General features: G+C 39.7%; 1 protein-coding gene and 1 pseudogene across 2 annotated transcripts; one reads left to right on the plus strand and one right to left on the minus strand.

Moving 5' to 3' along the window:
* Positions 1-23,509: 23,509 nt before the first annotated feature.
* Positions 23,510-76,604, plus strand: LOC309857761 (phosphatidylinositol 3,4,5-trisphosphate 3-phosphatase TPTE2-like; the record flags this gene model as incomplete). Its single annotated transcript, XM_082750515.1, has 13 exons — positions 23,510-23,578; positions 23,720-23,783; positions 24,726-24,790; positions 47,563-47,623; positions 48,653-48,734; positions 48,838-48,926; positions 53,360-53,421; positions 54,729-54,809; positions 56,836-56,941; positions 65,856-65,947; positions 68,028-68,123; positions 69,718-69,788; positions 76,414-76,604. Coding segments are annotated over 13 exons (978 nt in total), but the record flags the coding sequence as incomplete, so codon positions are not given.
* Positions 76,605-79,282: 2,678 nt separating this feature from the next.
* Positions 79,283-97,523, minus strand: LOC309857760 (mitochondrial ornithine transporter 1-like; annotated as a pseudogene). Its single transcript has 7 exons — positions 97,464-97,523; positions 89,163-89,485; positions 85,116-85,253; positions 81,834-82,003; positions 80,721-80,879; positions 79,989-80,116; positions 79,283-79,696 (listed from the first exon to the last, which is right to left on the minus strand). The product of its transcript is annotated as a mitochondrial ornithine transporter 1-like (transcript).
* Positions 97,524-144,179: the final 46,656 nt, after the last annotated feature.

The following is a 144,179-nucleotide window of genomic DNA, read 5'->3' on the forward strand; positions in this document are numbered from 1 at the left end:
AAGAGTAGAAGGTGGTAGAGGGACTGAGGTTCTAAATCACTAATTGACATATTTTTAAGAGTTCAGTCAGTTTATATATTGTAGAGCAAATGTATCTAATTTCAACCTAAAAAAAAGTAAGTCTCTGAAGTCACTTGGTTCCATGTACAGTTTTAATTCTTCATACTGACCTGAATAAAGTGACACCAGAAGTATTTGACTACACTTTAATGTATTTCAACTTTCAATGATGGTGCATGAAAGACTACTGATGTCATTTATTTGGGTCAGTGCTATATATACAATGATCTCTCTACATAGAGAGAGAGCCGAAGAAAGAGGGACACAGAGGAAGACAGGCAGAAGACTAAGATAGGAGATAGACTGAGGGTGTGGGGGCGGGGAGGAAAAATAGAGAAGGGAGAAGGGTGGGAGGAGGGAGAATAGAAGGAGGGAGGTGGGGGAGAGAACGCTAGAGAGATTCACAAAATTTGATCTTGGAAATGCTTTTTCTTTTTTAGATTTTATTTTTAAGTAATACCACCCTGATTGTGCCCCATCAGTCTCATCTTGCCTGTTTTTAAATTTTTTTCCCTTATTGTTGAGTTTTGAGAGATCTTGATACATGCTGAATACAAGTTTTTTTAAAATTTTTTCAATTTATTTATTTTCAGAAAAACAGTATTCATTATTTTTTTCACCACACCCAGTGCTCCATGCAATCCATGCCCTCTATAATACCCACCACCTGGTACCCCAACCTCCCAACCCCTGCAACTTCAAACCCCTCAGATTGTTTTTCAGAGTCCATAGTCTCTCATGATTCACCTCCCCTTCCAATTTACCCCAACTCCCTTCTCCTCTCTAACACCCCTTGTCCTCCATGATATTCGTTATGCTCCACAAATAAGTGAAACCATATGATAATTGACTCTCTCTGCTTGACTTATTTCACTCAGCATAATCTCTTCCAGTCCTGTCCGTGTTGCTACAAAAGTTGGGTATTCATCCTTTCTGATGGAGGCATAATACTCCATAGTGTATATGGACCACATCTTCCTATACAAGTTTTTTTTATCAGATGAATCTTTTACAAGTATTTTCTCCCAATCTGTAGTTTGTCTTTTCATTTTTTTAATAGTGTCTTTTGCACAGTAGAAATTTTAAATTTTGAGGAAATCTAATTTTTTCTCATGGTAGGGCTTTGGTGTTCAATCTAAGAAATCTTTTCATAATCCAAGGTGACAAATATTTTCTGCTTTCCTCTAGAAGTTTCACAGTTTCAGGTTTTACATTTAGCTATATGGATCCATTTTGAGTTAATTTTTGTGTACGTTGTGTGATACAGGTTGAAGAGCATTCTTTGTGAAAATGTATGTCCAGTAACTCCACTATGGTTTCTTGTAAGATTCTCTTTTGTCCATAGAATTGCCTTTGCATTTTTGTTGAAATCAGTTGCCCATATATATCTATAGGGGTCTATTTCTGATCTCTCTTTTGTTCTACTCTTCTGTGTGTTCTTTCCTTAATACCACATTGTCCTATTTAACTTTAGAGTAAATGCTCAAATCACGTAGTGGCATTACTCTGCCTTTCCATTCAAATTTTAGAATCAGGTTGTCAATATCTATAAAAAATAATGCTGTGATTTTTAAAAAGATTTTGTTGAATGTATAAATTGGTATGTGGAAAATTAACATCGATATTGAAATTTCTAATCTATGAACATGATACATTTCTTATTTGGACCATGTTTTCTTTTCTTTCATCATGTTTTATAATTTTCAGCATGCACATCTTGCATATATTTTGTTAATTTATACCAAAGTATTTCATGGGCTTTGGTGCTAATATAAATGGTACAGTTGCTTACATTTCTATTTTTCAATGTTTTATTGCTCATCTATAGAAATATAATTGAATTTTATATATTGGCCTTTACTTGGTAACTTTTTTAAATTTACATTTTAGTTCCATTAACTTTTATGCAGATTCCTTGGGATATTCTTGGTAGAACAAGCATATCATCAGCAAATAGGGGGAGTGTTATTTCTTTCTTTCTAATCTTTATTTCTGTTACTTCCTTTCCTTGCCTTATTGCACTGTCTAGGGCCTCCAATACAACTTTGAATAGAAGAAAGTGTGAACTGACAGCCTAAATTCCTAATCACTGGAGAAAAAAGTCAGTCTTTCACCATCAAGATTGCCATTAACTGTAGCAATGGCTATGGCTTTTTGTAAATGGTGCTTGTCATGTTAAGGAAGTTTCTTCTATTTGCAATTCTGCAGTTCACTGAAAGTTTTTTTTTTTAAAGATTTTATTTATTTATCAGAGAGAGAGGAGGAGAGAGCGAGCATAGGCAGACAGAATGGCCAGAGGCAGAGGGAGAAGCAGGCTTCCCTCCGAGCAAGGAGCCCGATGTGGGACTCGATCCCAGGACCCTGGGACCATGACCCGAGCAGAAGGCAGCTGCCTTAAAAAAATAACATTTTTTACATTGTGAAAATTAATAAAGGAAATCTCACTAATACAGACTTGTGAAGTTTGGCAAGGGGAGCTCTCATACCCTAATACTTGCAGTCAGTTGCACATCCAACAGAAAGAGACTGCAAATCAATACTAACACAGCCCAGCCAAGAGAAATTGTCACAACTCAACCAATGAAGAACCACTATACTTAAGCCTCCCAATTTACTCTCTTACTTTTACTGTTTACAACTGACCAGTTTATTGTTTACTTTTAGTTTATAACAACCCCTTCCAACTTCCCCCTTTCCTCTATAAAAGAGTGTTTCTCTCCTTTGTGGTTTTGCCATAGCTTGCTTGTCCTGGATTGCAATTCTCTGCTCTTCCCAAATGAATCCATTTTTTTCTGGTAAAATAACTGGTAATTTTATATTTTTTCTTTTAAAATATTTTTAAATTTAAGTTTATTTTTACTTAGTGATCAAAAATGGGATCCAAAAAAAAAAAAAATGGGATCCAGAGAAGACCCCCAACAGCTCTGAAGCTGGTGAGCAAACAAACAGTGCCAGTACCCACAGAGCCAATTCCTGAATAAACTCATTTTTGCTGGTAAAATAACTGGCAGTTTTATTATTTTTATTTTTTAAAATATTTTTACATTTGAATTCAATTTAATTAACATATACTGTATTATTAGTTTCAGAGGTAGAGTTCAGTGATTCATCAGTTTCGTATAACATCAAGTGCTCATTCCATCAAGGGCCCTCCTTCATGACCATCACCCACTTACCCCATTGCCCCGCACCAACCCTCCAGTAACCCTGAGTTTGTTTCCTAGAGTTGTGAGTTTCTTATGGTTTGTCACCCCCTCTGTTTTCATCTGACTTTTCCTTCCCTTCCCCTATGTTCATCTGTTTTGTTTCTTAAATTCCACATATGAGTGAACTCCTATATTTGCCTTTCTCTGACTTATTTTGCCTAGCATAATACCCTCTAGTTCCATCCACGTCATTGGAATAGCAATATTTCATTCTTTTTGATGGCTAAATATTATTCCATTGTATATATACACCACATCTTCATTATCCATTCATCTGTTGATGGATATGTGGACCCTTTCCATAGTTTAGCTATTGTGGACATTGCTGCTATAATCATTGGGTGCATGTGCTTCTTTGAATCACTGTATTTGCATCTTTTGGTTAGATACCTAATAGTACAATTATTGGGTCGTAGGGTAGTTGTATTTTTAACTTTTGGGGGAACATCCATACTCTTTTCCAGAGTGGCTGCACCAGTTTCCATTCCCACCACCAGCATAAGAGGGTTTCCCTTTCTCCACATCTTTGCTAACATCTGTTGTTTCCTGAGTTGTTAATTTTAGCCATTGTGACTGGTGTGAGGTGGTATCTCATTGTGGTTTTGATTTGTATTTCCCTGATGGCAGTTCTATTTTTAAGGTTAACATTACTTGGTGATCAGAAATGGGATTCAGAGAAGACCCCCAACAGCTCTGAGGCTGGTGAGCAAAGAGGTGCTGGTACCCACAGAGCCAATTGTGCTCACTGCTTTCTTGCCCACCCTGGGGTTTGAGGGTAAGTTTTCTCCTGGATTTTGAGCTTTACACTTTGTGTTCAAGCTCTTCAGACTTTATTCAGGATCTGTTTCAAGGTCTTGTGTTTTGTATTTGTGTTTTTTTTATTTGAAAGTACTCATTTGGCCTTTGGTCCAACTCTTTTTCAGAACCAGACTCTCCCTGTTGGAACTGTGTATTTGAACTGTGTTGGCCTTTGGTCTGACCCCATTTGGGGACTGGACCATGCCATGAGGAACTGTGCCTGTTGGAATTACACAAGGCTTTAGTCTGACTCCTGTTTGGGATCAGATTGCTCCTACTGAACTGTGCTATCCTTTGGTCTGACTCCTTTTCGGAACCACATTTTACTACTGGAACTTTGCTGGCTTTTGGCCGGATTCCTTCTAGAACCACGCTGCTCCTACTGACACTGCTGTTTAAGAGTTTATCTCTTTGCTCTAAAGAAAAACCTCTAAGAAATGGGATGCCGGTCATCAAAACGCTCTGAGGGCTGCCTCCTCTTTTCCTCCTTCACCACTATGGGCACTCTGTTGGTTTTATATTTTCAAACTATGGTCCCTTCACATGTAATTTATCACTAAGTGTACTGACCTGACCAAAAATAATTTATAACTTAAGTGGCCTTATAAGAAATTTTAATATCCCCAAACTTGTTTTACTCAAAATTAAGTTAGAAAGTCATGGCTCCAAAACAAACAAACAAACAAAAAACTGAATGAGATACCTCCTTTAAATGGTACCTTGAGGCTTTCAGATGTTTTCAGGATTCTGTTTTGCCTCTTTGTGAAATACTATTTCTTTATTTTTCAAAAAATTTCATTATATTCACTTAGCCAACATATAGTACATCATAAGTTTTTGTTGTAGTGTTCAATGATTCATTACTTGTGTATAATATCTCTAAATGAATTGAGGCAAACAAGCAATTGAAAGGGGTCAAAATGGCTTCTGAGGCCTCACCCCATTCCCTGGGCCACCCACCCCTTGGTTGCAGACAGTAGAAGTCACCTTGTGCTCAGGCCCCAACTCTGGTGTCACTTTCCTCTATTCTCTCTATAGAACTTGCATTTTCCTCCTAATCTATCCCCATTCCTCCTCTCCTGAAACTATCAAACCTGCCTCTTTAAAGTTAAGTCTAGTGAGTACCTAAATAAACCTCAGGTTTCCCATCTTCCCTTGACTAAGTCCAAAATGAGACCCATTATTAAAGTTTCTTGAAGTGACTGGTACATGCATGCAGCAGTCCATCTTGATGACAGCACATGCCAGGGGCGATTCTATTTTGCAGAACTGCTTGTCTCATTTGGAAACTCTCCAGTGAGGAGGGTGACTGCCTTATGGGTGGAATTAAAGGTGGTAGTCATGTGTTTGGCTAAAGCTTATACCTGCATTCTACGTCAGTGGTCAGCCACAGAAGGGGAGAGAATGGACAGGGGTTGGAACCACCAAGATGTTCTGTTGGTTCTATGTCAGGCCCTGACCACCTCCCAGTTGGTAGGCTTCTCCTATAAGTGGGTGAGTATGTGGCCTGGCAGGTAGGGGCACCCCAGATTCAGCACTTAGTCTAGTTATAGGGTAAGTAGGGCCTGCCATGAGTACCACATGCCCAAAGCCATCCCCACAGAGAGGGGAAGGCACCAACAGGAATGGATGCTTGTTTCCATAGTCAGGTACCAGCAATGATGAGTAAAGTGTAACTGCATTGTTGTGTGGGGATCCATCCTCCATTATGACCTGTAGCATCTGTGGTCCTGTTGTGCCTCTCTATGCCAATGGGGCTATTCCCATGATTTGAACCAATGTTGCATTTAATCACCCCCAAAAACCCATTTAATCATCCCATTTAATTATCCCAAAAGCCATCCCATACCTATTCTATACGTAGAATATTATTTAACTGTTCCCATATCAAGGGAAAAATTTTGCTCTTTGTGTCTTCCTGGGCAGGGAGCCTGGATACCTAGTGAATATGGGTCCATCCAAGTAGGGGAAAGAAAGTGTTATACCACGTATAAAAGCATTCCCAAGTGCTTTGGAGGGCAGCTTGAATTTGTCAAAGGAGGCCCATGGTCGCTGATAGGGGGAGTTCACTACACACCCAGTAGTTGATCCTTTTCTATAAGAAGTTGTGGTCAGGGTCCATTAGGTAAATGGGTTTCCTGTGCAGAATCTAAGGGCAAAAAGTAAGATGCTGAGTAGGCACCAGAAAAGGCTAGTGACAACTGACCTATAGAATCAGGAAGGGTGGGTGTTCCTGGATAACCCCACCCCTGGCCTCAGTCTAGCTCCAAACTGACTGTACCAAATTGTTAGCTCCTTTTCTGCTACATGGCAGGACAAACTTGGAAAGGATAGTGGGGTTATAATAATTCTCTGTAGGGCCATTATGATAGTATCCCTTTTCATGAGAGGCCTATTGGGGTGCATGCGCTTCTTTGTTTTCAGTGGAATGGGGTAAAGAAATGGGGGGGATGGTTGGGTCTTATTCTATCCCTATCCTACAGGACTGAAAACCCAAAACACTGTACACTTGTTTGTCATTTCCAGGGCTACATAGTTACATGTTCTGCTATAGATAGATCTTGTGGCAAGGGCAGTAAAAGGTTATCTTGTGTCCCTACATGCAGCAAAGAGCATCTTCCTGCATGCTGTCTACTTGTATTCTAAGGGTGACATCAGGGGTCCTTGAGCAAGTAGAGTATAGGCACTATTGGAATGTATATATTTATTTAATGTCTGTATAACTGTTGACAGGTGGTGTTTCCAAAAGGCCAACTGAGCTGTACTGGGATTACATGGTAGATGAGGATGCCAATGGACATCTTGAGCTTTGGACCCCTTTGCACTTTATGTCCTGTGAAATGGGAGCCTTGGTTGCTGTCAGTATCAGTGGGCACCCTGTATGTAACACACAGCTGTTCCAGGCCACAGATGGTGGCCTTCTGTGTGGCATACTTGGTGGGGTTGGCTTGCAGGAGTCCTGAATAAGTGTCATTCATGTCAAAGCATAATGTCAGCCATCAGAGAGTGGCAGGGGACCAGTCAATCTGCTATCTCTGAATGGAGTGCTCTGTTTTCTTTCCCACTACCTGTCTGTGTCTCTTGACAAAGGTCATGGTTGTACCTGGGCACAGGTTGGCCTTTGTCGGTAGATGGTTACAGTGTCTTGGTAATGCAGTGGTAAGTCCCAGTTCTTAACAACTGCCCACAAGGTCTGTTGTCCTCAATTTCCCATGTTGTATAGCTAGGTGGCATTGTCTTCTTTTGGCAAGTCTTCTAGGAAGCAGATGTGGCCCAACTCATCGTTCTGTTGATTACCAGGTGGGGTGTGTGCAGTGTGTGCATCTACATGGTAAACAGTAGTGTTCATACCTTGTATGCACTGGAGTTCCACATGTTGATTCCCCAGCATGGGTGCCCTGTCACCATCTAGTCCTGTGCCTTCCATTGAAGAAATCATATGGTTGGTCCCTTATAGATTTCCCAGATTCTGTGCATAGAACAATGGAATTGGGCTCATGAAGCGCTTATGTTGTTTGCAGTTCAGCCCATTGACTTCTATGTCTGGCACCAGAGTCCATTAGATAGTTTCAGTTGAGGGTTGGATGGCAGTAGCTGTCCAGGTGCAGAGGTCACACCTTGCTGACCCTTGCTGACTCTACAGGCATGATCAGGGATTGGTAACTGTAAAGAATGGCAACTGTGGTGGCTTTGCAACCTCAGTTAATGGATTTCCTTCAGAGGTGACATGAGTCAACAGGCCAAGAATGGAGTGTGGCTCCACACTAAGAGGGCTATTTGTCAAGGTACTGTGTTGTTGCAAGTAGACATGCCATTTAGCTGCAGTCTGGATTTGGGCAATATCTGACTTGGGCTCTTGGAATGTATCCTTTAGCCATGCTGCTATAGGATGCTGAGTGCAAATGGTCACTGGGATCCTGTTAGTCATGTCTTCTACTTGCCGTAAGGCATGGTAATTAGCCCACAGTTGTTCTAAAATGCATTATCATGCTTCAGTTCCTTTCCATAACAGTGACCAGAAGCCTTACAGTATGCATTTGTGCCCTTGCCATTGCCATAAATTCCATCAAAACCCTTCTGGGTAACTGACTCCATCCAGTCAAGTGGCTGCCCCTGTACATGAACGCTTAAGTCTTGGATCTGTGTGACAGCCACCTTGGCTTCTTCAAATGCTTCTCTTTCCTTTGAAGACCAATCCCAATGGGCTTCTGTTCTTACAAATCTATAAAGGTGCTGAAGCTCTTGAGCCATGCAAAGGATAAATGGATACCAAGAGCTTAAGGAACCTAGGAAAGTTTGCAGCTGTTATGGTGTGGTGAGATGTGGATATCCTTGTATCTTATCAATAACTGCTACAGGAACAACTTCTTTTAAAAAAATTCTAGTATAATTAACGTGCAGTGTTTAATAGTTTCAGGTGTACAATACAGTGATTCAGCAATTTTATACATTATTCAGAGCTTATTATGTTAAATGTACTCTTTAATCCTCTTCACCTATTTTACCTATGCCCACCTACTTCTCCTATGGTAACCGTCAATTAGTTCTCTATATCTAAGAGTCTGATTTTTGTCTTTTTATTTCCTTATCTGTTTGTTTTGCTTCTTAACATCCACAAATGAATGATCTCATACAGTATTTGTCTTTCTCTGACTTATTTTACTCAACATTATATTCTCTAGATCTGTATATGTTGTTGCAAATGGCAAAATTTCATTTTTTATGTCTGAATAATATTCCATTGTATGTATATATACCACCTCTTCTTTAGCCATCCATTTATCAATGAACACTTGGGCTGCTTTCATAAATTGGCTACTGCAAATAATGCTTTAATGAACATAGCAATGCATATGTCATTGGAATTCATGTTTTTCAAATACCCAGTTGTGAAATTACTGGTTCATATGGTAATTCTATTTTTAATTTTTTGAAGAACTTCCATCTGTTTTCCACAGCGACTGTACCAGTTGGTATTGTCACTGATCGTGTTCAGGGTTCCTTTTTCTCCCCACCCTCGCTAACAACTGTCATTTCTTGTGTTGTTGATTTTAGCAATTCTGACAGATGTGAGAAGATATCCCATTGTAGTTTTGATTTACATTTCCCTAATAATGTCTGATGTTGAGGATATTTTCCTGTGTCTGTTGGCCATCTGTAGGTCTTTTTTGGAGAAATGTCTGTTCATCTGCTCATTTTCAAATTGGATGTTTTTTTGGTTTTTAATGTTGAGTTGTATTTGTTTTTACATATTTTGGATAATCCTTTAACAGATATGTCATTTGCAAATAACCTCTCACAGTTAGCAGATTGTCTTTTTGTTTGTTTGCTTCCTTCATTTTGCAAAAGCTTTTTATTCTGTTATCGTCCCAATAATTTAATTTTGCTTTTGTTTCCCTTACCTTAGGAGATATATCCTGGAAAATGTTGCTATGGTTGAGGGCAAAGAAATTACTGCCTATATTTTCTTCTATAGCTTTTATGGTTGAGGTCTCACATTTACGTCTTTAATCTACTGCAAGTTTATTTGTGTGTATGGTGTAAGAAAGTGACCCAGTTTCCCTCCTTTTCATGTAGCTGTCCAGTTTTCCCAACATCATTTGTTAAAGAGACAATCTTTTTCCCCATTGTATATTCTAGTCTCCTTTGCTGTAGATTAGTTGACCACAAAAGCCTGGGTTTATTTCTGGGCTCTCTAATATGTTCCTTTTGTCTATATCTCTGTTTTTGTGCCAGTACTATGCTGTTGTGATTACTATAACTTTGTAGTATATCTTGAAATCTGGGATTGTAATATGTTCCAATTTGCTGTTCTTTGCAAGATTGCTTAAGTCATTTGAGTTCTCTTGTGGTTCCATACAACAGTTTAGGATGCTTTGTTCTAATTCTATGAAAAATGCTTTTGATATTTTGATAGGGATTGCATTAAATGTATAGATTGCTTTGGGTAGTATGTCTATTTTAATAATATTTGTTTTCCCAAACCACAAGCATGGAATATCTTTCCCTTTGTTTGTGTCATCTTCAACTACTTTAATCAATGTTTGAAAGTTTTCAGAGTATATTCTTCCTTCTCCTTGGTTAAGCTTATTCCTAGGTATTTTACTCCTTTTGGTGCAGTTGTAAATGGGATTGTTTTCTTAACTTTCCTGCTACTTTATTAGTGCTTAGACATGCAACAAATTTCTATATGTTAATTTGGTATTCTGGGACTTTAATGACTTCATTTATCAGTTCTAGGAGTTTTTGGTATAGTCTTTAAGGCTTTCTATATATAATATTGGATTACCTGCAAATAGAGACTAACTTTCTCCTTACCAATTTAGATGGCTTTTATTTCTTTTTCTTGTCTGATTGCTATGGCTAGGACTTTGAGCACTATGGTGAATAAAAGTGGTGAGAATAGACATCCTTTTCTTGTTCCTGACAGGGGAAATTCTCTCAGTCTTTCACCATTAAATATAGTATTAGTTGTGTGTTTGCATATATGGCCTTTATTATATGGAGGGATATTTCATTTAAACCTGTTTTGTTGAGTTTTTATCATGAATGGATGCTATATTTGTCGAGTGTCTTTTCTGCATTGATTGAAATGATCATATATGTATCATCCTTTCCCTGGTTGATGTGTTGTATCACACTGATTGACTTGAAACATTGAATCACTCTTGCATCCTTGAAATAAAGCCTGCTTGGTTTTGATGGCAAGTTCTTTTTAATCTATTGTTGGATTTGGTCTGTTAGCATATTGAGGATTTTGGATCTATGGTCTTCAGTGATATTGGCCAGTAATTCTTTTTTGTAGTGTCTATCTGGTTTTGGTATCAGGGTAATGGTGGCTGCATAGAAGGAATTTGGAAGCTTTTCTTCCTCTTCTATTTTTGGAATAACTTGGGAAGAATAGTTATTAACTGTTCTTTAAATGTTTAATGGAATTCATCTGTGAATCCACCTGGTCCTGGAGTTTTATCAGGAGTATTTTCAATGACTTAATCAATTTCATGCTAGTAATTGGCCTGTTCAAATTTTCTATGTCTTCCTGATTCAGTTTTGGGAGGTTCTATTTCTAGGATTTATCCATTTCTTCTACGTTGTCCAATTTGTTCACATATCATTTTTCATGAGATTTTCTTATAAACATTTGTAATTTTGTGGAGTTGTATCTCCCTTCCTTCATTTCTGAATGTATTTATTTGTGTGTACTCACTGCCATGTCCTCTTTCACTCTCACTCTAGCTCTTTCTTTTTGAGTTTGGCTAAAGGCTCATCAATCTTCTTGATCCTTTCAAAGAACAAGCTCCTGGTTTCATTAATCTGTTCTATTGTTTTTAAGTCTCCATTTCACTTATTTCTACTCTAACCTTTATTGTTTCCTTCCTTCTGCTGGCTTTGGTTTTGTCCTTTGTCCAGCTCCTTTAGGTGTAAGGTTAGGTTGTTTATCTGAGGTATTTCTTGCTAATTGAGGTAGGCCTGTATTGATAAAATCTTTCATCTTAGAACAGCTTTTGATGCATCCCAAATATTTTGGACCATTGTGTTTCATTTTCATTTGTCTTCATGTATTTTTTAATTCCTCTTTGATTTCTTGGTTGACTCATTCATTGTTTAGTAGGAAGTTATTTAGTTTTAAATTTTAAAATTTGATTAAATTTTTTTTTAATTTTTAATTTACTTTTTAAAAATTTTTTTCAATTTATTTATTTTCAGAAAAACAGTATTCATTATTTTTTCACCACACCCAGTGCTCCATGCAATCCATGCCCTCTATAATACCCACCACCTGGTACCCTAACCTCCCACCCCCCCCCGCCACTTCAAACCCCTCAGATTGTTTTTCAGAGTCCATAGTCTCTCGTGATTCACCTCCCCTTCCAATTTACCCCAACTCCCTTCTCCTAACACCCCTTGTCCTCCATGATATTTGTTATGCTCCACAAATAAGTGAAACCATATGATAATTGACTCTCTCTGCTTGACTTATTTCACTCAGCATATTTTTTATTTATTTTCGGCATAATGGTATTCATTATTTTTTCACCACACCTAGTGCTCCATGCAATCCGTGCCCTCTATAATACCCACCACCTGGTACCCCAACCTCTCACCCACCCGCCAATTCAAACCCCTCAGATTGTTTTTTAGAGTCCATAGTCTCTCATGGTTCACCTCCCCTTCCAATTTCCCCCAACTCCCTTCTTCTCTCTAACTCCCCATGTCCTCCATGCTATTTGTTATGCTCCACAAATAAGTGAAACCATATGATAATTGACTCTCTCTGCTTGACTTATTTCACTCAGCATAATCTCTTCACGTCCCATCCATGTTGCTACAAAAAGTTGGGTATTCATCCTTTCTGATGGAGGCATAATACTCCATAGTGTATATGGACCACATCTTCCTTATCCATTCGTCCATTGAAGGGCATCTTGGTTCTTTCCACAGTTTGGCATCCATGGCCATTGCTGCTATAAACATTGGGGTTTTAAATTAAAAAATTAAAAGAAATTTTTTTCTTGTGATTGATTTCTGGTTTTGTACTATGTGGTTGGAAAAGATGCATGATATGATTTCAATCCTTTTGAATCCTTTGAGATTTGATTTCTGGCCTAACAGGTGATCTATTCTGGCGAATCTTCCAAAAATAATATGTATGCTGCTGTTCTAGGATGGAATGTTCTGAATCTATGTGTTAGGTCCCTCTAGTCCAATGTGTGATTTAAAACTACTGTTACCTTGTTAATTTTCTGTCTGGATGATCTATCCATTGATGTAAGTGGGATGTTAAAGTCCCCTACTATTATGTTATTACTCTCAAATTCTTACTTTATGTCTGTTAATAGTTGCTTTATGGATTTAGGTGCTCCTAGGTTGAGCACCTAATTGGTTATATTTTGATGCATACAATTATGCCTTCTTGTTGGTTTGTTCCCTTTATGTTTATGTCTCTGTCTCTTGTTACAGTCTTTGTTTAAAATCTGTTTTTCTGATCTAAGTATTGCTATCCTGGACTTTTGCTTCCATTTGCATAGTAAATGTTTTTCCATCCTCTCACTTTTAATCTACATGTCTTTAGATCTGAAATGAGTCTCTTGTAGGCACCATTTACAGATAGGTCTTGTGCTTATCCATTCAGTCACCCTGTGTCTTTTTATTAGAGCAGGTAGTCCGTTTGCCTTCTAAGTAATTATAAATAGGCATGTACTTACTGCCATTTTGTTACTTGTTTTATTTTTTATTCTTTTTAGATTTTATTTATTTGAGAGAGAGAGAGAGAGAGGAAGTGAGAGAGAGCATGAGCAGTGCCAGGGGAGAGGGATAAGCAGACTCCCATCTGAGCAGAGAGCCAGATGTGGGGCTTGATCTCAGGACCCTGAGATCATGACCCGAGCAGAAGGCAGATGCTTAACTGACTGAAACACCCAGGCGCCCCTTTGTTACTTGCTTTGTAGTTATTTTTGTAGCTCTTCTCTTGTTTTCTTCAGTTGTGGCTTAATGGTTCATAAAGTGATATGCTTGGATTCCTTTCTCTTTATTTTTTTGCATAATTACAGGTTTTTGATTTGTGGTTATCATTAGGTTCATGTCTAACATCTTTTGCATATGGCAGTCTATATTAAATTGATGGTAGCTTAAATTTGAACCCTTTCTAAAAGCACTATATTTTTACACCTCCCACCACATGTTATGTATGTGATGTCAGACTTTATATCCTTTTATTTTATGAATCCCTTGACTGATTTTTATAGGTGCAATTGATTTTACAGCATTTTGCTTTACCTCTATACTGGCTTTATAACTAATTTACTACTTATTATGTTTGTATTTATATGTGAAATATTTTCCTTTCATGATTTTCTAATTCTTTTTTTTTAATTTTTTATTTTTTATAAACATATATTTTTATCCCCAGGGGTACAGGTCTGTGAATCACCAGGTTTACACACTCCACAGCACTCACCAAAGCACATACCCTCCCCAATGTCTTGATAATGGCTTTTTCTTTCCACAAAAAGAATTTCCTTTAATGTTTCTTGTAAGACTGGTATAGTAGCAATGAACTCCTTTCACTTTTTTTTTTTTTGAAGAACTATTCATTTCTCCTTCTATCCTGAAAGAGAGCCTTGCTGAGTAGAGTGCTCTTAAGGGCAGGTTTTTTTCTTCTCAGCACTTTGAATATATTATGCCACTTCTGGCCTCAGAGTTTCAGCTGAAAAATCAGCTGATAGACTTATGGGGTTTCCCTTTTATGTAACTGCTTTATTTTTCACTTGCTGCTTTAAGTTAAAATCTCTTTACCACTACCTTCTACCTTTTTAATTGTTATGTATCTTGGTGTGGACCTCTATGTATTGACTTTATTGGGGGCTCTCTGTGTCTCCTGGATCTAGATGTCTGTTTCCATCCCCAAATTTGGGAAGTTTTCATCTGCAATTTCTTCAAATTTTGCCCCCTTTTCTTTCTGTTCCCCTTTTGGGATTTCTATAATGTGAATGTTAAGTTATTATGTTTGATGATTTTGCTGAGTTCCTATCCTATTCATATTTTGATTCTTTTGTATTGTTGTTTAGCTTGATTGCTTTCTGTTACTCTATGTTCCATCTTGCTGATTGATTCTTCTGCCTCCTATGCTCTATTTATTCCCTCTAGCATATTTTTAATTTTGGTTATTGAGTTCTTTACCTCTGGTTGGTTCTTTCTTATATTTTATAGCTCTTTTTTGAAGGTCTCCCTGAGGTCCCCCACTCTTTTTTTAAGTCCAGAAATTATCTTTATGACCATTGATTTGAGTTTTTTTTTTCTTTTAAATCAAGCATATTGCTTATCTCTGTCTCATTTTAGCTCTTTTGCTCTTGTTTTTTCCTGTCCTTTCATTTAGGACACATTTTTCTGTTTCCTCACTTTAACTAACTTCCTGTGTTTGTTTCTATGTATTAGGAAAGTCAGTTATGTCTCCTGACTTTGAAAGTAGGAACCTTATGAAGAGGTTCTGTGGTGCCTGTTTACCAGAAACAGGTGCTTCAGGGGTTTCTCCTATGTGGATTCCATGTACTCTACTGCTGTAGGTTAAGCCTCACTTTCCTTCAGTCCAGTTGGCTACAATGGCCTGTTGGCTACAATTTGCCTGTTGTAGGCTGGCTTAGGTCACTCTGCTGTCAAGGGGCCAGTCTGGGACTGCCGTGGACTTGCAGTTGGGTGGTATCAGCAGTCAGACAAGATGCCTGCCCTTAACTCATTTGCTGGGGCTGCAGTCACACTGAACTCAGGGCACTCTCCCTGTGCTGCTGAGAGGCTTTGGTTGGTAGGTGAGACCTGAAGACTAACGAGATATCAGCCTCCAACCCATCTACCAGAACTACAGTGACCCCAAACTGTTGTTTTATCTCCCTGTGCTGCCCCCTGGCAGGTTCTTGTTGACAGATGGGTCTGGCAATCTGAGCAGATGCCTGCCCTTATCTATCTGTTTGGGTGGCACACGCATTGATTGACAGGGCACCCTGCACTGCCAATTATAAGGTTCAGCTGTTGGGCCTACAGTAGAACTAGTGTGTGTAGTTATCTTCCCTTTACCTTCCATCCTTAGGGCAGGTGTCATTTTGAAGGCAGCCCCTCTAAGTTGGGCATGTTGGATGTGGCAGATCCACAGGAGAATACAAGGGTAGGGGACATGCTGTTGGCAGGGTAGCTGTAAAGTATTTTCACTGGTTCCTATAAGTGCCAGGCTATCTAGGCTAGGGAGGGGGCAAATGGCCCCATCAGCTCTTTTGTTCTTGGGGAAGTCTAAAGATCACTGCTCTCCAGCACATACTCTGAGATTAATAAATAAATCTCCTTCACTATACCCCAGATACTTTTCAAACTGCTGCTTCTATGCTTATCTCAGTGGGATTGCTTGTTTTTCTTGCTCCTTAAGGGCAGGGACTCAGTTTCCTATTGCCCTCTGGCTCTCTTAGAACTAAGCCCACTGATTTTTAAAGTACCCCGAATTAAGTCCTGCTGGTTGCACAAACTCACAAAGTTAAAGCCTACTGGCTTTCAAAGCCAAATGTTATGGGGCTTGTATTCTCATTGCATGTACCCCAAGTCTGGGGTAACTTCTCTGGAGTCTCCTTTTCTCTCTTTTCCATGTTTGTGGGGTCCCTCTTATTTGCAGTTAGTCTTAGCAGAAGTTTTGTTTCCCACTGTATCTCCACCCCACCTCCACTTTTCAGTGTGGCCTCCTCTCTATGATGACCTGTGGAAGGTCTCTTCTGTCAGTCTTCAGGTCATTTTCTGGGTTAGTTACACTGACACGGCTACTATATTGGAATGTCCAAGGGAAACTTAGGATCCTCTTACTCCATCACCTTCCCAGAAAAAAATAGGGAAATTAAAGCCTCCCTTTCATGCCTTGTGATTCTGTCAGGCATGGGTTCTGTATTGTCACTTTGTCAAGTAAATTATGAAATATTGTTACATTTCCTCACTACCCAGAGATCCACTCAGTGTGTGATCAGAAGGGTGTGTTTTAAGAAAATGGCAGCCTCAGGGCAATTACCCTCTTTTGACCAATCAGTTTTGTGTCCACATTAGCTTCAGTTTCCTAAGCCTGGGCAGAGGTGGTGACCGCAGTGGGGGGAGGGAGAATTTTCAGGCAGTGGGGAGCTCTTATATCTCAGGTTAGCCTAATAGCATTCATCAGTACTGAATTTTAGCAGGACCCAGTTCTATTCATCTGTTCACTCCATTGGCCAGTCTAATCTTGGGTGCAGGCTGTAAGAGCTGCTTTCACATTAATACTACTTGGGGTAAAATTTGGGTCCTGTGTTGTAGACTTCAGCAGGGCAATAACTTGCTCACCTTGTCTCCAGGCATAGCTGGAGGCTCCATCAAACAGACTTCTCCTCCTCCTGTTAATGGAAGGATCCTAGTCTCTAGGGTGTTTCTCCTTGAAAATGTATCTTACAGGGGCACCTGAGTGGATCAGTGTGTTAAGCCTCTGCCTTCAGCTCAGGTCATGATCTCAGGGTCCTGGGATCGAGCCCCGCATCAGGCTCTCTGCTCAGCAGGGAAACTGCTTCCCCCTCTCTCTGCCTGCCTCTCTGCCTACTTGTGATCTCCCTCTCTCTGTCATGTAAATAAAAAAAATAAAATTGTTAAAAAAATAAGAAAAAAGAAATGTATCTTCCTAAAATTCTGTATCTCCAAAGTGCACTTGCCACTCCAATGTGTTTCTCATTAATGATTAAGTATTGTGTTCCTGTGTGTCTTTTTTTCAAGAGATTAATGTTATAAGACAAGAGTATCATTTACTGAAGGGCTTTGTTTTACTGCTATGGAAACAGGTTTGGCCAAGGTTTGACGACTTGCACAGGATCCCACAGTTTATTAATGGGAGAGTTGGAACATTGATCTCTTCTACCCTGCCTTTCTGTCTCCATGTTATCTTGCTTTAGTTAATGAACCCAAATTTAATAATACCATAAACTTGGGACTGGGGCTTTACAGGCAATGGAAATATTACTAAACATAGTTTTGAGTTTTATTTGCATTTATTCTACATATGAAAGTTTTAAAATCATGAAGCAGAACATTGAAAATCTTGGTAAAGAACATTTTGTTGTGAAACTTTGGAAGAACTTTCAAACTATATTGTCCTTTGTTATTGGGTAAATTTATATTATGTATTAGAAGAAATCTGTGATATACTTGAAACTCTGGAATTTAATTTCTACTTCTTTTTGCAGCAGCATTATTAGTAGAATTTTGTACTCACTGGTATCATCACTCACGTTCAGGTATGTGAAACCCTAGAAAAGGAGATAATTACACATATCGTTAAATTTGTTTTTTAATTTCTTTTCAGCATAACAATATTCACTGTTTTGCATCACACCCAGTGCTCCATGCAATACGTGCCCTCCTTAATACCTGCCACCAGGCTCCCCCAACCTCCCACCCCCTGCCCCTTCAAAACCCTCAGGTTGCTTTTTCAGAGTCCATAGTCTCTCATGGTTCACCGCCCCTTCCAATTTCCCTCAACTCCCTTCTCCTCTCCATCTCCCCATGTCCTCCATGTTATTTGTTATGCTCCGCAAATAAGTGAAACCATAGGATAATTGACTCTCTCTGCTTGACTTAGCATTAAATATTTTTAATAATAAAGTACCTCAGGGGGGCACATTTTCACTGTCAATATGTTGCTAAAAAGTCCTTGTGCCTCATTTAATGTAATTTGTCTTGAAATTTTAGTTTAAGCTGAACATTAAGAATTGCAAAGAAATGGTATTTAAGCCTGATAATAACATATTAGTATATTTTTTCTACCTGTAAAAGTAAATTAATGAAGGATGCTTTTTAAAATCCAAGTGTTTGTATTAAACACTTTATTTGTCTAGAAGTACTCCTAATCCTGGAAACATTCTACTTGGACTTCTCTATGTGACTGTAAGATTTCCGGCCACTATATAGAGTCACGCAAAATACTTGCTTTCTTTTAAATGTATTTAAAATTAAAATTTATTTTTAATTTTTATTATGTTCAGTTAGTCACCATATAGTACAAAAATTATTAAAAATTTATAATATTTCAATTTGCATTGGAATTATAAAAAAGTATTTTGAGGACTAATACATTTATCTTCATAGATTATACAAGTAGTGTAATCAGCTTATGAAGAATGTGTTTAGAATATATGAAAGCAAGATTTAGGAAGTACTTTAGAGTTCAATCATGTATGTATTTATGGAACTGAATTCCTTCCCATGTGCCCAGCACTGTGCTAGAAGCATCTATTAATATATAATCTCACTGATAAAATCTCTTACTAGTCAAAGTGGACTTTTAAGGGCATGTTAGTCATGCTCTCACTTGGTTTTTATTGCTAAATTTGTGAAAGTTAGCAATACAAATGAGATTCTATCTATTATGAGATATTGGTAGAAGCCCCTTAAAAAAATTTCGCATTTAAGCTGACTTTACACGTTGAGACATGTAATTTTAATTCAGGTTGCCTGTGCTATCTTGAAGCATTAATCTGATGTGTCCTTTGTAAAAGGGCATGATAACATGAAATGTTGGTATGGGAATTTTAATTCTCTAACAATTGCTTCCATTGGGTAAAAACTTAGTAATTGTTTTGAGATTCTAAGGCAACACAGTATTCTGTACCAGTGGACAATTTAATCCCAAGTGACATTTTGGTATATATCATTGGCCTAAATGTATTCTAAGTTTAAGAGTAAAAAACACTTTATCTTTATTCTGTTTCTCTGTTGTAGAATATTTGGAATTATGCTCGTCTTTGTGGATCTGTCTCTCATCATTACAGACCTGATTGTCGCTAATAGCACAACATATATTCCTTTGGAATATCATTCAATTTCTTTAGCTATTGCTTTATTTTTTTTGATGGATGTTCTTCTTTGAGCATATGTAGAAGGGTAAGTTTGATTAATTGTTTAAAAGCATGTGAAGCTATTTTGTACTGCTATGAGCAACATCCCAAAATAATTACCAAGGCAACCCAACAAATGTGTCCCTCTTTATCAAAGTATTTCTCCTCAATGCAAATGATGGGTATTAATCCTTTCTTATGGCCGAGTAATATTCCATTGTATACATGGATTGACATGGATGGAACTGGAACGGATTATGCTAAGTGAAATAAGTCGAGCAGAGAAAGACAATTATGATATAGTTTTCCTTATATGTGGAACATAAGGAATAGCATGGAGGACATTAGGAGAAGGAAGGAAAAATGAAGGGGGTGGAATCAGAGCAGGAGACAAGCAATGAAAGACTATGGGCTCTGGGAAACAAACTGAGGGTTTCAGAGGGAAGAGGTTAGGGTTGTTTTAGTCTGATGATGGGTATTAAGGAGGGCATATATTGCAATGAACACTGGATGTTATATGCAAATAATGAACCATGGAACACTAGATCAATAACTAAGAAAAAGAAATGTAAAAAGAAAAGAAAAACTATTCCCCTTGGAGGAATGGTCAACAAGAAAACAATCCAAATTCTAATTTCTTTTGGATTGGGTTTTAGTATTATTGTTGCAGCTGGCACTCTAGTTTCCAACAATATGTTGTAGATCCTTCAACAGGTAAAGATTAAAGAGATTGCAAAGTGGGTCCAGGCAACTATTGTGTCTCTGTGTGCACATTATTAAGAGGAAAATGTGTGTGAGCTATGAATATAAATCTCAACAAGAGTTGAATCTAAATAAAATCTGACAGTGTATCAATACTAGATAATAGGTCATGAACAATCACCTACCTCGGGTTGAAAGAATATTTATGTTGAAGTACATTAAGAGATCTGTGGCATGCTCATCCCATCAGTAAAGCTTGGTGGTCAGGCAGCAGCTGATTTTCTTTGCTTGCTGGATTTATGAAAAGGTGAACGAAGCGGGCCAAGCCCTGGAAGATGTCAACAGTGAGAGTCAGGGACTAATTCCCCAGTCTCATTTCATGTAGAGCATTTCAGAAGGCTACTTGTCTCCTTTTCTGCTGAACTTCTATCCTCCTACTTCAGAACCAAGGACAGTTTTTACCCCTAGGTTATTCAGAGCCTTAGAGGAGCTACCCCTGAATTCAAAGAAGAGTTCCTTGGAGCACCAGTGCTCCTGGCTAAAGGAGCCAGTGTTGGGGAGAAAGGCAAAGTGGTTAGAAGTTCAACTTTTACAGGGGAAATCCCAGCCTACAGGGATTCTACTGTAGGCACAAAGCCAGAGTTTGCAAACCAAATTACTGGACTGCACAATCCTCACAGCCCACTTGCTCTAAGGCTGTGACACATTTAGCTTCTGTTGCTCAGTAATATTGCCAAACAGCCCACCTTTCTCACCCAATGCATGAAGGTATTGCTTGCCTCTTATTCAATGGTTTGGTTCTATCTCTTACCATACTTAAGTTGCCATATTAATGCTTTTGTCACTTGTATTTATAAAATAAGATACAATTTGGATGTTTTCCTCCTTAATCTAGTCTAGTATGCATTTTAAAGAATCCATTAAACTAGAATTGTTAATGGAATAAGTCAAATAATTTGTTTTTAAAATATCTTTATTTCTTTGGGACATCACACATTAATATTTTCTGTTTTATACTACAGGATAAAATACTATTTTTCTGATGCACTTAACTTTTTGGATGCTGTCATTATTGTAATGACTCTATTGATTGATATTATTTATATGTTTTTTGACTTTAAGTCTCTTCAAACTACCCCCAGGTAAGATATTTATGTTTATTTCTCTTAAAGTTTAATTTCTTTTCTTTTTGGGGGGCGGGGGTCTTTTTCTGTATTTTTCCTTTTGTATAATCTTTTGAAGTCTGAATGTGCTGATCCTGAACCAAATAAGCTACCAAAAGTGAATATTTAGACAAATTTCCACATACTTAGACACTAAAAGATAGTTGTATTTAGGGAAGAGTGAAGGGTATACAGATTAAGTACCTTTAGCTGAATAAAGAACATGGAGCCTCCAAAGAAGAAATTTGGGACTTTGCCTCTTGTACTCACTTGAGCTTCTCTACATTTTGAAATTCCCACTGAGGTTTAAGAGGTTATTGCCTTTGTTCTCCTCTAGGATTTTGATGAATTCCTATCTCACATTTATGTCTTTCATCCATTTTGAGTTTATCTTTGTGTATGGTGTAAGGAAATGATCCAGTTTCATTCTGCATGTGGCTGTCCAACTTTCCTAGTACCATTTATTGAAAAGATGTTTCTTTCCCATTGGAGATTCTTTCCTGCTTTTTCAAAAATTGGTTGATCCTAGAGTTAAGGGTCCATTAAAAAAAAGATTTTATTTATTTATTTGACAGACAAAGATCACAAGTAGACAGAGTGGCAGGCAGAGAGGGGGGGGGGAGGAAGCAGGCTCCCTGCTGAGCAGAGAGCCAGATGCGGGACTCAGTCCCAGGACCCTGAGATCATGACCTGAGCCAAAGGCAGCAGCTTAACCCACTGAGCCCTTAAGGGTCCATTTTTGGGCTTTCTATTCCATTGATCTATGTGTCTATTTTTGTGTTAGTACCATGCTGTTTTGATGATCACAACTTTGTAATACAGCTTGAAGCCAGGCATTGTGATACTCCCAATGGGCATTAAGGAGGGCATGTGATGTGATGAGCACTGGGTATTTTAGGCAACTAATGAATCCTTGAACATTGCATCAAAAACTAATGATGTATTATATCTTGGCTAGTTGAACTTAAATTTAAAAAAGAAATTCCCACTGAATTCCCATTGAGCTTCAATTACAAGTTCCTTACACATGAAATCCCTGGGTTTTTCCTGTAACCAAGAGAGCACTAGTTTGAACATATCCAAAATTTGGGTGACTCCCAAGATTTCTCTCAGAAAGAACAAATGGAACAGAAAGCAAGGTGACATCGGTAAAATCATGGTAGTGGAATTTTGCAGTAAAGCTAAAATGAAGAAAGCCGAGGCAACATTAGAACTGTTTAGGTATCAGGGAACTAAAATGTGTATGAGAGACTGAAAATGTCCCCCTCTCCCCTGCTTTTCCTTTTGCTACAGTAGAAATGAAGAAAAGGAACATGTATATTGAGCTATAGATGTAGGGTGGCTCACTCATTAGTCCCAACATCTTGATCCTTTCTGTAGCCCAACAGCTTAGGATTCAATTCATGTCCCAGTAAAATGTGATGTCTATCATAGGCTTTTGGAGTTGTTTTAAAATAACTAGATCCAGTATGGTCCTCTGACTGGCAACCTCAGTATCACCAAAGAACTTGCTATAAATGCAAGAGGAAAACCATCTCAGGTCCTACTCCAGACCTACTGAATCATATGCACACTCAAGTTAAAGAAGACATATTCAAACCATCCAGTTCTCTGCCATCATGTTTTTTTCTGGTGGTAGGAGAGCCACCAGCTAGCACACTTGGGAAATATCTTGATCTGCTGCCTGCCTGATAATGGGTTAGCAGCTGTAGTGAGCCTCATTACTGATGGGAAATACACAGGTGAACAAGAACCATTTTGACAGAAGAAAGTTTTGATGTGAAAATGATGGGGAAATACTCATCTTAAATCACAAAAGTTCAATCCGCAAATTCTAAGTCTATCATATAACTATTTTTCTCCCCCAGAGTTTCTCAACCTCTGCACTACGGGTACTTTGGACCAGAGTTCTTTTGTTATAAGGGCTGTCCTGTGCATTGGTGTTTAGTAGCATTCCTGGCTTCTACCCACTACCTACAAGTAGCATGCCCTCATACAGTGTGACAACCAAAAATATCCCCAGACATGGCCAAGTATCCTATAGGGGGGTGGTTAGGAGACTTGGTTAGGGGGTGTGTGTGCAAAATCACCCCTGGTTAAGAACTACAGCTCTAGGCTTGATCCATATTGACAAAATCCTATTTCTAAAGCAAAAATGAATCTCTTTACTGTTAGATTGACTATTTTCTTTCGACCTCTATGACTTGTCATTCTTGTAAGAGTTTTTCATCTGGCTCATCAAAAGAGACATCTTGAACAGCTGGCCAGAAGGATGGTAAGCAGACAAAATATGTTTATGATTCAGAATATGTTTGCTTCAGGAAATACTGACAAGAGTTTTAGATAACTATATAATAATCTTTATTTTTATGATGATTTTTCATCTCATAAGTTAATGATTGTTTTCAACTCTCAGGTTTCAGGAAACAAACGTTGGTTCAGGAAGGATGGATTTGACCTAGACCTCACTTATATTACCGGTTTGTAAAGTTTAACTGTTGATTTACTTGTATTAACATCAAATATTTCTGGTGTGTGAGTAAATATGTTCATCTTGTTCTTGCTTTGTCTGAGCCATGTTCTTTCAAAGCATTCTTTATTCATGAAGACATGAGCCACTATGGTGGCACAACATATTTGTAGTTTATCCCTGACAATGGAAAACCTGCATTGTCCTCTCAAATCAGGGCTGCTTGGTTACCTTCCAGGAAATTGAATGGATTTCCAGTTAGCTCCGTTTGTTTGGTTTGGAATTTGAGTTCTAGTATTTTTCTGGGGTACAAGGATTTCAGAAAGACCTGTTCCATTCCAGAAACTGTGGAGAATAAGAGATCTCAGTTTTCTGAGTCAGGAACTCTGGAAGGCACCCTGAGAGTTCCCACCATTGCTGGAACCCAGATTTCTCATTTTTTTTTTTTTTTGTTATCTACTTAGGAAATAAATTCTCACCACTGGTCAACACAAATCTGTCCCATATGGTGGGAACCAGCTGAGTCTTAAGAACACTGTGTGAGGGGGCGCCTGGGTGGCTCAGTGGGTTAAGCCGCTGCCTTCGGCTCAGGTCATGATCTCAGGGTCCTGGGATCGAGTCCCACATCGGGCTCTCTGCTCAGCAGGGAGCCTGCTTCCTCCTCTCTCTCTCTCTCTCTCTGCCTGCCTCTCTGCCTACTTGTGATCTTTCTCTGTCAAATAAAAAAAAATTTAAATAAAAAAAAAAGAACACTGTGTGAGTTTAATGGTCATTATAGCAGATAATTTAATATGTTTTCTTGATTATACTGAGAAGTAGCTTTTTTCTCCATCATTCTTAATCCAGAAAGTTCTTTTTTATGTAAAAGGAGTCCAATTGTATATAAGTTAAGTTCTCATATATTGTTTCACTTTATAATGACATTCATAGTAGTGACTATTTTGGCTTACAGAGCGTATCATTGGCATGTCATTCCCATCTTCAGGAAAGGAGTCTTTCTATAGGAATCCCATTGAGGTAAGTGTATTTAACAAGTGCTCATAATTCTCAGTAAACATAGACTGTGGAGTCATAAGTTTAATATTGGCCCAGAGATGGCAGTGTTCCAAAAATTTACTCTTTCCGGTAAAGAATTATAATGGACTGAGAACAATTAGTTTTTGCTGTGTAATGGACCACCCAAAAAATTAGGGGCTTATAACACCAACCATTTACTTCGTTTATGATAATGTGGCTTTTGAATTTAGGTTGGGCTTGACTGGGTGGTTCTGCTGATCAGGGACAAATTTGACTAATCACAGCCAGGCTGATGCATACATCTGCAGGTAGCTACTTGGCATCTGAGGATTGGCTATTCTAAAATGGTGTGGTTGGAGAAGTACCTGGGTGGCACAGTTACTTAAGGATCCAACTCTTGATTTTGGTTCAAGTCATGATCTTAGGGTCATGAGATTGAGCCCAGTGTTGGGCTCCACACGCTCAGCACAAATTCTGCTTGAGGTTATTTTCCCTCTTCCTTTGCCCCTCTCCCTGCTCACTCACACTCATGTACTTTAAATAAATAAGTAAAATCTTAAAAACAAACAAACCAATAAATAAATAAATAAATGGGATGGTTGGATGTCTCCATGTGATGTCTCATGCTCCAACAGACTAGTTCAGGCTTGTTCATGTGGTAGCAGTGGCAAAGGTCCCACAAACAGCAAGCAAAAGAATACAGAGGCCTTGACAGCCCAGGTTCAAACTACTATAATGTGGCTTCTATGTCATTCTGTGGTACAAAGAAAATTTACAATTCAGTCCAGACTCAAGGAGTAGAACAGACTGCATCTCTTGATGGCAGGAATTGCAATAAATTATGGTCATTTTTATAGTCTTATCATAAGAGAAAAGGATGAGAATTCTTTAAATAAAATAAATGTTCTTAGGTTTTAAGTTATAGTGGAAGCATACTGCCTTAGATTCTGTGGATTAAGTTATTTCACCCTTCCATGAAGATGACAACAAAGACGAGGAAGCCACTGCCCCTTTTAAGCCCAAAGCCAAGTCAAAGGCTTAGAAGATCAAGAAAGTGCTGCTTTCTTGAAAGTCATCCACGGTCATCAAAAACAATCGGCAGATCACCTACATTCTGATGTTGTATATCTGAAGGCAGCCCAAATATCCTCAAAAGAACACCCCCAGAAGGTGGGGTTATGGACATTGGGGAGGGTATGTGTTATGGTGAGAGCTGTGAAGTGTGTAAACCTGGTGATTCACAGACCTGTACCCCTGGGGATAAAAATATATGTTTATAAAAAATAAAAAATTATATTAAAAAAATATATAAAATAAAAAATTAAAAAAAAAAGAACACCCCCCCCCAAGGAGAAACAAACTTGACCACTGTGCCATCATCAATTTCCCCTGATTATGGAGTCAGCCATGAAGTAAATAGAAAACAATAACACACTTGTGTTCACTGTGGAGTCAAAGCCAACAAGCACGAGATCAAACAGGCTGTGAAGAAGCTCTAGGACATTGATGTGGCCAAGGTCAACACCCTTATCAAGCCTGATAGAAGAAGGCATGTATTTCATGGGCTCCTGACTGTGATACTTTGGATGTTGCCAACAAAATTGAGATCATCTAAACTGAGTCCCGCTGGCTAAATCTAATTTCTTTTACCATAACTAATAAATTATTAATTCAAACATAAAATGATGTTTAATATGAAATTCCAGTTAAAAGCCATCATTTAAGAAGTTTGCATATGCTATATATTAGTATAATTTATATTATTATATCAATATGATATAATTATGTATATGTCTGCATATAAGTCTACACATAAACATGCATATATTATTATGCTTTTGTTGGGGCATAACAAATACTATAAATTGCTCTAATCTTAAGTGGCTCTTGATGAAATTATATATAGGTTATATATGCATTTAACCAACATCCCTATCAATATATGGAACATTTCTTGCTCTTTCTTAGTCAATATCCCAACACACTGGAGGTAATTATTAGTAAAAGTAAAAATTAAAATTAGTAAAAAGTAAAAATTAGTTCTACTTTTTCTTGAATTTCACATAAGTGGAATCATATAATACATCTTTTTTTTTTTTAAAGATTTTATTTATTTATCAGAGAGAGAGATGGGGAGAGAGCGAGCACAGGCAGACAGAATGGCAGGCAGAGGCAGAGGGAGAAGCAGGCTCCCTGCTGAGCAAGGAGCCCGATGTGGGACTCGATCCCAGGACGCTGGGATCATGACCTGAGCCGAAGGCAGCTGCTTAACCAACTGAGCCACTCAGGCGTCCCTATAATACATCTTTTTTGACTGACATTTTAATTCCCCAAATCTGAGATTCCTTCAATATTGTTGTACAGTTCTTACAACATTTACATATTTTTTTTAAATTTTTTATTTTTTATAAACATATATTTTTATCCCCAGGGGTACAGGTCTGTATCTGTTCTTATCAGTTTAACAACATTTACATATTTATTACTTGTGATAACTTTAGTATTTACTGCTATCTAAAATTCTATATTAAAAGCCCTAGTATTTAGGGGTACCTGGATGGTTCTGTTGGTTAAGCAGCTGCTATCAGCTCAGGTCAAGATCTTGGAGTCCTGGGATCAAGCACTGTGTTGTGCTCCATGTTCAGTAGGGAGCCTTCTTCTCCCTCTGCTCATGCTTACATGCTCTCCCTCTCTCTCTGTCTCTCTCAAATAGGTAAATAAAATATTTATTATTATTTTTTAAAAAGCCCTGTTTACAAACAAGCTTTCTATTTACATACAGGGATCATACAATTATACACCACTTCATGAAGACAGTGAAGGTGTTACATTCTATAACATCTACTTTACAGAAATTTTTAAAAAATCAAAAGATACAGCTGAAGAAACAGGTATAAATTTGGGGGCTAGTAATTTTTATAGGGAAGTTGTACAAGTCACATGACTTTTAAATATGTGAATTAAAAATCATGCATTTGGGGTAGTCATTATGCTTTGTGTTGAAATAAAAAAAGAACACTGGCTGTTAAAGAATCATGTTAAAAAATATTTAATGCACTTCAAAATGTTGTACAAATTATTGTGGTTTATATGCACCCCTAAACCTTTAGTCATCTAGTTCAAGTATATCACTAAAGTGATACATTAATTCTTCCAGTACAATGGCATATTTCATTCTATTGACCATTGCATACTCTAGAATATTTTAGAAAAAAATGTGTAATATTCACAAATATTCTGAAAAACAAGCAGTGCAGTGAACCTGCCTAGTGCTTCTGAGATGGTCTCATGTCAGCTTAATAAGTATTCATTCTATAAAATAATAAGCTAATGTTTGAATAATTGCCAAGACAAAAAATATTTTCTCAAAAATCATGAAGTCTTTTTATCAAGCACCACAAAAGGAGATAGAAGAATTTTAGTTTGAACAGATCTCTTGGACTGTGCTTAACCTGGAACTTTAGCTTAGTTTCCAAGATTTCAGAAGGACCAGATCTTGAATTACAGACAGACTCCAATCAAAAAGTTTTGGCTGTTGGGCTTTTTCCATGATTTGGCTGTTGACCATTGACTGATGATGGATAAAGAAGGTGTGTGCTATAGATATATAATGGAATATTACTCAGCCATCAAAAATGATGAAATCTTGCCATTTACAACAATGTGGATGGAACCAGAGTGTATTATGCTAAATGAAATGTTAGAGAAAGACAAATATATGATTTCAATTTTGTGTGGAATTTAAGAAACAAAGCATGAACATAGGGGAAATGGAGGAAAAATAAGATTAAAAAAAAACAGGGGTGCCTGGGTGGCTCAGTGGGTTAAGCCTCTGCTTTCAGCTCAGGTCATGATCTCAGGGTACTGGGATCAAGTCCTGTGTTGGACTCTCTGCTTGTCAGGGAGCCTGTTTCCTCTTCTCTCTCTCTGCCTACTTGTGATCTCGCTCTGTCAAATAAATAAATAAAATCTTTTAAAAAATGGGGAGGTAAACTATGAGAGACTCTGTGTTCAAAGAACAAACTCAGGGTTGCTGGAGGGGATGTGGAGTAGGGGATGGGTTAAATGGGTGATGGGCATTAAAGAAGGCACTTGTGGGGATAAGCATGGGGTGTTAAATATAAGTAATAGGAGTGCCTGGGTGGCTCAGTGGGTTAAAGTCTCTGCCTTCAACTTGGGTCATGATCCCAGGGTCCTGGGATCGAGCCCTGCATCAGGCTCTCTGCTCAGCAGGGAGCCTGCTTCCTCCTCCCTCTCTGCCTGTTTCTCTGCCTACTTGTGATCTCCGTCTGTCAAATAAATAAAATCTGGGCGCCTGGGTGGCTCAGTGGGTTAAGCCGCTGCCTTCGGCTCAGGTCATGATCTCAGGGTCCTGGAATCGAGTTCCACATCGGGCTATCTGCTCAGCAGGGAGCCTGTTTCCTCCTCTCTCTCTCTCTGCCTGCCTCTCTGCCTACTTGTGATCTCTCTCTGTCAAATAAATAAATAAAATCTTAAAAAAAAATAAAATCTTAAATTAAATAAATAAATAAATAAATAAAAGTGATGAATCACTGAATTCTACTCCTGAAACCAGTACTACACTATATGTTAACTAACTTGAATTTAAATAAAAAATAAAAATAAAAAATGCTCGACTTTACAACAGTGTGAAAGTGATAAGCATTCAGTAGACCTCACACTTTGAAATTTGAAGTTTGATCTTTTCCCAGGCTAATGATCTGCTGTGCAATTATTTTCATCAGCTGCAGTTCCCAGCAGCTATGTGATCATGAGCGTGTACAGTTGATACCCTGACAACAATTGTGTGTCTGTATAGCCATGTTTGTTTTTTCTACTCAGTGCAGTATTCAATATATTACATGAGACATTCAACACTTTACTACAAAATAGACTTCCGATCAGATGATTTTGTCCAACTATAGGATAATGTGTTTTTGAGCACAATTAAGGTGTAGACTAGGCTGCTTTGTTTTGTTGACAGTTTCCTTTGCTGTGCAGGAGACTTTTATCTTGATGAGTCCCAAAAGTTCATTTTTGCTTTTGTTTCCCTTGACTTTGGAGATGTGTCTTGAAAGAAGTTGCTATGGATGATGTCGAAGAGGGTTACACTGCCTGTATTCTTCTCTAGGATTTTGATGGATCCCTGCCAATGTTGAAGTCTTTCATCCATTTAGAGTTTATCTTTGTGTATGGTATAAGACAATGGTTAAGTTTCATTCTTCTGTACATAGCTGTCCAAGTTTCCCAGCACCATTTATTGAAGAGACTGTCTTTTTTTCCACGGATATTTTTTCCTGCTTTGTTGAAGATTAGTTGACCATAGAGTTGAGGGTCCATATCTGGGCTCTCTACTCTGTTCTGTTGTTCTATGTGTCTGTTTTTGTGCCAGTCCCATGCTGTGTTGGTGATCACAGCTTTGTAATAAAGCTTGAAATCAGGCTATGTGATGCCCCTAGCTTCATTTTTCTTTTTCAACATTTCCTTGGTGGTTCGAGATCTTCTCTGGTTCCATACAAATTTTAGGATTGTTTGTCCCAGTACTTTGAAAAATACCTTTGGCATTTTGGCATTGGAGGTATAGATTGTTCTGGGCAGCCTAGATATTTTAACAATGTTTATTCTTCCAATCCATGAGCATGGAATGTTTTTCCATCTTTTGTGTCTTCTTCAATTTCTTTCATGAGTGTTCTGTAGTTCCTTGAGTACAGATCCTTTACCTCTTTGGTTAGGTTTATTCGCAGGTATCATATGGTTGTTGGTGCTATAGTAAATGGAATTGATTCTCTTATTTCCCTTTCTATATTTTCATTGTTAGTGTAGAAGAAAGCAACGGATTTCTGCACATTGATTTTGTATCCTTCCATATTACTGAATTTCTGTATGAATTCTAGTAATTTTGGAGTAGAGACTTTTGGGTTTTTCATGTCATCTATGAAGAGAGAGAGTTTGACGTCAGAAGATATTTGTAAATGACATTATAGATAAAGGACTGGTATCCAAGATGTATGAAGAACTTCTTAACCTCAACCCCCAAAAAACCAATTAAGTCAAAAAATGGGCAGAAGACATGAACAGATGCTTCTCCAAAGAAGACATACGAATGTCTAACAGACACATGAAAAAAAGTTCAATATCATTAGCCATCAAGGAAATTCAACTTAAAACCACATTGAGATACCTCCTTACACCAGATAGAATGGCAAAAATTGACAAGGCAGGAAACAACAACAGAGAAAGGGGAACCCTCTAACACTGTTGGTCGGAATGTAAGTTGGTACAGCCACATTGGAAAACAGTATGGAGGTTCCTTTATTAAAAATAGAGCTACCCTATGACCCAGCAGTTGTACTACTGGGCATTTACTCCAAAAATACTGATGTAGTGAAAAGAATGGGTACATGCACCCCAGTGTTCATAGCAGCAATGTCCACAATAGCCAACCTATAAGGAGCTGAGATGCCCTTCAACAGATGAGTGGATAAAGAAGATGTGGCTCAAATATACAATGTAAAATTACTCGGCCATCAAAAAGGATGAATACCCATCATTTGCATCAACATGGTTGAAACTGGAGGGGATTACACTAAGTGAAATAAGTCAAGCAGAGAAAGACAATTATCATATGGTTTCACTTATATATGGAACATAAGGAATAGTGTGGAGGACATTAGGAGAAGGAAGGGAAAAATGAAGTGGGGGAAATCAGAGGGGGAGATGAACCATGAGAGTCTAGACTCCAGGAAACAAACTGAGGGTTTCAGAGGGGAGGGCGGGTGGGGGAATGGCTTAGACTGGTGATGGGTATTAAGGAGGGAATGTATTGCACCGAGCACTGCGTTATACACAAACAATGAACCACAGAACACTACATCAAAAAATAATGATGTACTGTATGGTGACTAACATAACATAAAAAAGAAAAGGTAGGCTAGGCTAAGTTATGATGTTGGGTAGGTTTCGTGTATTAAATGTATTTTTTACTTTTAATATCTTCAATCAAAAAGGGTTTATTGGGAACTAACCCCATCACAAGTCAAGGAATATATGTAGTCAGAAAGAAACTGCCTTGAGAGAGATGAACTCAGTGATTATCAATTGAAAAAAAAGTATCGATTTTATTCATCTCTTAGACAAACAGAAAAATAAAACATTTTTCCCCATGGAATAACATGTATATAATGATATAAATGTATATTATACATAATTTTATAATTTATAATGATATAAATGTATATTATACATAAATATACAGTGTACAATAATATATTATATATTAACTAATAGTCATAAATATATAATTTGATATTACTATAATAGGATAATATATTTCCCTCTTAGAGTAGTACATGTTTAAATATGTATCATATATTATGTAGTATGTAATTTATATGTAATTTACAATTACATGTAAATTATATGTAGTATATTCTATTTATAAATACATATTGCATATATATTTATGTATATACTAATCTCCTAAAAACACAAAAATAACATTTTCCCCTTAGGATAATATACGTGTATTTATATGTAATATATGTTAAACTACACAATATAGGATATATAATTATGTATATAAAATATGGAGTTATATACAATACATTTAGTATAAGTTATATAAATATACATTTCGTTTATGGACATATATAAATTAATCTTTTATAGAAGCAGGAAAACAAAACCTAGAAAAATAGATGTATATTTAGATATAGTTATATTTAACTATATTTTTATATTTATATATAAAAATTAAACATATATATATATTAACATGTTCCTATAATCAAATTTAATATACACAGTATATATTTTATATAAGTACATATTTTTAGTTTATACATTATGTGATTATATTATAAATTCTATAAATTTATAAACTAGATAATTTATAATATATCATTGAGTTGTATACTATACATAATAGTTTTTATATAATCATATAACATGTTATATATTTTACATAAAACATATTATATTGAATGGTATATTATGTATATTATATATTACATGGCATATACTATATTACATATAAACACATATTATTCTAAGGGGATAAATTTTATATTTTCCTGTAAGAGATCAATATAGGTAATATGTATTTATAAGTAGTATGGAACTAACACAAAGACATATAATTCATATGGTAAAATGTTGAAACTGACCAAAATATGAAAACTGCTAAAGCTGTCAGAAAAAGACAAGACAAAAAGCTTTTGTGTATATCTATAAACTAAAGGTGACACTCTCTAAAGGTTTAAAAATTGTTATTGCTACTTCCATTTAAAAATTTTTTATAGGGGTATCTGGGTGACTCAGTTGGTTAAGTGTCTTACTCTTGGTTTTGGCCCAGGTCATGATCTCAGGGTCCTGGGACTGAACCCTGGGTCAAACTCTGGGCTCATGGAGGAGCTGGCTTGAGGGTTCTTTCCATCTCCCTCTGCCCCTTCCACCACTCATGCATGTGCACACTCTTGCACTCTCTCCCTGTCTCAGATAAAAGCTTTTCTAAAAATAAAATAAAAAATTTAATTCTAAATAAAAAAAAAAACTATATACAAACCAAAATTTAACCGGAGGCCCCAGCCCCCTCCAAAAAAAAAAAAAATCAGTACTAAGCAAGACCCAGAACAGTTCATAATTTACAGTTCTGCATGAACAACTCTCTTAGGACTTATCCAATAATGTACTCTATTTTACAATCTGCTTATCTTGTAAAACTAATTTTGCCGACTTTCTTTCATTAAAATTTCATACAGTGTAAAAGTAGAACTGTACGTAAATAATCCATCTAGAACTTCTGTAACATCGTCATTTTTTTCTGTAGATGATTCTGAGATTGTCTCATTTTACTGGTATTGGACCTTACTCATTCTTTTGACTCCTGGCAGTTAGAACTACTGCTTCCAAGGCCTGTATTTTCACTGCCTTCAGGAAATAAATCTTTCTCAGCTTGAAACAGATGAGGTTCATCCATTTGATTATTTTTCCTCAGAAGTTTCATCTCTTCATTCATAGTTAAATTTTCCCAGTCAACATTGAGTATGATCTTTATTTCCTTTATCTGTTTGATCTTCTTTTTCTAGCTCCTTTAGATATAAGGTTAGATTGTGTATCTGAGACTTCTACTTGAGGTGGGCCTGTATTGCTCTAAACTTCCCTCTTAGAATAGCTTTTGGTGCACCCCAAAGATTTTGAAACATTGTGTTTCATTTTCACTTGATTTCCTCTTTGTCTTTTGTCTTTTGTCTTTGTTTTTGTCCCTTTGTCTTTTCCTTTTTATCTTTTGATTTACTCTTTAATTTCTTGATTGACCTGTTCATTGTTTAGTCCATGTTATTTAATCTCCATGTATTGGTGATCTTTCCAGATTTCTTCTTGTTGTTGATTCTTAGTTTCATAGCTGTAGTCAGAAAAGATGCCTGCTATGACTTGGATCTTTGTGAATTTGTTGAGACGTGTTTTGTGGTCTAATTTGTTCTCTGTTCTGGACAACATTCCATGTGTCCAGAATGTATATTCTGCTGCTTCAGGATGGAATGTTCTAAATGTATCTGTTAATTCAATATGGTCCCATGTGTTATTCAAAGCCATTGTTTCCTTGATGATTTTCTGTTTGGATGACCAGTCTATTGATGTAAGTGAGGTGTTAAAGTCCTCTACTACTATTGTATTACTCTCAGTTACTTCTTTTATGTTTGTTATTACACGCTTTATGTATTTAGGTACGTAAATATTTACAATTGTTATATCTTCCTGTTGTATTGTTTGATTTATGATTATATAGTGTTCTCTTTGTCTCTTGTTACAGTCTGTTTTAAACTCTATTTTGTTTGACATAAGTATTGCTATCCCGGCTTTCTTTTCACATCCATTTGCATGCATTCTCCATCTCTTCACTTTCAATGTGCATGTGTCTTTAGGTTTGCAATGAGGCAGCATATAGCTGGGTCTTGGTTATTTTTTCCCATTCCATCTCTCTATGTCTTTTGATTGGAGCATTTAGTCCATTTACATTCAAAGCAATTATCGATGGATATGTATTTGTCATTGTTACTTGTTTCATAGTTGTTTTGGTAGTTCTCTCTTTCTTTCCTGCAGAAGATGTAACATCTTCTGCATATAATAGACCATATTGAGTCAATGGTCACTTAAGTTTGAATTCATTCTTTACTCCTTTCCTCTCCACAATTTAGGTATGTGGTGTCATACTTTACTTTTACTTTCTCAGTATGCTCACTGTTTTTTATAGTTATACTTACTTTAACTGCTTTTGTGCTTCCCACTTTTCTTACTCCTGCTGATTTTTGAAATTCCATGTTTTAAGCCCAATTGGTTGTAAGAACTCACAAAATTAGGCCCTTCTGGTTTTCAAAGTCAAATGTAATGGGGATTCATCTTCCCTACATGGGGTCCCTGATGTGGAGGTTTGTTTTTCACCCCTCACCATGCCTGCAGCACCCCTCCCTCTTGCAGACAGTTGTATGGTTCTCTTTAGCTCCAGACCATGTCTCTGTCCTTACTACCCTCTTTCAGTGGCCCCTTCTCTACATTTAGCTGTGGAGTTTGTTCTGTCAGTCTCCGTGTCATTTTTTGGGTTATTTACACTGATGCATTTATTTAGTTTTATCTGTGTGAGGCGATGAGCTGAAAGTCTTCCTATTCTACCATCTTCCCCAGGAGTCTTTGATATTATTTTAAATGGTATTTTAAAGTTTTGTTTTCTTATTGGCTGCTGTAATATCTATATATCTATAAATCTATATCTATATATCTATAATTCTATATATATCTATATAGATATAGATATCCAGTACACTTCATAAATTCATACATTCAGCAGACACACAAGAAGATACTCAACATCATCCATGACCAAGGAAAATGCAAATCAAAACCACAATAATACCTCACACCTCTCAGAATGGCTAAAATCAACAACACAAGAAACAACAGGTGTTCGTGAAGATGTTGCAAAAAGGAACCCTGTGCACTGCTGGTGGGAATGCAAACTGGTTGCAACCACTGTTGAAAAGAGTGTGGAAGTTTCTCCAAAACAAAAATTAGACATATTCTGTGATCCAGGTATTTACCCAAAGAAAACAAAAGACACTAATTCAAAATGATACATCTAGGTTCATCCATGTTGTTGCAAACGGCAGGATCTCATCTTTTTTATGGCTCAATAATGTTCTTTGTGTATATATACCACCTCTTCTTTAGCCATCCATTTTGATGGACACTTGGGTTGTTTCCATATCTTGGCTTTTGTAAATATTGATGCAGTAATGGTGTACCATAGAGGTACAGATACCTTTGTGAATGAGTATTTCTGTTTTCTTTAGGTAACCCAATAGTGAAATTACTGGATCATATGGTAATTCTATTTTTATTTTTTTTCAAGAACCTCTGTACTGTTTTCCACAGTGGGTGTACCAGTTTGCATTCCTACCACCAGTGCACAAGGGTTTCTTTTTCTCCATACCCTCACCAACACTTATTTCTTATCTTTGATTTTAGCCATTCTGACAGGTATAAAGTGATAGCTGATTGTGATTTTGATTTGCATTTCCTTTTCCTCTTTTCATGTCTGTGTTTGCCATCTCTATATCTTATTTGAAAAAAATGTCAATTCAGAGGAAAAAGTCTATTCAGGTTTTCTGCCCATTCTTAATTGAATCATATTTTGGGGGGTGTTGACTTGTATAAGTCCTTTATATTTTGAGTATTAACTCCTTATCAGATATATCATTTGCAAATATCTTCTTCCATTCAGAAGGTGGATTTTTAGTTGTGTTGGTGGTTTCCTTCACCATACAAAAACTTATCTGGAATAGTCCTAATAGTTTATATTTACTTTTGTTTCCGTTGACTGAGGACACATATCTAGAAAGATGTTGCAATGGCTGATGTCAAACAGTTTACTGCCTATATTTTCTTCAAGAAGTTTTATAGTTTCAGCTCTCACATTTAGGTCTTTAATCCAGTGTATTTATTTTTGTAGCAAAAAGAAACAAAATGATCATTCTTTTGCATTCTTTTAGCTGTCCAGTTTTCTCACCACCACTTATTGAAGAGACTATCTTTTCCCCTAGTGTACATACAGTCTTGTCTCCTTTGTCCTAGATTAATTTTCCCTATTAGTGTCGGCTTATTTCTGGGCTCTCTAATCTGTTCAGTATGTCCATTTTTGTACCAGTACCATACCTTTTGATTACTATAGCTTTATAATATATCTCATAATCTGGTTTGTCTTCAAATTCTTTCATCAGCATTTTATAGTTTTCAGAGCACAGATCTTCTACCTCTTTTGTTAAGTTTATTTCTAGGTTATTTTATTCTTTTTGGTGCAATTGTAAATAAAATTGTTTTCTCTTTCTGCTACTTCATTATTAATGTACAAAAAAAAACAATTTCTGTGCATTAATTTTGTGTCCTGAAACTTTACTGAATTCATGTATTCTAATTGTTTTTTATTAGGGTTTTAGGTTTTTCTCTGTATAATATCATGTAATCTGCAAATAGTGACAGTAACTTCTTCCTTACCTAATTGGATGCTTTTTTTTTTTTTTTTCTTGTCTGATTGCTGTGGTTAGAGCTTCCGGGGGTATGCTGAATAAAAGTGGTTAAGAGTGGGCATCCTTGTCTTGTTTCTGATCTTAGAGGGAAAACTCTCAATTTTTCACCATTGAGTATGACATCAGCTGTGAGTTTGTCATATATGACCTTCACTGTGTTGAGGTATGTTCTTTCTAAACCCATTTTTTGGAGAGTTTTATCATAAATGGATGTTGAATTTTGTCATATGCTTTTCTGCATCAGTTGAGATGATTGCATGGTTTTTATACTTCATTTTGTTGACTCGGGGGATTGATTTGCAAATATTGAGCCTTTCTTATGAACCTGGAATAAATCCCACTTGATCATGGTGAATGTTCCTTTTAATATATTGTTAAATATGATTTGCTAATATTTTCTTGAGAATTTTTGCTTCTGTGTTCTTCAGTGATAATGTTTTATAGTTTTTTTTTTTTTGTAGTGTGTTTGTCTGTTTTGGTATCAGGGTAATGCTGGCCTCATTAGGCTGTACTTCAAAGCTATAGTTTCTTTGCTATTGTTTTGGAATAGATTGAAGACAATAGGTATTAACTCTTTTTTAAATATTTGGTAAATTCACCTATGATCTGTCTGATCCTGGAATTTGTTGGGAGTTTTTTGATTAGGAATTCAATTCTGTCAGCAATAATTTGGTTTTCAAATTTTTATGTCTTCCTGATTCAGTTTAGGATGACTGTATGTTTCAAGCAGTTCATCTATTTTTTTCTAGGTTATCTGATTTTTTGACATATAATTTTTTTCTGGTACACTCTTATACTCTTTCGTTCCTCTATGGTGTTCTTTGTTAACTTTTCTGTCTCTGGTTTCATTCAGTTCCTTTTGTTTTCTTCTCCTTATCAGTCTGCTAAAGATTTATTGAATTTTTTATGTTTTGAAAGAATTGGTTCTTTATTTCATTGGTCTTTTCTTTTTTCTTTTTTTTTTTTAAAGATTTTATTTATTTGACAGAGAGAAATCACAAATAGATGGAGAGGCAGGCAGAGAGAGAGAGAGAGGGAAGCAGGCTCCCCACGGAGCAGAGAGCCTGATGCGGGACTCAATCCCAGGACCCTGAGATCATGACCTGAGCCGAAGGCAGTGGCTTAACCCGCTGAGCCACCCAGGCGCCCCTCATTGGTCTTTTCTATTCTTAAAGACTCTATTTCATTCATTTATGCTCGATTTTTATTAAATCTTTCCATCTACTAATTTTGGGCTTTACTTTTTTTTCTAGTTTTTTTAGGTTTTTAGATGGAGGTTTTTCTTCTATCTTTGGGTTGGCTGGTATCTCTATAAATATCCCTTTTAGGACTTTTCTCTGGGTCTCAAAGATTTAGACTATAGTGTTTTTATTTTCATTTGTCTCCATATATTTTTTAATTTGCTCTTCATTTTCTTTCTTGACTCATTTGTTGCTTGGTAGCATGTTGTTTAATTTCCACCTGTTTGGTTTTCCAATTTTTTTTCTGTAATTGGTTTCTATTTCACCCCATTGTGATTAGAAAATATACACGATATGATTCAATCTTTTTAAATGTATTGAGACTTGTTCTTTGGCCTACCGTGTGATATATCCTGGAAAACATTCTGTGTGCATATAAAAAGAATTTGTATTCTGTTGTTTTTGTGTGTCAAAACAACAGAATATTTATCTGTTAGTTCCATCTGACCTACTGTATTGTTTAAAGACACACTTCCTTATTGATATTCTGCCTGTATGATATATCTATTTAAAAAGTGCTGTGTTGGGGCGCCTGGGTGGCTCAGTGGGTTAAAGCCTCTGCCTTCGACTCGGGTCACGGTCCCAGGGTCCTGGGATCCAGCCCCGCGTCGGGCTCTCTGCTCAGCAGGGAGCCTGCTTCCTCCTCTCTCTCTGCCTGCCTCTCTGCCTAGTTGTGATCTCTGTCTGTCAAATAAATAAATAAATAAATCTAAAAAAAAAGTGTTGTGTTAAATTCCCCTACTATTATTGTATTACTCTTTCTCCCTTTATGGGTATTAATATTTACTTTAAATATTTAGGTGTGCCATTGTTGGGTACATAGATATTTATAATTGTTGTATCATCTTGTTCAATTGATTCTTTATCATTATGCAATGCCCTACTTACTCTCTTGTAAGTCTTAAAGTTCTGCTTTTTGTGATATAAATATTGTCACCTTGGGGTTTTTTCCCACTCCCTTTTGCATGAAATATCTTTTCCATCCGTTCACTTTCAGCCTGAGTGTGTCCTTATATCTGAAATGAGTGTCTTGTAGGCAATGTGTAGTTGTGTTTTGTTTTTTGTCCACTAGGCCACCCTATGCCTTTTGATTGGAGTGTTGAGGGCACTTATATTTAAGTAATTATTTTCAGTGTGTACTTACTGTCATTTTGATTATTTTCTGGTTGTTTTTGTGGTTCTTCTCTGTTAATTCTTGTTCTCTTTACTTAAGATTATAAATTTCTGTAGTGTTATTCTTGACTTTCCTTCTCTTTTTTGTGTATCTTTTATAAGTTTTGTGTTGGTGTTTACCATGAGGTTTATATGCGACATTCTATGTATACATCATTCTATATTAAGTTGATGGTCATTTAAGTTCAAGCACATTATAAAAAACTTTTTAAATCCTTCCTCTGGTTTTGTGTTTATGTTGTCATATTTTACATCTTTTTATAATTTTCTTAATTCTAATTAAGGCCTTTTCTCTTCCACTTTAAAAGGTTCCTTTAACATTTCTTTTAAGCCTGGTTGGGTGGTGATGAACTCCTTTAGCTTTTGCTTGTCTAGGGAACTCCATCTCTCTCTCTCAATTCTAAATAAAAACCTTGCTGGGTAGTTTACTTGGTTGCAGGTTTTTTCCTTTCAGCACTTTGAATATGTCATGACTATCTCCTCTGGGCTGCAAAGTTCCTGCTGAAAATTCACCTGATAGCCTTATGGGGTTTCCCTTTTTGTAACTTTTTGCTTCGCTCTGACTGCCTTTAAAATTCTCTTTATCATTAACATTTGACATTTTAATTATTCTGTGCTATGGTGTGGCCCTCATTGGGTTCATCTTGCTTGGAATTCTATGGTTCCTGAACCCGGATGTTACTTCCTTCCCCAGGTTAGGGGCGTTTTCAGCTATTATTTCTTCAAATATATTTTATACTCCTTTCTCTTCTCCTTCTGGGGCCCCAATAATGCAAATTCTTACTTATTTGATGTTGTCCAAGAGATCCCTTAACCTATGCTAATTTTTAAAAATTCTTTTTTTGTTTTTGCTATTCAGCTATCTTCTAGATCACTTATGTGTTCTGCATTTGCTAACTTATTGTTGATGCCATCTAGTAGTTTTTCATTTCAGTTATTACATTCTTCAACTCTGATTTGTTCTTTTTTTTTCATCTTAATTTTTTATTTTTTATAAACATATATTTTTATCCCCAGGGTTACAGGTCTGTGAATCACCAGGTTTACACACTTCACAGCACTCACCAAAGCACATACCCTCCCCAATGTCCATAATCCCACCTTCTCCCAAACCCCCTCCCCCTAGCAACCCTCAGTTTGTTTTGTGAGATTAAGAGTCACTTATGGTTTGTCTCCCTCCCAATCCCATCTTGTTTCATTTATTCTTCTCCTACCCACTTAAGCCTCCATGTTGCATCACCACTTCCTCATATCAGGGAGATCATATGATAGTTGTCTTTCTCTGCTTGACTTATTTCGCTAAGCATGATACGCTCTAGTTCCATCCATTTTGTCACAAATGGCAAGATTTCATTTCTTTTGATGGCTGCCTAGTATTCCATTGTGTATATATACCACATCTTCTTGATCCATTCATCTGTTGATGGACATCTAGGTTCTTTCCATAGTTTGGCTATCGTGGACATTGCTGCTATAAACATTCGGGTGCATGTGCCCCTTTGGATCACTACATTTGTATCTTTAGGGTAAATACCCAATAGTGCAATTGCTGGGTCATAGACAGCCTCTTCAATAAATGGTGCTGGGAAAATTGGACAGCCACATGCAGAAAAATGAAATTGGACCATTTCCTTACACCACACATAAAAATAGACTCAAAATGGATGAAGGACCTCAATGTGTGAAAGAAATCCATCAAAATCCTTGAGGAGAACACCGGCAGCAACCTCTTCGACCTCTGCCGCAGCAACATCTTCCTAGGAACAACGCAAAAGGCAAGAGAAGCAAGGGAAAAAATGAACTCTTGATTTGTTCTTTTTGTTTTCTATCTCTTTGTGGAAGTTATCCCTGAGTATTTCACTTTTTTCTCTAGACCAGTGAGCACCTTTATGATCATAACTTTAAAATTTTTATCAGGCAAATTGATTAGCTCTGTTTTGTTTTGTTCTATTATTTGAAGCATATTCCTTTGCCTCCCAATTTTTCTTGATTTTTTGTATTTGCTACTATGATTAGAAAAGCTTCTTATCCAAAACTTGAAGGAATGGTCTTGTGTATGGTTGTCCCTTGTGTACACTTGTGTTCCGAGTAACTTTGAGGGGCTGGCTAGAATTGTGGCTTGTGTGATCTGTGGGTACTGGGGCACTCCATGGGAAGGCTGCCCTGGTGGGATGGCCATAACTGAAGTGTGTCTGAGTCAGGTCATTCCTGGAGCTGTCTACATAGAGAGAGCACCCTGGTAGCACAACTGAAGGTGAAGTGGCTATAAGCAGAGGGTCCTAGGGCTCTACACACTGAGAGGACCCTTACAAATTGGTTGAAGTGGGTGAAAGCTATGTGTCCCATGGCTCTCCATGCAGATACAGCTGAGGTGGAGCACAAGCTTAGGGAGGTCCTGGTGCACCCTGCACAAGTGGCACCCCAGCAGGACAGCTGTTTAAGTAGGTGTCAGTGAGGGTGCCTCAGGCTCTCCACACACAACTACTCCCTGGCAGAACTATTGAAGCTGAGGTGGGTGTAGGCCAGGGTGTCTCAAGGTGCTTACTGCAAAGGGCTCCTTGGCAAGTTAGCTGGAGCCAATGCAACTGTGAACCAGGTGGTCCCAGCACATTCTCTGCAGTAAGTGCCCTAGCAAGCTATCTGAAGCCAATGCAGTGGGGGCGTAGAATGTTTCAGGGTGCTTTGCATGCATATGACTTTGATACAATGGCTGGAGGTGTAGTGGGTGCCTAGCAGGAGTGTCCCAGTGTGTGTCATACTAGGGCCATTTTGATAGAATGGCTGGGGCTCATGTGGGCTAGGGGCCCAGGGCTCACTGGGGCTCTATACCAGCTTGGATGTGTAAACCATGCTTCTATCTACACTATCTAGGTAGAAGGGGAGCATGAACTGTGACACTCAACAACCTGTCCAATCTCGAGAGATTTCTAGGAGCTTCCCTAGCATTTGGTGGAGTTCTAGGGCTACATTTTTTTTTTTAAATCCTAGTTGCCCTTTTCAACCATGGCTTAATTTCTTGCCCTAAGGCAGATGAATCTCTAACTGAACCCTCAGTATTGTCCCTCCCCTCTATGGTTCACAGTGTCAGAGGTGGGGCTTCCCTTCATTGCTTTGCCTCCCTCTCTCTTGCAGTTCTCTATGTAGCTTCTTTATCTTATGTTATGCAGAATCTGTTCAGTCATCCTTTAGTTCTTCAGGAGGAACTATTCTATTAATATTTGTAGATTTGGTGTGGCCATGGAGAAGGTGAAGTCAGGGTCTTCCTACATCACCACTGTGGAATGGAATCTCAGTTTTCCTTATCAGCTGCTCTATAATGACCTTACCTCGCTGCTCTCTAATGATCATATGGCCATCCCACCATATACCTGGGGTATGTGGGGTAACTCCTATCTGCTCCATATGTTTTCATCCTTTATTAGGCTAGCCTGGGTATGTTCTTATGTAACGGCAAAAAGGCAAGAGCCAGAGTGGTATCTTATAAAGGTTTTTGAATTTACTTGCTTTATGTCATTCCGTTGACCAAATAAATTCATATGATATAGTCCAATAGGGGAGGATTAAGTATTTGAATCTTTCATGAAATCACTTAAGGCAGGGAAGCTTTTCTATACATGCAAAAAATTAAAAACAATAACTAGTCCATAGTCATAGTTTTGGGACTTGGGCAGTCAAAATCAATTTACAAATGTTCAAAAAGGTCTTAAGGAGAGTGTGAACCACATCTTATCTAGGTTATGTTATTTGTAAGTAAGACATGATTCTACTACTCCCTTGACCAATTTTGAAAAATTTTTCAAACTGCTATTTAATGTGGAAACTACTTTATTCATTCCATAATGGGAATAGTTTGAAGAAATTTGACCAGAACCATTGGATGGATTATGGCACTTTAGGGTAGCCATCTTCAAATTGCCAGAATCCATCTCTAGGGATAGAGCATCCTTTGCCAATATTACTTTTCAGTAGGTTGGGCTGAGAGCTGTGAGGTAATTACAACTTGTTTAAATGGATTCATTTTTCTTTGTAGATTTAGTGGTGATAAATATAAATTTAGCAACACTTAATAGTGGCTAGGGTATTAAAAAGCCACAAACTTCATTAAGTATGTAAAGTCAAAGCAAAGACATTACTCTTGGCTTCTAGAGTTTTCTCTAGACCATTGAGATTTTTTTTTTCAGTTCTTAACACTTATCTCCTTGGGTTATTGACAAAGTTCTAATAAACCATGATCTTTTTACCATTTTTAATAGACATAATAGAAGAGGTGATAAATCATCAGTTTTCATAAAACTCGTGAATCATGAACCACCCCCCAAATCATATCTACTGTCCATATGAATATTTACCTTCCTCTTTTGCTGAGTGTAGGCTTATGTCTGAGCTATTAGTTCAGGTACCTGGGCTGACTGAGAATGAGGCAGTGGAGCTATGCTGGTGCTTACACGTTCAATGATAACAACGTGTAATGGACAGAGCATGTCTTTGTTGTTTTTAGGATGAAAGCCATCTACAAACTAACAAGTTGGACTAGAGGGTGTGAGATTCAGATATCGGCATGATTAATTTCTGAGAGAATGCAAAATGGTCATGTCATTCCCCTTCACTCTTAAGAGGGAATAAATGTGCAGGATTAGACTTTGAACAATGGATAGTAATATGTAGAGCAATGGACAGTAACATGTAGAGCAAACAGTAAGATTTCATATGCAGTAAATTTGCTAATATAAATGTCAAGTGTTTCTGAGAAGTAGCAAGATTGGACATAGGTGGGAATAAGGAAGCAAGCACTATGGTGGAAGTGTCAAGTGTGGCCAGTGCTGCCATGGCATGCAGGCAAAGAGGTTGCACTTTCATCTCCAGATCATGGAATGTGCTAAGATAGACAGTAGCTTCCATTGTAAACTCTTCTGGTTAGTTAATATTTTGTAAACACAGAGAAAGGGTTGGCCTATTTAGGACAAAGTTGGAGGTTATTGCAAAAAGGGTTTCAAAGAGTAGACAGCATTTTTCACTTTCCCAAGAGTTTCTGGAATTGTAAACTTAAGGCTATTGAGAAAAAGAAGATCTACATTACCTACATTGCTAAAAATCTTCTTAGTTATCTTTTAGTTTTTGACCTTGGTACAATTATATATTCTTTATTCTGGTTGAGGACAAAAACTATACATCTAGTCCCCCAAAATGTGGTTTCTTGGCAGAGTTGAACTGTCTTTTTAGATGCTTTTTGTCTCTGTTGAGCTAGTTAGTTTAAGAGGTATTTATAGTCTTCAGGAAACTATTTAGATCAGAAAACATAGCAGCAAGTTATCTTTGTATTGAGTCAAGGATGGACTCTTGGAGAAAATTCAGAACTTGAGATCATTTTTTAAAAACGTATAGAGAAATATGAGGTGATTTTTTAAAAATCCCTAAAACTTAGCCATCCAAGTATTTTTTTAAAGATTTTTATTTATGTATTTGACAGAGAGAGAGAGATATCACAAGTAGGCAGAAAGGCAGGCAGAGGGGGAGGGAGATGCAGGTTCCCTGCTGAGCAGGGAGCCTGATGCGGGGCTCAATCCCAGGACCCTGAAATCATGACCTGAGCTGAAGGCAGAGGCTTAACCCACTGAGCCACCCAGACGCCCCCCAGGTTTTTCATTTTCTTTTTTTTTTTATTAAAAAAGCAAATGCTGAATGTCCGTAAGTGTGATATACTAAGGAAGACTGCACAGAAATTAAATACTGTGAAATGTTTGCTTATTGAGAGAATGAAGGGCAAAACGGTATTCTAATGGTTGTGTGGTATTTCATTAGTGTTATAATCATGCTTGAATGTTGGATAGTTAGGTGTCATTAACATTAATAATGCGGCTGGTGGTGTGTATTATGGAGGGCATGTAGTGCATGGAGCACTGGGTGTGGTGCATAAACAATGAATTCTGGAACACTGAAAAGAAATTTAAAAAAAATATTAATAATGCAGCATCAGAGGCACAAAGGTTTAAAGGCATAAAGCCTTTTCTCATAGGTTCCTAGGAATTAAATACCCTGGTAATGGAGTATGAGTATTTTGGGGATTCTCAATATATATTACCAAATCCAAGGGATTATGTTAGCAATAAATCAAAATCTTTATTTTCATGCCATCTTTGCGAACATTGGATTTTCCCATTTGAAAAGGAAAGGGCTAATTTCATGGGTGAAAATGGGATTTTATTGTTGTTTAGACTTCTCTGTTGGTGAGGTGAACACTTATCTATATAGTTTGTTATGCAGTTAAATTTTCTCTTTAATGAATTTATTTATGTCCTAGGCCCATATATCTATAAGTTGAGGGAGTATTATTTAAATTGTTTTGGGTTACTAGTTTATACTAGTATAACTAGTTTATAGTTAATATTAGACATAGTTCCCATTCACTCCATTTTACTGAAAATGAATCTTGTTTATTGCACTGTGGCATTTTTTAATGGAAATCTCCAATTTTTAAAGTCGAACCTAAATCTGTTGATCTTCCATTGATTCAATATTTTGTTTTTCTTGATCTAAAGAATTGATTAATATGCACTTGAACTTCCTAGAGATATTTGTGGGTTTTTAAAAATCTCTGATTCTTTACTCCATCTGGATTTCATTTTAGTGTAAAGGATCTCATGAAATCTTGATGCATATGAGTCTATTCCCCCATTCCAGCATTTTACAGACTCAGAGTATTTATCTTTTTTATTTACTATTTCCTACTGACAATTTAACCACTTGATCATTTTGATGTTTTTTCTTTTTCTCAATATGAAGCTAGTAAACATTGGTCAGGGTAGTATACTCATCAATTTTTAAGCCTTTTTACAGTCATTTTGTTGTACAGAGACACATGGTCTGTGTGTGTTTCAAATGGATAAATTTGGTAGAAATACTGTATTTGTATGTGATAGTAACTGTACTTTAGGTCACTATTTCTTATTTGAAAAGTTATGCATATATGCATATTTGTGTGTGTGCGTGTATGTGTGTATATATATGCACATACACGCATATGTATTCATTTTAGAAAGTATGCAAAGGTGATCCAAAGTCTCCATATTGCCACCACTGAATTAAAATTTAATATAATGTTTTTTTTTATCATGCATGTATAGACACACAATCATACCACACATTTTTGCATTATTTATTCATTTAAATAGTGCATAGGTTGATGGTAATATCCAGATCATGATCTAAAAAAACTATCTATTTGGGCACCTGGGTAGCTCAGTTAGTTTAGCCCGTGATTCTTGGTTCTGGCTCAGGTCATGATCTCAGGGTTGTGAGATGGAGGCCCACATCAGGCTCCATGCTAAGTGGGGAGTCTGCTAAAGATTCTCTCTCCCCCCCTTCCTATTACTCATGTTCTCTCTCTCTCTTTTTTCTAAAATAAATCAATCTTTTTAAAAATTTTAAAAAAATAACCTATCTATTCAAAAATAGATCTAGATAAGAATCATATATTACTACGAAATCATAATTTTCACCTACTTATGTAAGGCTAGCTAAATGTCTCTGGTAGCTTTAAGCAATGTGTATTTGTAGTAGACTTTATTCAGGTAGTCATGCACAACATTGTGGACTATTTGAAAACCATCAGTGGATAAGCTAGGACTTGGAATGTAGGTACTCTATTCCCTAAATCTCCCCTAAAAGGTGCTAAGTGAAGGACAAGTAAATAAAAGGTAATGACCATTCTGGCTTACTCCTAAGGAATAGCTTATATTGATGCCATATGGATTTATGTATGATATGTGTCTATTTTTTCTAGGAAGTTGTGCGGTTCTTAGATACCAAACATCGAGAACACTATCAAATCTACAATCTATGCAGTATGTACATGGCCAGATATTTTGCTACTATTGATATGAAACAGATCACTACATATAAGGTGATTCAGTCTTCACATTTCATTTAATCATAAGTATTTGGTGGGTGATGGGAAGTGAGTTTAAAAATCTCCATCTTGCATTGGTTCTGTTTTGTAGGGGAAAAAATATCTCAATAGTATAAATGCCCTGTCGGGGAGACAGGAAGCTTAAGTTGAGGCAGAGCCATTTTGGGTAGAATCTGCTCTAGTAGTGTTAGGTTTAGGGAAATACTTCTGTTTTCCCTGCTGGCTTGTGTTTGAAGACAGACAATTCAAAAAATACATTTCCTAATTCACTAGGAGTGGGGTGTGAGGAGAGCAAAACCCAAATATGAAAAAAATCCAAATAGTCAATAAACAAGGGAAAATATGCTCAAAAACAAAACCTGTAGAAAAGAGATTATATCCCCACTTAGTATTCGGTCTTGTTTTTTCCTCTTCCTGTATATTAAGCAGACATTTTCAGGAGGCAAGCATTCTGGTTGGCCACATTTACTTCTGCTCTGTGGTAATATGTGGTAATATGATGAGTAACCTACTATAAAATTAAAAGTAAGGCCTGTTAAGTCCAAATAAGTTGGGTTACTCAAGATGGACAAACCACTGCTATCTCTGTTTTTCAGACCCTTAATATTCTTAAAAGCAACAAGAGCCAGTAAGAAAGCTCCTTTTAATACTGGTTAAGGGGGATGCCTGGGTGGCTCAGTTGGTTAAGCATCTGCCTTTTGCTCAGGTCATGATCCCAGAGTCCTGGGATCGAGTCCCAAATCTGGCTCCCTGCTCAATGAGGAGCCTGTTTCTCTCTCTCCCTCTGCTACTCCCCCTGCTTGTGCGCGCTCTCTCTCTCTCTCTGACAAATAAATAAATAAAACCTTTAAAAAAAAGTTAAGGTGGATAAGGCATTTATAATAAAAAGTAGAACTTCTTCATAACTTGATCATTTACTGTGTTTATTAGGCATATGTATCTGCCTATGTATTATTTATTTTAGGTGAAAGAGCTTATAATCCTAAGTACTTCCATGACAGGGTCCAGCGAATCAAGATTGATGATCACAATGTCCCCAGTCTAAGGTAAATTTCATGCCAAGATGGTTGTCAAAAGAAAGCTAAATATATTGGACTTGATTTTTTGTATGAATTTTAATTCAACTAAAAATTTTACATTTGAAATCAGTGAGATGGTGTCATTCGCCAAGGAAGTGGATGAGTGGATGTCTCAAGATGACAAAAACATCGTAGTGATTCACTGTAAGGGAGGCAAAGGTAAAAATATTTTTTAATTTTTCTTTTTCTAAATAAATATTAATACATTAAAGTACAAGAAGAAGGTACATACTGTTATTAGTATTAATAGTTGTTAAAATTTTGGAAGGGGGGTCGCCTAGGTGGCGCAATGGTTAAGCACTGACTCCTGGTTTCAGCTAAGGTCCTGATCTCAGGGTGGGGAGATCCAGTCCTTCACCAGGCTTTGCACTCAGCACAGAGTCTGCTTAAGTTTCTCTCTTCCCCTGCCCTTTTGCTCCCCACCCTGCTCTCTCTCTTTCTCTCAAATCTCTCAAATAAATGAATACATTTTTTTAAAAAATAGTGAACATTTTTTGATGTTTGCTTCAAAACTAAAGGAAGAGAAGGAAAGGAAGTGGGGGGTGAAAGGTGACTACTAAAGGGAAGAAAATAAGAATAACAAAACTATGAAAGATTGAGCATATTTTTTCTTATTTATTGACAACTTGAGTTTCTTCATTTTTGATTTGCAAAAATATGTATGAAAGTAAAAATGTTTAATTTTAAAATCTGTCAGAGCACATTTAAAAAAAATTTTAAGAAATATATAATGTGTTTTTATCCCTGGGGGTACAGGTCTGTGACTCACCAGGTTTACACATTTCACAGCACTCACCATAGCACATACCCTCCCCAATGTCCATAACCCCACCACCCTATCCCATTCCCACTTCCCTCAGAAACCCTCAGTCTGTTTTTTGAGATTGAGTCTTTTAAGGTTTGTCTCCTTCCCGATCCCATCTTCTTTCATTTTTTCTTTTCCTATCCCCCCAAACTCCCCATGTTGCATCTCCACTTCCTCATATCAGGGAGATCATATGAGACTTGTCTTTCTTCGACTGACTCACTTCGCTAAGCATAATACCCTCTAGCTCCATCCATGTCATCACAAATAGCAAGATTTAATTTCTTTTGATGGCTGCATAGTATTCCATTGTATATATATATACCACATCTTCTTTATCCATTCATCTGTTGGTAGACATCTAGGTTCTTTCCATAGTTTGGCTATTGTGGACATTGCTGCCATAAACATTCGGGTGCACGTGCCCCTTTGGAGCACCACGTATGTATCTTTAGGATACATACCCAGCAGTGCAATCGCTGGGTCATAGGGTAGCTCTATTTTCATTTTTTTGAGGAACCTCCACACTGTTTTACAGAGTGGCTGCACCAGCTTGCATTCCCACCAGCAGTGTAGGAGGGTTCCTCTTTCTCCACATCCTCGCCAGCATCTGTCATTTTCTGACTTGTTAATTTTAGCCATTCTGACGGGTGTGAGGTGGTATCTCATTGTGGTTTTGATTTGTATTTCCCTGATGCCGAGAGATGTGGAGCATTTTTTCATGTGTCTGTTGGCCATCTGGATGTCATCTTTGCAGAAATGTCTGTTCATGTCCTCTGCCCATTTATTGATTGGAGTATTTGTTCTTTGGGTGTTAGGTTTTCTAAGCGCTTTATAGATTGTGGATACCAGCCCTTTATCTGATATGTCATTTGCAAATATCTTCTCCCATTATGTCACTTGTCTTTTGGTTTGGTTAACTGTTTCCTTTGCTGTGCAAAAGCTTTTGATCTTGATGAAATCCCAGTAGTTCATTTTTACCTTTGCTTCCCTTGCCTTTGGCAAAGTTCCTAGGAAGAAGTTGCTCTGGCTGAGGTCAAAGAGGTTGCTGCCTGTGTTCTCCTCAAGGATTTGGATGGATTCCTTTCTCACATGGAGGTCCTTCATCCATTTTGAGTCTATTTTCATGTGCGGTGTAAGGAAGAGGTCCAATTTCATTTTTCTGCATGTGGCTGTCCAATTTTCCCAGCACCATTTGTTGAAGAGGCTGTCTTTTATCCATTGGACATTCTTTCCTGCTTTGTCGGAGATTAGTTGACCATAGAGTTGAGGGTCTATTTCTGGGCTCTCTATTCTGTTCCATTGACCTATGTATCTGTTTTTGTGCCAGTACCGTACTGTCTTGATGATGTCAGCTTTGTAACAGAGCTTGAAGTCCGGAATTGTGATGCCACCAACTTTGGCTTTCTTTTTCAGTATTCCTTTGGCTATTTGAGGTCTTTTCTGGGTCCATATAAATTTTAAGATTATTTGTTCTATTTCTTTGAAAAAAATGGATAGGATTGCATTATATGTGTAGATTGCTTTAGGTAGCATAGACATTTTCACAATATTTGTTCTTCCAATCCATGAGCATGGAACATTTTTCCATTTCTTTGTGTCTTCCTCAATTTTTTTCATGAGTACTTCATAGTTTTCTGAGTATAAATTCTTTGCCTCTTTGGTTGGGTTTATTCCTAGGTATCTTACAGTTTTGGGTGCAGTTGTAAATAAGATTAACCCCTTAATTTCTCTTTCTTCTGTCTTGCTGTTGGTGTATAGAAATGCAACTGATTTCTACACATTGATTTTATGTCCTGATATTTTACTGAATTACTGTACAAATAGTAGCAGATTTGGAGTAGAGTCTTTTGGGGGTTTCCACATAAAGTATCATACTATCTGCAAAGAGTGACAGTTTGACTTCTTCTTTGCCAGTTTGGATGCCTTTAATTTCTTTTTATTGTCTCATTGCTAAGGCTAGGACTTCTAGTGCTATGTTGAATAGCAGTGGTGATAATGGACATCCCTTCCGTGTTCCTGACCTTGGCAGAAAAGCTTTCAGTTTTTCTCCATTGAAAATGATATTTGCGGTGGGTTTTTCATAGATGGCTTTGATGATATTGAGGTATGTACCCTCTATGCCTACACTGTGAAGAGTTTTGTTCAAGAAATGATGCTATACTTTGTCAAATGCTTTTTCAGCATCTAGAAAAGTTGGGTATTCATCTTTTCTGATGAGGCATAATATTCCTTTATATATATAAACCATATCCTCTTTATCCATTAGTCCATTGAAGGGCATCTTGGTTCTCTCCACAGTTTGGCAACTGTGACCATTGCTGCTATGAACATTGGGGTACAGATGGCCCTTCTTTTCTCTCCATCTGTATCTTTGGGGTAAATACCCCGTAGTGCAATTGCAGGTCATAGGGTAGCTCTATTTTTGATTTCTTAAGGAATCTCCACACTGTTTTGCAAATGCTTATGTTGTAAATTAAGATAAATGACTGAAGGTAAGTACGTATCTTTTTATGCTTCCCTGCGTTGACTTCACTTGATTGCATGATAGGATATGTACTGTGTCTGTGACTGTACGCAGCCACAAGAACATGGAATCTGCAAAAGTGTTTTTCAGATGGGAAAATACCAGTTATAGAGACCCATTGATGGCCTCCAGACAGAACTGAAATGTTAACAGTCTTTACCACTAAGAGCAGGGTTGGTAATAGTCAGGAATTCCTTTAGTAAGAAGCCTTTATATCACAGCCTGAGGTGGTAAAAAGTCTTTTTTGGAAGTGCTTGGCTTAGAATGTTTTCCAAACTATGGGTTGTAAAATAAGTTTGGGTGTTCATTGAAAAAAAAAAAAAAGAATAGGAAGTAATATATATCTAAAGTTAAAAGGGTAAGCTTGAAATTACACAAAGTAAGTTCAGCATACACTGGCTAAGACAAAAGCTACAGATAAGTGTAGAAATAAAAGACACACTGTATTTTTTAAATCAAATTTTGTATAGCAGTGCAAAAATATAATTTAGAGTAAAACAAAAATTTTGAGGATGAAATAACATGAAATCAAGGGTTTGCTTTAAAATGCTATAGGGAGTGCCTGGGTCACTCAGTTGGTTCAGGGTCATGAGTTCAAGCTCTCCACTGGGCTCTGTTCTGGGTGTGGATCATACTTACAAAAAGTTTAAAAAATGAAATTCTGTGGAAGAAGAGAGGAAGAAAAACATGGAAGGAAGGAAGAGGAGTGAAACAAGGACAACAATATAATATACTCTGGGAAACAGATATTATGGGGTTTGTTATACTCTTCTGTTTACTTTCATGTATGTTTCATAACACACTTAAAGACTCAAAAATAGAAGGAAAAAATGGGTGTTATAAATGCTATGTCATGTTCTGGGTTCTGATCATGTTTTATCTTTTATAGGTATTTTTATTTATGTTAGTTGGAAAAACAGGGTATGTAATTAGTTCTTAACTGGTAAGTAGCTCTTTAGCTCTAGGGTCCTAGAGGAGACCTCAATGGCTCTGCCCGTTACTGCAGTCCCCAGCAGCAGGGATTCAAGAACAGCATACACGTGCGCACGTGCCTTTGGGCACACAGGACAGAATTCTAGATACAACCTCAGAGCAATGAAACAGCTTTGGCTATTCCTGAATTGAAATCTTTTGAATAAGCCCTTTCAGAGGGAAAGAAAATCGATCCCAAATGAGCTCTTTGAATATTTCGGACAGCATCTTTATACCAAATGCTGCCATGAACAGGTTGTTCATGGACTAACTTCTTTTCTTTTGCAGGACGAACTGGAACGATGATTTGTGCCTACCTTATTGCCAGTGGAATATTTACAACTGCAGAGGTAGGAAAGCTGTTACCACAGATGATCTTGTGCTGATTGAATCTGATAGTTCTGAAACCTCACTGGTAGGATGTTAAGATGGTTCTTTGAGTCGTGGTACTTAATGAAGTTGTGATTAGAGATCCACTTATTAGAAAGCCTCGTTTTGATTTGTCCTTGTTTATTTTTTTTTCCAAAATTTTCTTTACATTCTAGTTAGTTAATATACCATATTTCCTAGTTTAATTTTCACTGGTTAGTAACTGACCTCTTAGGTGCCTCTTAGTCTGGGCCAGGGCTAGGGTGAGGTCAGTGAGAAACTCCCCTCAGGCACAAAATTTAAAGGAATGCCAAAATTTTCAGTAATTAAGAGAAATAATCGAATGCAGTATGTTTAAAATTAAGATTAATGAAAAAAATCCATGATGTCTACAATAATACCAACATTTTAAATAAAGGTAGGGTCTATTAGGGACAGGATTAAAGGGGGGGGTTGTAAAGTCAAGCTGTCCAAGTGTAAAACAACTCCACAGTCATAATGCTTCCTACAGCTCAGTTGCTCCCAGCCCCATTCTTATGCCCCCAGTTAGGGGACGGTCTCCTTCCTCACAAGAATAATATCAAGATTGGTTTGGTAGGATGTCCAACATACCTAGAAGCACTAGGTAGGTGAAAGGTACATTTTCCAACGCAGAACAAAATCTCTCCTTGATGTTATTAACCTTTCATAGTCAATATCTATGGGATCTATTGGAGGCTGGGCCCTCTGAAAATTTCTGCAGAGACAGGGTGAGCTATTTCCTGTTCTTAAAGTGGGGTTCTCAGTCTTATTACTGCCATGATTGTGCTGAGAAGTTCCCACTGAATGGACATGGCCAGCAGTCTGAGAGGAGAAACTTCGGGTTGTCTCCAGTGTCCCACCCTCTGGTGCCACCATCTGCTTTATTCCTAATTTGAGACACACAGGTTAGGAAAATGGAGGCTCTTCCCCAGTGTTTTCCAAAGTGGGTCCAATCTTTCAGTGAATTGTAAAGTCAACTTGTTGGGTTGTGACTAGCGTTTTTAAAAATAAAATGGACTAGATTCGAATAGAAAATATCAAAAGGTAAGTATTGTTTTGTGAAACTTTGGTTTCAGTTGTATGCGAGTACGTGTTTGTGCAAAAAGCCTTGATACGATTTTTTGTTGTTGTTAAATTTAGTTTGAGTAAACTCTGCCTAAAGGCTGCAGACTTAAGGAAATAATGTGCCATTAGAACCTTTAAGAATACCTTCCACAGGAAAAGAAAGGGCATATGAGCCATGACTGTCTTGCCCCCTTTTCCGTAGGAGAGCCTTTTTTATTTTGGAGAACAGCAAACAGATAAAAGCACCAGTACTAAATTTCAGGGAGTTGAAACGCCTTCTCAGGTAAGTTGTTATTCTTAAAAGGGGGGACCTTTGGGGGAGTTCAGCACCCATTATTTGGTTTCACTGTGCACTCTTTTCCTCGCGTGATCGGGCCGCTCCACTCCGGTGCCTATAACAGGCCTGGTTCCCTCCCAGGGCCAGAGAGCCATGTCTATGAGTACCCCCCCACACACACACACACCCTGCCCTGGGGAATCCTGCTCTCCATTTAACATTGGTCACTGCTTACGGAGTTCAAGAGTTGATTCCTTCCCAAAGTAGAAAGGTCTAATTTCTAAGATTCCAGACTCGAAGATTATAAAAAAATCACTAGTCTTTGATTTCTCTCTGAGAGGAAATGAGTCTTTCACAAACCCCTACTTGGGCCATTCACCTCTTGCAGAACATCTCATGTGTGTGTGTGTGTGTGTGTGAGAGAGAGAGAGAGAGAGAGAGAGAGAGAGACTCAAAGAAAGAGACAAGAGGGGGCTCCCGTATTTTGAAAGAAAAAGGGGAAATTAACATCTTACCAAACCTATTCCAGACACTATTATACTTTGACATATATTATCTCATTTAATACTCAGAAAATCCATGTGAAATATATGCAGTTACCCTGTTTTATCCTTTAACAAATATTTTATGGTGAATAATTTCAAACATAAAAAGCTGAGACAATCCTATAATAAATCCCCGTATAGTCCTCACACCACTTCAACCATCATTTTATCACGTTGCATTCATTCCCTCCCCACTCTCCTCACATGCACACACACACACACCCCTTCTCCACAGAACCCAGATGGCTGTGGAGGAAATCCCAGTCATCGGGTCATTTTATCTCACAAGTATTTTAGTGTGACATTCACATAGACTCTCGAGGGTAAAAATACCATAACACCATTGATCATATCTAAAAACATTATATCTTAAGGGGCACCTGGGTGGCTCAGTGGGTTAAGAATATAACTCTTAATTTCAGTTCAAGGTCATAATCTTGGGTCATGAGATCAAGCTCTGCAATGGGCTCTACATTCAATTGGGAAGTCTGCTTGAGATTCTCTCTCTCCCTCTACTTCCACCCCTCTGCCCCTCTAAAACAAACAAATAAATCTTTAAAAAGTAAAAACAAATAAAAATATCATACCTTGGGGCACCTTGCTGGCTCAGTGTGTTAAGGCCTCTGCCTTTGGCTCGGGTCATGGTCCCGGGGTCTGGGATCGAGCCCTGCATCAGGCTCTCTGCTCAGCAGGGAACCTGCTTGGCTTCCTGTCTCTCTCTGCCTGCCTTTCTGCCTCCTTGTGATCTCTGTCTGTCAAATGAATAAATAAAATCTTTTAAAAGTATATACCTTAATGATACCTTAATATCCCAATTTCTGGGGCATGTGGGTGGCTCAGTCAGTTGAGTGTTTGCCTTCAGCTTGGGTCATGACCCTGGGGCTCCCTGCTCACTGGGGAGTCTGCTTCTCCCTCTCCTTCTGCCCCTCTCCATGCTCTTGGTCTCTCTAATGCACACACACTCTCTCATATAAGTAAATCTTTAAAAAATACACTCAAGCTGGCCGCAGGGACAAGAGCATATGTATCTTCGTTAGCAGTGTGTGGAGCTCAAATCCTTTCGTGATGAGGAGGCTACTCTCTGCCAGAGCACAGACCTTCCTTGAACTTAGTAACAGTTAATCCTTCACACCCAGACTGAGCTTTTCCACAGTCATATTAACTACGTCTTGTTGAAAGGTTGTAGCGCTTTCCCTGGGTCTGGTTAGGTGTCCTTGCAGTCGAAAGTGGCCTATAGGAGCCACATGTGCCTCCCTTCTTGTTCCTTCCCCACAGCACAGAGTTCAGAATTTTTCTTCTAAGGGAGATATTCACTCATGAGGCAGCAAACATAAGCATGCCTAGTCATATCATGGCATTCAAAAAATGTTTCTTTAATTAATGATTCTCCCTAAATTCTATGTAAAAATAAAAACAAGAACAAAATCAGGAATGCTGAGGATAGACTTTTCGCCTCCACTTAAATTGAGTCTTCTGTTGTTTTGCAGAGTAGATACGTTGGATATTTTGCAGATGTGAAAAATATCTACAACATGACTCTCCCTCCAAGAAAAACAGTCAAGATTGAAAAAATTGTTATTCATTCAATTCATGGTAAGTGATTTATGTGTCATTGATGAGTTGGCCAGTGGGGAAGTGTTCTGACTCTTGAGGCGTGGGATGGTTGCTCCCATGTGTGTACCAACAATCCCAACTCATGGCTGTCCTTTTATGCATTCTCACATGTAACCCCTCCTGGTAGAAGAGCCCAGAAATCCTTAGATGCCCTCTCTTCACCAGTTTGTGAGGGCTTCATCCCCTTCTGTCTTCTATTCTCACTGCTGCCTTGGCTTCAGCACAGGGTGAGCTTTTAAGAATTGGACCCTGATGGAGAAGAGAGGAAGGGCTCATGAGCCCTGGAGACCACCTTTTCCTCATGTCCACCTCTAATTCAGGGTTCATCTGGCAGCCCTGTACCATTTGCTCACATGAGCCTTTCAGAAACCTTCTTTTCCCTCTCATCATCCTGGTCTCTCCCTCTCACCTCCCTCCTGCACTGTTAGTCCCCTCATCCCCAGCAACTCGAGAGGTCTTGATATGTCTTAAATACATAAAGTTGTCTTCAATACCCAAACAACAAATGAAATTTGTTGCCACAAATTTTCTTTTAGAAATAACTACCAAGTGCCTGCTTTGGGCTAGCCCCCTGCCAGTGTTTCTCTGCCCTCAGGAAGGAGAGGAATGAGTGCGCATGGATATAAAGAGCTGACCACAGTATTGGGGCACACACAGACTGGACCCTGCCAGCTGAGGGTCAAGGTCAAGGATAGCTTCCTAAGGAGCACCACCCAGGTCTTCCTTACTAGAATCTATGTAAACACAGAAAGGGGGTTGGGAGAAACCTGGACTCAGGGTGGTGGGGGGAGGGGGGCATCTTTCAGCCTCCTAGCTTCTATTACTTATTACCAGGAGTAAAAATCCTGACCAATTTTTAAAAGAGCTGACTGTTCTCATGCTTCTAGAATGTCAGGAGAGGGACTGGGATCTATCATCATGCAGGGAGGCAGGAAAATTAGATCTTCCATCTCTGGGACTTAAGAAATGAAGGAGAAGGGGAGGGGGAGAACCATCCTCAAGTCTTTAATTCTCCATCAACCACCCCGCTTCCTGCACAGCTCACAGGGAGGCAGCAGAACAGGGCCACCTCTGTGCGGGTGGGCTGGGGCTTCACTCTCACTGCCTGAGGTGCAGTAGGGAGCGATGCTCTGGCTCCCCAAAGTTAAACCATGTCCCATGCGGAGATGCCGGGTCCCTCATGAGTAGTATGGTGCTGGAGCACTGGTATGCATCCCAACAGGCTTGTATTTTTAGCCTTCTGGGGAGTCCCAAAAAATAAGAGCTAGATATAGATATTTTTTTAACATTTCGCCCAATTATTTAGAAATAAAAGAATCATTTAAATATTTATATATATATATATGTGTGTGTGTGTGTGTGTGTGTGTGTGTATCCTGCATAGTAAAAAAAAAATTACAGTTAAAGTATAAAATGCTTTTTTTCAAATTATTTCTATATCCCTTCCTCCCCACCACACACACAGAGGTGGTGGTGAGGAATTTCAGTGGATTACCACAGTTGGATTGCATCGGTTTCCGGCTTGTGAAAACCAATGTCAACCCAGGAGGATTGTTTCTGTGGGAAAATTTGTCTAGGTTTCCAAACAAGCATTGTGCAGGCAGACCCTTGAAACATGGCCCATTCAGGCAAAAGGCTGCTTGTGTATAAAAATTAGCAACTGTTGGTGAAAAGGCTTTGCAGACTGCAAAGTCCTCTAGAGAGTCCATGATGACCGTTTCCTTGGCTGTGTGTGAATTAGGAGGGAGAGAGTTGTCGTGATCCTAATGGCTGACCTCATTCAGAATTCCAGGTGTTGCCACACCTCCTCAGGCAGAGCCAGGCTTGTCCAACAGGTGTCAGAAGGTAGGGGACAGCAGTTTTGCTCTGTTCCCTTCCCACATTCAGTGGGGTCCTGCAAAAAGAGTTGGCCACTTTATTCTAGACCAGGAAGAACAACATGGTTAGCCACTGGAGCAGTTTCTCACACCGAGAAATATAAATGCAACCATAAAACCAACTCAGTGGTAGGAGAGCCAGAATTGCGTTGAGTGTATGCTCTGCTTCAGTTTCTTCTTTGTTAACAGTGGGACCAACGGTATCTATAGAGACCCCCATGAGTATTAACCGTTCCAGACAGACAAATAGGCATTTGGTCCAGTGGAATTTTAATGTATTTTCCTAACATGTTGTTGCAAATGGCAAGATTTCATTTCTTTTGATGGCTGCATAGTATTCCATTGTGTATATATACCACATCTTTTTGATCCATTCATCTGTTGATGGACATCTAGGTTCTTTCCATAGTTTGGCTAAATAGCCTAACATGAATAGTGAGAATGGGAATTGTTTCTCAAAATTCTAAGCTTAAAAATACTTTTAATAAGTTCTGGAATTTCGTATGTTTCTCAGTCTGATGTTATACCCTAAGACTGTGACTTCTCTGCTAATATTTTATGTTTTATATAAACTGCAGAAACATTGTTTAGTTAAAACTGGAAGGTGCAGAGATACAGAACAGAGGAGCTAACCCAAATGCATAAGTACTGCAGAGGAAAACTGGGAGAGGGTTTCATGGGTTTGGTTTGCTAGTCTCAGGCTAACAAATAGATTCTAAAAGTCCAGTTTGAGAAGGAAGTCTCATGGAGACTTCCAGACAAAGTTGTAATCTTAGCAGCTGTTCAGTACATTTGTGTGTCCAGACTTCAGAGCCAACTTCAGAAGGACTACATGGTAAGTTACCAGTCTTTCTGCACCCATGTAAATAATGAGGCCAAAGCTAATGACACCAGCATTTTTCTTTTTATATATATATTTTTTACTTATTATCCTCTTATCGCATTGTTAGCTTGCCCAAAAAAACTGAACCCTCTAGGCTAAGAAGTTCTGTTAGCCTTTGGGGTTGGACACTCTTGGTGCCCCATCAAGATCCCACTGAACCCCTTCAACCAGCTCTGTGATTCTCCACCCAACCTCCACCCCCTTTACTATAATCCTTGGAGAATTACTACTGGAGCCAACTCATTTATTTAGAGCCCCAAATCCCTGAGAGTGTCACTACCCTGTTGGGCAGCCCATACGCAATGACTAGCAGCTGTACAAAAACTCAACTCCTTTGCTTCCAAGTGTGGCAAACTCTGCAGTATAATTTACACCAAAGAATTCCCCATAGATCAAGCTGAATCTGCTGAATCCCACCCTTCATTGGCTCTTATGAAGAAATTCCTCCTAGGAGCACTTCCTTCATAAATCACTAGTAACCAGAGTGTTGGTTTAGGGTCCACTTCCGGGAGAACTCAACCTGTGATCATGCATTTCCTTATACTGAGGTGTCATATTTATAACACTGTATCTCCTTGGTCTCTGTCAGGTGATTTACTGTGTTGCAAATTGCAAGAGGACAGAGACCATTATTCATTCGTCTTTGAATCCCCCAGATCCTGACACACAGTTGGAGCTCAGTAGATCTCTGTGAAGTTGACTTGAACAAAAATGTCTCTGGCATGTCTCATCACACCTGTCCAGCCCCCCCTCATCCACTTCTCCAATTTTATTCCCCACCTCTCTGTCTGTCCATAAATCAGCTCTAGCAGCAGTGGCTTTCTTCCCCTTTTGTTGTTGTCATTCTTTTATAGTAACGATTCTTGGACTTCTAGACGTTGTCTCCCCCTTACATTTATAAACACTTTCTCTATTGAAATATACTTGACAGAAAATGTTGCATTCATTTTAGGGGTGGCTTGGTGGCTCAGTTGGTTAAGCCTCTGTCTTCAGGTCAGGTCATGATCTCAGTGTCCTGGGATTGAGCCCAGCATCTGGCTATTGGTTTAGCAGGGAGCCTGCTTTCCCCTCTCTCTCTGCCTGCCTCTCTGCCTACTTGTGATCTCTGTCTGTCAAATAAATAAAATCTTTTTTAAAAAATGTTACATTCATTTTAGATACATAAACTAGTGATTTGACAAGTATATACATTATGTTATGCTCACAAGTGTAGCTACCATCCCTTACCATACAACACTATTTGAGTGACACTCACTATGTCACTCACTATGTTTCCTGTACCTTTTATCCCCCAAGACTTACTTTACTCATTCTATGACTGGAAGCCTATATCTCCCACTCTCCTTCACCTGTTTTGTTCCTCTCCCCACTTTCCTCCCCTCTGGCAATCATCAGTTTGTTCTCTGTGTTTACAGATCAGGTTCTACTTTTTGTTTGTTCATTTTTGTTTGTTTTATTTTTTAGATTCCACATATAAGGAAAACTACTTTTTGTATTTGTCCTTATCTGGTCTGGCTTATTTCACTTAGCATAATACCCTGTAGGTCCATCCATGTTGTCACAAGTGGCAAAAATCTCATTCTTTTATGGGTGAATAATATTCCATTCTATGTACACACCACCTCTTTATTCATCTATCGATGGACACTTGAGTACTTCCACGTCTTGGCTATTGTAGGTAATGCTGCAGTAGACATAGAGGTGAAAGCACTGTGGGCAATACTATAGAGTTTCCTCACGAAGATAAAAGTAGAATTACCATATGACCCAGTAATTCCATTACTGGGTATTTACCCAAAGAATATGGAAACACTAATTTCAAAAGCTATATATATCCCCTATGTTTATTGCAGCATTATTTACAATAGCCAGTATATGGAAGCAACTCAAGTGTCCACTGATGGATAAATGCGTAAAGAGAAGGTGCATATCCACATAAGTATAATGGAATATTACTCAGTCATAAAAAAGGAATGAAATCTTGTTTTTTGACCAACATGAATGAACCTAGTGGGTATATTGTTAAATGCATAAGTCAATCAGAGAAAGACAAGTACCATATGATTCCATGCACATAAGTAATTTAAGAAACAACAAAGAAAAAGACAAAAAACAAGAGTCTTAAATACAGAGAAGAAATGAGTTGCCAGAAGTTAAGTGGGGTAGGGGATTGGTGAAATAGATAAAGATGATGAATAGTACACTGACCTTGATTGTATAGAATCGTTGAATCCTTATACTGTACACCTGGAACTAATACTAATAAATACCCTTGAAACTAAAACTAATAAACAACACTTAAGTTAATTATACTCAAGTAAATAAATAAAGTGCCCAGAGTTGAGCCCTGCTGGTCCTCAAAACATATTAAAGCCCAATAGTTTTCAAAAGCCAAATGTTATAGGGACTTGTCTTCTCAGTGCAGGTCTCCTGTGCCTGCTCTGTGGTCTGAGACTCTTGCTTTTCCATGCTTGGGGGTCCCTCCTCTTCATGGACAGTCTTACAGGGGGGGTTGGTTCTCAACTGTGTCTTCACCTCACCTACCTTTTCGATGTGGCCTCCTCTCTACTGTGGAAAGTCTGTTCTGCCAGTTTTTGGGTCCTTTTCAGAGTTTGTTGCACTTGATGTGGCTGTTATCTTGGTGTGTGTAGGGGACAAGGTTAGCACAGGATCCTCCTACTCTGCCATCTTCCCAGCAGCAACAACAAAAAAACAACCATCATATATTTTTTATCCTCCTCTTGCTAATGCGGTGTACCATGTTGGCTGATTTGAAAATATTGAACCATGCTTGCATTCCCAAAATAAATCCCACTGATCGTGGCAAATGATCTTTTTATTGTTGAATGTACTTTGCTAATATTTTGTTGAGGATTTTTGTATCTATCTAAGTTCATGGGGAATACTGGCCTGTAGTTTTATTTGTTTGTTGTTTCTTTAATCTTGACTTTAGTTGGTCTTGGTATGGGTAATGCTGACCTTATAGAATATATTTGGAAGTTTTCCTTCACCTATTTTTTGGGATAGTTTCGGGAGAATAGGTATTAACTCTTCTTTAATGTGTAGCAGACTTCACCTGTGATTCTATCTGGTCCTGAGCTTTAGTTTGTCGGGAGTTATTTGATGACTGATTCAGTTTCATTACTAGTAATTGGTCTGTTCATATTTCCTATTTCTTCGTGACTCAGTGTTAGAGACACCAGCCTTCTTTTGGAGTAAGAATAATCTTCTTTTGAGGTTGTTAAGATCAAAACAGAATGGGGATGGGGAGACTGTCAGAAAAAAGGGTGAAAGAATTTGCAGTGAGCAGTGTTTTGACTTGTGCACCCTTGTGGGATTATCTCTACCTCTCATGGTCTTTAAGCTCTTTATAACTCTAAGTTGTAGAAAAGTAATAATACTGTAAATAATTTTTGTACATAAAAATACAAGTTAGTTGTATCTAGTGGAAAGAAATTGATTATTAAACCATTTTTTAAGATTTTATGTATTTATTTATTTGGGAGAGAGAGAATGAGAGAGAGAGAGAGCATGAGAGGGGGAAGGTCAGAGGGAGAAGCAGACTCCCCGCTGAGCAGGGAGCCCAAAACAGTACTCAGTCCCTGGACTCCGGGATCATGACCTGAACCAAAGGCAGTCACTTAACCCACTGAACCACCCAGGTGACTGATTAAGCCATTTTATATCTGTTTATACACTCATGTCATCAATTTTTATTTCCCAATAGATGCGCAGTATTTTTTTTTAATTGAAGTATAACATACATTTGTTTATATTAGCTCCAGGTGTACAATATAATGATTCAGTAATTTTACACATTACTCAGTGTTCATCAAGATAAGTATATTATCATCAAGATAAGTAAACTCTCATGGGTCACCTGGGTGACTCAGTCTGTTAAGTGTCTGCCTTTGGCTCAGGTCGTGATCCCAGAGTCCTGGGATAGAGCCCTGTGTCAGGTTCCCTGCTCAGCGGGGAGCCTCCTTCTTCCTCTGCCTCTCCCTTGTTCATGCTTTTTTTTTTCTGTCTCTCTCAAATCAATAGATAAAATCTTTAAAAAAAAACATTTATGGACATCGAGAAGAGCATATGCTATGGCGAGTGCTGTGAATCGTGTAAGACTGATAATTCACATACCTGTGCCCCTGAAACAAATAATACATATATGTTAATTTTTAAAATGATAAGCGTACTCTTTATTCCTCTTTATTGCACCCATCCCCTACCCACCTCCCTTATGGCAGCCATCAGTTTGTTCTCTGTATTGAAGGGTCTGGTTTTTTGTCTTCTTTTCTTCATTTTTATTTTTAAATTCCACATGATTGAAATATATTTGTTTCTCTGTTTCACTTAGCATCCCTACAGGTCCATCCACACTGTTGCAAATGGCAAGATTTTTTTTTTTTAATTACAGCTGAAAAATGTTCCATTGTGTATGTGTATACCTGTATAAATACATCTTCACTACATTTTCCTTACCTATTCGTCTCTCAGTACACACTTGGATTGCCTCCATGTATTGGCTATTGTAAATAATGCTGCAATAAACATAAGGGTGTATATATCTCTTCAAATTGGTGCTTAATATTCTTTAGGTAAATACCTAGTAGCAAAATTACTGGACTATACAGTAATTCTCTTTCTAATTTTGTGAGGAAACTCCCTACTGTTTTGCACAGTGGCTTGTAGTTAACTTTGCATCAGCTGTAACATTTTACTGGTTTTTGATTAATTGATGAGTCAAATAAGATTTTTGACATGTATTTTAAAAATGCAAGAATAAATGAAACAAGATGGGATTGGGAGGGAGACCAACCATAATTGACTCTTAATCTCACAAAACAAACTGAGGGTTGCTGGGGGGAGGGGTTTGGGAGAAAGGGGTGGGATTATGGACATTGGGGAGGGTATGTGCTTTGGTGAGTGCTGTGAAGTGTGTAAACCTGGTGATTCACAGACCTCTACCCCTGAGGATAAAAATATATGTTTATAAAAAATAAAAAATTAAAAACAGTTTTTAAAAATGCAAGGCACAGAACAGTGCTGTGGTATGCAACAATTCCTGTAACACAGAAGTGGGGAATAATATGTATTCATATTTGTGCTATGTACATATATAAAAATACTCAGGGAGAGTATTCCTTTTTGATTATATGTGCACAAAAATATTCTCCATTTGGAGCTGGACAAATAAACAGGTGGGAGTAGGTGAGCCAGACTCTTCACCTCATGTCTTTTTTACCTTTTATATTATAGAAATATGCTTTAAGAGGTTGAAATGTGTGGGAATTAAGCTTGTAAATCAGTGCCCTTTCCTGTCATGTGGTAAGGGTTTGTATTAATTTAGTTCTACATTTTCACTAATCTCTGGTCAACATCAGTTCTGCAGAGGAGTTCTGCAACTGCAATGGGATAGGATGGCATGGGGTGGAGGAAGTAAGGCTCAGACATGATGATGCTTAATGCAAATTCATAATGTGGTCCTACAATGCAAATAGAATCTGAACATCAAGAATGATTAACATATGACTCTGTTAGAATATTTTTTTAGTTCTGAACCTTTACTTCTATGAATATTTGTGACATTCCTCATTAAAAGAAAAGCAGTTAGAATTAATTGAAGGCTTGAGAAACCAGCCTTTAAGAACTCCTAAAAAAAGGGTTCATCTGAATCGAATAGAGAGCAAGAAACCATTTGTCTATAGATATATCATGAGTGCCACCAGAATATTTGGATGCAGCAGTCTAATATCTAACTCCAGATGAGGGTAAGAGGAAATTAGACTGTTTAAGACCCATTGTCGGATGTCTGAAGCAAGCAACACACTAGCAGGAAAGGTGGCAAGTTACCTACCTGATTTTTTTCTAGAAAGGTGAAGAGATGAAGTTCTGTCTTAGAAGCTAAACTATATGTCTTCCCCCACACACACACATACCTCCAGCCTTATAAATTTAACTTTAGGAGGCAAAGTTGGGCTTAAAGATTTGTCTTTTAAAGACGGAATCCAAGCAAGACCCAGATGATTCACTACTGACACACTGTTAGCTGTCATAATTTTCTCTTTAATCCAAAATGTTAATCAATGAGACATTTTGCTCTTTGTTCTAATGAGCCTAACTTTATTTCCTTCAGGTGTAGGAAAAGGCAATGGCACTGATCTCAAAGTACAAATAGTAATGCAGAGGCAGATCATCTTTTTCGGCTCTGCTTCCAAAAACTGTCAGGTAAGAGATAGCATGCAAACTGGAAATTCTGGTGTTTGTTTCAAATCTCAATGTCAAACCAGCATGTTCAGTGTTAGCAGTGTCCCAAGTGACTCTGCCTCCGATATCCTATGGGACTGCACTGAGAGAAGTAACTCAAGAGTGGCCGGAAGGGGACATATATACCTCTTTCCCCTAGGCGATGGGACCTGGTAGTCTGTTTTCTTAAATGTTGAAGTGCCTTGGACTATCCTAAAGCAATAAGAAGCTTTCCCGGGTCTTAAGAAATATAAACCGTCCAAATTCTCTCTCCAGGTTTGTGTCTCTTCTCCTATTACTTCCCCACCACCACTCCTTGCCCATTGTCCCACGGAAGGCACGCACCCAGACCCGATCCTTGACTTCTGTTCTTATCTCTGCACATACTCTACTCTTGGTTCTGCTTATCCATTCTCCTACTGCAAACTATTATTTTTTCTTCCATCCGCTCGCACAGACTTATGACCACCCCCCACGTGGTAGGTGCAGGACACCTACCTAGACAGATTCTGCCCCAACGACGGAACTGTGTATGTCAATCCAGAATTTTCAGATGAGCTTTTCCTCTGCTTCTGCAAGTGACACCAGAATTCTCTCACTGAGGCCTCACGATGTAGAATCCTGGAGTCTCTCCTGGCCATGCCCCCACATCCAGTCAGCACTTCCTATTGATTTTACCTTGGGAATCTCTCTTCACTCTCTACATTCCTTTCTGTTCCCATTGTCACCGCCCAGTCCGGCACCTCATTTGCTCATGCCTGGATTTCTACAGTGGTCTCCCTACCTGTCCCTTCTCTTCATGCTATAGAGTGTCGAGAGACTGGCAATATGCAGGTCTTTCTCTGCTCCTACTTGAAAAGCAGTAAGTGGAGCAGAAGAACAATGCACTCTGTGCCTCTAGTCAAAGCCAGTCAGTATCTTTGGCTCAGTATATCTGCAAAATAAAGACCACATCTCCTGGGTTGTGAGGATTAGTTTAGATAATGTATGTGAAGTTGCTTTGTGAGCTATAATCACTGTTATAAGTGATAACTGTCAGGCCACTTTGTCACATAGGAATTGCCCCGCCCCCATGCTTCCACAATTTTTCTTATTTCCTGGCTCTTGAACCTTTAAAATATTTCCCTATCCTACCTGAAACCTGAGCTTATTTCCTTCAGTAACTTGACCTACAGACTCCATTCCAAGTAGACGGGGTGCCTTCTGGCCCTTGGGACTCAACACTCTCATTTCTGTTTCATGTGTTCCATGTCTTTCCCCTCCCTCCCCCACACCACCCAGTCTGCACAGCATTCTCTTTCAGAGCTCCTCGTGTGTACAAATCCACCACACAGAACTCTTTTTCTGCTCCTCTGTGAAACTTTCTTACTCTCTGCTTCTCATTAAGCTCCCCAGAACACACAACCACACAGTCTTCATTATCCAGCTTGACATGTAATTCATGCCACTCTACCATTGTTTCTTATGTCTGTAGCTCCCTGAAGCATCCCCTGAGTCTGCACCTTCTTTGGTATTTCGCACAGACTCTCCTTAGTGTGGGTACCACTATTGTGCAAGGGCCAATCAGTAACAAAGAAATACTCAGTATAGCCCCAAAGTCCTTCATTCCAGAAATGTGACCAATCTTTGGTCACTCCATCCAGTAGTTGGCTATGGACAAGGCCTATGATACCATCAGCAAGCGCCTCTTTAACAAACATGACCAATCACATGTTTTTGAATGTGAATGCCAAGTTTAAAACTGATCTTCTTAGTGTGTCCCGGCATCTGCAAATCAAATGACACACGTTCAACAGTGACATTTAAATTCTGATGGAAAAGGGAGTATTTCACTTTTCAGCAGTGCAGTACCATACCCTCCAAACATGTTGGCCTTTTAAAAATTTAAACAGTATTGCAACTTAATAGAAACGATTCACATTTATTTATATGTGTAATGGCTGAACTCTGAGACCAAGTGTACTTGATAAATCCAGGAAGCTGCGATAAGCAAACTGAACTTCACCATTTATCCACCCATTAGCTAGGGTTATGGTTCTGAGTTCCATGTGATCATTCACAGATCCTTCATGATGCAGAAACAGACAGTGTGACAATCCATCTGTCCAACTGCCCACCACTGTATGATGACATCAAAGTGCAGTTTTTCTCTTCTTCCGTGAGTCATCCAGAACCAACCTATGCCAGTATTCTTGTCTGGCCTTTTGAGTGATTCTGATTTAGCCTTTCCTTTACTACAATTCCTGGCAAGGAACAGGATAGGAGATGTCAACCCTTTGCCAGAGAGGGGGAGAAAAACAAGGCCGGTCTATATCAAAATTTTTAAAAAGAACATAAGAGATTTTTGCTCATTTTTTAAAAAAGATTTTGACAGAGATCACAAGTAGACAGAGAGTGGGGGAAGCAGGCACCCCGCTGAGCAGAGAGCCCTATGTGGGGCTCAATCCCAGAACCCTGGGATCGTGACCTGAGCCGAAGGCAGAGGCTTAACCAACTGAGCCACCCAGGCGCCCCTTGCTCATGTTTTCTAAATTCTATACAACTTGCATATATTTTCAAATAAGGAAAAAACAAAGGTATGTTTACTGCAGAGTGGTGATCAAACTTTTGTTTTGTATCTTTAAAACACAGTGTTCCCCATAGTTTATAAAGTACTTTAAAATGAGGGAGATCTGACTTTCCTTTGAACCGATACATAATTCATGTTAAATAGTATTTTTTTAAATTTTATTTGACAGACAGAGATCACAAGTGGGCAGAGAGGCAGGCAGAGAGGGAGGGGGGAAGCAGGCTCCCTGCTGAGCAGAGAGCCCGATATGGGGCTCCATCCCAGGACCCTGAGATCATGACCCGAGCTGAAGGCAGAGGCTTTAACCCACTGAGCCACCCAGGTGCCCCTTAAATAGTATTTTTTAATCTAACATTTACCTTATGAAAAATGAGAATGTTTGCCATTGTCATTGCTCTGAACATGAGTGTGTAACTTCTGCTGAGATGTCACAAAGTGTACAAGTGTTACTCTTTACATGAATTTCTAAGCCTCAGTGGTTTTGTTTTCCTATTGAAATCATCAAGCAGAACTGCCAACAACTAACAGTGTTGATCAAGTTAAAGTTTGTGCCCTCCTCCACCCCCTGCTTGCTCCCCGTTATGGGAAAATCTGTTCAGTAGTGAAATGGTATGTGTGTGGAAGCAAGTGACCTCAGTGGTTCCCATACCAGACGGGTTCCCCTTTGATCCCTGAAGCCGGTCTGAACACTCGCTCAGTCAGTGGTCCGAAGCAGGAGCAACACTACAAGCAGTACTGGCCTGGGCAGTGTTGCTTAATTTTGTGATTTTCAAGGGCCATGAGATGAAAACTCTCTCATGTGTGGGTATTCTTATCATTAATACTGACAGTCAATTATCAGTGCAGCTGCTGCTTGTAGAAATGGATGAGGTCTTTGGACATAAAGTGGCATCGGCCTCCAGTCAGCATGATGTAAACTAGGTTGGAGGACTATTGTCTAATTTATATTGAAAAAAAAACACATTTCCTTAAATTTTGATAGGAATAGCAAGAAAAAGCCATTTCTTAAAGGCTCCTTTGTGTCGTGAGCAGAGGGTTATAGAGGTTATGTGCTGTGTGTCTAACAGCTCTAATTGTTCAACATATATAGAAAGGAGGGAAAAGGAGGAATTTTAATCCCTTTGGAATTAGTTTTTAGTATTATTTTTATGATTAAAATTAACTTTTTTTCTTTTAATTTTAGGACCTACCCAAGTATTACGACCAGTGTCCATTTTTTTTCTGGTTCCATACATCATTTTTACAAAATAAAAGGTATGGCTCTGATATAATCCAATAGAAATGGCTTAATCTCCAAGATCTGTGTAAGGCAGAATGGTACTCCTGCCCTCAATTTATAGAAACCAAGAAATCCTCAAGTCCCCCATTCTTCATTATGTAAAATATAGGGTTAACGTTGAGAACCACTGTGGCCTTAACCTCAAAGTCCATGCCATAGGACTGTGTCATAGGAGCTGAGAGATATTCTAATCAGATCTAGGTGTGGTGATAAATCCCTCCCCTTGCAAGTGTAGCAGGAGTCTGCTCAATTACCCCGACTAGGGCAGGCCCACCGTGTGTGTTCATCTTCTGATGACCGACCACCTACCATATTCTAGGCCAGAAAGGAAAGCATCCTCAAGGAAGGCTTTAGCTAGTTTAAAGGTGACTGACACACCTGGATCTAGAGCAGAAGTTAGAGGACACAGTAAACATTCGTAAAGACAGCTTAAAAAAAAAATCAATAGTCTCTATTTTAGAAATGACTTTCTAGTGACTAAACTGGGAAATCTTTTTTTATAAATTAACTAAAGATTATTCCAGGGAAACTTCTTCCCTCTCTGGAAATTCGTTCCTGAGTCTGGAAGTTCTCTAGAATTCTAGTTCTCTAGTACTTGAAGGAGGACTGAGTTAGTGGGAATAGTAGAAATAGCCGCTGAGGACTATGGGTCTTGCTTGTGGGGGACAAGAGCTCTCTTGCAGACTTCTTCATAACTTGATCATTTACTGTGTTTATTAGGCATAGCTATCTGACCTATGTATTATTTATTTTAGGTGAAAGAGCTTATAATCCTAAGTACTTCCATGACAGGGTCCAGCGAATCAAGATTGATGATCACAATGTCCCCAGTCTAAGGTAAATTTCATGCCAAGATGGCTGTCAAAAGAAAGCTAAACATACTGGACTTGATTTTTTGGATGAATTTTAATTCAACTAAAAATTTTACATTTGAAATCAGTGAGATGGTGGCATTCACCAAGGAAGTGGATGAGTGGATGTCTCAAGATGACAAAAACATCGTAGTGATTCTCAAGATGACGAAAATATCACACTGTAAGGGAGGCAAAGGTAAAAATCTTTTTCTTTTTCTAAATATTTATATATTAAAGTACAAGAAGAAGGTACATAGTGTTATTAGTATTAATAGTTGTTAAAATTTTGGAAGGGGGGTCGCCTAGGTGGCACAATAGTTAAAGCACTGACTCCTGGTTTCAGCTAAGGTCCTGATCTCAGTGTGGGGAGATCAAGTCCTTCACCAGGCTCTGAACTCAGCACAGAGTCTGCTTAAGCTTCTCTCTTCCTCTGCCCTTTTGCTCCCCACCCTGCCCTCTCTCACTCTTTCTCTCAAATCTCTCAAATAAATGAATACATTTTTTTTAAAAAAATAGTGAACATTTTTTGATGTTTGCTTCAAGACTAAAGGAAGAGAAGGAAAGGAAGTGGGGGGTGGAAGGTGACTACTAAAGGGAAGAAAATAGGAATAACAAAGCTAAGAAAGATTGAGCATATTTTTTCTTGTTTATTGACTACTGGAGTTCATTTTTGATTTGCAAAAATATCTATGAAATTAAAAACGTTTAATTTTATTTTTTTAAAAGATTTTATTTATTTATTTGACAAAGATCACAAGTAGGCAGAAAGGCAGGCAAAGAGGGGGCTGGGGGAAGCAAGCTCCCCGCTGAGCAGAGAACCCAATGTGGGGCTTGATCCCAGGACCCTGGGATCATGACCTGAGCCAAAGGCAGAAGCTTTAACCCACTGAGCCACCGAAGTGCCCCAAAAATGTTTAATTGTAAATGCTGTCAGAGCACTTTAAAAAAAAATTTCTAATAAAGATATGATATGTTTTTATCCCCAGGGGTACAGGTCTGTGACTCGCCAGGTTTACACATTTCACAGCACTCATCATAGCACATACCCTCCCCAGTGTCCATATCCCCACCACCCTATCCCGTCCACACTTCCCTCAGCAACTCTCAGTCTGTTTTTTGAGATTGAGTCTTTTATGGTTTGTCTCCCTCCTGATCCCATCTTCTTTCATTTTTTCTTTTCCTACCCCCCCCAAACCCTCCATGTTGCATCTCCACTTCCTCATACCAGGGAGATCATATGATAGTTGTCTTTCTCTGACTGACTCACTTCGCTAAGCATAATACCCTCTAGTTCCACCCACAACGTCACAAATGGCAAGATTTCATTTCTTTTGATGGCTGCATAGTATTTCTTTATATATATATATACCACCTCTTCTTTATCCATTCATCTGTTGCTGGACATCTAGGTTCTTTCCATAGTTTGTCTATTGTGGACATTGCTGCCATCAACATTCGGGTGCACGTGCCCCTTCGGAGCACCACGTTTGTATCTTTAGGATATATACCCAGCAGCGCAATCGCTGGGTCATAGGGTAGCTCTATTTTCAGTTTTTTGAGGAACCTCCACACTGTTTTCCAGAGTGGCTGCACCAGCTTGCATTCCCACCAGCAGTGTAGGAGGGTTCCCCTTTCTCCGCAACCTCACCAGCATCTGTCATTTTTCTGACTTGTTAATTTTAGTCATTCTGACTGGTGTGAGGTGGTATCTCATTGTGGTTTTGATTTGTATTTCCCTGATGCTGAGTGATGTGGAACTTTTTTTCATGTGTCTGTTGGCCATCTGGATGTCGTCTTTGCAGAAATGTCTATTCATGTCCTCTGCCCATTTCTTTTTTTTTTTATTTTTCATAAACATATATTTTATCCCCAGGGGTACAGGTCTGTGAATCGCCAGGTTTATACACTACACAGCACTCACCATAGCACATAACCTCCCCAATGTCCATAACCCCACCCCCCTTCCCCTAAATTCCCTCCCCCCAGCAACCCTCAGTTTGTTTTGTGAGATTAAGAGTCACTTATGGTTTGTCTCCCTCCCAATCCCACTTCTTGATTGGAGTATTTGTTCTTTGGCTGTTGAGTTTGCTAAGCTCTATAGATTTTTATACTAGCCCTTTATCTGATTTGTTGTTTGCAAATATCTTCTCCCATTCTGTCAGATGTCTTTTGATTTCGTGAACTGTTTCCTTTGCTGTGCAAAAGCTTTTGATCTTGATGAAGTCCCAAAAGTTCATTTATTTCCTTGCTTCCCTTGCCTTTGGAGATGTTCCTAGGAAGAAGTTGCTCTGGCTGAGGTCAAAGAGATTGCTGCCTGTGTTCTCCTCAAGGATTTGGATGGATTCCTTTCTCACATGGAGGTCCTTCATCCATTTGGAGTCTATTTTCATGTGCGGTGTAAGGAAGAGGTCCAATTTCATTTTTCTGCATGTGGCTGTCCAATTTTCCCAGCACCATTTGTTGAAGAGGCTGTCTTTTTTCCATTGGACATTCTTTCCTGCTTTGTCGAAGATTAGTTGACCATAGAGTTGAGGGTCTATTTCTGGGCTCTCTATTCTGTTCCATTGACCTATGTATCTGTTTTGGTGCCAGTACTGTACTGTCTTGATGATGTCAGCTTTGTAACAGAGCTTGAAGTCCGGAATTGTGATGCCACCAACTTTGGCTTTCTTTTTCAGTATTCCTTTGGCTATTTGAGGTCTTTTCTGGTTCCATATAAATTTTAAGATTATTTGTTCTATTTCATTGAAAAACATGGATTGGATTTGGTAGGGATTGCATTAAATGTGTAGATTTCTTTAGGTAGCATAGACATTTTCACAATATTTGTTCCTCTAATCCATGAGCATGGAACATTTTTCTATTTCTTTGGGACAGGGGGGTGAGGTTATGGACATTGGGGAGGGTATGTGCTTTGGTGAGTGCTGTTAAGTGTATAAACCTGGCGATTCACAGATCTGTACCCCTAGGGATAAAAATACATTGTATGTTAATAAAAAATTAAAAAATTTAAAAAAAAAAGGCAAAAAGAAATTCATACCATACTAAAATGTAAGAAAAAAAAACCACACACACAAAAAAATGAGGGAGATCTTTCCTTTGAACATATACATAATTCATGTTAATAAAATTTTAAAAATACTATTTTATAACTTTTTAAAAAATATTTATTTATTTATTTGACAGAGAGAGACCACAAGTAGGCAGAGAGGCAGGCAGAGAGAGAGAGGAGGAAGCAGGCTCCCCGCTGAGCAGAGAGCCCGATGTGGGGCTCGATCCCAGGACCCTGAGATCATGACCTGAGCCGAAGGCAGCGGCGTAACGCACTGAGCCACCCAGGCGCCCCTAAAAATACTATTTTATTATTTGACAGAGATCACAAGTAGGCAGAGAGGGAAGCAGAGAGAGAGGGGGAAGCAGGCTCCCTGCTGAACAGAGAGCCCGATGTGGGGCTCGATCCCAAGACCCTGAGATAATGACCTGAGCAGAAGGCAGAGGATTTAACCCACTGAGCCACCCAGGAGCCCCATGATTTTTTTTTTTTTTAAGCTGTCTTCACGGATGCTTACTGTGTCCTCTAACTTCTGCCCTAGATCTAGTTGTATCAGTCACCTTTTAACTAGCTAAAGCCTTCCTCGAGGATGCTTTCCTTTCTGGCCTAGAATGTGGTAGGTGGTAGGTCACCAATAGACGACATCAGTCCACATCAGTCCACACACGGTGGACCTGCCCATTCGGAGTAACTGAGCAGACTCCTGCTACACTTGCAAGGGGAGGGATTTATCACCACACCTAGATCTGATTAGAATACGTCTCAGCTCCTATGACACAGTCCTATGGCATGGTCTTCGAGGAAAAGGCCACAGTGGTTCTCAACACTAACCCTATATTTTACCTAATGAAGAATGGGGGACTTGAGGATTTCTTGGTTTCTATAAATTGAGGGCAGGAGTACCATTCTGCCTTACACAGATCTTGGAGATTAAGCCATTTATACTAGAGCCATACCTGTTATTTTGTACAAAAGATGTATGGAACCAAAAGAAAAATGGACACTTGTCATATTTAGGAAGATCCTAAAATTAAAAAAAAAAAAAGTTAACTTTCATAGTAAAAATGATACTAAAAACTAATTCCAAAGAGATTAAAATTCCTCCTTTTCCCTTCTTTCTATATATGTTTAACAATTAGAGCCGTTAGACACACAGCACTTAACCTCTATAACCCTCGGCTCACGACACAAAGGAGACTTTAAGAAATGGATTTTTCTTGCCATTCCTATCAAAATTTAAGGAAAGGTGTTTTTTTTCTATATAAATTAGACAATAGTCCTCCAACCTAGTTTACATCGTGCTGACCGGAGGCCGATGCCACTTTATGTCCAAAGACCTCATCCATTTCTACAAGCAGCAGTTACATTGATAGTTGACTGTCAGTATTAATGACAAGAATACCCACACATGAGAGAGTTTTCATCTCATGGCCCTTGAAAATCACAAAATTAAGCAACACTGCCCAGGCCAGTACTGCTTGTAGTGGAGCTCCTGCTTCGGACCACTGACTGAGCGAGTGTTCAGACCGGCTTCAGGGATCAAAGGGGAGCCCATCTGGTATGGGAACCACCGAGGTCACTTGCTTCCACACACATACCATTTCACTACTGAACAGATTTTCCCATAACGGGGAGCAAGCAGGGGGTGGAGGAGGGCACAAACTTTAACTTGATCAACACTGTTAGTTGTTGGCAGTTCTGCTTGATGATTTCAATAGGAAAAGAAAACCACTGAGGCTTAGAAATTCATGTAAAGAGTAACACTTGTACACTTTGTGACATCTCAGCAGAAGTTACACACTCATGTTCAGAGCAATGACAATGGCAAACATTCTCATTTTTCATAAGCTAAATATTAGATTAAAAATACTATTTAAGGGGTACCTGGGAGGCTCAGTGGGTTAAGCCTCTGCCTTCAGCTCAGGTCACGATCCCAGGGTCTGGGGATCCAGCCCCACATCTGGCTCTCTGCTCTCTGCTCGGCAGGGAGCCTGCTTCTCCCTCTCTCTCTGCCTGCCTCTCTGCCTACTTGTGATCTGTCAAATAAATAAATAAAATCTTTTAAAAAAAATCAATACTCTCCCATTTCAAAATAACTTTCTAGTGACTAAACTGGGAAATTTTTTTTTTAAATTAACTGAAGATTATTATTCCAGAGAAACTTCTTCCCTATCTAAAAATTCGTTCCTGAGTCTGGAAGTTCTCTAGATTTCTAGTTCTCTAGTACTTGAAGGAGGACTGAGTTAGTGGGAATAGTAGAAATAGCTGCTAAGGACTATGGGTCTTGCTTGTGGGGGACAAGAGCTCTCTTGCAGACTCTGCAGGGAAAAGGGTATCCGGTGTCAGCAATACAAACACAGCTCTGTCAGAGCCACACCACTTATTTAGGCTTCGGTCTCCATGAGGGAGTTCCTTGGGACGGTGGGCTGTTGCAAGCTGTGGATACCGCGGTTTGCGGAGATGGTGCGACCTCTCTGTGAACTGGCTAAGGGAGGACTCACTATGGTAGAGTGGACAGCTGAGGCAGAAGGAGCATTTTAGGAATTACAAACAGCCTTACTGACTGCCCCAACATTGGCCATCCCAGATGTTACCAAGCCCTTCCACTTGTATGTGCCAACTGAGGCACAGGAGAGGGACTAAGACTAACCCTGGTTGGCCTTCTGTGCTTGAAGCATGTTTCTTCTTTCCTAGGCTTTACCTTCCATGGAACCAACTGGATAATCCACATTAAAAAAAAACCTGGCATATCTACCGTGAGAACTTCGCAGTAGAGCTGCATTTTGAATAAGTGGGGAGAAGGATCCTGTTCCCCACCATCCCTGCCACACATTTAGGTCTCCTAACCCTCCTTCCTTGCATGTATACTTACAGTACATTTACATACGCATACGCATTTTTGACACCTAAAGTATATGCGTTATAAAACGTTAGTGGTCCTTTTTCTTTCCTGAAGGAGGTATGCCAGAGTTGAGAGAACTACTGTTCCTGGGGACTGCGTGCCAAAGTTAAGAGTTTAAAAGAACTTTCATATCAAAATAACATTTAAAATGATTCCTCACAATATTGCGTGAGGTTTATTATGTATTTTTGGGTCAGTAGTCCTTGCTTTCACATGTGTAATGTCAGATTAAAGAGGTCATTTCAAAGCTATTTAACAAACCTCCGACTGGCCCCAGTACGAGGCTTGAGCCCATAGGACCGTTCCTATAAACAGTCCCCGCTGAGCTTGTGATACAAGGTTCAATTACACAGGCAGTCCTTGGAGGACAAGAGAATCTGGGTAAACATAAGCAGACATTACAGCAGATTCTTTCTCTTTGTAACATCACCGTGAAGTCAAAGGAAATGTCTGCCTAGAGAAATCTAGATGATTTTAAAATCTAGATGACACAGACTCTGCTTCCCGCCAACTTCATTTAAATGTAGGGAACTCTGTGAAGATCATCCTTTAACTATAAACACTGGTTAGTCCAGTGTCCACAGGGAATCCTATTCTCTTCGTTGCTGGATGCTGTTTTATTCGAAATCTCGTTATTTATATGTTTTATTTATATGTCATTATTTATATGTTAATATGTTCCTTATTTATGAACATGCCTGGATGCAGATGCTCTCTTTCCCTCCAAATAGCCCTCAAAGGGTCTCAGCTACCAGTGCAATAGCCCATCTAAAGGCTTTTTAGGAAAAGCTCTGACTATATTACTTGCTATAATTTGTGTACAATAACACATGCTGCTGCTAAACAGTTTGTACTGTTCCCTTGAACATGCGTGCAATCATAAGCCAGAGGGGCAGACCAGGTGGCAGGGGGTGGGGGTGTAGATACTTATCTGGCACTAAGGAAGAAAACACCAATTTTCAAGACTTGCTTTCTGAAAGAAGATTACAGTTAGGGTTTCTTTTCCCTAACCCTCCAAGATGCATCCAAATTCCTGGCCACTGAGTTGCTACACTCTTCTGCTTTTGCTCACATAAAGAGAATTTACAGGCTTGCCTCCTTACAAACTGACATAAATACTTCCTTGAACAACTCGAGAATCTTACATCATGGTACATCAGAATGATACTATTTTTTTTCGAATAGATATGTCTACCCTGGAATAGAATTATCCAAAACATAATAGGAAATTTAGCTATTTTAAAAAATAGAACAGTTTCCTGCTACATCAACCCCATCCACACAACCAGGCAGAAGAAGAATGCTGCTGGTGGGCCAATTTGCACAGCTGCAGTATACAGAAAGAGCAGCTGCTCACTGCCCCAACCCTCTGGCTTCTGGCGTGTGGGCTAGAGTTAGCACAGAGCCTCTGCAGAGAACAAAAAGCTTCAGGTAACCAGAGGTTTCACTCGAGGGGGACACTGTGCAAACAAGGACAGACACACACGGGAAAGATGTTAGCAGAGTCAGCCTGCTTAAGAACACTGGTTTCTGAGAGAGCCCTTGCTGGGCTTGGAGCAGCACGGTATGATGAGGCTTGCCTAAGTGGGGACAAGAAGGGACCCTCTTACACCAGGTGACCTGGAGTTTTGTGGTGGTGGTTAGTGCATTCATATGGCATAAAATTACTTGGCTTGTTTCATTGCTTTGTAAAGTCACCCCCTACATACAATCCTGAAAATCCACGGACTGCCAGTACCAAATGTAAAAGGCTCCAACCCAATAAGAAACATGGCAGTTAGCAATCCTGAGATAAATGTAAACAAGAGCGTCAGCCCCAACATCACACACTGTGGAGGACAAGCCCACGGTTCTGTCCAGTTCCATCCAAAAGAGGACCTTGCCCATGAGCACTGTCCTTCAGGCACCAGTAGGGAACAAGGGCTTCTCTTGGCTTTGGCACTCTGCTCCCGGGAAGGGTTTCTGGTCAGTGGAGGCAGTGAGTGAGTGAGTGGGCCAAAGTGCATCAGCAGGCGAAAGAAGGTCCAAAGAAATAATCTGCAATCCTACCCAGGCCAGGACCCAGAGGCGGAAGAGCAGGCCTGCTGGCAGTCATGGGCCTTCACAAAGCACAGCAGCAGGGCCCCCTCCCCTCAGCACCTCCCTCAACCTAAGGCCCAGCAGAGGCAGAGTTCTTTGGGAGAGAAGGGGAGCTGGCACAGGTGAGGGGCGTGCTGCTCTCACCACACCTCACAATGTGTCAGGGGTCAAGATGATCCCACCTAGGAAGTGAATGGCACTATTTTAACAGTAGAACATCTTGGGAAAGTCCAAGAGGCTTACTCCTAACTTAAATCGTGAACATGGAAGCCACACCAGTTTGCGGATATGTTCTCCTCTACAAAATCTACATAGTTCAGTTGTCAAGCACCACAAAAAAACTGAACTTCAGCCACTTAGCACAGTGCATGTACTAAGGTTCTAAAAGCCTACATCTAGAGTAAGGAATCACTCATAGTCATCTTTATGAAACATGGTTACCTCAGAGTTTTTCTGGTGAGATCTGAGAATTAAACATGGAACCAAATGACGCCTTCTAACATGTAACCATCCAAGCTGCACGAACACATACAGGTTTACGAAAAGTCCTGAACGAACTATATTTAGCCTTTCAGATCCTGTACAGGGTCGGTGGCTCGCCCTAAATGTCCCACCAAGGACAAGAGCAGCAACTGAGTTCAATTTCAGTACGATTATGGGCAGAAATTAATAGGATAAAATGGAGACCCTTTTCACAAAATTTAAGATTTAGAGTATAAGGGAAGACCAAAAAAAACAGAACTCCTATGAAACCAAAATAATTCCCCATTGGTCTTGTACTCCATGAAACCCTGAGATGAACTGTCGTGATCACGTGCCTAGACTTGGATTTCGTTTTGCCAGGACACTTCAGTAGGCTTCGAACTGGCTCATCAGCTTCCTACTGTATTCGTAGGCCAGAAAGAGCGCCCTATTGGCAGGGAACCCTCGGATCATTGTGGGTTTCAGTCCAGAATATAAGGCTGTTATTCCTAGAAGACAAAAAGTGATCAAAGACTAAGATGCCCCTTCTCAGAGAGAGCCTGTAAAGCCGCAGAGCCCAGGGCTGGACACCGACAGATCCAGACAACACACTGAATGCCGACAAGGGACAGAAGGGCTTCTGTCCAGGTGTCCCTGGACGAACGGGAAGGATGGAGGCTCACGGCAACGAGGCCAGGCATCCAGTGTTCCAGCAAATCTTGGTGACGCTCAGGTACCACACACGAATCCCGGGCTCGCTCCTGGTATGAGGCCTCACCTGGGCAGAGAGAAGCAGCCCCAGAACACAGGAGGGCAGCAGCCTCACAGATTCAGTCGGGAGGACAAGGACCACAAGACACTGGGCCAAAAGCACAGTCCTGTGTCCACAGCTGGCACTGCCCAGACTGTTATGAAGATCCAAGTGGATGAGGGAGGCGTAAGGGCTCTGCGCAACTATGAGGCTTTATGCAACTCTGGAGTATGAACTGAACCGTTTCCACACCCTGTGACTGCTCTCTCGCAAAATCAAGCCCGAGAAGTTCCTGAGGTGGAAGATGTAGAGCGGATGCTGAAAGGACAGGTCTCTGCTCACCAGAGGCACGATCCGGGCATTATACAAACATCTACTAGAAAATCTTGACACTCCTACGTTAACTCTCAAAATATAGAGACAATCACCTTCAGGAAGTCTGAGCATTAGGGACTTTCAGCAAGTTCTTTTAAATCCTTTAGTGGTTCTGTTAGAGATGGTTTTCTAATACTATCTATACTCTATAGTACAAGGGGTGCTGACTTCCAAGCATTTGTCCCCTTGGAACAATCTGGAGTTTTAAAGTTCCCTCCGGGCTATTTAGAACAAAGAATCCTGGCCCAGAAGCGAGGAACAAGGACAGCAAACATTCTTGAGAATGGAAGCAAGCTAAGGCAGGGGCACTAGATAAAGGACAGGGGGCAGGGGAAGAGAACAACCACACACATGTGATTGACCTCCACAAGGGTTACAGCGAAATACCTGGTCTAGACATACCCACTCCATTTCTGCAATGAGCAGACTCACCTTTATTTTTCACAATGCTTATAAAGGTTCTGATAAATCCTGCCTGTTTTCCAGACAGGGAAAGAACTTGAATTCTGGATTTGACACAATCCACTGGGTAAACAGCAAGCCAGAGGCAGATCCCACCAACTACACCGCTTAACATCAAAGGGACAGGGCCTGGAGGAGGAAAGCAGCCAACAGCATTTTTGTCTCAAGGACAGCATTTCCAGAGGTCAAGGTGGTAGTGGGTGCAGGTAGATGCAAATAAAAATGCTGATACTTCGGGCACCTGTGGCTCAGTCAGTAAGGCATCTGTCTTCAGCTCAGGTCATGATCTCAGGGATTGAGCCCCCTTTGGGCTCTCTGCTCAGAGGACACAAGGTCCCATGTGGCACTTTGGGTCTGCACCTCATCACAGGACCAGATCAGTGCTGGTCATTGTGGCGCTGTGGCCCTCCTGGCCTGCCCTCCGAAGGACTGGTCCACACAGAACCAACAGGCCCCCAGCAACAGGGCAACCCGCCCCCACCCCATGGGAATGAGAACAGTGGCCACTGAAACACAGGTCACGTTTTTTCCAACCCTCTCAGTCTGCAGTATTTCATTATGTTAATGCTCCACAGCCCTGATTCTTCCTTTACCACGAAAGCCAAAGTTGTCTTATTAAACATGATAGTTAAGCCTGGGAGCTTGCCTAACCCCAGAATAAGACCAAACCACTGAAGTGATGTGTTTGAGAAGAAACAAGTAATCATTCATGCAAGCCAAACATTGACATGATTGCGTCGAGTTGCTACACAGGACAAGCTAGAAAGAATACTTTTCAGTCCTCTGGAAACACACTCAAGATTTGTTACCAAGTTTTATGCTTATTGCAACAACTTTACAGGTGATTTACCCCTTTATTAAAGAGTCCCCAGAGGAAAGTAATTTCTAACTTCTCCCCTAAAATGTTACTACAGTAAAGAAGTCTGGGATGCACAGCTTCATTCTCGTGGCAAGGACATGAGTGCACCCAGAGGAAGGTGCCAAGGTCCTTTCCAAGCCTCCAGAAACCTCCGTGCCTAGCAGACCCCCACAGCCTCTGCAATAAGCAGGCCACAGCCAGGTCCAGCCCAGCCAAATGCTTACCTAGCTCATCCTTTGATCTCCCTGATGCAAAAAACAACCTGCTCAGCTCGTAGCCGCCAAAGAAGAGGAAATAGCCAGGCACCTCTTGGAGTAAGGTGCTGGAGAGGCTTTGGTAGAAGCCCAAGGGGCCGTCCTTCCTGAGGACGCTCTTCATCACAGACCAGACTGTGCTGCAGGGAGACAGGCAGCTGTGCTTAGGGCCAGTGAAATGGGGGGACTGGGGTGCGAGCCTGGCATTCCCACCCAAGTGGCAGGCCTGGCTCAACCCTGAGCAGGCAGGGAATGGCTGATTCTAGAAACCCACGGACCCAAATTCTGAAAATGAGGCTTCTGCAGGGAGGAAATCTCAGAGAAGCACAGATCCTTTTATTTTAGGACAGCGGTTCTCACTTGAACTGTCCAACAGCTAGGAAATATCATTAAAGTGTGTATTCATAGAGAGCTGTGTGTGGCCACCGTGCCTCCGGCCAAGACTTCAGCAGACTACGCCAGAAACCCGTCTCAAATGGAACCATGTTCACATTTCCCAAGTGTGCCACTCAGGAAAGGAAGCCCTGAGAACACTCCTGGAGAAGGAGTACACTGGACTTCTGGAAAATCAGAAAGACCTCCTCTGAGTGTGGACAGAACAAAGGACCTAGACCAGTGCCAACGTGGCAAGGCAAGTTTCTAGAGCTGCTTTTTGCTAGTTGCAAGGCTCACCATCGCAGGCAAGGTCTATTTTATGGTACACAAGAAACAAGGGAAAAGAAGTAGGTGCTACCAAGCCAACACTCCTGCCCGATGACTGTTCTCCCCACAGGTGGTCAGTGGAGGTGGTCTTCAGGAATCTGACCCACAGCTTCCCCCTGTATAAAGGATTCCAGGAGTGGATCAGGACGCTCAGAACACATACAAATAAAATCCAACCCCCATTTGACAGGCGGAGAAAGAAAAGTCAGGGAAAGCCAGACAAGCTCTGATTTTTATATTGCTTGCATCCTCTTGCCCTCAATAAACAAATCTATTTTTTAGTTCATTGAAAAAAAAATGCATTCATACATTCTGGATATTATCCAAGATGTAAAAGAGCCAATACCCACTTTTGTCCAACAATGAATAAGAGAAATTACAATAAGGAGCTGTACACTCTCAGTAAGAATAAAATGCCCTCGTATTCGCTCACTCCTCTACCTCCTTCTGTGCCTACCCTCCTCTACCTTTCTTTCGAACGGGTGGGTATAGAAGGAATCTGTTCAATGCTTACGGTCTTTTCGCTTTGTGTTAGTGCAGTGAAGGACTAAGGGAGTAGATGTTACTTGAAGGCACGACAATGGAAATTCTTAGAAACTGTACAGGGCAAGAGGCACTGAGGATTTAGTTTTAGAAAGTAAGTAGGCAGGAACTTCTATTTCAGGCTGATCAGAGCCCTGGAGCAGCAGTAATGCAGGATCCTTTCTGTCTAGACCCCTCTTCCTGACGGTGTGCACCATGGCAGGCCTTATCTGTCAGGAAAACAGCAGCAGAAACCACATCTTTGGTGTGTATTAGGAAACCCCTTGCTCTTCACAGTGCTCTCAGCATGTGACCTCGCTTAGACCAGTGAAGAATCAAACCACCCGGTAATCAAAAGCATTTCAGAAGGCTTCATCAGGCATCACTCATTATCTAGGTCCTTCCTACAACTCAGCTCGCATTCTATAATGGGAATGTAACACAGTGACCCAACTCAACGGGACTGGCCTGCCTTCTGAACCAAGTCTTAACCCCAAGGTACCATATACCCTGTGTAGGCCAGGAGTATATAGCCACACCTAAAATATTGTCAACCGATACTTACCTTTGTGCAAGGTGTCCATTCGCTTAAGTTTTTAGAGCCAACAATTAATTTCCTTAAAACAACCTCAGGAAGGGGTGCCTGGGTGGCTCAGTGGGTTAAAGCATCTGCCTTCGGCTCAGGTCATGATCCCAGGGTCCTGGGATTGAGCCCCACGTCTGCTTCCCTCTCTGTCTCTGTCTGCCTTTCTGCCTACTTATACTGTCTGTCAAATAAACAAATAAAATCTTAAAAAAAAAAAAAAGCACCTTGGGAAACCAACTGAAGGTTGCTTTAGGAGAGGGGGGTGGGTTGGGGTAATTGGTGACGGGCATTAAGAAGGATGCTTGATGTAACTAGCACTGAGTGTTGTATTTAAGTGATGAATCACTAAATCCTACCCTGGAACTAATAATACCTTATATGTTAACTAAATTGAATATAAATTAAAAATTTAAATGAAAAAAAAAAAAACACCTTAAACTACTCCTAGGGGACATGAGAACAATTTTCTGGGTTCTGTTCCTGTTCTATCTCTGAATCTGGGCATTGGTTACCAAATTGTATATTTAGTGACTATTAGAACCCCCACTTATGATTTCTGGGTGTACAGCAGATTTCAATAAAAAGTTTCAAAGACTTATGCTTTTGGACCTCTAGGCTAGAAAGAGTAGCTTCAAACTGGTTGTAAAGAATCCCCAGGGTGCAGGATATAGAACTCTGTCAGAAACCCCACCCTCCCTGGGAGGAGACTACTTGTGTAAAAGGTCAACTAATCTGGTTTTTCCGGTCAGATTTACACACTGAGTCAACCACAGTGACAAAGAGCTTTAGTCAGCCAGATGTCAAGATAAATAAGCAAATGTTGAGATTAATAAAGACAATAAATCACACTGTGTATGACACACACTCATGTAACTAGAATCTGTTTGCAGGACTGAGGGGGAGAGCATTCTGATAACTGCAGAGTAGCTCCCCAGGGCTCTGAGGAGTGTTCAGAAGCCAGGCTCGCTGTCGGTACACGAGAAGGGTGCGGGGGTAGGTAAGAGAGTGACCCTGAAATCTGGGCTGATCCGCTCACGTGAAACCTGGGAATGGGCACCAAATATCCATCTTGGAACCTAAGTTGGCAATTCTGAAGGCTCAGCTCTCAGACACAGTTTCAAAGCTGTCTGCTGAGTGCCTCCAACACAGCTGGGGACACTGCCTCATGCACTCGATGAGCCAAGAGTGAGAGGAGCTCTCGGCCTCTCCACGTCCCAGGTGTGAAACATCTGCAGACAGTGGTCCGTTGAGGGAGCAGGAGTGGGTCCGGCCTCTGAAAGGTCATTTAGGAAGTCCCCCTCTGACTGGTAGGGGAAAGAGTTCTAAAACCACAGTATTTTGGAGTAGATAAATCTCTTTCTCTGCCACTGAGTTTTAGTAGAATATAAAACTGACAAATGCTCAATGCACCAAGGCAATGAGAAACCCCGAACAGCACTTACTTGTGGCTTCTGGCAATCTTCCCTGACGACTCCATCTCATACATGGTCTGCAGCCGGCACTTGACGAGCTCAGTGGGACAGAGCACCAGGGCCGCAAAGGCAGAGGCGAAGGAACCCGCGGCTGCGTTCTACAGATCACTGGAAGGAAACCAGCACGGGAGTCTGGTCATTCGTTTATTCAGCACTCCCCACTCAAAGCGCTCAGCTGTAAGGGAGAGCAAGGATCAAAGGAGAGGAACCCTTTGCCGAGTGCCCACTGGGAACTCGCACATGCGGTTTCATCTAAGGATCCCAGCCCTGGAAATCCAACACCGATACCGACACCCCAAATTTCATGTGGAAAAACCGTGCATAATACCTAATGTACCTGAAGTCACACCACTACCACGTTGCAATGCTAGGATTCAGACCTGGGTCTGCCTGACTGCAAGATCCAGCTCCTTTTATTAGTCATAGTCCTGGCGACACGCACGGAATATATCCCCCACCCCTAAGGCTCTATGCAGGAGCCATAATCCCCCAAGGTGACGTATTCGGAGGGGGCCTCTGGGAGGTGCTTAGGTTTAGTGAGGTCGTGAGGGTAGAACCCCCCATGATGCAATCAGTGTCCTTATAAGAGGCCACCGCTCTCTCTATCCACCCTTTGAGGACACAGCAAGAAGGTGTCCCTCTGTAATCCAGGAAATAGGCCCTCACCAGACACCCAATCAACCAGCACCATGATCTTGGGCTTTCCAGTTTTCAAAACTGAGAGAAACAAATGTTTGTTTAAGCCATCCAGTTGACAGTATTTTGTTACAGCAGCCACACTAAAACACAGTGATATAGAAAACAAACAATCAAAAAACAAAAACAAACAAACAAAAAAAGAGGGAGTAAAAAAATTACCCAAACTCCCACTACCCCAAAGACACACCATCACGATACTACGGCGTATCTGCCACTAAGCTTCATAAAGCGAGGTTCTGGGGCCATCCCTGCATGCCCCAAATCCAACGTGGAACAACCACATGTACAATGTTACTGTTGCAGATGAAAGCCCACAATAAATCTTTAACCAAAAAGCTGCTCATTGCAAAAAAGATTTCCCAGTTCCGCTGACGACCTCCTGACCTCAGCCCCAGAGGGCAGCAGGAGCAAGGACAGGGGAGGAGGGGGTGAAGGAGGGGTCAGCAAGCTCCAGGGCTGGAGGTAAAATGGCTACACCAGGAATCTAAATGGAGAAGCAAATGCACGGAACACAAGCATTCATTTCACCACAGGAGGGTCTGGAACAAGCAGCCACAGTCACCAGCAGGGCTGTGAAATCGAGGTCCCATCAGAGTTCAAAAATACGGGGAAAAGTCTGAGAGATTAACTGTCAGGAATTCTCCTGAGCGTTCACAAGGGTCAGAAAATAAGATCCCTTCCATCCCCGGAGTGTTCGGTCACAAGAGCTCTGCTGGCACCCGGGACTGGGCAGGAAGAGTGAGCTGCTCACAGGACGACTGGCTCCCTGACTCTCACCTGTTAAGCCAGCAGCCTGTGTCACCTAAACACCAGGACGCCACACCCCCGTGAGGCAACCCCCTCCCAGGCTACGGAGATCCCCTCCCAAGCTTTCCCCAAACCGTGAGCAAAAGTCTAACAGACCGAGCACATGCGAATGTCCGGGGTTCTGTTAAACAGTCACACGAAGGGACGTCAGACAGGAAGAGAAAATCAAGGGCCGCCTCCAATCTCAGCCCCAACTTTCTGGTCCCCGGTGACCTGGCATCGGGGCCATGGGCAGACGGAGGGCAGGGCCCAAGCCTGTCTGCTTCCAGAAGAGTTGGTGGGGAGCGAGGCTTTCTTCCAGGATGGAGACCCTGCTTGTGTTCCAGACTTGCTTCTCATTTCAGAGAATCGGGTATGAGGCCATTACCCAGCGACATGCAACTCTGCTGGTGCTCAGGTTCTAGCAAATGGAAACTGTCCAACATGGTTCACACGTACTCGGTGGACTGTCAAGACCAAAGCTTCAGGTGGCTTCTGTAGTCTTTCAGCCAGCCTGCAGATCCAGGCTTTTTTTCCCTCGGGCACCCTTCATCAATTTGCTGACCAGCAGCCAGAACGGCCAGGTTTGCGGGAACAAAGATGGCATCGATCGGTGTGGAAGCCCTTCAGCCTAAGAGTCGGGGGCCTGAGTATGAGCACGCTGTTCTAGTGCAACAGCAAGGCCAAAGCACACCTGCAGTGGACTCTTAGTCCTCTCCCCTACCTGGGCGCCCAGTGAGGCACACGGGGCCCCAGGCTGCACCTGCAGGAGAGGCGTTAGACCCAGAACTGAAACCGCAGCAGGCACAGGATGGGATTTGGTAAGAATCGGCTGCTTATCTCCCATTCAACAAACATGTACCTGAACCCTCCTGCTGTGTTAGGACCCCATGTGGACAAAGGTCAAAGGAGAACTCTACTCGGGGTGGCATTCAAGCCAAGGACATGCAAATATTTACGGTATCATTGCTGAAATTCATGGCAGGCTCTTCCAAGCAGTGCTTTCCTTTCATTGCCTCTACTGACCACGCCTTCCTCTAGACCTGACCCCTACCACAGTCTAGAGTCCTGACTCTGGTCTTACGGCAAGAGTTCTGGATGGGGACTCAGAAGACACGGCTCTGGGTCCTGTGCTCAGTTATGAGCTCAAGTAATAGGATCCTAAGCCAGTATCTGCAAGTCGGGAGTCCCCAGTTTTAAAACAGAACTGCAGGGAGAGCTCTGCTGCTCTCACAGATCATGAGGAGGGATGAACAAAACAGGACAGGTGTGGGTGCCCCAGCTCCATCAACTCTAATGTGGCCACTCCCTGCCAGGTAATAAGCAAACACTGTTGTGTGGGATGAAGATGCAGCTCCCTCCTGCCTCACCAGGACTGGAGAGGAGGGTACGGGGTGAGACCACATGAAACAGAATGGCTTCTTGGCTGGAGGACTTCCTCCAGGACCTCATAGGCTGCTTCCTACCTCCATCTTCTCCATAAGGCCTCCTCCTCTGGGAATGTCGGAGGGGACCTAAACTTCCCATCTTGTCCCAGAGAAGGTTTCCTCCTCTAGCAGGAAGAGTGACAGTTGCTATAGTGTTCTTTCTGTCAGTCTCTAACATGAGATCCCAAACACTCCTGGTTTCTCTCCTGCTTATTTATTTACTTCCTCCTCCTCTTCATGACCCCTTCTGTGCTGGAAGGTCCTGGAATCCATGCACAGCCCTCTATAGATGCTATCTCCCTGGATGATTCCACCCAGTCCCAAGCTTTTAAAAAACACATTCCATCCATGAAGACAAAACTCCTGCGAAAAAAAGGGCACATCTTTGAGGTCACTAGGCGTCTCCAGAGAACACTTCTGTACAGAAGGGGCCTACAGTCGGGTGGGACTGGAGTTACAAATGGGTTTCCAGTTCCTACCGAAACAACCCATACAGCTATCTTCCCAACCATGAACCTGATATAAGTTTCAATGATTTAAAATAAATCAATGTTCAAAAAGGGGAGGACTACACATCCTGGTGGTTTCTGAATCCTCTATGGTCTCTGTGTAAATAAATATGCAAGGGAGGATGCGGCACAAGCTGAAGTCTGATGTTTGGGCAGACTTGGCCAAAGAGTCAGTCCATCCACATCTTCACAGATGTTTCCAGCTCCTCCTAAAATTCCAAGTTGCTCTCCAGCCTGTCTGGCTCAGGCAGCTTCTTCCAGTCCTCTGCACTCTGATGAAGGGGAACCCAAAGCTCCGCTCACAAGTTGCACCTGTGGCTCCCGTCCAGCCCTGGTGCCCACAAGAGAAGCAGTACCACCAGGGCATCTGAAAAGCATCTTCCTGAAGAACAGCAGAATGTAAGGGCACCTCCTTATTCATGGTGCATTACTGACCAGCCTTCTGCAAGTTTTACATGACAACTTCACAATCAGAAACAAAGTGGTTATTTTAGAAAAGGAAACACTCTTCCCATAAGGTATCATAAAAGTTTATGTTTATCAAAAATGGTGTCTTTCCTAAACAAAGGAAGAAAGTGTTAGTGCCCACAACTCACCTCAGCCTGGCCTGCTTCTCCAATCAAACCACTTTCCACACCACCTGTTGGCAGAAGCTGTAGCACATGAAGAGGACCGAGTTCTCGGCGATGTTGGCGATCAGCGCTGGGCTGGTCCCCTTGTAGAAGCTGCGGAAGCCCACCTGGGAGTAGGTCTTCAGGCAGCAGTCGGTGAAGCCCCGGTACAGGTCAGGGAACATCTTCATCTTCACTTTCAAGGTGTCAGAGGGCTGCCCGGTCAGTACACATGCTGTGCCCCCTAAAAGCAGGACAGAAGCCTCCTCCAGCACCCGTCTTCTGGTTTGGAATGCAGCCACAAACACCTACAGAAATTTAGAGAATGATAAGTACCCTACCGCAGGGCTTTCACTCCAACCTCTCTTCCCACCCCTCACCGGCAATGAAACCTCCAAGCCCAGTTCAGTTAACAAATAAGGGTCCCCACTGTGCCCGGCACCCAGCTCCAGCTCTGAAGGAACCCACCCTCGGTGGGAGAGACAGACACGTGTTCAACAGTCAAGACCGCAGGGCACACGGGGGTGGCGTGTGTGCGGAGGGGTCAGCAATTGGGTCAGATGGACTTGGTCCCTAAGGCCGGCTCTGCTGTGAGAGTCTGGACAAGCGATATTAACTTCGGAGCCTTGGCTCCCCATCCAGTTTGCACGAGGATTACATAAAAATGGACGAGAAGGCTGAAGATAACAGCTGCTGCGGGAACGGCTCATGAAGAACAGTCCCTCTGCTGCGTGCAGTCATAGCAAGGGAGGGAGGAGAAGTCTGGCAGGAGGGACTCACCCCTCTCTGCCTAATCCCCGCAGCACAGATGACTATCAGAAAAACAGGGAAAGAGGCAACAGAGAAAGATGACAGAGAGTCTGGCTAATCCCTAAAGAGCTAAAATTGGACCACACGGAAAATTTTCATCTGGATTCTACCAACCAATGATTCGTATTCGAAGGGAGAATGCACTGAATCCTACCGTGCTTAGCATCAATCATGTATTTTTACACTTTTATATTGTAAGAGTTTAGAAAACAGCAAAATCTAAATTGCTGTAGAGGACCTCAATAAAAAAGTCTGAAGGTAAGGAAAAGAATGAACTCTAGCCATGCCACCCTGTCTTAACCCCGGACCCTGGCCTAGGTCAGCATTTGAAAAATGCCACTCGTTAATGCTTCTACCTTTCCTGGGCCTCAGAGATCCCTGCATCTCAGATGTCCACTGTTTATGTCAGAAAACCTAACTATTGGATTAGGTATGTATGTATGTATGTATGTATGTATGTATGTATGTATGTATAAGAGATTGTATTTATTTATTTGACAGAGAGAGATTACAAGTAGGCAGAGAGGCAGGCAGAGAGAAAGAGGGAGAAGCAGGTTCCCCACTGAGCAGAGAACTGGATGCGGGACTTGATCCCAGGACCCTGAGACCATGACCTGAGCCAAAAGCAGAGGCTTAACCCACTGAGCCACTCAGGGACCCCTGGATTAGGTTTTTAAAGTGTCATCAAAATTGAAGAGAAGGCGGGGCCCCTGGATGGCTCAGTCAGTCAAGTATCAGACTCTTGATTTGGGCTAAGGTCCTGTTCTTTGGGTTGTGAGACTGAGCCCCGCGTTGGGCTCAGTGCTCCGCATGGGGTCTGCTTATTCTTCCCCCTCTGCTCCTGCCCCCACCTCAAGACCTTTTTTTAAAAAATGGAAGAGAAGGGGCACCTGGGTGGCTCAGTGGGTTAAAGCCTCTGCCTTCGGCTCAGGTCATGATCCCAGGGTCCTGGGATCAAGCCCCCCATTGGGCTCTTTGCTCAGCAGGGAGCCTGCTTTCTCCTCTCTCTCTGCCTGCCTCTCTGCCTACTTGTGATCTCTGTCAAATAAATAAATAAAATATTTTTAAAAAATGGAAGAGAAGGCTTACATAAATATTTTATGTAATTTTGTGCGATTTCATAACTGACATTACATAGTTACTCTGTCTGAATTGTGCAAAGTAGAGACAGGAGAGGGGCTGTTTTCAATAACTCCCACAAATTACTGGCAGATAAACATGTTCAAGGAGCCTGAAAACTGTGAGCTCTTCTTTTAAGCAATTGCAAGTATATTTGTACTACAATTATAGTTATTCTCTCTCAGGTACTTCTAGGAATAAAATAGGACCCTAATTATATAAAAAATAATTATTCCAAAAGAAGAGGTGAATGTCAGCATTTTTAAAGAGGGTACAAAATTTAGGTGACCAAGACACAGATAAAGTGAATAAACCACTTCATTCAGAGCACTGCAATTTTAACTGGAACCTTTCCATAGTTTAACTCAATCATCTTCAACAGTTCCGACATCACAGGCTGCTAGTACAAGGACTTGTTGCATATCTGTAACAGTTACATTTCCAACAGCGAGAAGGTAGGAGGCTAGTGCATGCTCAAATACTAACTACATTTCCCTCCGCTCATCTATGGAGGTAACTGACTCCCATGTAATTTACCACAAACGACACTGTCTAGGCCCCCGTTAAGTGGGTGATGACGATTCGGAACACCAGCACCAGCCACTGAGACCTAGCAGGTCCTCAGATACCCATCAGGTATCCCAGAAGCTATGAATAACTTAGAGGAGTATTTCTCCACTTGCTCAAAGCATAGACCTCTGATCATCTCATTCTCCTTGACTGAAAAATAGAAATAGTTCTGTGTTCTTTCATAGATGTCCCAAAAGGCCCTGCAGGAGAGGGGCTCAGACCATGGTGCACTCTATACTTTACCAGGGCCAGTGTTGTGGGTTTTCTATGCTTAAAATAGTTGAGTCAGCAAATAACAAGGTGGTCAGGAAATCTAACCTGGCAGGGATGGTGTCGGTGGTGAAAATGGGGATGACCAAGCAGCAGACCCTTCACCAGAAGGTCCAGGACCACCTTGTCCACCCATGCAAAAATGGAGAACCTCAAACCCAAAGGAGGCACTTGATAAATATTCTGCTTAATTGCAACAAAAAGAATAGAAGACTTAGGAATAAACTTAACCAAGGAGGTAAAGACCTGTTCTCTGCAACTTATACAGCAATGAGAAAGAGATTGAAGACAGCACAAATGGAACATTGTACCATGATTATGAATTGGAAGAAAAAAACTGTTAAAATGTCCATGTTACCCAAAGCAAATCAATGGATTCAATGCAATCCTTACCAAAATACCACCAGCATTTTTCAAAGAACCAGACAAATAATCCTAAAATTTGTACGGAAGCACAAGTGTTCTTGAGTAAACAAAGCAATCTCGAGAAAGAACAACAAAGATGGAGGTATTGCAATCCCAGATTTCTAGATATACTACAAAGCCCTTGGTGTGTGTTCATGTGCGTGTGCATGTGTGTGTGTGTGTATCCTCAGGCTGGATCCCTTGTTGAGGCACTGAGACATGGCTGTGCTGAAGACCAAATACTGCTCTGCAGATAACTTCCTTGTAGTTGAAGACTCTCACTGGATGATATGTATAGATAGATGTATATAGATACATATAGATATTTTTAAGATTTTTTAGTTTGGGAGAGTTGAACGGGCTTGAAAAAACAAAAATTACTCTTCAGCAAAATAAAATACTTCTGTTTTGAATACATAACAATGTCTCATGTACAGTCAAAAATTGCTAGACTTGGCATGCCTGGTTAGCTGTCAGAAGAGCATGCAGCTCTGGATGTTAGGGTTGTGAGTTCGAGCCCTACATTGGGTAAAAAGATTACTTAAAAGTAAAATCTTGAGAGAAAGAAAGGAAGGAAGGAAGGAAGGAAGGAAGGAAGGAAGGAAGGAAAGAAGAAAGGAAGGAAGGAAGGAATTACTAGACTTTCACAAAGAAATAGGAAAATATCACCATGGGGAAAGAATTCGGTTGACAGAAAATGACCAGAAGATGGCGCACGTATTAGACTGAAAATGCAGAGACACATCAGTAGTTATCATGAGGAAGTTTAAAGGCTTGATGGAAAACCTGGACTTGGTGGTTGAAAAGATAAGACAATCTTAAAAATGACCTGAAGGAGGGGGGCCTGGGTGACTCAGTTAAGCATCTGCCTTCAGCTCAGGTCATGACCTCAGAGTCCTGGTATCCAAGCCCACATCGGACTCCCTCCTCAGCAGAGAGCCTGCTTCTCTCTCTGTCTCTCTGCCCCTCTTGCCTCTCCCTCTACTGTTTGCACTCACACTTGTGCTCACTCTCTTTTTCAAGTAAATAACTTAAAATCCTTTTTAAAATAGGACCTGAAGGAAATTTTAGAATGAAAAATCCAAAGAATTCTTGTACCAAAAAGGAGTAGTAACAAATAAAAGATATAGTCACATAAAAAACAGGATTAAGAAAACAGGAGCAGCACACTCTAAAATAGTTGAGGATATTGAAAATTTGATTTTTAGAAGAAAAGAAGTAACTAGCAAATTAGATGAAGCTAAAGCATAAAAGACAAACCAAGGCAAGGAATTGCCCCATGATGGATCACAAAAACACAAAGTCATGGGAAGTGGGGAAGAAGCCATAAGCAATACAGTTGATGGATGCAGAGACAGAGCATCCTACAGAAGTACCAGGAGAGAAGAGAGACATTGCAGAGGACGAACTGGTCAAAGCAAAGATGGGAAAAAAAATCCCTCTCAGTTTAAAGAATAAAGCAAATATTCTACAAACCTCCAGAGAAGATAAAGGAGCAAGACTTGCATTGGCAGCAGACTTTTCATCAGCAACACTGAATATTAGAAAGCAATGGAGTTAATGTCTTCAACATTCTAAGGGAAAGTGATTTTGAATTTAAATTCTATATCCAGTTAAATGAGCATTTAGGCCTTAAGGGTGGTGAAGGACCTTTTCAGATATGTAAAGCCGCATCAAATTTACCAGCCAGAAATCATTTATGAAAGAATTACTGAAAGATACACTCCCACAAAATGAAAAAAGGAAGGAGGAAGATACAAATTCAAGAAAAAGTAGATAAAACTAGTAAACTCAAAGCATGGAACTGGGGACGAAACTGGTGATGGCTTGAGCTATTTGTTAAAGAGGTAAAGGTTGCTGAGCCAGAGGAGGTGAAGAACATAGAGACTCAGGAGGAAGGGTCTTCAGAGTGGAAGGAAAAACAAACCCTCGACAGGAAGACGGCTAAGATTTATAAGAGGAGGGAGGAAGGAGGCTTGAAGGTGCGGAAGAAGGGAGAAGAGGTGGCTTTGGAATAATGTGAGGAAAGGATTCCATCTTCCAATGCCATACTGTGGTAAATATGAAGCATGGAGTTGAGGAAATGACCAAAGATGCCTTGGAGATTATTGTAACTAAAGAAGTAGAAGATTCTGAGCCAGAGGAGGAAGAATGTTCAGGGTAGGAAATGGAAGTAGTTTTATCGTGGGACGAAGGAGAGGACCCTGAAGTAGAACATGTAAAGACTTGCCTTCCAGATTGAGATAAGAGAGGTCTCCAATGGACTTAAAGAAATTGCCTAAAATTATTTGGCTTGGGACTCAGATAAAAATTGGTGAAACCTTGGATGGAACAAAAACCCCAGAAAAAAGAGGAAACAGATATGCTCATAAATCAAGGAATTGGGACGGTCTGTCTAACCTTGTGTTTGACCTCTCCCTCAAAGTCACTAGAGATAAGTTCTGGTAAGCAGAATAGGCATTTATGTACAAATTTGAGTACTCCCATCAGGAATCACCATAGTTTGAAGGAAAACAGACACAAAACTCTCCAAACAAAGGTGCCAACACTTAACAAAACAGATAATATAAGAGAAGAAAATTTTAGAAATGGAATTAATAACTACAAAGAAATAAAAGAGGAGATTAGAAATATTAAAAATTATTATCCAGATGTCTTGTAAATAAAGAACTCCATGGATGCTCTGAATAGCTGAAAAGACCTACTTAAAGAGACAAGTAATGATCTAGAAGATCGACTTGAAGAACGTTCTAAGGTTACAATGCAAAGGGCCAAAGAGATAATAAAGAAAGATCCAGATATAGAGGCGAGATCCAGAAGCTCCAACATCCATTTGACAGGAATTCCAGAAAAAGATAATAAAGGGAATGGAGCAGAGGAAATAATTAATAATTGAAGAAAACTTCCCAGAGCTAAAGAAAGATTCAAGTCTTTTTTTCTAAGATTTTATTTATTTATGAGAGAGGGACACAGAGAATGCATGAAAGGGGGGAGGGTCAGAGGGAGAAGCAGACCACGCTCTTAGCAGGGAGCTGGATGTTGGACTGGATCCCAGGACTCCAGGATCATGACTTGAGATCCAAAGGCAGTTGCTTAACCAACTGTGCCACCCAGGTGCCCAGAAAAATTCAAGTCTTGAGACTGACAGTGCTTACCAAGTACTCAGTAAGATTGATGAATAAAGACTCCTAGGGATCTGGGAATTCCAAGGATAAAAAAAAAAATCATAAAGTCTTCCAGAAAGAGGAGTGTGAACCTACAAAGGAACAAGAATCAGACTGACAGCAGACTTACTGGACACTCTGGATCCTAGAAGGAAATGGGGCAGTAACATAAAATTTCCAGAGGAAAACATTTAAACCTAGAATCCTACATCCATCCAAAGTGGCATTTTATTTTGAAGGTAAAAAAAAAGACATTTTTTGATATGAAAGAATTCACAGTTTGTTTCTTGCATACCCTCTTTGAAAGAATCACTGGAGGATATACTTTAGCAATCTAGGGTGACTATAAACACATACACACAATGTAGATTATCTTTCTCCCACATCAAAAAAGGAAAACAGGAAAATAAAATGCTACATTTCTACTCAGGAAGATGAACAGCTAACAATGCTCTTGGGGAATATAGGAAAAGAAGGTTATGGATACTACCTAGATGTTAGTAAAGTTAAAGAGTGTGCTAAAATGAATTCAATCATTGTAGCTTATGTACAAGTCTAGTTTCTAAACTACTGGGGATCATCTCTTGGCCTTTTGCTAAAGATCGAGTGTAAACTACTAGGGAGATGGAGGGAATCCGTCAATAGGATCATAGACAGGAGGAGATGGGGTGAAAGTAACAGAAAAACACAGGAAAAAATGTGGCAAGAAATGTTAAAACGAGAAAGGCGAAAGTTGAGCTCTTATCAAGAGAAAGGTAACTTTATCATTAATATTGATGTGAATCTTGAATCTTTTTATTAAACCGTTTCCTTCCCCCCCCCAAATAACTACAAAGCAGTAGTAATAAAAGCAGTACAGTACTGCCACAGAAAGAGATTCATAGATTAAAATAACAGATTAGAGGCCCAGAAATAAACTCACACTGGGCACCTGGGTGTCTCAGTTTGTTGGGTGATTGTCTTCAGCTCAGATTATGGTCCCAGGGTCCTGGGATCGAATCCCATATCAGGCTTCCTCTGTTCTGTGAGAAACATGCTTCGCCCTCTCCCTGCCACGGCCCCCTGCTTGTGGTCTCTCTCTCTGTTAAATAAATAAAATCTTTTTTTTTTAAGATTTTATCCATTCATTTGACAGAGATCACAAGTAGGCAGAGAAGCAGGCAGTGATAGAGTGGAGAAAGCAGGCTTGCCGCTGAGCAGACAGCCAGATGCAGGGTTCGATCCCAAGACCCGGGACCATGACCCGAGTCAAAAGCAGAGTCTTTAACCCACTGAGACAACCAGATGCCCCAAATAAATAAAATCTTAAAAAAAAAAGTTTCAGGGGCGCCTGGGTGGCTCATTGGGTTAAGCCTCTGCCTTTGGCTCAGGTCATGATCCCAGGGGCCTGGGATCAAGCCCTGCATCAGGCTCTCTGCTCAGTGGGGAGCCTGCATCCCTCTCTCTCTCTGCCTGCTTCTCTGCCTACTTGTGATCTCTGTCAAATAAATAAATAAAAATCTTAAAAAAAAAAAACCTTCCAGTTTCATAAAACAAGTCACAGAGATGAAAAGTATAGCACAGGAACTATAGTCAATAAGGTGGTGATAACATATGGTGACAGATGGTGACCACACTTACCATTGCGAGCGTTGTGTGATGTACAGCATTGTCAAATCTCTATGTTGTGTGCCTAGACTAATAAAACATTGTATGTCAACTACACTTCAATAATATGCTTTTTTAGCATTGAGAGGAATGTGTTTGGCTCTCTTCCCAGCCGGCAGACTGTGAGCTGCCAAGTCCATGTCCTCCATGGTGCAGTAAACTGTCCAAGCAGAGTCAAGCATGATAAGGGGGTCTCAGGAGGACTTGGTGTGTGTATTGGGGGCAGCCAGAGTGCAGAGGTCTCATGGACCTAAGGACTGATGCCTGTTTCTCAGAGATTTCTGAAGGTGGAAAGGCTTACCCTGCTGGTTTGAAGGTCTAATGGTCTGGTAAGGACATCAGGGCTCTCAGCCAGTGCCATGGCCCCACGTGACAGGAAGGGAGGAGCCGGGGGGCTGCTCAAGGAGCCAAAGGAGATGATCTATTGCCTGAAGAGGGTTTGGGAGTAGGCTAACCGCAGCAGAAGCCACTGCCCTTGTCTGAGAGGAGTGCTCCAGCATGGAGGGAGCCAGGGCAAACCTGCACACTCTGCCCTAAAGAACCCCACAGCATAGTCTCTGAAGAGCTTCATCTGGGCAGAGACCACCAGCATCAGATGGACCCAGAGCAGGGCCCATGCAAAAGGCAAGCCTGACTTTCCTGTCCCCTTCCTGCCCCATCTTGGAGGAGCTGAACTCACAAGAGGAAAGGGAAGAGAGAAGGAGAGAAGTTGGAGTAGGAATTGAATCAGACCAAATTATCTTAACCAAAGGATGAGAAAGTTTTATGATTGGTGTGATCACTCTATTTCAAAATGCAAACTAGCCTCTGTTGACTGTGCTGTACTTTTTAATTTTCTGCAACATATCACATGCCATATAATCCACTTAAGTATTATGTCTCTTCTTTATTGTCTTTCTCTTTTCCTCTCACCTCTGTCTTCATCCCAAAATATAAACTGGCAAGATCGAGGATCTTTGCTTTTAACTGTTTCCCTGGCCTCTGGAATGATACATTTGGGTAGCCCATCACTACATGTGGCTGCTTAGCTTGAACTTACAAGGAAATAAAGTAAATTCATTGCTTCAGTTGCCCTCGACACATTTAAGTACTTAATATATGGCTAGTGGCTCCCATATGGGGCAGGACAGGTATGGAAAATTTCAGTATCACTGAAAGTTTTTGTTTATTTGTTCGTCTGTTCATTTGTTTTAAGTAGGCTCCATGGAGCCCAACTCGGGGCTTGAATTCACCACCCTGAGATTAAGACCTGAGTTGAGATCAGTAGTCCAATGGTTACACGCCATCACACATACCCCACATACCACATACATACACACACACAGACTACACACACACTATACCACATATACTCTACATACCACATACACATACCATCACAGCATGCTCACACACACACACACACACACACACACACACACCACACATACTGTATATACCACATACACACACCATCACACCACACATACACTGCACACCACATTCACACACCAGTAACTAGAGTTAGTTTGTTTTAACATCTCAGGATTATCAAGGATGGATCCAGTTTCTGTGTCTGCATTAATTTTAGGCTGGCTCCTGAAGTTACAGGAATGAGAAAGGGAGGGTATCTGTGTTTTTCCTTGCAGGGTGAGAAGAAGTTGGCTTCTGGAATCTCTCTCAGAAGGTTAGGAAGTTCTCTTTCTCAGAGTTCTCTTGTGACAAAGGTGCCATACTTCACCATGACCATGAGATATTTTTTCATTCATACAGGTCTCTAATTTATTTCAATAATGTTTTGTAATTTTTTGGAGTTTAGGTTTTATAATTCTTTTATTCAGTTTATTCTTAAGCATTTTATTCTTTTTGATGCTATTGTAAATAGAATCTTTCTTTTAATTGAGGTGTAGTTGGCATATTACACTGGCTCTCTGCCTACTTGTGATCTCTGTATTATTTTCAGATGTACAGCATAATGATTTGATGTTTGTGTATTCCAAAATGATCAACACAATGTCTAGTTAACATTCCTTATCATACATAATTATAGAATTATGTTTTCTTTTACAGATAACTGGTGAGATTTACTTTGTTAGCAGTGTTAAATATGCAACATAGTATTAACCAGGTAGAATTATTTTCTTAATTTCATTTTTGGATTGTTTGCATAAGCATATAAAAATAAAATTAATTTTTATATATTTATGTTGTATCCTGCAACCCTGTCTTTTTTTTTTTAGATCTTATTTAAAGATTTTATTTATTTATTTGACAGACAGAGATCACAAGTAGGCAGAGAGGCAGGCAGAGAGAGAGAAGGGAGGAAGCAGGCTCCCTGCCGAGCAGAGAGCCCGATGTGGGGCTTGATCCCAGGACCCTGGGATCATGACCTGAGCTGAAGGCAGAGGCTTTAACCCACTGAATCATGCAGGTGCCCCTATTTAATCTAAGTCTTAAGATGAGTTCTGTAGGAATTTTGAATATACAGGCATGTCATCTGTGAATAGAGTTAGTTTAACTTCTTCCTTTCAAAACTGAATGGCTTTTATTTCTTTTTCTTGCTTAATTGCCCTGGCTAGAACTTTTAGTACAGTGTTGAAGAAAAGTGAGAGCAGATGTTTTTGTCTCCCTTTATATCTCAGGGGGAAAGCTTCTAGTCTTTTACCATTAAGTATGATATAATCTGTGGTTTTTTGTTTTTTTGGTAAATGGCCTTTATCTTATTGAGCATATTTTCTTTTATTGCTAGTTTTTTTAGTGTTTTTATCATGAAAGAGGGCTGGATTTTTTCAGATGCTTTTACTGCATTTATTGATATAGTTATGTGGTTTCTAGTTTTTAGTCTGTTAATATGATGTGTTACATTAATTGATTTTCAGATAGTAGACTGACTTTGTTTTGTATGGGATACATATCATGATGAAGTGGATTACATTTCATCACTTATTTATGATACATAATCCCACTTGGTTATGATATGTAATTCTTTTTATACATTGCTGGATGTGGCCTCAGTGGTATTTTTTGAGGATTTTTGTATCTGTATTCATAACCAATAACACTCTGTAGTTTTCTTGAAATGCCTTTGTTGCAAACAATTTTTAAATGTCTAGATGTTTGGATTAACTGTAGAATTTTTAACATGTAATTGATTATTATTTCTTTATGGGCTTATTAAAGTACACACTTATTAAATAAATTGGCATATGAATTAATAGTGTCTACTGTTAATATATTTTGAAAATAAAAGGATTGGGAAGAGAACATGGTAACCTCTATTTTTACAGTGGAATGAAAGAATCTGTTGTATTTATGAACCTGGTGTGTTTTCTGTTCTCTAGTTTTCTTTTTTTTTTAATATGGGTGGAAGTGTTTGTTGGACTGTGTGTGTGTGTGTGTGTGTTTATAGAACTAATTTACCCCATCATATACCCGAAAAGCAGTGAATATATTACAATATGAATAAAGTAAAATAAATGTAATGGAGATTAAACTTGGAATTGTATTTAGAATTTTATTAACTTTTTTCAGTGATTAAAAGAATTTTATAAATGATAATTGCACAATTCCACTGAATGTAGAATAATTGCACAGATTACTTATTTTTTAAAAGCTTGGGACACAATACAGTAGTTTATAGTTTCTGTTGTGGATTAAGTTTCTCTGAAGAGAAATGGTATTTAGTGGAATTTCTGAATGGAAGGTTTACCAAATAGTAAGAGTTGTTTGTTCACCATCTTCCATGGAGTTTTTAGCAAACTCTTTCCTCTTAGGGTCCCATGATGTTGAGGGAGAATGGGGCCATGCTTTTGTCTCCAATCTGTAGGCTACCACGCCCTCCTCCAGTCACTCATCCCTGTGAAGTTTCTAAGAATAAGGGGTGTACTGGTAAAACTACCCTGGGTTATGCCCTCATTGTGTTCTCCTTGTGAAGAACGCACCTGGGTGTAGTAACAGGTGTTTCTTTCTTTTCTGCTTGCTTACTGTTCGCGCACTTGGTGGGGGCTTCCTGTGTAGCCTGCCTCAGGCATCCTCTTCATCATGCACTGAGAACTACCAATTAATTATATAGTGGTACCTCACATGTGACAGAGATTCTCATTTGACACTGAAGAACTTATTTCCTCTACTTTACAAATAACCGCCCCCCCCCGAGGCTCAGGAACTTAAATGATATGACCAGAAGCTGACATCAGCTGGGGCTGGAAGCCTCACTTCTGTCACATTATAAGCTCCTTGAGAACAGGGGGGCACCTGAGTGACTCAGTGAGTTAAGCCTCTGCCTTCGGCTCAGGTCATGATCCCAGAGTCCTGGGATCGAGCCTGCATCGGGCTCTCTGCTCAGCAGGGATCCTGCTTCCTCATCTCTCTCTCTCTGCCTGCTCCTCTGCCTACTTGTGATCTCTGTCCGTCAAATGAATAAATAAAATCTTAAAAAAAAAAAAAGAGAGAGAGAACAGGGAGGGTATTTTAATCAGTGATTTAGCCGCAGCACTTAGCACATATCTTGGCTTAGGCATGTGTTAAATAAATGTCAAGTTCCTGCTCCCTTCCGAGAGGCTGACCCCAACTCTGCGATCCTGAGATTGCTTATGCAGATGGTTCTGGACTCCTCCAGAAAGGCCGAGGCTCTCTTCTTAGGGTGCAGGGGCATCAGCTACTTTCAGAAGTGAGAAGATCCTCTAGGACTTTTTTTTTTCTTTTTTTTTTTTTAAGCCACTTGGCTATTTTGTCTCTGACCTGCATTACTGCATTAACTTCTGATGGAGGATCTTTGCCAAGATTCAGATCATGTGGCTTCTGGTCCCATGTGTTTCTGATGGCAGAATTCATGTGACTGCTGCTTCATGTCTGAACTTATACCTTGGGCTATGATCTACTCCTTATTCAACAAGTTGTGTTGTCACAATTAATTCCAAATGAAATTACTGCCCAACTATGTCACAGTTCCTCTCCAGCATCCTCAGTGGCACAGAAGTAAAATGTTCTAGACGGTTACATTTGGAAGACACAGGAAAGATTTAAATCTCTATATTTATGCCTTTAAAACAAAAAACTACCAGGTAGATCATCAGTCTCTCCCTAGGCTTAAAATATCAGGGATTTATTTAGCTAATAATTTTCATAAAATTTGGCTTCTAAAATTTAAATCTTTTATTTTTATATTTACATCAAATATTAAAAATTCAGTGTTACTTTCATAATTTTTAATGCATAAGAATATAAAGCAAGCCAAAAATAAAATTTATCTTGAAATCTATTGCAGCTTTTTCTCATTGAGGATAATCATTTGCTCAAATTATGGTCTTAGCAGGCACCAGCAGTTTCAACACGGATACTTGGCTCTTGGCACGGATGCTGTATGGGATTGTAGTATCTCTCAGTGTTAGTTCCAAGGACAGTTGGCACCAGATTTACCAGAAGTGTTTGTTAAAATGCCGACTCCTAGGCGTAGCCCCAGATGATTCAATCAGAACCTTTGAAAGTGAAACCCAGGAATAGGCATTTAAATCAGCTCCCCGTTGACTCTGGTGAATTCCAAAGTTAGATGTCCCTGGGCTAGCCAAGGGTCAGAGTCACAAAGATCTTGGATTTCGTTGCTCTGCCAGTGAAGGCTGTTTGACATTTTATGCTGTGACATTTATATCTGAAAATAGGAATAATGGTAACCACAGTTAGTTACCTCAAGGAGGTGTGAGTTTTCAGGGAATTATACGTAAAATTTCCTGCAGTGACCAGTACATAGCAAGTGCTCAACAAATGCTACTGGTAGCAACAGTCAGTGTGGTACTTGTTACTATTATCATTGCACCCAAACGCTATAATAGCACTAGGACTCCTAAGCCCTTCAAAAGGAGGCTGTGAATGTTACCGGAAAAACAACTTTCGAGAGTTGAGATGTCAGGGCCAGATGTTGGCAAACTATGGCCCACAGTTTGGTTTTATAAATAAAGTTTTATGGGTGCACAGCCGTCCCATTTGTTTAAGTGTTGTCTGGGGCTTCTTTGGACTCTGGCCTGTGAAGCCGAAAATACTTTCTGGCTCTCAACAAAAAAGGTTTGCTGACTTTTGCTCTGTACTAATATGGATTTGGGCCAAAGCTTCATCTGTGTGGGTCCATGGTGCAGAGGCAGTCAGGTGTTGGTAATAAAAGTGAGTGCTGGTGACAGTAGCCAGTTTTCCTGTTCCTGGTTTCTGCTCCCACTACACCTGTTGCTTCAGGTCTTTCAGAAAAGCCAGCCCTTCACGGTGCCTTTCTGCCACTGCCTTCTCCCTCCACCTAAAAATCAGTGACAAGGTCCTGTACCGTTTTTGCATCTGGGAAGCCAGCTTGGTGACTACTTTGGAGGCTCTTAGGACTTAGGTGGTATAGCCCCTATGAATAATAACCTGGAAAGTAAAATGGTATGAAGAGATCATGTAGACAAAACACAGTCACATGCCCTGGTGGGTTTTCGAATTAGCAAGTTTGAATGCACATTAACTTCTAGAAACATCTTATCATTCATCTCTCACCACCTCTAAGTTAAAAACCAAAACCAGGGGCTCTGTGGTGGTTCAGTCGGTTAAGCATGCGACTCTTGATTTCCGCTCAGGGCAGGATCTCAGGGTCTGGGATCAAGCCCCGTGTTGGCCCCTTGCTTAGCAAGGAGTCTGCTGGAAATTCTCTTTCTCCCTCTCCCTCTCCTCTTCCCCACCATGCTCATGCATGCTTGCAGAGCATCTAAGATAGCTAAAATAGATAAATCTTTAAAAACTAAAACCAAACCCAATTCACAGACCATAAAAAATAAATTGACATAAAATTGTGGAAGGATCTTGTAAACAATCACAATCTAATTCTCTAAATCTAAAACTCTAAATGGAGATAAGACTGTTGAAATTTGTGGTTACATTTCACAAATTAAGCCTACCTCCTATAACTTCTATGATCAAACTTTGTATCGTGCTCAAGCATACAATGATTAATTTACCACATTTTGATATTTTCCAACACTTTCAATAGGAATATCCCACTTACCCCAAGTACTAGTTATATTCTTCTTGCATTATGCCCTAATGTTTTCATGGGCTCTAGCTGAAAAAGGACCTTTATCGTCAACCCTTAATATAATTTTATATGGTCTTTGATATATATATATATATATATATATATATATATATATATATTGAGATATATATCAAAGATATATATATGGAGATATATCAAAGATATATATATCATATATATGATATATATATGTGGAGATGGAGATAACTTGTGTCTTTGATATATATATAGAGAGATACAAATATCTAAATTAGAGATATCAAAGATACAAGTTATCTCCATTTTTGCATATATTCATGAAACTATTATAGACAGCTAATAGACTTAAGCAAAAATGTTTTGAGAGATCAAGCAATGCTATTCTGTGTTCTTGTGGGTTTGATCATAGGTGTTTTTCTCTGTATTTCTTTCTTTGGTGTTCTCTTTCTTTCACTGTACGTGTGTCTCATTCCTTCTTCATGTGGTCCCTTAGTCTGTTTTTCCTCTTGTCCTACTCCTTTAACCGGTTGTGATCTTAACTGATTGTATCTCTTGGGTCAAATGTTTATGCAGTAGAACTAGCACAGCATTTAACATTACTCTTTAAAAAAAATTCCTGCCAAACAATAATTGTTTAATGTGCTCTTCAATTAATATTTTTATTAGCTTGCCGACTTTTCAATAAGAAAAAAATTCCCATCTTCTGTTTTCTTGGCCTCTCTCTGTTGCTAGCTCAGAGTGTTTTATTGTTTGATGGAGTAGATGTTTCCTACTCACTCTAAATTTGGAATACACCTACAGTATTCTTTCAGGCTTTATTGTTTCCTAAATCATCCATTTAAATACTGTCCTAAAGCTTGAATGTAACACTGTTATTGTGGCTAAAAATAATATGTGTAATGGAGCAGTAGATTTGTCTTCATTACCATCTTCATAACCACGCAAAAGCCAGCGTTCCCACAAAGCAGTCCATAAGGTCTAGTGATTTTTAAGTTTTGCCGGTTCCATGGTAAATGTATAATGGCTACTTGTAGTGATTTGTAAAATAGAATGGTGGGAAGAGTTTGACCTTTAAATCCAGTGGGTCTTTCTAAAACCCTGCTGTTTAGAGGGAAGGCAGAGGAACCCATAAAGCCACTAGTCAGGGGGAAAGCTCTTGCTCGTTAACGAACAGAATAGTATCCAGGGCACCCTTGTGCTACATCTGTGGCAGAACAGGAGCTTTTAGTCTGTTATTTTATATTGAGACGTCTATGAGCTGGAGACTGCTTGTAGTTCTTTTGTAGGGATGGTTGATTTGACGTTCCTATTTAATTTTTCTATCATTTATCAGAAAAACTTTATATTACTCTAGGTTTTTTTTTCTTTCTTTTTGATTATAAAGACAAATCTGTGTCCCAGGTGAATTGAATTTAAATTTTGTTTTAATAAAGAACCTCACATCCTTGTTCTATGATATTAAAAAAGATGATTTTGCCATTTGAATTATTCTATTACACTTTATGATCCTGTACTTATGTTTTGCTTTTCTCCAGTCTAAAATTCCCATCTGCCACTTCCTCCTCACTATATTCCCTCTTCTAACTATTCCAACTCTCAAAACCTGATTCCTAGTTCTGATGCCATCTGCTCCAAGAAGCTGTCCTGCTTTGCAAAGTCAAATGAATGAATTTGGGTTTGTTTTTTATTTTTGCATCTCAATTTCTGTACTTTTAGAGACATTTTGCATAGACTTCTATTTCATAGTTACTTTGTTAACTTCCAAAGATAGGTGTTAGGTATCAAGTATATGAAATTACCATTATTGGGGCGCCTGGGTGGCTCAGTGGGTTAAGCCGCTGCCTTCGGCTCGGGTCATGATCTCAGGATCCTGGGATCGAGTCTCTGCTCAGTAGGGAGCCTGCTGCTATAAACATTCGGGTGCACGTGCCCCTTTGGATCACTACGTTTGGATCTTTAGGGTAAATACCCAATAGTGCAATTGCTGGGTCATAGGGCAGTTCTATTTTCAAGATTTTGAGGAACCTCCATGCTGTTTTCCAGAGAGGTTGCACCAGCTTGCATTCCCACCAACAGTGTAGCAGCAATGTCCACAATAGCCAAACTATGGAAAGAACCTAGATGTCCATCAACAGATGAATGGATCCAGAAGATGTGGCATATATACACAATGGAATACTATGCAGCCATCAAAATAAATGAAATCTTGCCATTTGCGACAACATGGATGGAACTAGAGCGTATCAAGCTTAGCGAAATAAGTCAAGCAGAGAAAGACAACTATCATATAATCTCCCTGATATGAGGAAGTGGTGATGCAACACGGGGGCTTAAGTGGGTACGAGAAGAATAAATGAAACAAGATGGGATTGGGAGGGAGACAAACCATAAGTGACTCTTAATCTCACAAAACAAACTGAGGGTTGCTGGGGGGAGGGGGTTTGGGAGAAGGGGGTGAGATTATGGACATTGGGGAGGGTATGTGCTTGGGTGAGTGCTGTGAAGTGTGTAAACCTGGTGATTCACAGACCTGTACCTCTGGGGATAAAAATATATGTTTATAAAAAATAAAAAATTAATTAAAAAAAAACGGAGATAGATGAAAGAGGCAACAGTAGTGATGTCATTTTCTAATTACTGAACACCTCCTTTGTACCACTTATTGCATAAGGTGTTTTACATATGTTATCTCAGCGAATCTTCATGGCAAATCTGATTAGTATCCCTGTTGTTCCTCCATGAGGTCATCGAGGTTCAGTATCAATCTCAAGATCACATAGCAATTAAGTGGCAATGTTGGGCTGTAAGACCTGTTCCGTCTGCCTCTAACAGTACTGCTGCTTTATTGCTTTGTTGCTTCTCTGTTTTTCTAGAGCTGCCTGGCCCAGGGTTGGCCCAGGGTGGTAGTTGGGCACAACTAGATACCAACATAAGACTTGGAGCTCTTCCTAAACCAGAAATGTAACACCCATACTATTGTCACTGGAGCCTGGCTCCACCCATGGGACTGGTTCAGCGATGGGAGGAGGGAATCCTATACAGAGACTGTAAGAGGCTTCCGTTGTCTCTGCCCTCATCAGTATCAGTGTTAACATCCATACATTTTTTTAGTGGTATTTTCAGGCTCTTCAGTTTCCATTATAGGACATACTTTATGTATACCTATAAACAGCTGTTGAAAACAAAGTGCAATATCCATCATGGCGGCCGTTGTGTTTGAGGTTCTTGAAAACTGGTATAATTAGAAAACTGGTATAATTGATGTGTCTCTGCCTGTCAGTTCAAGGTCTCTTGCCTGGGGAGCTTTTTACAAATAGCAGTTGACACCCTTGAACAACATGGGTTTGAACTGCACAGATCCACTTCTATGCAGACTTTTTTCGATAAATCAGTGCAGTTCTGTAAATGATTAACATTTTCTTTTCTCTAGGTGACTTTGTTGTAAGAATAAAGTGTCTAATAAGTATAAAATACACAATACATGTTCATTGACTGTATTATTGGGAAGTCTTCCAGTCAGTAGCAGGTCATTGATTAGTAGTTGGGTTTTTCTGGTAGTCAGAAGTTATACTTGGATTTTCAATTGCATGTGGAGTTTGGTACCTCTAACCTCTGGTAGTTCAAGGGTCAACTCTACTAGGATCTTAGGCCAGTCTCCAGAATATCTAAGTCAGTAGGTTTGTGCTGGGGCTCTGGAAATCAGTCAGCCTATCTATCCATCTGAATAATCATATGATTCTTTTCTCCTTTCTTCCTTCCCTCTCTCCCTTCCTCCCTCTCTCCCTTCCTCCCTCTCTTCCTCCTTCCCTCCCTCTCTCCTTCCTTCCTTTTCTTTCTCACACCATCTGATGATTTTTAAGCATATAGGTCACATTCTCTCCAGTTTCTTTCTCACACATTTTTAACATCTCTGAAGATAACTTAGTATCGGAGAATATTTTAATTGACAGAGTTTTTGTTTCTTGCACATAAAATATTGGTACATTTTACAACTGATGGGACGTTATGTACAGTGATGGCAGGGTAGGTGATTTCTATAAGGAAAAATGATTACCTAGGAAACATCCATTTAGGGATGGCCCTATGATTCCCAGAGTGTAAATGTTTTAATTTAACTAAAGAACAGAGAAGCTATTTGGTTTCATTAATCAGTACATTTGAATCATTACTCTGTATGATTATGCTTCATTTATTTTGTGTCAGAATGTTTTCCACATAATAATAGAGAATACAAGTGCATCATTAATTATAGTTGAGCAGCTCACACATGTGTGGGTCTATATATTTCCATATCGTCACACAGTGGAGGAAATTTAATATAAGAAATAATTAATCCTTACAAAAGAATTGAAGATTCAATTAAATAATAGTATTAAATTCATGATCATTTATAATCATGCCTTATAACAGTTTTAAGTAATGCTTGAAAAAGTTTGGAGAAACATTTCTATTTGCCCATATCTTCCCTTTTAAATGGAAAGCTTTTGTCATAATCATATGGTTGTTATCCTTGGGGGCTAACAGTTACTTGCTTTAGAGAAGAGTGCAACTTTTTTTGAAATGGAATTAACTCATTTGCAGGGCTTCACTGTGATGGGATTTCTGAATAAGAAGACTAATTACTGTAAAAAAGTTGTAGCTGTGTGCACGGAAATTTGGATTTGCTCCTTGACTGTAAATAGGGACCCTGCCTGATAAGAACCTCTGTGTCAGTCTGCTCTTCTGGTTATTAGAACTTCCGTGCTCCTTCATAATGTTTCTTCTGACTCTTTTCCTTTCCCTCACTGGCTAGGACTCTTGTTTAAAAACAAAAAAACAAAACAAAACAAAAACCCATGAAACCAACTATCCTACAAAACCCCCTTGCAGTATATGATTGCAGTATCATGAAAACCCACTGTATCTTCCTCGATCCAAAAGGGGGTGAAGGAAGTCAGTTGCCAGTTTGGTTCATTGACTGAATAAAGTAGAGGACTTGCTTTATAGTTCAGTAACTTTTTTTAGGTTATATATATATTTATTTGACAGAGAGAGGGATCACAAGTAGGCAGAGAGGCAGGCAGAGAGAGGGTGAGGCAGGCTCCCTGCTGAGCAGAGATCATGACCTGAGCTGAAGGTAGAGGCTTAACCCACTGGGTTAAGTGGATGAACTAGTACCCCAGTTCAGTAACTTCTTAAAAAGGCAAATATGTCTCTCCTTTATAGATGAGAAAATATGGAGACAAGAAAAATTTGAAGAGTTTAAGAGATGCTACAGGGAGAAGTGGGTGGAGAACAAAATTTTAGAGATTCTTGGAATACATCATAGTCTCTCTGAACTCCGTGATCTCTTTTTGCAACAAAGCCAAAATAATTTCAACACTATTTTTTTCAAGCACCAAACAGTTTTTAAATGGTTTCTTAAGCATGGCTTCAGCTTACTCTTAAAATGAATTTCTGACTTAGAGTTTTTATGGCAATTTTGGGTAGTTTGTCTAAGAACGTTCCACAAATGATGGAGTCAGTTCTAGAATTTGGGACTTAGGACATGTAGGCCCATATCATTTCCACCACATCACACTTAGTGATTCATTAATAACTTAATCACATTTTATCCACTACTCCCTGATTATGGTATCACTAATTTCAGTATTTTAGTGTTACTTTTTATAATTTCACGTTGCTTTAGGCTGTGATTTTCAAAAGCGGTTGAAGCCAAAATTCTTTCAGTATGGATTGCACCCTTGATTTTGGAGAATGTGAAAAAGAAAATTTAACATTAAAACTTGATTTATACTAATAGTTTGTGGAATAGCCACAGCCTGTATACAACTATAAAAAAATTCAGTTTTAATATAATTGAGAAAATCTACTTAAATATTTCTTTTATATGTTTAATAGTTTTTTTTAAAAAAAGATTTTATTTACATATTTTACAGACAGAGATCATAAGTAGGCAGAGAGGCAGGCAGAAAGAGAGGTGGAAGCAGGCTCCCTGCTGTGCAGAAAGCCTGATGTGGGGTTCGATTCGAGGACTCTGGGATCATGACCTGAGTCGAAGGCAGAGGCTTTAACCCACTGAGCCACCCAGGCACCCCGTGTTTAATAGCTTTATTGAGATAAGAGTCACATGCCAATTCAACCTGTCTAAAGTATACAATTCAGTAGTTTTGGTATAGTCAGAGAGCTGTATACTGCTCCACAATCAATTTTAGAACATAAGAAAAAAAATTTTTTTTAAAGATTTTATTTACCTATTTATTTGAGAGAGAGAAAACATGAGTAGGGGGAGGGGCAAAGGGAGAGGCCAACTCCTCACTGAGCAGGGAGTCCAATGCTGGGCTCCATCCCCTGACTCCAGGATCATGACCTGAGAGAAGGCAGATGTTTAACCAACTGAGCCACCCAGGTGCCTCTGGGGAGAGAGGATCTTTATGTATGTATGTATGTATTTATTTCAGTGTTCCAAGATTCATTGTTTATGCACCACACCCAGTGCTCCATGCAATATGTGCCCTCCATAATACCCACCACCAGGCTCACCCAACCCCCAACCTCCCTCCTCTCCAAAACACTCAAAGTTTGTTTCTCAGTATTCACAGTCTCTCATGGTTTGTGGGGAAAGAGAATCTTAAGTAGATCTCACACTGAGCTTGGAACCAGACATGGGGCTGGATTTCATGACCCTGAGATCATGACCTGGGCTGAAACCAAGAAGACACTTAACTGATTGAGTTAGCCACCCAGGAGCCCCAAGAAAACCCATTTTATAAAGTGGAGGTATTCAGGGACATTCTGGTTCTTTTTCCATTTGGAACTATTATGAATAAAGCTGCTTTAAAAAAAAGGGTAATTTAAACAAAATAAGTAATCTTCAAATTAATGTCAGAATCCTGTGTTTGAAAACCTTTAATTATATTGTAATTATTTCTGAGCTATTTAGAGACATTTCGTACCAGTGTGCTGAGCTGGATATCTAAAATGCCTTTTTAAAATTTAAAAAATTTTTATTTTTGGTTTTATCAGTGTCCTAGTGTTTCTCCATTGTGTTTTTGGTCAGGAGAGTAAAGTAGGTGATTTTTGCTTAAACAAATGAGTCTCATTTATTGCTGTAGAAGCTGTAAACATACTCATGGCTATTAAATGCAGCTTAGCTTTCTGGTATAGCTTACCAAGATCATAATAGATCCTGGGCTGAAAATTTTACCATTATTTACTGAAGACTGGTTCTCATAATTTGATGCAGATTAGAATCACATGTGTATTTAAAAATAGTAGTACCTTTACCTGTTCCTTGGAGATTGTAATTTACTTGCTGATTTAATCCCACGTGGGACCCAGGTGCCAATAGCTGGCAAATTTAAGTTTCTTGCATGATTCTTATGTGTGGCCAGGGTTAAAAACTTGTTTTAGTTTCTTGTTTTCAGAATTTTAACAACAAAAGCCTGCAGCTTAATTTTTCCAAACTAGTTTAACTTCCATTTATCTGTCTGATGTCTCAAGAAGAGCTGATTAAATCAAAGCTACTTTAGAAAATGGGTGAGGGGGGCTGATTGAATCTCTAGCCAGCACCTCTGAAACTCATTTGCCGACCTGTTGATCTTCGCGTCCTCAGCACTAGCAAATGCCCACTGGGCAGAAGTTCTTTACCTGCCTGCCTCCCTGCCTTTTATTTTTTTTCCTTTCCTCCCTTTCTTCGATATTTATTAAGTGCCTACTGTCTGTTCCAAGACTGTCTTATATCCCAAGGATATAAAATATAATTTGGAGTCCTTTCTTACGTTTGAGTTGGCAAAAGATGCATCAGACATCAGATTTGTGGAATTGAATAGAATCACACCTGAGCCCTCTTGGCAAACTGCTGGGCTGCGCCTCAAATCCTGTCAAAATTAGGCCTTTCTGATGTCCAGGAATGCTCCAAGCCTCGTCTGTCACTTCCTCATTGGTTTGCTTCCCTGTTACATTGAGGGACATCCCAATTCTAGCCAGGCTTATGTCATCAGGATCAAGTGGGCTAGAGTAGTAACTTGGGTCTGACTTCTCCATGCACCACAGACTCACCTGGGTCCTACCAATGCCTGAGTCTGGGGTGAGCTCAGAGTCAAGGTAGGTCATAAATACAAGGGACACTGTGACTTGAGGGCTGTAAGTCACCGGAGCCTCTGCCCGGAGGACTTGTACAGTGTGACTGCCAGGTCTAAGGACCCAGCCTTCTTTTCAGCCCATGGCACATTTCATTTTATTTTGTTTCAGTTTTTCATCCGTGATTTTGCTTTTCCTTGTTATTTGTGCTTTTTGCAGCCTCTCAGCCCGTAGAAAATACCTTCTGAATGCATGTAAACAGGTAGGGGGAGCTGGCCGTGGATCCTGCTGTCGTGCTTCTGATGGAGATCTAAACTGGGGGAAGAAAGGCCCACTGTGAGGTTTAACAGCACAGTTCTGCCTGTTGAGGCTTTGATGCCACTCTTGGCAATACTAGATTATCCATGTAGTACTGAGTAATGTTGACCAGAGTCATAGCAAACCCCATGTTCCTAGGAAGGTATTTAAGACATACATTGTGCTGCATTTTTTTTTAAGATTTTATTTATTTATTTGACAGACAGAGATCACAAGTAGGCAGAGAGAGAGGAGGAAGCAGGCTCCCGAGAAGTGGAGAGCCTGATGTGGGGCTCGATCCCAGGACTCTGGGATCATGACCTGAGCTGAAGGCAGAGGCTTTAACCCACTGAGCCACCCAGGCGCCCCGACATTGTGCTTTTTTTAAAAAAATTTTATTTATGTATTTGACAGAGAGAGATCATAAGAAGGCAGAGAGGCAGGCAGAGAGAGAGAGGAGAAAGCTGGCTCCCTGCTGAGCAGAGAGCCCGATGCCTGGACTCGATCCCAGGACCCTGAGATCATGACCTGAGCCGAAGGCAGAGGCTTAACCCACTGAGCCACCCAGATGCCCCAACATTGTGCTTTTAAAAGGAAGTAATTAAAGTGTAGGCGTTTGAGGTGTTTCTCCCCTCACACTGCATTCCCTCCTGAATTCTTGTACTTCTTATTTGGGTTCTTTGGTTTGCTTATTTCATTTTGCAAATAATTTATTCTCTGGATCTCTGTGTATTGGTGTGTGCCTTTTATAGGCTTTGGTTTGTTTGGGAAATACAACTCGACCAAAGGAGCCTCTGTGGCCACCATTAGAACAAAGTTTCCTAATTTCAGTGTCATTAAGTGAGCAGCTGGTGCAGCTGAATTCAGAGGCACAAGCATGGTTATTGACTGTTTTCTCTGAAAACAGTCTGAGCAAAGCATTTCCTTAAGCAATGTTGAGTGAGATTTGGAACTTCCTATGCCTCAGAAATGTCCAAGAAAGGGTTACGGAGTTGCAAAGGTCAACATGACTGCTTGTGATTCCTCACCTCTACCCCCAGTCCATGATATTTGACTCCTTTAAAAAATCTTGTATTTTAGAATCATATGGTCAGAATGTCTAAGTTTAAAAAAATCCATTTAAATATATGATATATCAGTTACTCTTCAATGTGTGATAACACACATGCTAGTTAAATTAAGAACAAAAAAATTTCAAAAGTTGGAGCTAGCATTATAGCAGTGGTATGTTATTTTGGTATTTAGTTTCTTGAGGATAGTTAAGGAGAGTAATCATTTATATAAATTTATAATCATTTAGTAATCATTTATATAAATTCGTGTATCTTCTGTGAATAGGTTGGAAACAGTAGAGATCAGGATTTGGCCCGAATTTATTCATGCTTTTTTAAATAATGATTTTGCTTTCATTATTTTTTATCGTGTTTTCATTAATTTTTCCTTAAACATATTGAAATATAATTGATATAACATGTTAATTTTAGGTGTATGACATAATGATTCAATATTGTCCAATATGTCCAATATATAGGGACACCTGGGTGGCTCAGTCAGTTAAACGTCAGACTTTGGCTCAGGTCATGAGCCCAGGGTCCTAGGATTGAGCCCCTGCTGAGAAGGAAGGCCTGCTTTTCCCCCTCCTCCCTGCTCATGCTTGTTCTCTTTCTCAAATAAATAAATAAAATCTTTAAATAAATATTTGTATATATATTGTACACACACACACACACACACACACATGAGATTTTCACAATAAGTATAGCTTACATCCTTCAGCACTTACAGTTAACAGATTTTTTTCTTGTGAGAACTTCAAAGGTCTACTCTCTTAGCAACTTTTGAAAATACAATTATGGGTTTTTTTTTGAGATTTTATTTATTTATTTGACAGAGATCACAAGTAGGCAGAGAGGCAGACAGAGAGAGAGAGGAGAAAGCGGGCTCCCTGCTAAGCAGAGAGCCTGATGCAGGGCTCAATCCCAACACCCTGAGATCATGACCTGAGCCGAAGGCAGAGGCTTTAATTCACTGAGCCACCCAGGTGCCCACAATTACAATATCTTTATCTCTAGTCACTGTGCTATACATTACATCCCTAGGACTTATCTTATAACTGGTAATTTATACCTTTTGACCCCTTCTACCCATGTTTCCCACCCCCATGCCTTAAGTTTTCTTTTCTTTGTATCTTTTTTTTTTTTTAAGATTTTAGTTATTTATTTGACAGAGATCACAAGCAGGCAGAGAGGCAAGCAGAGAGAGAGGGTGAAGCAGGCTCCCCACTGAGCAGAGAGTCGGATGTGGGACTTTATCCCAGGACCCTGGGATCATGACCTGAGCCAAAGGCAGAGGCTTTAAACCCACTGAGCGGCCCAGGTGCCCCTTTTCTTTTTAATGAACATCTGCCATATACCAGACTCTGTTAAGTACTAAGAGGTACAAAAGAAAGGCATGTTACTAAGCAAACCATTAATACTAAAGGTGGGATATATTTTGGTGAGAAGGTGGGTGGCATAGAGTGCTTTCATCTGTTTTATTTCCAGGTAAATTTGTATTTTCAGGGAAAATATTCTTTATAGGGGCGCCTGGGTGGCTCAGTGGTTAAATCCTCTGCCTTCGGATCAGGTTATGATCTCAGGGTCCTGGGATCGAGCCCCACATCAGGCTCTCTGCTCAGTGGGGAACCTGCTTCCTCCTCTCTCTCTGCCTGCCTCTCTGCTTACTTGTGATCTCTGCCTGTCAAATAAATAAATAAAATATTTAAAAAAGAAAAAAAGAAAATATTCTTTATAGAGAGAGAATTCAGGTTGAGTTGAGAAGGTTGAATACTACCCCCCTAGTCGACTTATGGCTTAATATCATAAACTCTTTTTTTCTATTGAATCTGTTTTATTTTGCTGTCCATTAATTTTTTTTTTAGAATATATAATTTTTTATTTTTTTTATAAACATATATTTTTATCCCCAGGGGTACAGGTCTGTGCATTAATTTTTTAAATTTATGCAATTAAAGAAAGTTTACTCTCACAGATTAAGGAATTATTTTATGTGGGTTTACTACCTGCCATGTAAAATCATGATTTTACCTTTTCTTTTTGTTATTTCTATTTCTCTCAAGTTTTTTTTTTTTATTTGTTTAACAAAGAGAGAGAAAGGGAGAGTGCACAAGCAGGGGGAGCAGCAGAGGGAGAGGAAGAAACAGACTTCCCGCTGAGCAGGGAGCCTGAGGTGGGACTCAGTCCCAGGAACCTGGGATCATGACCTGGGCCTAAGGCAGACTTTTAGCCAACTGAGCCACCCAGGCGCCCCAACACCATATTATTTTCATATAGCCCTCCTGCATTATCATAATCATTAAATTGTAAGTAGGTGTCATCTTTAACATGCATTATTTAGTAAGGTCTGGTGGTTAATACAGCTCTGCAAAGGTAACGTTGTGCACTTTATTTTCAGTTCTACTTGGGTAGTGTTTGTTTTTTTGATGTTTGATGTGGTTAAGAGTATATGAGAAAAATGTCTTCTGTGAGTTGTTCATGGTGACTTCTGGCCCTTACGTTTATTAATAGCTTGTCCTCCATGATCCTATAATCATATAAACTGATAATTCATGACTTGAATAGTCTTTTACTTATCCATAAGGAAAAAATTCCAGACCCACCCCCAGAGCCTCAGCAGGTCCCCTGTATTGCCCACGGGGAGAGTTTTAAAACTTCATTGCTTTTCTCATTCCTTCTACTGAACAATGCCATTCTCATGGTCACCAATTAATGTCTGTGTCACTGAAACAGTAGGTGTCTTCTTCAGATTCTCACCTGACTGGTTTGTGGCCCTATCTCGGAGGCAGGTGAGTTCCTCTGGATTGGGACTGTCCTGACATTCGGTCCTCTTAGAATCGGATTCATTCCTGGCTTCTTTGAGATCAGTGCCCTCACCATGTCTCCCATGCCCATGTTCATCTCCACTGACTCCTCAACTGATAAGAATTTCTAAAGTTATGTCATCTTTAAAAAAAATAACAACACCAACTTTTCTTTTACTTTGTTCCATTCTCAAGGAAGTATCCTCTCTCTCTCTCTCTCTCTTTCTGTCAAATTATAGGGTAGCTTCTTTTTTTTTCTTTTTTTTAAAATTTTATTAACATATAATGTATTATTTGTTTCAGGGATACAGGTCTGTGAATGATCAGTCTTACACAATTGATAGCACTCACCATAGCACATACCCTCCCCAGTGTTTATAACCCAACCATCCCATCCCTCTCCCCCACCCCCCAGCAACCCTGAGTTTATTTCCTGATATTAAGAGTCTCTTATGGTTTGGCTTTCTCCCTGGTCCCATCTAGTTTCATTTTTTTCACTTCCTTCCCCTTATGATTCCCTACCCTGCCTCTCAAATTCCTCATATCAGAGAGATCCTATAATAATTGTCTTTCTCTGATTGACTTATTTTGTTTAGCATAATACCTTCTAGTTCCATCCACATTGCTGTGAATGGCAAGATTTCATTTTTTGATGGCTCCATAAAGTCTACAAAGAACTTATCAAACTCACCACCCATGGAATACATAACCCCATCAAGAAAATGGCAGAAAACCTGAAAAGGCATTTCGGCAAAGAAGACATCCAAATGGCCAATAGACACATGAAAAAGGGCTCATATAGGGTAGCTTCTTGGAGTAATTTGTTTCCACTTCTTTATCTTCCAATTCCTACTCCAACTTAAGGCTCCTGAGTTAACACACCTGCCTGCTACTGAGTTCAAACTTCTTTTGCTATAAGTCCCTTAACTGCTACATACATTGGTTTCACTAGTGGTGTCTTATTTGACCTTGCTTTCACTTTTGATGTGGTTTACTACTTCTTTAACTTCCTGCCTTTCCAATGCTATTCCTAGGCTCCTGCTTCTTCCTTTGGGTTGATTCTTAGTCTCCTCTATGGGTTAATTCTTAGTTGCCTTTTCTTTTTGGCTCTAAAGCTCATATTCAGAAGTGTTTCCTCATTCTCCCTCCTTTCTTAGTGTGCCCATTTTTTCCTGCATCTTCAAATTCCATTCATCTAGTCATAAATCCTAAAAAAAATCTTCACCTCTTGATTGCTAGACCTAGATGGCCAACTTGCCATTAAATATCTCCAAGTGGATATATAATAACATTTCAAAATCATCATGTTCACAACTATGTTCTTTATCTGTTTCTTCAAATGGCCTTCATTTCAGCTTTTTGTTAATTCATCTTTGACTGTTGGTTGCTAAATTTCTGAACCTTGGCTTTCAGTTTTTGAGTCATTATCACTCACCCCTTAGATATCTCATCAGTCAGGCTGGTTTTACCTCCTCAGTATTGTTGTTCTTTTATTTATTCAGTAGACTATTTTCATAGCTGGTGTCTTGTATTACTTCCATTTATTTTCTAAACTGTTTAAAAATGATGCTTTGCTGAAATGCAAGTACGATTCTGTCATTCTTTTGTTTAAAATATGATTCCCTATAATTTATGGTCTGATACTCAGATAACTTTGTCCCTCATGATTCAATTCCTCCCCTATCTTCCTAGTCTCTTTATAATTTAAAAACTTTGGTGTCGGGGACCCCTGGTACGGCTTGGTGCTACCCAGCTTTTGTACATGTGCTCTGTCAGAACTTACCTTTCCACCTAATACAGGTGTTTGTTTTTGTTTTTTTTTTTTTTAGAAACTTAACACTTACTTATGATGCTTAGTATTTTTTTTTTGTATTTTAATTTTTTATTTTTTTTATAAACATATTTTTTTATCCCCGGGGTACAGGTCTGTGAATTTTTTTTTTAAGTAGGCTCCACATCCAGCATAATCTCTTCCAGTCCCGTCCATGTTGCTACAAAAGTTGGGTATTCGTCTTGAAGGGGTGGGAGGTGGGAGGTCGGGGTACCAGGTGGTAGGTATTATAGAGGGCACAGATTGCATGGAGCACTGGGTGTGGTGCAAAAATAATGAATACTGTTATGCTGAAAATAAAAAATAAATTAAAAAAAAAAAGTAGGCTCCACATCCAGTGTGGAGCCCAATGCAGAGCTTGAACTCACAACCCTGAGATCAAGACCTGAGCTGAGATCAAGAGTCAGGTGCTTAACTGACGAAGCCACCCAGCTCCCCCTTATGATGTTTAGTATAATGGGTATAACGGATTGCTAATATTTGTTAGCATATCCCTGTATCCCATTAAATTTTGACCTTTTGGAGGGCTAAAACCTTTTTCTTTGTATTCACAGTCCCTATCATAGTGCTTGGCACATAGTAGGCATCCGAATATATAGTGTAGCCTTATCAGTGAGAGAAATAAAAATCAATAGTTGGTCAGTTAGTCAAAGAAGTTATAACAATAGAGGAGCATAAACTGATGTATGCATACCTTACATATTTTATTCAAACATAAAACTTACAAATACATGTGTTTTGACAAACCTTTGTTATAAGACTTAGACTTCTTTTTCCAGTATGGATCCACAGGTGGGTTCAGGTGGGTTCAATCTGACAAATATGGTAGAATCAAACCCATGTGGATTGTCTATTTTTTCTGATTTGTTTCTTTGAAGTAAAACCTTGGACACACTGTTATGGTTATTTAGGGTTTTTTCTTCCATTGTTGTATGGTTATGATGCCCATACTCTATTCAATGCTAGTTTTAAAAAATTCCATTTTTTATGAATTAATCTTTGAAATTTTTCAAGGGATTCAGCTATTTTGCATCATTCCATCCTCCTATTTCATTTATTTAGGTAATATAGCACTTAATAAAATCCATTATAATGAAGCGTAACTGCATAAACAGGTTTAGGATCAAAACCACTCTGACCACAAATGTAGTTCAGGTGACTGCAGTAGAGGTGCTGGTTGGAATGTTCCAGGTGCATCCGTCAGTATGATTTACAAAAGGAAAGGAGATCTTTGGTTAATCCAGACCATTGGTTAAGTAGAAGTTGGTTAAAAGCATTCTACCATATTTGTCAGATTGTGCTAAACGATGGTTATCTCTGTTACTTGGCATTTTTCTAACCAGAAAAGTTGAATACAAACTTGCCTTCTTTCCTGTGCATTTTCTCATCCACATCATTTATAAAAATGTTAAATAAGACCACTTTGAGCACCTGTCTGCTGGAAGGTCTCATGCTTCTGTGTCTATTTCTTGGTCATTTGTCTACTGCTTTAACCATGGCAAAATGTAATTTTAAAATTGGTGTTTGATTGCCATCAAGTAGAGTGAGTGCTCAACCATATTCTCTATCATTAATTCCTGTTTGTTTTTGTCCCTCAATATGTTGTTTTCTTCAGGATTTGGAAGGCCTTCATTTTGACAGTTCTGAGGCTGGGCCCCCTATTAACATCCTTTCCGTGGAGTGGCTGATTGTAATCGAAATTTTATATTTGAGCCAACAGTTTAGAAATACTACCTTGAATCTTTAACTCTGATAATGCCAATCACATTTTTGTCATATGTGGTTTAATAATTAGGTCTAGGCTCTCCCTTACATTAAGCACTGTTTGATTTAGTTCCTGCAACCTGTTTCAAAATATAAGTTGGGATTTGCAATATTCTGAATACTTTTCCTAATAGACACCAAGGAAAAATGACTCAGTCTATCTCTCTCTCTCTCTCTCTTTCTCTCATCTAAAATACATGCTTTACAAAAAATCTTACTGTATTTCCAAAGGTTTTATCTTTTTAAGCAACACTTTTTTATTTGCTTTGGAGCACTTTTTTTTCCAATTTATTTATTTTCAGAAAAACAGTATTCATTATTTTTTCACCACACCCAGTGCTCCATGCAATCCGTGCCCTCTATAATACCCACCACCCGGTACCCCAACCTCCCACCCCCCCGCCACTTCAAACCCCTCAGATTGTTTTTCAGAGTCCATAGTCTCTCATGATTTACCTCCCCTTCCAATTTACCCCAACTCCCTTCTCCTCTCTAACACCCCTTGTCCTCCATGATCCGGTACCCCAACCTCCCACCCCCCCGCCACTTCAAACCCCTCAGATTGTTTTTCAGAGTCCATAGTCTCTCATGATTTACCTCCCCTTCCAATTTACCCCAACTCCCTTCTCCTCTCTAACACCCCTTGTCCTCCATGATATTTGTTATGCTCCACAAATAAGTGAAGCCATATGATAATTGACTCTCTCTGCTTGACTGATTTCACTCAGCATAATCTCTTCCAGTCCCATCCATGTTGCTACAAAAGTTGGGTGTTCATCCTTTCTGATGGAGGCATAATACTCCCTAGTGTATATGGACAACATCTTCCTTATCCATTCGTCCATTGAAGGGCAGCTTGGTTCTTTCCATAGTTTGGTGACCGTGGCCATTGCTGCTATAAACATTGGGGTACAGATGGCCTTTCTTTTCACGACATCTGTATCCTTGGGGTAAATACCCCGGAGTGCAATGGCAGGGTCATAGGGAAGCTCTATTTTTAATTTCTTGAGGAATTTCCACACTGTTCTCCAAAGAGGCTGCACCAACTTGCATTCCTACCAACAGTGTAAGAGGGTTCCCCTTTCTCCACATCCTCTCCAACACATGTTGTTTCCTGTTTTGTTAATTTTGGCCATTCTAACTGGTGTAAGGTGATATCTCAATGTGGTTTTAATTTGAATCTCCCTGAGGGCTAATGATGATGAACATTTTTTCATGTGTCTGATAGCCATTTGTATGTCTTCATTGGAGAAGTGTCTGTTCATATCTTCTGACCATTATTTGATATGGCTGTCTGTTTTGTGTGTGTTGAGTTTGAGGAGTTCATTATAGATCCTGGATATCAACCTTTTGTCTGTACTGTCATTTGCAAATATCTTCTCCCATTCCGTGGGTTGCCTCTTTGTTTTCTTGACTGTTTCCTTTGCTGTGCAGAAGCTTTTGATTTTGATGAAGTCCCAAAAGTTCATCTTCGCTTTTGTTTCCTTTGCCTTTGGAGACATATCTTGAAAAAAGTTGCTGTGGCTGATATCGAAGAGATTACTGCCTATGTTCTCCTCTAGGATTCTGATGGATTCCTGTCTCATGTTGAGGTCTTTTATCCATTTTGAGTTCTTTGAAAGGTTATTCATGAATTCCTTCTTGTCAGGTCTGATGATTAATTTGTCCTTGACCTGCTAATATTTGAGGGTTTCCCTATATTCCTTAATAGGACTCTCCTCCAGTTTTTGAGAAGTAGTTAGGTATTTATGTCCCCTCCGAGTGTATCCTTTATGTTCCTACAGAGGACTTGGTCCTTTTGATCCATAGCAGATGTTTATCTTGGGCTGGGGATGAGGTCTTCATGATGCTCTTCACAGTAGCTATGGTTTATTTTCTTAAAGCTGCATATTTCCTTTTTTGGAATCAAGTGCCATTTTTAAGAGTTAACTAGTGACCTGTTAGAGCCGTCTTTCAAGGCCAGGGTGATGGTGCTATCTAGTTTGACAGGACTTTTTCCCATCCAGCAGCTGGTTTTGATTTTTTCAGTGTTAAGGGAAACTCTCCTGCCTGACAGCAGAGGTATATACTCAGATTACATTACCATTTTCTTGGTGTGTGTGTGTGTGTGTGTGTGTGTGTGTGTGTGTGTGTGTGTGTGTTTAATTTCACTATTTTAATTAAGACTGTGAGACTATTATCTATAATTATTGTAAAAGCAGTACCTCAGAGTTTGTCTATATTGGCTCTTTCAACATAATGTGTATGTGAGTTGGTAATGGCTCTATTTCATAATAAAGGGAAATTATTTATGGATAAAAAATCATACTAGACTACTAGAGCAAGTAGCTTAAGAAAGCAAGTGTTCAAAATATTTACCATCTGCTTCAGTAGACTTTTTGAAAATAACAGTACAGTCTGAAACCCGCACAGGCATCTCTATTTTCTCTTCATAGTCTCTTCAGCTCAGCATCCTCTCTGGGTCCACTGGCCATCCTAGACTGTGGATTTGGATAGCCCACATCATCCACCACAACCCACATATTTTGTTTATGCACCTCCCTGCCTCTTGCAGGACTTCCAGCCCTTTTAAAATCTCCTCTAAGGGTTGGGTCCTCAAGGCCATCTTCTCTGCATTGATGAATCGTTCCAACAGCTAGTTACTGTGGCCTCCTCCATTTTAATCTGTACACAGGGCACAAGTCATCTCTTAAAAATGGAGCATTATTCAAAGAAGGAAACATGCAGCTTTAAGAAGATAAACTATGGGTATTTTGAAGACTTTACCCATAGGTGTTCAGGGCCATTTTGTGTGTCCTCATGAATCATCCCATCAGCTGGTTACTGGGAAGAGTCCCGAGTCTCTTGCTTGCTCATGTCCCCTCTCTTCTTAAACCTTCTGAGAGGGCTCACCACTGCTAATTCTAACTCCATGGAGAACCCTGATTTTGTGTATCTAGAGGGATCATTTCAGAGTTCTCTGTAATGTGAGCCCTCGGGAGAATGTTCCTTTAGGTTGTACTCTGGAGCTGTGGTCCTAAGCCATGTGGTTCAGGTACTTTCTCTACGTAACTCCTGCACCACTTTATGGGCTCACAGACTGGAGATCTGTGCTGAAACAAGGACACGTAATACTGTGCTTCATCTCTGGTCGCTGTGCAAACCCACTCCCTTACCCTGTAATATGGAAATCAGTATAACAGAAACAATACCGAAATCTTCATCCTTGAGCCCAGAAGCAGAAGTTGTCATGCACACGGGCACCAGGGCTCACTGGATTTCTGCATCATCATATATACCTAGATACGTGTTATTTCCTGCGTAGTCCTTAGAGACTCCGACAGAGGTAAGTGAGAATCCAGATAAATTGCTATGTAATATAAATTATAATGAATTTGAAATAAGCACACAAGTGTCTTTCACATTTGAATTTCAAAAAATATTTTGAATATGAACAGGATTTGCTATTACACTTTAGCGTGTGTATAGACCAATATGCAAGAATGTGCATATAAATCAGATACGCAGTGAAGTATGTGTGTGTATATACACAGATGATGCAAAATAGAATGATACATACATGAGTAAGTTGTGAGTATGGATCAAACAGTACGGTGTACATACGTTCATATATGTGCACATATATGCAATTTGAATCAAACACAGAATAGTATAAGGTACATGTATATACGTGTGTATCAGTAGTGCAGTGTATATGTGTGTATGGGTGTGTATGAACCCCACACAGTGATACAGTGTGTGTGTTTGTGTGACTCAGACACAGAATAGTGTATGTGAACGAATCAGAGGCAGGTGTGTATGTGTGCATGTATTTTGTGTATGATTTGGACATATGGTAGTATAATGTACATGTGTACGTGTGTGCATATGTGTGAGACAATTTCGGACTCACAGTAGTATATTGAAAAAACACAGGATAAATAAAACTCATGTTGATTCCAGAGTAACATGTGACTCTGCACAAATCACACAATCTTCCCAGGCAGCTTTAATAAAAAGTGAGATCTTTAGTAGCTCTCAGTTCTTTCATGGTTTTGAAATTTGATGGTCACAAACTACCTCGCCTGTTCCATCACTGTGTGAATCATTATATCTGTAATGACATTTATAGTTGACCTTTCAGCATTCAGAATCTCCATTGTACCTCTGTTTATTAGCCTCTGCGGGAGAGAGACATAATAACTCTAATTCCATGGTTATTTCTCTGAACTATGCCCAAAATGGTCCTGGCTTTTATAGTTAAGGGTATTGAATACTTCTTTGGCTATACTATCAAAATCAAATTTTCTTTTTTTTCTTTTTTTTTTAAAGATTTTATTTATTAATTTGACAGAGAGAAATCACAAGTAGACAGAGAGGCAGCCAGAGAGAGAGAGAGAGGGAAGCAGGCTCTCCGCTGAGCAGAGAGCCCGATGCGGGACTCGATCCCAGGACTCTGAGATCATGACCTGAGCCGAAGGCAGCGGCTTAACCCACTGAGCCACCCAGGCGCCCTCAAAATCAAATTTTCTAAGTCATTGGATTAACATAAAGAAAAAATTGCAGCAATCTATGTCTCATCTTGTTAAGGCTACGTTGCTATATAATACCTAACTAAAAATGATTGAGTGAGGAAAGTCCTTGAAGGCAGTGTTCGTCCCTATCGGCAGTAGATAGTACTTACCAGATGCCAGATACTCAGCAAATATTAATGGAATGAACAAATCATTGGAAATCGCATTTTAAAAATTATATTTGCATTAAAAAAAAAAAGAAACCTGGCCTGTTTGTGAGAACTAGTGAAGTCATCAGTCCAGAGCTATTTTCATACACTGACATGGTGCTGCAAGGCGGCCGGAGGTGCCACACAGAGGAAGCTCTGAGAGAGAGGTTTTCAGAAGCAGAACATTTTGCTACTGACGGACAGCCTCACCGTTTCACACCGGCTGGGACTCTGACATCTCTAGGAAGCAGGGGGGCTTGTGTGATGGCCCAGGCAGAAGGAAGGTGAAGAGGAGTTTTAGCTTTTACGGGGCTCTCTGAAGCAATGTGTCAATATCTAGATGCCGAGGCCGTCCAGCAGAATGGGTTGCCACAGGGAAGGGGAGAGGGAGGGTGGAAAGCCGGAGATGAACTCTTTTGTCTGTCGAGCAAGATGGTTTATTTTCCTTTTTTCTTTTACTCAAAAAGGTCGCAAATGGAAAGCCTGCTCTTTTGCTGACACAATCCTGTAGGAGATCATGAGAAAAATAAAGGAAGTGGGATTTGGATCATATATAATTTATCAGTGTATTAAAAACAAACTGAACACTGTGCTGCATGGTAAATTACTTCAGAACAGGCCCAAAGTGGGAGAATACCCTGTTAAGTAGTATTTTTAAACCCTTAAGAGAAAGATCTATCCCTTGTGAAAAAAATTTTTTTAACCTGAAATACGTAAAATAAATGAAGTACATTTATTTTAACCTAAAATACATTATTTTAATTTTCTGATTATGGACTCTGGCCTGTGAACTCGGTCACGAAGGATCCTTCAGAAAAGCCCAAGTGAGTCTTTGATTAGAGAATCATGTACCAGATGCTGTTTTAACCACTTCCGAAACCATCCAGAAGTACACACAGAGCTTCATCCCTTCAGAAACTTAGAAGTCCAAATGCATCCACCAAATGGAGGTAAATTTGGAGATAATGAGATACTGCATTTGAGTGCAAGAAATGAACTCTTATTCAGCTTCATTGATGCAAGTATTTTAAATTGCCAAAGTAAGGTATTCTCTCATAAGTGGCTTCCTCCAATGGGGAGCAAATCAAAGCAGACACACTTTAGCCTGAGTGCACTCAGAGGTCATGACTGTGAAAGCTGCCATGATTCAAACCCTATTGAGCAATGGGAAGCCAGAGACAGGAAGCTGCCTTGTTTATTAGAAGTAGGGTGACCATAGTCTCAGACAATGGAGGAAGATTCTGGTACTTTCATTCTGAATAGCAAGCCCTAGTGCAAAAAAAAAAAAAAAAAAAAAAAAAAAAAAAAAGAAAAGAAAGAAAAAAGAAAAAGGAAGAGAGAGAGAGAAAAGAAAAAAGAAGAAAAGAAAAAAGGAAGAAAGAAAGAAGAGGCCAAAGTATTTGGCATAGGTGTTTCTGTATTACTAAAATGTACAGAGCTCCTGTGTACTTCTTAAAATTTTTGGTTAAAAAGGCACAACCTTAATGTATCTTATTCACAAAGAGTTCAAAGTTTAACAAAGCTCCTATAAAGTCAAGGTTGCAGTGAGTGCATGGCCTTGATTTCTGCAGTGTGAATTCAAAGTAACTTAACCATTATTAGGGGAGTGCTTCCTTCAGACTATTCCAGAAGACACTTATTCAGAGATTTCTACCATGTTTCAGCAGGAGAAAGATCAGAATTGCTTTGGGATTGCTAGGAAGGTAGGGGAGGGATTGCAGAATAATTTTCTATTTGATAAAATTTGGAACATCGTTTGGAACTTTTTCAATTACACATGAAGAAATGGGGACCCAACAGTGTCTTCCTTACCTGAAATCTAGGAAATATTTAGATGTCTATAGGAAACATCATAGAAATTAGATGAATGAACCTAATTGAGAGTTACTGTATGTCCTGTAATAAAATTGCCGTTTTGAGGATTCATGAAATTTGATCTAGTTTTTAAAGGCTGGGCTTGAAATCTAACTCACCCATTACCGCTGTGGGACCCTGGGCAAGTTGACTTAACATATTTGGGCCTCATTTTCTTCATTCATAAGAAGAACTTAATAAGAGAACCTATTTAAAAGGATTATTGTGATGTTTTGAAAGATCTTGAATGGCTTAGCATGATGCCTGGTTTGTAGAAAGAGCAAAATAAACGTAGACTGTTGTTATGATGACTAATGCTGTTACTTTGTTGCATGTATCATTCAAGGCCCTTATTTGAAAGATTCATTTTCATTTGTGTCAGCCACGCGAGGGACCAAGGACTAGAATTGGCCCACTGCCCTCAGCCCTGTGTATGGGAAAATCGTGTTCCTTCTGGTGGGCTGAAATACATGCTCTTTGAGGAATAAATTTCAAGATGTTAAAACCTGTGTATAGGGATCAGTGAACATTTCAAAGAGAGTAGATAATAGGACTAACAACTCCAAGTTTCTAGTAGCAGGTTTCATTTATGGTCATTTTGTATATTCTGAGTTCCTGTTTCCTTCTGCATCTTACTCTGGGCTGTGTGTGGATAAGCACATACTTTCATATGTTTTTAGATGTTGCTTTTGCTGTTTTTGATAAAATTATGAGATACGTTTCTTTGTATCTGTTACAGAGGAGGAAACTGAGGCTCTAAGACATTTATCAAAAATTACCTAGAGTTAATTTAACCACTTTTTATTTCATTTTTAAAATTGTCTTCCTTCATGTGTCTCTGAATCTCCCTCATCTCCTCCTCCCCCTCATCGTACATCCTTGGCTTCCTTTCTTTTTACCCTTTGTCTTTCTCTTTTCCCTTTGCATGTTACCATTCCTCTCTTTTATTTTTCCTAATTTCTCTGATGGATGGCAAACGTAACTTTTAAGAAGTTGCTGTCTCTAATAGCTTTTGAATTTTTATACCAATAATGTGTTTTCTTTTAAAGGTGTTGAATTAAGTTGCAATCTGTGGCCAGTGGTTTAATAACTCGTCTCTCCTGTGTGTCCATGACTAGCTGACAGGAAGGATAATTTGCTTCACTTGTGTAAGAGATGGAGGCCACCCATTAACATATCTTCACTGATAGATAATTCAACTTATACTGAGTACTCTGGTTTTTAAAATTTGATTAATTAATTAATTTTTAAAGATTTTTATTTATTGATGGAGAGCGGGAGAGGGATCACAAGCAGGGGGAGTGGGAGAGGGAGAAGCAGGCCTCCCACGGAGCAGAGAGCCCCAATGAGGGCTTGATCTCAGGACCCTGCGATCATGACTTGAGCTGAAGGCAGACTCTTAACCGCTGAGCCACCCAGACATCCACAGGTGTTCTGGTTTTAAAAGGCCTCATAGCAGCCACCATTTCGACTGCTTTAAACCTGTCTTTTTGGTATAAAGGTTGCTGTGATCTACTCCCAGAGAGTCCAGTGAAATGAGCCCCTTTTCAGATGTAATGGGAGGAGATCAGACTTTTCTCTTGGTCTGTGGGGATGGGACGGAGGTTGGGGACAACTGGCCCCTGAGCTCGGCTTCTGTCTCAGCATCTCCAGCTGGCAGCCCGGTGTACTTTGGACCCACCTACACATGCCCACAGCCCCTTGCCTGGCCTTTTTTTTTTTTTTTTTAATTAAAAACCATGTGGAGTTAGCTTTAGCTTTATGGAGATAAGGGAAAGAGAAAAGTTGGAAGTTCAGGAACAAAAAAGCCTGAAATTGGATCCTAGCCCATGTTTTTTAAAATTCCCTCATCAGGATTCAATGACTTGCGCCTGGCAGCCCGTCGTGGTCTGGAGCTCCCTTTCTCGATCTCATGCATGGCTCCCAGCGACTTGAAAATATAATTCTGAGCTTTTAAATTATGCAGGGCACTATACTACAACTTTTCTCTGGCCCTGGTGACCAGACCCTGTTCTGGACCTCCTTTTGCTTGTGTAAAGACAGTATTTTCTAACTCTTCCATTTCCCCGTTCTTTACTAGGCCCCACAATGGAGGGGGAAGAATGCAGATTTTTGTACACAGAGTTCAATTTCACTCCCCTTCCCTCCCAGGGGAGGCAGACATGGCTTCTAAATATTTTTTCACTTCTCTTTACATGTAGGATTAAAGCCAAAACAAATTACGGTCATCTTGGTTTTTTGGTTGGGTAGATTTTTGATGAGTTGGAGTTGACTGTAACTTTGAAAGAACATTTTTTAGTTTCACGAAATAGGTGGGTAGTGCAGTTTTTGTTTTCACAGATTACTTTTCTGATCCTATTTGTAGACCAAAGCATGGCAAATACTTGAATAAGTTTCACTTCTCTGTAGGAAACTCTTCATGTTAAATAGGATTCTTATACACTCAAAGGGATATACTGCATAATTTTACACCTAGTGCTATATAAGTTGGATTTCTTATTCATCACACACCATATGCAGTGTTATCAATCTTTACTGTAAGTAGAATGACAAGTGATCAATAAAAGCAGGCCTTAAAAAAAAAAACAAAACTACCAACAAACATACAGGGGGAAAAAAACCCCTAAGAGATGCTTTGGAAAGAAGTGACAGTCAGTGAAATGTGGGTTACATGTATGTTGCATGACTGATGCACTGATGTGCACGCTCAGTGCGGTCCTTGGTTTTCACTTCCGATCACAGCGTGGTCTTCGTTCTTTTCTTCTCTCGCCACTCTCCCTCCTTCCTCCCCCGTACCTCCCACAGCTCTTCGGTACTATTAACACGTCTTCTCTAGGTGGGAGGCAGGTGTTGTATTTGACTGCATCTCTGATCCCAAGCCCACCCGTCTTCACTGAACGGGGCAGAGGATAACCTTTGGAGGTGGTTGGCACCACTCACGCGATGGTCCCTGTTTCCTCTGCCTTTCTTGCCCATCTGTACGATCCACTGCTGCTTGCAGGGTTGTTTTGTCTGTCGTTATCCATGCCTGCTTCACCAACTGCACCTGGAACTTGTTCCTGGGCTTTCTGCATGCAGCCCTGTATCCTGGCCCTAGGCTGGGTGCTTTAGAGCTATTGCTTACTGACCACCTACTGCCTAGAACAACTGTGTTTCATGTAAATTGATGCTGTTATTTTTCTTCCAACTGTCACCATCGCTTATCCATACCCTCCTCTGTTAAATGAAAAATATTCTGTGGACACGCCGTGACTGTTTCCTGTGCTGAGGCTTTGTGAGCCCTGCCTGCAGAGACTTAAGACCGGCAACCCAGAGGCAGGAAGACTTTGTTTCATCGTCCATGGGGAGCAGGTTAAAGGTGTTGGTTATGTCTGCAATTTGTTCCCATGCTCTGGGGATGAGCATCCTGTGTTCACAGTGATATAGAAACCAGCCCAACTAGGGCACTGGGTAGAGAACCAAGAAAATACAATTTACATGTATCCTCGGATACTTTGCTGGCAAAGTAAGTGCCTTGCATTGACGTGTTACTGTAGCCCATCAGCACAAGAAGAAGGCAGAATTTGACTTATTAAAATTTCAAATTAACTTGCCTTTGGTAGTTTTTCGTAACATGATTTTTCTGTGGCTTTTTAAATATTTAGTACTGTTGTCAATGGCTGGTGTGCTGGGACTGGAAATGTCTTATTCACTGTTGCCCATTCTGCTAGATGCTCTTGAGGAAAAAATGTACTGTCTTTTTGTCTTAACTTCCCTGTCCATAAGACGTTAATTATTATAATTATTCCCCACTTGCTTCATAGGGATGTCGGGATGCCTTGGCATAAATGCTATGTATAAATACAAAGTATAATATCATAACGGGCTTTTAATATTCTTTAATGTCAAATCTTTGCTCACTAATTTTTAATTAGGATGGATGTGCGTTGAAAATGTTCTAAGCTTCTGAGCCATTTTTCTTGATAAGATCACGGTCTTTTGGGGGCACCTGGGTGGCTCAGTGGGTTAAGCCGCTGCCTTCGGCTCAGGTCATGATCTCAGGGTCCTGGGATCGAGTCCCGCATCGGGCTCTCTGCTCAGCAGGGAGCCTGCTTCCCTCTCTCTCTCTCTGCCTGCCTCTCTGCCTACTTGTGATTTCTCTGTCAAATAAATAAATAAAATCTTAAAAAAAAAAAAAAAGATCACGGTCTTTTGTTTTTGTTTGGGGAAAGGAGGTAAGAAGCATTTCTCTCGAGAATGGAAAGCAGTCTATCCAATGAACGAAAGGCCCCTATGTTAATGCAGTCGGTAAAATATATAGGCACACTGATACGTCCAAAACATCAAAAAATTGCATGAACAACGAGGCCACACAGCTGGGAGAAAGGCCTTGGCAGGGATATGGGGGCTCTGATCTTGAAGCTGTCTGCCATTAGCTCTGTGCTATTAGGTAAGTCATGGGTTGTTTTCTCCTTGGTAAACTTAGTCCCTTGAGTTTGCTAATTTCAGAGTTCCCTTGTGTTCTGTCATCTTAACCCCAAGTATCCATTTCTTGCCCTTCTTTGCTCCCTTCTCCTGTCGGTGTCAGGTCTGGACTGTGCCCACCACAAAGGAGCTGATGCACTCCTCAGTGAGTGTGGCTCTCTGTGGGACTTCAGTTGCCAGTGAAAATGTCCAGCTCCTGACAATAGAGCCCTTCCTTAGTGTTTGGGTTTTTTTCCCCCCAACAGTAGCAAGAAATACAGATTTAATCACAAGAGAACTCTAGGTGTTGGAACTGTCATATACATAATACAAGAAAAACACAAACAAAGTATTTAAAGAAATAGGGATGCATTTAAGACTGTACTTCTACAGTGAGGGATTTGAACAGATAAGTTTGGAAAAGAACATTAAAATGGAACGTTAAAAAATGAAAATTAAACTGTTGAAATAAAAACTCAGTGAACAGATCAGATAGCAGATAAGACACAGTTGAAAAAAGAATTAGTGAACTCAGAACCATGTACACATAATCCTAAGAAGGTAAGAAAACCTGAAGGAAAGTCAAGGAATTATGAAGCATGGAGTAATGGCTACTTGGAGTGCTAGAAGAAGTGAGAAGAGAGAACTATTTAACCATTATAGCAGTATTTACAGAAGAATTAAAAAGGCTAATACATCACCCAAGGAATAGAATGTAATTTTTTTTATCATAGGAAGATACACATGTCATTAAATTCACCATTTTAAGCATTTTCAAATGTACAATTCAGTGACATTGGATACATTCACAATGTTGTGTTAATGTATTAAAAGATTATAGTAAGGCTCTGAAAAGGTCATTCTAATCTTTGTATAAGATTCACAAAGAATAAGGTAATAGTAATAGTTGTTTACAGTTATTTAAAATTTTCAACAAAATGAGCAAAATTAATGTTAAATGTATTCAAGTTTACTTTCACAAAACACATTTTAGTAAAGAGAACTTAATTACAATAAAAGATATTCAAGCATATTTAAAATTATTATTTATCCTAGTGTATTTTTTCTTCAGACCTTTTATTTTTTAATTTTTAAAATATTAATTATTTTTATTATCATAAAATATATTATTTATCCCAGGGGTACAAATCTGTGAATCGTCAGGCTTACAAACTTCATAGCACTCACCATATCCCATACCCTCCCCAATGTCCATAACCCAACCACCCTATCCCTACCACCCCCCCGCCAAACAACCCTCAGTTTGTTTTGTGAGATTAAGAGTCTATTATGGTTTGTCTCCCTCCTGATCCCATCTTGTTTCATTTTTTCCTTCCCTAACCCCCGCAACCCCCTGCCCTACTTCTCAAATTCCTCGTATCAGAGAGATCATATGATAATTGTCTTTCTCTGATTGACTTATTTCGCTCACCATAATACCCTCTACTTACATCCACATCTTTGCAAATGGCAAGATTTCATTTTTGATGGCTGCATAGTATTCCATTATATAGATATACCATCTCCATTCATCTGTTGTGGACATCTAGGCTCTTTCCATAGTTTGGCTATTGTGGACATTGGTGCTATAAACATTCAGGTGCACGTGCCCCTTCAGATTGCCCCTAAAGATACATGTGCCCCTAAAGATACATTTGTATCTTTAGGGTAAATGCCCAGTAGTGTGATTGCTGGATCATAGGGTAGCTCTATTTTCAACTTTTTGAGGAACCTCCATGCTGTTTTCCAGAGTTGCTGCACAAGCTTGCATTCCCACTAACAGTGTAGGAGGGTTCACCTTTCTCTGCATCCTCTCCAACATCTGTCATTTCCTGACTTGTTAATTTTAGCCATTCTGACTGATGTGAGGTGGTATCTCATCATGGTTTTGATTTGTATTTCCCTGATGCCAAGTGATGTGGAGCACTTTTTCATGTGTCTGTTGGACATCCGGATGTCTTCTTTGCAGAAATACCTGTTCATTTCCTCTGCCCATTTCTTGATTGGATTATTTGTTCTTTGGGTGTTGAGTTTGATAAGTTCTTTATAGATTTTGGATACCAGCTCTTTATATGATATGTCATTGTCAAATATCTTCTCTTATTCTGTCAGTTGTTTTTTTGTTTTGTTGACTGTTTCTTTTGCTGTGTAAAAGCTTTTTTTTTTTTTTTTGAAGATACATACTTTTATTTTTATTTTTTTTTTAACTTTTTATTTTTTATAAACATATGTTTTTATCCCCAGGGGTACAGGTCTGTGAATCACCAGGTTTACACACTTCACAGCACTCACCAAAGCACATACCCTCCCCAATGTCCATAATCCCACCCCCTTCTCCCAAACCCCCTCCCCCCAGCAACCCTCAGTTTGTTTTGTGAGATTAAGAGTCACTTATGGTTTGTCTCCCTCCCAATCCCATCTTGTTTCATTTATTCTTCTCCTACCCACTTAAGCCTCCATGTTGCATCACCACTTCCTCATATCAGGGAGATCATATGATAGTTGTCTTTCTCTGCTTGACTTATTTCGCTAAGCATGATACGCTCTAGTTCCATCCATGTTGTCGCAAATGGCAAGATTTCATTTCTTTTGATGGCTGCATAGTATTCCATTGTGTATATATACCACATCTTCTTGATCCATTCATCTGTGGATGGACATCTAGGTTCTTTCCATAGTTTGGCTATTGTGGACATTGCTGCTATAAACATTCGGGTGCATGTGCCCCTTTGGATCACTACATTTGTATCTTTAGGGTAAATACCCAATAGTGCAATTGCTGGGTCATAGGGCAGTGTAAAAGCTTTTGATCTTGGTGAAGTCCCGATAGTTCATTTTTGCTCTTGCTTTCCTTGCCTTTGGCGATGTTTCTAGGAAGAAGTTGCTGCCCCTGAGGTTGAAGAGGTTGCTGCCTGTGTTCTCAAGGATTTTGATGGACTCCTTTCTCACTTGATGTCTTTTATACATTTGGAGTCTATTTTTGTATGTGGTGTAAGGAAATGGTCCAGTTTCATTCTTCTGCATGTGGCTGCCCAATTTTCCCTATACCATTTTTTGAAGAGACTGTCTCATTTCCACTGGACCTTCTTTCCTGCTTTGTCAAAGATGTGTCTGTTTTTGTGCCAGACCATACTGTCTTGATGATGACAGCACTTTGTAATAGAGCTTGAAGTCTGGAATTGTGATGTGACCAACTTTGGCTTTCTTTTTCAACATTCCTTTGGCTAATCAGGGTCTTTTCTGGCTCCACTTAAATTTAAGGGTTATTTGTTCCATTTTCTTGAAAAACATTGATAATATTGTGATTGTGATTGCATTAAGTGTGTAGATTGCTTTAGATAACATAGATATTTTCACAATATTTGTTCTTCCAATCTATGAGCATGGTACGTTTTTCCATTTCTTTGTGTCTTCCTCCATTTCTTTCATGAGTTCTTTACAGTTTTCTGAATATGGATTCTTTGCCCCTTTGTTTAGGTTTATTCCTAGGTATTTTATGGTTTTGGGAGCAATTGTAAATGAGATCAACTCTTTAATTTCTCTTTCTTCTGTCTTGTTGTTGGTGTAGAGAAATGCAACTGATTTCCGTGCATTGATTTTATATCCTGACACTTTACTGAATTCCTGTAAGAGTTCTAGCAGTTTTGGAGTGGAGTCTTTAGGGTTTTCCACAGAAGGTATCATATCATCTACAAAGAGGGAGAGCTTGACTTCTTTGCTGATTCAGATGCCTTTTATTTCTTTTTGTTGTCTGATTGCTGAGGCTCGGACTTATAGTATTGTATAGCAGTGGTGATACTGGACATCCCTGCCGTGTTCCTGATCTTAGGGGTAAAGCTCTCAGTTCTTCCTCATTGAGAATGATATTTGCTGTGGGTTTTTTATAGATGGCTTTGATGATATTGAGATATGTACCATCTGTCCCTATACTTTGAAGAGTTTTGATCAAGAGAGGGTGCTGTACTTTGTTGAATTCTTTTTCAGCATCTATTGAGAGTATATGGTTCTTGTTCTTTCTTTTATTTATTTTTTTATATCTTTATTTTTTTTAATTTTTTATTTTTTATAAACATATGTTTTTATCCCCAGGGGTACAGGTCTGTGAATCACCAGGTTTACACACTTCACAGCACTCACCAAAGCACATACCCTCCCCAATGTCCATAATCCCACCCCCTTCTCCCAAACCCCCTCCCCCCAGCAACCCTCAGTTTGTTTTGTGAGATTAAGAGTCACTTATGGTTTGTCTCCCTCTCAATCCCATCTTGTTTCATTAATTCTTCTCCTACCCACTTAAGCCCCCATGTTGCATCACCACTTCCTCATATCAGGGAGATCATATGATAGTTGTCTTTCTCTGCTTGACTTATTTCGCTAAGCATGATACACTCTAGTTCCATCCATGTTGTTGCAAATGGCAAGATTTCATTTCTTTTGATGGCTGCCTAGTATTCCATTGTGTATATATACCACATCTTCTTGATCCATTCATCTGTGGATGGACATCTAGGTTCTTTCCATAGTTTGGCTATTGTGGACATTGCTGCTATAAACATTCGGGTACACGTGCCCCTGTGGATCACTACATTTGTATCTTTAGGGTAAATACCCAATGGTGCAATTGCTGGGTCATAGGGCAGTTCTATTTTCAACATTCTGAGGAACCTCCATGTTGTTTTCCAGAGTGGCTGCACCAGCTTGCATTCGCACCAACAGTGTAGGAGGGTTCCCCTTTCTCTGCATCCTCGCCAGCATCTGTCATTTCCTGACTTGTTGATTTTAGCCATTCTGACTGGTGTGAGGTGATCTCTCATTGTGGTTTTGATTTGTATTTCCCTGATGCCGAGTGATATGGAGCACTTTTTCATGTGTCTGTTGGCCCTCTGGATGTCTTCTTTGCAGAAATGTCTGTTCATGTCCTCTGTCCATTTCTTGATTGGATTATTTGTTCTTTGGGTGTTGAGTTTGCGAAGTTCTTTATAGATTCTGGACACTAGTCCTTTATCTGATATGTCGTTTGCAAATATCTTCTCCCATTCTGTCAGTTGTCTTTTGATTTTGTTAACTGTTTCCTTTGCTGTGCAAAAGCTTTTGATCTTGATGAAATCCCAATAGTTCATTTTTGCCCTTGCTCCCCTTGCCTTTGGAGATGTTCCTAGGAAGATATTGCTGCGGGTGAGGTCGAAGAGGTTGCTGCCTGTGTTCTCCTCAAGGATTTTGATGGATTCCTTTTGTACATTGAGGTCCTTCATCCATTTTGAGTCTATTTTTGTGTGTGGTGTAAGGAAATGGTCCAATTTCATTTTTCTGCATGTGGCTGTCCAATTATCCCAGCACCATTTATTGAAGAGGCTGTCTTTTTTCCATTGGACATTCTTTCCTGCTTTGTCGAAGATTAGTTGACTGTAGAGTTGAGGGTCTATTTCTGGGCTCTCTATTTTGTTCCATTGATCTATGGGTCTGTTTTTGTGCCAGTACCATGCTGTCTTGATGATGACAGCTTTGTAATAGAGCTTGAAGTCCGGAATTGTGATGCCACCAACGTTGGCTTTCTTTTTCAATATCCCTTTAGCTATTCGAGGTCTTTTCTGGTTCCATATAAATTTTAGCATTATTTGTTCCATTTCTTTGAAAAAGATGGATGGTACTTTGATAGGAATTGCATTCAATGTGTAGATTGCTTTAGATAGCATAGACATTTTCACAATATTTATTCTTCCAATCCAGGAGCATGGAACATTTTTCCATTTCTTTGTGTCTTCTTCAATTTCTTTCATGAGTACTTTACAGTTTTCTGAGTATAGATTCTGTGCCTCTTTGGTTAGGTTTATTCCTAGGTATCTTATGGTTTTGGGTGCAATTGTAAATGGGATTGACTCCTTAATTTCTCTTTCTTCTGTCTTGCTGTTGGTGTAGAGAAATGCAACTGATTTCTGTGCATTGATTTTATATCCTGACACTTTACTGAATTCCTGTATAAGTTCTAGCAGTTTTGGAGTGGAGTCTTTTGGGTTTTCCACATATAGTATTATATCATCTGCAAAGAGTGATAATTTGAATTCTTCTTTGCCGATTTGGATGCCTTTAATTTCCTTTTGTTGTCTGATTGCTGAGGCTAGGACCTCTAGTACTATGTTGAATGGCAGTGGTGATAATGGACATCCCTGCTGTGTTCCTGACCTTAGCGGAAAAGCTTTCAGTTTTTCTCCATTGAGAATGATATTTGCGGTGGGCTTTTCATAGATGGCTTTGATGATATTGAGGTATGTGCCCTCTATACCTACACTTTGAAGAGTTTTGATCAGGAAGGGATGCTGTACTTTGTCAAATGCTTTTTCAGCATCTATTGAGAGTATCATATGGCTCTTGTTCTTTCTTTTATTGATGTGCTGTATCACATTCACTGATTTGCGGATGTTGAACCAACCTTGCAGCCCTGGAATAAATCCCACTTGGTCGTGGTGAATAATCCTTTTAATGTACTGTTGAATCCTATTGGCTAGTATTTTGTTGAGTATTTTCGCATCTGTGTTCATCAAGGATATTGGTCTATAGCTCTCTTTTTTGATGGGATCCTTTTCTGGTTTGGGGATCAAGGTGATGCTGACCTCATAAAATGAGTTTGGAAGATTTCCTTCCATTTCTACTTTTTGGAACAGTTTCAGGAGAATAGGAATTAGTTCTTCTTTAAATGTTTGGTAGAATTCCCCCAGGAAGCCGTCTGGCCCTGGGCTTTTGTTTGTTTGGAGATTTTTAATGACTGTTTCAATCTCCTTACTGGTTATGGGTCTGTTCAGGCTTTCTATTTCTTCCTGGTTCAGTTGTGGTAGTTTATATGTTTCTAGGAATGCATCCATTTCTTCCAGATTGTCAAATTTATTGGCATAGAGTTGCTCATAGTATGTTCTTATAATAGTTTGTATTTCTTTGGTGTTAGTTGTGATCTCTCCTCTTTCATTCATGATTTTATTTATTTGGGTCCTTTCTCTTTTCTTTTTGATAAGTTGGGCCAGGGGGTTATCAATTTTATTAATTCTTTCAAAGAACCAGCTCCTAGTTTCATTGATTTGTTCTATTGTTTTTCTGGTTTCTATTTCATTGATTTCTGCTCTGATCTTTATGATTTCTCTTCTCCTGCTGCGCTTAGGGTTTCTTTCTTGTTCTTTCTCCAGCTCCTTTAGGTATACGGTTAGGTTGTGTACCTGAGACCTTTCTTGTTTCTTGAGAAAAGCTTGAACCGCTATATATTTTCCTCTCAGGACTGCCTTTGTTGTGTCCCACAGATTTTGAGCCATTGTATTTTCATGATCATTTGTTTCCATGATTTTTTTCAATTCTTCTTTAATTTCCCGGTTGACCCATTTATTCTTTAGAAGGATGCTGTTTAGTCTCCATGTATTTGGGTTCTTTTCAAACTTCCTTTTGTGGTTGAGTTCTAGCTTTAGAGCATTGTGGTCTGAAAAAATGCAGGAAATGATCCCAATCGTTTGATACCGGTTGAGTCCTGCTTTAGGACCGAGGATGTGATCTATTCTGGAGAATGTTCCATGTGCACTAGAGAAGAATGTGTATTCTGTTGCTTTGGGATGAAATATTCTGAATATATATGTGATGTCCATCTGGTCCAGTGTGTCATTTAAGGCCTTTATTTCCTTGCTGATCTTTTGCTTGGATGATCTGTCTATTTCAGTGAGGGGAGTGTTAAAGTCCCCTACTATTATTGTATTATTGTTGATGTGTTTCTTTGATATTGTTATTAATTGGTTTATATAGTTGGGTGCTCCCACGTTGGGGGCATAGATATTTAAAATTGTTAGATCTTCTTGTTGGACAGACCCTTTGAGTAAGATATAGTGTCCTTCCTCATCTCTTATTATAGTCTTTGGCTTAAAATCTAATTGATCTGATATAAGGATTGCCACTCCTGCTTTCTTCTGATGTCCATTAGCATGGTAAATTCTTTTCCACCCCCTCACTTTAAATCTGGAGGTGTCTTCGGGCTTAAAATGAGTTTCTTGGAGGCAACATATAGATGGGTTTTGTTTTTTTATCCATTCTGATACCCTGTGTCTTTTGACAGGGGCATTTAGCCCATTAACATTCAGGGTAACTATTGAGAGATATGAATTTAGTGCCATTGTATTGCCTGTAAGCTGACTGTTACTGTATATGGTCTCTGTTCCTTTCTGATCTACCACTTGTAGGCTCTCTCTTTGCTTAGAGGACCCCTTTCAATATTTCCTGTAGAGCTGGTTTGGTGTTTGCAAATTCTTTCAGTTTTTGTTTGTCCTGGAAGCTTTTAATCTCTCCTTCTATTTTCAATGATAGCCTGGCTGGATATAGTATTCTTGGCTGCATGTTTTTCTTGTTCAGTGCTCTGAAAATATCATGCCAGCTCTTTCTGGCCTGCCAGGTCTCTGTGGATAAGTCAGCTGCCAATCTAATATTTTTACCATTGTATGTTACAGACTTCTTTTCCCGGGCTGCTTTCAGGATTTTCTCTTTGTCATTGAGACTTGTAAATTTTACTATTAGGTGACGGGGTGTGGGCCTATTCTTATTGATTTTGAGGGGCGTTCTCTGAACCTCCTGAATTTGATGCTCGTTCCCTTTGCCATATTGGGGAAATTCTCCCCAATAATTCTCTCCAGTATACCTTCTTCTCCCCTCTCTCTTTCTTCTTCTTCTGGAATCCCAATTATTCTAATGTTGTTTCGTCTTATGGTGTCACTTATCTCTCGAATTCTCCCCTCGTGCTCCAGTAGCTGTTTGTCCCTCTTTTGCTCAGCTTCTTTATTCTCTGTCATTTGGTCTTCTATATCACTAATTCTTTCTTCTGCCTCACTTATCCTAGCAGTGAGAGCCTCCATTTTTGATTGCACCTCATTAATAGCTTTTTTCATTTCAACTTGGTTAGATTTTAGTTCTTTTATTTCTCCAGAAAGGGCTTTTATATCTCTCGAGAGGGTTTCTCTAATATCTTCCATGCCTTTTTCGAGCCCGGCTAGAACCTTGAGAATTGTCATTCTGAACTCTAGATCTGACATATTACCAATGTCTGTATTGATTATGTCCCTAGCCTTCGGTACTACCTCTTGTTCTTTTTTGTGTGTTGAATTTTTCCTTCTTGTCATTTTGTCCAGATAAGAGTATATGAAGGAGCAAGTAAAATACTAAAAGAGTGGCAACAACCCCAGGAAAATATGCTTTAACCAAATTAGAAGAGATCCCAAATCGTGAGGGGGGAGAAAGGGGATAAAAAGAGGTTCAAAAAGGAAGAAAGAAAAAAAAAAAGAAAAAAGAAAAAAAAAGAAAAGAATTAAAAAAAAAGAAAAATATTAAAAAGAAAAAAATATATATATTAGATAAACTGGTTAAAAAAGAAAAAGGTAAAAGTTAAAAAAAAATTTTACCAGAAGGCGAGAAAAAAACCAAAAAATGAAAAAGAAAAAAATTAATTAACTGCAAGACTAAAAAAAATCACAGGGAAAAAGCCATGAGTTCCGTGCTTTGCTTTCTCCTCCTCTGGAATTCTGCTGCTCTCCTTGGTATTGAAACCGCACTCCTTGGTAGGTGAACTTGGTCTCAGCTGGATTTCTTGATGATCTTCTGGGGGAGCGACCTGTTGTAGTGATTCTCAAGTGTCTTTGCCCCAGGCGGAATTGCACTGCCCTTATCAGGGGCTGGGGTGAGTAATCCGCTAGGGTTTGCTTTCAGGAGCTATTGTTCCCTGGGTGCTTTCCGAGGAGCTGAGAGCCCAGGGCCCCACTCCTCAGTGCACCCTCAGAGAACAGCGCCCAGTTACTCCCATCTGCCTGACCTCCGGCCACGCTCCGAGCTCACCGAGCCTGAGACCGGTTCAAGGTAACACCGAGCTGTGAGCTTACTGTCGACTCTGTCTCTGTAGCCAGCTTTCCCGTTCCAATACCCGCAAGCTCTGCGACACTCAGACACCCCCGATTCTTCTGTGACCCTGCGGGACCTGAGGCCACGCTGACCCCACGTGGGCTTCACCCCGGTTTAACCTCTGGAGCGATGTCCCTCAGCGGAACAGACTTTTAAAAGTCCTGATTTTGTGCGCTGTTGCTCCGCTCCTTTCCGGGAGCCAGCTCCTCCCCCCCCCCCCCCCCCGGTCTATCTTCCTGTCGCTTTGGATTCACTTCTCCGCCGGTCCTACCTTTCAGAAAGTGGTTGTTTTTCTGTTTCCAGAATTGCTGTTCTTCTTCTCTTCGATCTGCCGATGGATTTTCAGGTGTTTGCAATCTTTAGATAAGCTATCTAGCTGATCTCTGGCTAGCTGAAGTAGTCTCAGCCTGCTACTTCTCCGCCATCTTGACTCCTCCCCCCTGTTCTTTCTTTTATTAATGTATTGTATCACACTGATTGATTTGCAGATGTTGAACCAACCTTGTAGCCCAGGAATAAGTTTTTTAATGTACTGTTAGATCCTATTGGCTAGTATTTTGGTGAGAATTTTTGCATCCATGTTCATCAAGTATCTTAGTCTGTAATTCTCTTTTTCGGTGGAGTCTTTGTCTGGTTTGGGATCAAGATGATGCTGGCCTCATAAAATGAGTTTGGATGTTTCCCTTCCATTTCTATTTTTGGAACAGTTTCAGGAGAATAGGTATTTATTCTTCTTTAAATCTTTGGTAGAATTCCCCTGGGAAGCCATCTGGCCTTGTGCTCTTGTTTCTTGGGAGATTTTTGATGACTGTTTATGGGTCTGTTGAGGTTTTCTGTTTCTTCCTGGTTCAGTTTTGGTAGTTTATAGGTCTCTAGGAATGCATCCATTTCTTCCAGATTGTCAAATTTGCTGGCATATAGTTGCTCATAATATGTTCTTATTATTGTTTGTATTTCTTTGGTGTTGGTTGTGATCTATCCTCTCTCATTCATGATTTTATTTATTGGGGTCCTTTCTCTTTTCTTTTTGATAAGTCTGGCCAGAGGTTTATCAATCTTATTTATTCTTTCAAAGAACTAGCTCCTAGTTTTGTTGATCTGTTCTACTGGTTTTTTGGTTTCTATTTCATTGATTTCTGCTGTGATCTTTACTATTTCTCTTCTCTTGCTGGGTCTAGGGTTTCTTTGCTGTTCTTTCTCCAGCTCCTTTAGGTGTAGGTTTAGGCTGTGTGCTTGAGACTTTTCTTGTTTCTTCAGAAAGGTTTGTATCACTATATACTTTCCTCTCATGACCGCCGTTGTTGTGTCCCACAGATACTGAGCAGTTGTGTTTTCATTTTCATTTGTTCACATGAATTTTTTCAATTCTTCTTTAATATCCTGGTTGACCCAATCATTCTTTAGTAGGATGCTCTTTAGCTTCCATGTATCTGAGTTCTTTCCAACTTTCCTCTTGTGATTGAATTCTAGCTTCAGAGCATTGTGGTCTAAAAATCTCAGGGAATGATCCCAATCTTTTGGTACCAGTTGAGACCTGATTTGTGACCCAGCCATTAGTGGTTTTTAAAAAATATTCCATGTCACACATAAATTATTTGGGGCCAAAGCATCTAGAAGTTTAAATAATCACCCTGAATTAGTTGTTTTGAATTCTCTTTATGAATTATCTTATCTGCTCTGACTAGCCTGGTGGTGTTCAGTTTTTGGAGTCAGGAGTCATCTTTATAGGTTTTGTTTTTAGAACATTTTGGTCTAATAATTTTGATACTGTGAGTAGCCTGAAATACCTCTTGAAGATAATATGGAAACAGTTTCAAATTCAGCATACCTTAATCTTGTTTTGTGATGGAATGAATATATGGAAAAGTTTACTGGGATTGGGATTTTATTTTTTTAAAAAATTACGTCTGATATTTCTTATAACTAACAAATAAGCCTTCCAAGATTCATAGCAACATTCTATATCTGTTATTCCTACAAAGTGAATTTATCTCCAGTTTCTCCATGAATATGAGTTTCTAGGTCCCATTTTACATTTCATCCTGACTGAAAAGTGGACATGCCAAAAGGTTTTCTCTTTTTCCTGCATGTCATTTCCCCCACTCAACAATGGGCTAATACAATTCTAAGCAATATTTTGAACAAGCTGTTTTTCATCCAAAGAGATTTATGTGAAAATGTTAAGCTTTACGGCCATTCATGTTACTTAGGGACCATCTGTTGTGTGCCAGGTACAGGACCAAGATGTGAAGCCTCCACCTTTACTAGAGCCTTTTTCAGCAGTTCCTGAAGCCAGTGGAGGCAGGATGTTGAACGGTTAACAGCACCAGCTTCAGACTTCTTGGCCTCGCGTCCCATTCCCCTGCCTTCTCAGCTTGTGACTTTGGGCAGTCTGACCTTCCCTCTGCTCTCATTGTCTCTTCTGTGAAATAGGGACGGTGGCTCTATCTGTAGGATTGGGGAGAACATTAAATGAATTAACACATGGAAAGGATTTAATGTCCCGTGCACAGTAGTCCATTTCCATTATCACAGTATTAGTAGCAGCAGTAAGTAGTGGTACTGATAATGGTAGGTGATATCTCTTGCCATCTGGGATTCTTAGAGTTTCGTGGAAAGTTGAGAGTTGCATCTCTTACAAGGAATATGTACTAAATGTAAATGAGGTATGTTTAGAATACAGTCAGTTTTTCACTACAAAGGGCCAATGAAAATTTTTTGCCCTATAAATATTTTACTTAATAGCTTATATAGAAAGTGTGCTTTGATGCTTCATCTTTAATTATTTTAGGTATTTCAATTTATTATAGTGGGTATACTCATTGTAAACATATGGCCAAAAAAAAAAAAAAATCTAGAGTATAGAGTTTCCTGATTGATAAAAGGGCTATCTACTGTTTAGGTTTAGTTTAATCTGCATGTGTTTTCTTAATGGTTGCTGGTATGGCTGTGGTGGATGGTAGAGTAGAAGGCAGGCAGGAGAGACTCTAAAAGTTTTAGAGGGAAAGCAAGACTGTCGATTTGCAGGGATGATGAAGAAGGGCCTAGAGCCAGGAAGTGGAGGATATTTGGTAGTTTCTGAGGCAGAAACGAGCAGAGTACATGCAAGGAAGGGAAAGCCAGTTGCCCTCCAACTTTTATCTAAACTGTGGTAATGAATGAAACGTAGACACCAGGCGGGGTGACTTTATCTAGAGGTGGCACATTGGATTCTGTCTCATTTATTACTCATGGCTGTGATGTCCCAGTGGCATTTACTTTAAAATTTTTGGAAACTGAAATGGAAACATT

The sequence above is a fragment of the Mustela nivalis genome, assembly GCF_964662115.1.
Source record: "Mustela nivalis genome assembly, contig: HAP1_SCAFFOLD_1177, whole genome shotgun sequence".
Taxonomy (NCBI): Eukaryota; Metazoa; Chordata; class Mammalia; order Carnivora; family Mustelidae; genus Mustela; species Mustela nivalis.